This window comes from Haemaphysalis longicornis, unplaced genomic scaffold (genome assembly GCF_048455015.1).
Source record: "Haemaphysalis longicornis isolate Haplotype H1 unplaced genomic scaffold, Haemaphysalis longicornis Haplotype H1 scaffold_7, whole genome shotgun sequence".
In the NCBI taxonomy this organism is placed as follows: domain Eukaryota; kingdom Metazoa; phylum Arthropoda; class Arachnida; order Ixodida; family Ixodidae; genus Haemaphysalis; species Haemaphysalis longicornis.
Window position 1 is genome coordinate 93982172 of NW_027526422.1, and position 144179 is coordinate 94126350.

At 48.8% G+C, this 144179-nt stretch overlaps 3 protein-coding genes and 1 pseudogene across 3 annotated transcripts; 3 read left to right on the plus strand and 1 right to left on the minus strand.

The window, feature by feature from the left end:
• Positions 1–28813: 28813 nt before the first annotated feature.
• Positions 28814–55228, plus strand: LOC144144621 (uncharacterized). The gene is made up of 6 exons (XM_077676141.1): positions 28814–29048; positions 38200–38306; positions 49425–49487; positions 51480–51539; positions 52211–52267; positions 55039–55228. Exons 1-6 carry the CDS (start codon positions 28949–28951, stop codon positions 55129–55131), a joined length of 480 nt encoding a protein of 159 aa, XP_077532267.1. The 5' UTR covers positions 28814–28948; the 3' UTR covers positions 55132–55228.
• A 7264-nt stretch (positions 55229–62492) lies between these two features.
• Positions 62493–98247, plus strand: LOC144144622 (uncharacterized). The gene is made up of 6 exons (XM_077676142.1): positions 62493–62672; positions 69496–69602; positions 87739–87801; positions 90617–90676; positions 92824–92880; positions 98063–98247. Exons 1-6 carry the CDS (start codon positions 62573–62575, stop codon positions 98153–98155), a joined length of 480 nt encoding a protein of 159 aa, XP_077532268.1. The 5' UTR covers positions 62493–62572; the 3' UTR covers positions 98156–98247.
• A 16566-nt stretch (positions 98248–114813) lies between these two features.
• Positions 114814–121222, plus strand: LOC144146406 (uncharacterized; annotated as a pseudogene).
• A 56-nt stretch (positions 121223–121278) lies between these two features.
• LOC144146110 (CRISP/Allergen/PR-1-like) lies at positions 121279–122576 on the minus strand. Its single transcript, XM_077678058.1, has one exon. The coding sequence runs from the start codon at positions 122424–122426 to the stop codon at positions 121680–121682; it is 747 nt and encodes a 248-aa protein (XP_077534184.1). The 5' UTR covers positions 122427–122576; the 3' UTR covers positions 121279–121679.
• Positions 122577–144179: the final 21603 nt, after the last annotated feature.

Below are 144179 nucleotides of genomic sequence, written 5' to 3' on the forward strand. Positions count from 1 at the left end.
GAAATAGGATCGAGAACATTGTCGAAGAAACAAAAAATCAAGTTAGCGACAAGGTGGCACCCTTTCCATATCCAACAATATTGCCCGACCGGACGTACGACAAACAGAGCAAACGAGCGCTCCGGTTGAAACACCAGATAAGAAACCGGTATCGGCCACGCGTGGTTACAAAACAAACAAAACGAACCCTAAGGGATAATTCGCGGAAATTTGAAAAGTACAAGCACAAGGTCGTCCCAAAGCTTATTTACAGGCGAGCCTGAGCGTAAATTAATACAAGTTTGCAAACATGTAATGAAGCACCGCTACAACCTGACTGATATGACAAAAATCCGGCTTAAGTTAGCATTGTACAATTCTAGGTCCACGATGCTCTCAAAATGGTACATTGATTTTTTCCATTCTCACACACAGTGCATTCCCCCACACTGTTGCACACTTATAATCGAAGCTGAAATCTCCCGTTGCTTGCCTTGGAATGGCGCGCCTCCAATTCTCACGCAGCTCCCCGTCGCTCGGTCAAGAGAACAAGGAAACATTTTCTGTGGTATCGTTGTACAAGGAACGACATCACGGGACGCAACACATGTTCGGCATCGTCGTTGCACTACTTAAGTCGCATCACGAGAGCGCGGTATGCACGTTACATTTTTTTCCCGCACAAAACAAACACAACTCGCCGCGGCTCCGCCGTTGGAGCCAGCGCAACGCCGCCCGAGGAGTGACCTCAGTGAGAGGGTGGCGCCACCGCGCGGCGGCCAAACGCAGCATATGAAGCTCTCCCATTGAGTTACGGAGCAGTTTTTTGACCAGTAAAGCATTGAAGGACTCTGGCCGAGGCTACGAACTCTAGAAAGAGCGTTGTGTGTGTCTGTGACGTTCGTGGCGTGTTGCTACTTGTTGGCGTTTTGACCGTTACCGCTTTTGGATATAAATAGAGCTGCCCAAGCGCTGTAATTCATTCCTGTTAGAGCAGCGAATCGATGTTGTCGCTCTGCTAGAGTCCTGTATTGTAACCTCGCCCGTCGGGGCATTGTTCTTTGGCTTCGGCTCATCTCTCGCTATGAAGTAAACAGTTCTACGGCTTCTGGACTTCTTCACGGCTGCAACAGCGGCTGGCCGCTTGCATCATACACACTACCACTCGTATGTCGGAGGCCACGGAGGTCGGATCGGGTGCCCCCGCCCGGTCGCAACAGTCCCATGCAGCCAGAGCCAAATCCAAAGCCCAAACTTCTACGACCGTGTCGGAATGGCGCATTCGAGTAGACGTCGGCTTCATAACGCCAGGGACCCAAGTTCGATTCCGGGCACGGGAAGTGTTTTTTTTAAAGGCGATTCTTTCTTGGACTACTAAAACGCAGAACTTTCGGTCTGTCTGTCTGTCTGTCTGTCTGGTCAGATGTCTTTCTGTGACTCGATTCAGCTACCTCTCCAAACTGAAAAAAAATCCGCGCCATAGTCTTATATACTCAGAGCCAAACCTCAACGTCTAAGTCCGGTGTCAGTGTTTATACTTGTCAACATTACTGAACAAGAACAAATCATCACGCAAATATAAGGCAGAAAATCAATACATGAGTGATATTTGCAGTGTCCCTTTATTAAAAAAAATTAATGGATGCATGGTTTTTGCGAAAGCAAATGAAATACTACATCAACGGAAGAAAACCGTCGCCTGCTGTTGCCAGCACTACCTCCTGGCAGCATTTAAGAAATCAAAAGGCAATTCCAATGAAAGGTTCCACTAGATGGGATGCACGTTCCGCTTGGAACGCTCGTTCATTAGGGCATCGTGGTTCTATAAATGTTGTAGTAGGGTGCCGCCACTGCCGCCACCACCATGACTTGATTGGATTGGATCGGATTGAATTGAATTGGATTGTATTGGATTATATTCGATTGGATTGGATTGGAAATCGCTTTAGCAGCAGCATGCTGATAAGCTAATCCTAGACAACCAGGAAACCTAAGAATAGTCAGCTGAACCTTAGCTCACGCTGACAGCATGTCCGTAATCGTCCGCGAGGGAGAGCTCGAAACGCTGCATGACGGCAGGAGGTGGGAAAATTCAGAGCTTCTTGAACACAGTTCGCGGCATAGCCGAGCTAAGCCAGTGCTAATTTTTTCTTCATTTTCTTCACACGTTCTCCTCCGCAGAGTAGCTTTCGTATTAGCGGTATGGTGCTTATTGGCGCAGCGTTGTTACCGTATACGGTAAGTTATTTATCCGGCGGCTGGAGGTTGAACGCGTTATTCCTGGTCAGATGATGATCTACACTGTGCGCGTAACACAAAACTATCGCAAAATGTATTCCCTATCATGCGTCGTATACTCATGGCAGGGCGGTTGAGTCGTTTTCGGACGCTTTACGGCGTTTTCACGCGGTGTTGAGGCTCTCCTCTCTCCTTTTAATCGTATTTTCAAGCAAACGTGGCGATTACGAATTGTATGTGAATTGAAGTAATTGTTCAGTCTTTTCGCTCTACAGGACGCGCAAACCGCCAACCGGACCACAGTCCACCGCGACAGGTTGGTCTACGACATCGTCAACCGCCGAGACAGCATCGTGAGCCGCTTCGACGGCGTCTGCAACCTCCGGCCTTTGCATAACGTGACACTTCTCATCACGGCATTTTGCTCCAGCCCGCTTTCACCTCTGCCCGGTTTCGTCTCCGGCGATGTCGGCCGGAGGCCCGTCGCGCTAGTCTGCGCTTCGGTGATGCTCTTCGCCGCCATGGTCAGCAGCGCCGCACAAAAGTACTACGCTTCCTTCGTCGTGCCCCGATGCTGGCGTTCTCGGCCGTCAACGCCGCCTACATCCCGACCTTCATCCTGTTGGTCTAGGTATCCGGAAAGACGAAATGCGGGCTCTTCACCATTGTCGACACGGCCGTGGGTTTCCCGCTGGTCCCGCCGTTCGTTCACACCGTCTCCGCGCTGCAACCGAGCTGGGCGCTGAGCAACGGAGTTGTCATCCTTCCGACGGCGGCGTTAGTTCTGTGGTGCTACCTGCTAGAAGAGTCGCCTGCTTGGCTCCTCGCGGCCGGCCACCGACGACGCGCGGAGGACGGAGTTGTGCGGGCGGCCGTGATGAACGGCGTGGACGCCGGCAAAGCCAGGGCAACTTTACAGGTCATCGTGACGCAAATGATGAGGATGGAGAGCAGCCACTTCTCGGCCTGGGCCTTGGTAGCGGAGCGTACCCTCAAGACGGCTACCATGCGGTTTACGCTCAGCACAATTTACTTCGGCCTGACGATCCGAGACAGGACCTTCAGCTACGCCTGGCAGATCGCCCACGTCCTCGCGTCAACGGCCAACTACATCGTCATTTGCCTGGCCCTGGCCAATCGTGGTGTCAGATAGGTTCTGCTCACCATAATCTTCCTCCTAACCACAGTCGCGGTGTTCGCGGTTTGGGCAGACTTCCACGCGGTGGTCGAGGTCTTGCATTTCGGCATGAACGTGGTCGTCTCTGGTTGCGTGAGCGTGCTCATGTGCTACGCAGGAGGAGTCTTTCCAACAGAAATTCCCAACGTCGGCCTCAGAATATCGCTCTTTTTCAGTTTCGTCAGTGGCTTGTCCGGCGTCTTCATTACTAGACTTGGTGGAGCGCGAGGGGAGTTAGTACTCACCTTGTTCGTAGCCATAGCTGCAATTAGGTGGATGTCAGAAGTGTTCCTTGAGACGCCCAAACAGACTGGCTCTCTCTGACCGAAACAGAGCGTAGGGAGGCCTCGGTGGCCTCGCTGATTCCTCTTGAGGAAAACAAGGCGAAGAAACGTGGGCTGATGCGACTGGTCAAGTCGCCGCACCGGATGCGATCAAAGTTAGTCATAGGAGGGGTCGCCGACCCTTGGAGCAAAGCCCAACAAGCTCAGAATACGATGCTCGTAGCCAATTTGACTATGGCCTTTACGACGTCGTCTAAGACGACTATCTGCCTTTGCCTACACTCAGCTGAAATTCCTCTTTGGAATTCGGCGAGACATACTACCTGTTTTATTAGAAATAATGTTTTTAACTGCCTGAGACTTGTTGAGACGTGGTAGTCCCCTGGAGCTGCGTCCAATTGGAACGATTAGAGACCTTTGGGGTGATAGCCACAAATTTGTTTGAGGAAATTGATCCGGGTTTGCAAAAGGAACTGCGTTCGCAACGCCCGGTAGCTTGCCTTGTTCGAGAGTTGGAACGGATAGAGAATTAACAATGTGGCAAAAATATGATTGCAATGTCTTCCGTTTTCCATGTGTTTGTGTTCTTATATTCACTGCTCTACGTGTGCTATTCATGTGTGAAGTTTTACCCTGATGTGTTTCCCGTGAGGCGTTTCTGCTAGTCCAACTTTAAATGGAAAAGTCCCTTGTTTGCTTTATGCGATGAGCATGTCTGGGCTAATTAATGTGCGCTTGTGTTAAGGTGCCTCATCTGGTCACATTACTATTGGACTTACTAATTTATGACGGAGAGGCTTAAAAAGGGTCGTGTACGAATACGAAAAGGTTTACACATCCATAGAAATAAAATGGCCTAGCTTGCGCCTTTTGTAAACATATAACTTCTTTAAATCAATGAAGAATAAAACGAGAAAGACTCTGGTTTCTCTAGTTTTCACTAGATGTTACTATCTGGGTAGCAAGTGGGAGTTTTGCAAAAATTTATTTCAGTACTAAAGTCAGATATTTCAAATATAGGGAAACTAGGCCGTTTTGACCATTTGTATGTATTTGTAAAACTTTTCGTATTCATGCACGATGGTTTTTAAGCTCGTGGGTCATGAAGTAGTAAGTGCCATAGGAATGTTAGCAAGTGAGTTCCCCTTAAGACGATCTCAGCATAACTACAAAGTTGTTCATAGGCTATTCTGCTAGCGCTTTTTTTTTTCATCACGGCATTTAATGCGCTTTACTTCGAAAGAGCAGGCACAATATTTATAGCAAAGGTGCAGAGAACTCTTCAGGCCTCTCACCAAGCCAAAGCGGTTAACCTTTTTAGCTGCTACCGTAGAGCTAACTTTATGCAAAGCGACCAGTTTATTCGCTAAAACGCATGTATGACTGCGTGTTGTGAGATCACAGGGAATTGCCTGGTATGCGACAGTAAATGTTTCAATTTATAGCATTTACAGCATTTATTTTCCTTTGTAGGAAAGGGAGCCGTGTACTCGGTGATGCTGTGGCTCTCCTACATTTATTCACGTGCGTAAGGCCCGGCGGGAACTTAGAGAGTGGCGTAGACATGCGACCGCCCCTGGAGCACAGCCATGTTCGATCTCCTGTGTGTCGCGTGGCAGCTGCTGACGCTGGCCAAGCACTGCTGATGATCCATGCAGCGTATAGGTGTTTCCTAGTCAGCACAGCCAAGCTATGGGCATGATTGAAGCTATGTCCACGTGCTTGTGACCCTCAATTTAACCGCGCAGAGTGGCTTGCTCTCCTAGTGTAGTAGTTCCGCTCCTGGGAAGCATTGTCACATTTGATTATTAACATTTTTTATCGCGCATAAAATATATTTGACATCTTTATGCATTATAAATGGGATTTCGGGTACTTTCGTTGCCTTTTGGTCAGCTTCAGCTTCTGATTGTACGTTTTTGTGGGTTTGCCCCGTTTTGGTCGGTTTCGGCTATTTCTATTGAATATTTTTCAACGCCGTGGTTTTCAACCATTGTAAGTCCATTTTGGATGTTATTTATTTCTGTTCGGGTGTATTTGCATGCTTTAGGTACGTTTATGCTGTGATATAACCCCATAGCAAGCTCAGACGACGGCTGGCTGTAGTGACTAGGAAACGCATACATGCCCCGCGTGTAACAAGAGCAGTACACTAGAACGACAAACACCCCTGCAACCAAAACATATAACAGTCGCACGACATTAACACTGTCATACATGTTCCAGAAAAGTTTAGCCACGGTAATCGGCAGGCAGGGAAAAACCACTTTCATGCGTCCTATACGCCTTCCACACAATGCAACTTCAGGGCAGATTCAGAGGTCAAGTCTACGGAGAACATCGCAGTGCCAAACACAAAAACTTGGAACACCACAGGGCCAAAAGCTCCTAATTAATAAAACTTCGAAATAGTGGAGTAACTGGCTAAGCTAGAGTGGAATCTGGCGTGACTGTCTACCTGATTCTGTGAAAGGGCCCCATGTCTCCATGGGCGCCGCCATTCCCGGTAGTTCGGCCGAAAGGCCGGCAACGACTTTGTGGCTACGCAAATGAAGTTTTAACAAAATGCTGCCAAAAGTGCCATGATTAATAAATTTTATTTTGTCGAAAACTGCTGCGTTAGAGTGCTTAGTTCGAGAAATAATCCCGGGGGTTAGAAAGAAAAAAAAGATGCCCCGCATTTTGCTCACGCCGCCAGATGCAGCCGGCAATCATCTATATATTTATAAACTATTACATACTCCAAACTAGGTGTTGTATTCTTCATTTTTTGTGGTATTTAGCTGAAAGTTAATTATTTAGATTTTATTAAACTGTGCTCATGCTTCCTCTCAATACTGTACTTTTATTGTGTGCTTCGCTTTTGGCAGGCGAAGCAAGTGCTACAGCTAGAGATGCAAAAGTGATGTCGTCGCTCTGTATTTATTTGTTTTGTCCAAGCAGATATAAATAAAGCGCTAGGCGAAGCCTATTACCGCAAGTAAGTCTTGAAGCATGCGTGCAAAGCATTATGAAATTGCAATAATGCTCCAAATGGTAAATAAATACCGGCTTGCCGAGTCGCCATGTATGTTTCCTCATTGCGCCTGTCAGTGCATTCTTCAAGGAGTAGCACCGGGGAAGATCTGGGCAGCGACAATTACATACTGGAGATCGAACTTGCAGGCACAGGCGGAGGAAAGATCGAACACAAATGAACTGACTGGGACGCCTTCCGCAAGCAGAGAAGAGACGACCCGGGAGCGCTCGACATCGAAGACATTGAAGCGTTGGAGATGAAGTTCAAGAAGAAAGTCCAGGAAACGACCAAGAAGATCGACACCAGCGACGACATTGCATGCCTAGACAGCCGACTGGCGCACCTGATCGAAGCGAAAAGGTCCATCAAGGAGCGCTGGAAGAAGCAGCGATGAACAGGAAGCTACGAAAGAATGTGGCGGAGCTGAATCGAGCGATCTAGAAACACAGCACGTTCGTCTGCAGACAGGAGTGGGACGAGGTGTGCAACCGCATCGACGGCAGCCTCCACCAGGGCAAGGCCTGGTCTCTGATCAGACACTTGCTCGACAAGACCGAAACCAAGTCATTTCAGCAGAACCGCATGGCCCAGGTCATGCGCGAAGCCGAGGAGACCCTAGGCAGAGCAGCGCTGATCAAGCAGCTGAGCACCAAGTGCCTATCACAGACGACGGGTGAACAACACCCAGGATACACAGGGACACCCAAGGACAGGCTTAACCGGACATCTCGACGGTCGAGATTGCAAAGGCGCTGCGGGAGCTGAACACCAGATCGACAGCGGGACCAGACGGAGTCTCGAACAAGGCCCTGAGAAACCACGACGACTCGTCGATCGAAGCACTGACAAGATATTACAACAGATGCTGGCAGAGCGGCCAAACTACCGACACAGTGGAAGAGAGCTAAAACGGTGCTCATTCAGAAACCGGGCAAACCACCAAGCATCGAGAACCTGCGGCCCATCTCGCTAACATCGTGCTTGGGGAAGGTCCTCGAGCACGTGCTGGCGGACAGGTGGCAGGGCTACCTCGAAGAAGTGGAACTGTATCCGGACACGATGATCGTGTTCAGGAGAGGCTTGAGCGCAAGACGTGATGCCACAGTTGAAGAAAAATTTACACCATCTTCCCGCGAGGGGAACCATGGGTAGATGCGACGCATCGTGGGGGAGCACGCTGCAGTCTCCATTCAAATCATCGCCGGTCGTTATCGGATGACATCGGAGCGGCGGAACGACTGAGCGGAGCGGCGCAGTTATCGTGTTTATATGTACGGTGAGGGGAATGAGAGAGAGCAGCGCATGCGCATGTGTTAACCGAGCGCTAACGCGCGCTGACGCACAGCTGGCATGGTGACGGGAGCGAGCGCTAACGCACAGATGGCGCTGTGGTGAGAGCGGCGGAGCACGCAGCTGGCGCGGCGAGGATAATGGGGGAGAGGCTGCGGACTACGGACGGACGCCGGAGGGACAAGGCGAGTTAAAGAGATGCGTCGCATCTAAAATCAACGAGGACGATACAAGGAACAACAAGGTGATATTGGGCCTAGACCTGCAGAGCGCCTTCGACCGGGTGAGACACTCGACCGTCCTGGCGCAAGTGTGAAGGCTCAACATGGGAGTTACAAATACATCAAAGACTTCTTGTCGGGCCGCAAGATCGAGTTACAAGCGGGAGATATCGATTTACCAGAACGAGACGTAGGTAGCGTGGGCGCGCCTGAAGGGTCGGTGATCTCGCCGCTGTTGTTCAACATTGTCCTTATCCGAGTCGCTGGCGCGGTGTCGAGCGTTGAAGGCGTTCGACACACCATTTATGCAGGCGACATCACCCTATGCACGGCCGGCGGCACAGGCGCAGGCATCGAGAGATGGTTGCAGAAGGCGATCTTGGTCATCGAAGGTCGGTTGGACGGAACGAGTCTTCAGTGCTCACCGTCCACGTCAGAGCTCGTGGTATACTTCCCTCGAAAGGTGGGTAGGCGGCCGCTGCCCCCGAGTGAGTGCGATCGCCTGGAGCTGATCACAAAGACGGGCCAGTGAATCACCGAAGTGTCGGAGATCGGGCTGCTGGGCATGCTGATGAACGGCAACGGTAACACGAAGAACCTGATGAAGAAACTGGTGAACAAAATGGCTAGTACACTGCAGCTGCTCTAGAGATAGATAGATAGATAGAGAGAGAGAGAGAGAGAGAGAGAGAGAGAGAGAGAGAGAGAGAGAGAGAGAGAGAGAGAGTAAACTTTATTAAAGAAAAAGAGCCAAGTGGTCGGTTTCCTCAGTCCAGGACCCGTTGGAGCGTCCAGCCGTCTCAGCTCGGTGAATCAGCCGAAGCTGTTCTTCGGCGCTCGAACTGGCCAGTTCTCCCTCCCACTGCTCAACCGAGGGGTAAGAAATCGCGGAAAGTGAGGGGTTGAGATGGCACTCCCACACCGTGTGGTATGGAGTGCAGGGTGCTTTGCAGAAAGACACTGCGGGTCGTATTATGTAGGCCAGATAAAGTGCAGCTTGGTAGGATGGGGAAAGGTTTTCGTTTGCTGGAGACGCCAGTAGCGCCCCTGGTTCTTGCTGAGAGAGGGGTGTGCAGGGGAAGAGTGAGCCTGGATAGCCTGTAGTATTGCGTCACCTCCTGAAATGATATCGAGGGGATGGCCGTCTCTAGCCAACTAGCACCTATCGACTAAAAAGACAGGCATTGACGAAGAGAGGTTCACGAGACTGGTGCAGTCTTTCGCAATCAGCCACGTGGCATACACGGCGGCGTTCCGCAAGTGGACGCAAACCGACAAGGCCAAGATCGGCATCATGATCCGCAGAATGTATAAACAGGCACTAGGGCTGAACGAATCGACGAACACAGAACGAAATCTGCAACTGCGCGTCAACAATACGGTGGATGAGCTCATATAGGCCCTGCTAGAAGCACAACGAGAACGACTGGCAGCGACCAAGACGGGTAGAGCCATCCTCGAGACCCTGGGCTACGGCTACCAGATCACGGGAAGACAACTCGGAGACCTAGACGAGAAGATGCGGAAGAACGTGAGGCTGACTCCCATCCCGAAGAACATGCACCCAGAACTAAATCAAGAACGGAAGACGCGCAAGGGCCAAATACATCATCGAGCAGTACAGTAACGTATCCGCGAACACTGTACGTCGATGCGGCAGACTACGGCCACAGCAGGTATGCGATGGTAACCATAAACGCAAGAACGGGAAAGGTGAAAAGTCAGCGAGCGCGAAGTGCGAGAACGCCACCGAAGCAGAAGAGATCGCCATAGCCCTGGTGATGTCCGAAGCTGGTTGCAACACGATCCTGAGTGACTCGCAAGAGGCCGTCCGCAACCTGGCGAAGTGAGCGGCAAGGCAGCCAATATCATCGAGAAAATGGTCGTCCAAGAAGATAGAAGAGTAAATATCACATGTATCTCGGTGCACGCGGGCGAATGCTCCCCGTACGCACCGAACCACAACGAGGCGGCCCATAGGGAGGCTTGCGCAATAACACACCGCGTCCCAGTGTGGAGAGTCGTACCGAATTGAAATGGTGGGCGGAGACAAAAGAAAGAGCCAGGGATTATTGCGAAGCACTCAAGAACATGTGGCTGACGAGAAGAGCGTATCCGCCGCCCCACAGGGCGCTAGGTCGTGAAGAGGTAACGTCTTCTTAGAAGACTACAGAAGGCGTCGATGACGTCTTTGGCAGCGCTACACCACATGTACCCCGAAAAATACCTATGCGGCGTATGTAAGAAAGGGCCGGCCAAACGGTGGCACGTCATGTGCGACTGTGGCTCCGACCCAGAAGGCGCAAGTTTCGAAGAATACCCGGCGGAACTACAAAGAGCCATCCAGTCAACTAACAAGACGGATCAAGCATGGGCCATCTAGCAGGTCTTTATTGCGCTCGCAAGGCACGGGCTCCGCAAAGGGGCTAGTGCTTAGTAGGGCCGCAGAGAAGATGCGACGGTGGGCCACGTCGGGGCGGGGGTCGTAACAGACTCCAGCCCACTGCAGGTTGTATTGAAATAGTCATTTCCAGTCCAGTCCTAGCCCGAGCTAGATCCGGCGGCCACCAGTTTCGCAAACTCGGCGGCTGTGCTGTCCTCGTCAGGCGCGAACGCACGTAAACTTGCGAGTAGAGCACGTGAGAGATCACGCCACAAACGCTGGACAGAGTGTTCTCGAAGGTCGAGCTGGCCGACGCGGGACGCGCCTCACGAGGCGTACGTGCGCTCGGCCGAGGTGAGTTTTCGGGTAACGCTCCATGACAGAACTAAAAGCTTAAACAACTCTTAAACAATACCCCTAATCGAACGTTCGAGCGCTTCTGCGTACGTGTTCGGAGTCGGTGCTATATATAGGCACAAATCGTTCGAGAGAGACATGCTTGTATGTGCACTTGCAGATTCCTCTTTATTTCTCACGCATATCCTTCATGCAATACTATTCTCCCAGTACTTGCCTTTCGTGATGGAAGCGCTGTGTTAGGAGCGAGAGAGGGATACATGTTTACTTTAGGTGCCTTTTAATGACGGTAGTCTTTCCTGGGCTACTTAAACGCAGAAATATTGGTCTGTCTGTCTGTCTGTCTGTCTGTCTGTCTGTCTGTCTGTCTGTCTGTCTGTCTGTCTGTCTGTCTGTCTGTCTGTCTGTCTTTTATTGCGATAGTATACCCGTTGGCATAAATACTATGTTACAAGTATAGGTTACCTCCCGTTTCGTGAAGAAACGCAAGGAGGGAGCGGTGGTGGGGTCCTCACATCCACCAATGAAGGGCAAGTAGTTTGCCAGGGTGGAGGCTGTCTGTGACTCGATTCAGCCACCCGGCAAAAGTGAAACGGAGTTGTGCAATAGTCTTATACACTGACAAACAAATCTAAACGTCTCCGTACGGTGTCAGTGTTCATACTTGTCAACACTGCTGAATAAGAACAAGAATTACGCAAATATAAGGCAGCAAATCAATACATAAGTGATATTTGTCGTGTTCCTGTATTAAAAAATTCACGGATGCTTGGTTTGTGCGATAGCGAATGAAATACTAAACCAACGGCAGAAAACCGTCGCCTGCTGTTGCCAGCGCTACCTCCTGGCGGCATTTAAGAGAATCAAACGGCAATCAAACGGGAACGGAAGAGAATCAAACGGGAACGGAAGGTTCCACTAGATGGGATCCATGTTCCGCTTGGATTGCTCATGGAGTAGGGCAACGTGGGTCTATAAATTTTACTGCATTGTGCCTCAATCGCAAAATGCAAAACATTCAGTGGCAAAGTAGCAGTGCGGATAATACGCGGCTTTTTTTCTTTAGTGCAACTCCACGCCAACGCGCGTTGTGCCGTGAAGATCACCCTGTGTACAACAGTGAGGACTGCGGCTGCAGTGATAGATAGCTCTAGGGAGAGCAGTGACACAGAGTAAATTGTGACTTTCGCCTTGTAGTTTGTGAATACTACTGGCTAAATATACGCTTTTTCTGTCTACATAGTATGGGATGTGTTGCTTGAGCAGTAGCTTTGGTGCAGCCTTTCCTGTATCAGATGTGCGGGCAATACGCGAGGAGAGAGATGACTTTATGTGATGCCCGAGATGGGTTCTGAAGGGTAGACGACTTGGACGGTATCCCTCCCTCATCCGTCAGCCAGGATTCCTTGGATCCTCGCGGCGGCTTCGGCCATCCGGACTGCTGTCAGTTGTGCCTCCGGTGTGGAGTTGAGCAGAACAGTCTCCCATTGTTCTGCAGTCTTAATTTTGTAGCTTCTAAGTGTATCTACATCGGATTTGCTATTATAGCCGGTCGGCTTATGAGGATTCTTTTTTTCTTTTCCGACGGGCTGAAATGGGGGGTGCGGATTATATGCAAGGGCGGGTTATACGCGCGAAAAAACGGTAGTCGCTTTCTAAACGTGGCCGGTATTATTCACAGCATTAAATTTTCATCGCGGACTTCCTATAAAAGCGTCGCAAGCTGGAAACCCCAGTTCGTAAAACGAGAAGATTACGTGTGTGCCACTCGTACTACTGCTCCTGTGTACAAGAAAGAGCGGCCAATACCCTGACTGGGCACGTGTAATCCGCCAAAAAAACAGCATCTTCATCATCTTCATCATTCCTGTCAAGAAGAAGGCGATTCGTGTACTCAGTGCTCCCCAGACCCTGCCAGGAGAAAACATCACCCGTCGCAGAGATGCAGCAGAGCGCCGAGAAAAACGAGGGCGAAGATTCGAGGAGCGGTAGCGCGATGAGCAGCGAGGAAAAACCGCCAGGCCAGGGAATCGCTGCCGACAGCGAGAGACAGGCTGCCCAACCCGGGGGCCCGAAAAAAGCTTCGACCGCCGACAGCCATCCCAGTGAGTACATGCCCCCGTCGCAGGAGTAAACTTTGGAAGTGACCTTGCAACACTTCTGAACAACACTTAGGGCCGTATTCTGAGTCCCTCCTCCACTCCCATTTGCTCCCTCCACTCGGCTGAGGGGAGCATTCCGCAATGCTTATGCATGGGGAAATCGATTTCAAGGATCTCCTCTGCCTGAGGCTCCAGTGGAGGAAGCAATCAGAATACCACGGTTAGTCTCTTTCCGACGTGCCTGGAAGCACTGCGAAAATTATACTTATCGCTTGCACGAAGCGGCACTGCGGGATGTGGTCGTCGCAGCAGATACAGTTTCGCCTTGCTCGTGTGTAGATTTTTTTTAAATGGCTGTCGAATGTGTCGAGTGCTGTAACCGAAAGGAGGCCGGCCAGCGGCCGCGATGTGGTTTCAGCGAGCTGAATGACTGGCACGCTGGCACGCGGGATCATCGACAACCGGTCTTCAGGCGGGAACCAACAATAGCCAGTTCGATATCAGTACGGGCCTCCAATGTAGCGAGAAAATCGTGAAAAAAAGTATTAGTATTTTAGATGCGACTGCATCTCATTCACTCGCCTTGTCCCTGAATCCGGCGTCGTCGTCGGCGTCCGCACCTCCCCCATTTTCCTCGACGCGCGAGCTGCGCTCTCCGCCGCTCACCCCCTCTCCTCTCCGATAGCGAACACTCTCTCGCGAGGGGCATTGGATTGGATTCGATTGGATTGTCTTGGATTGGCTTAGCTTGGCTTGGCTTGGATTGGATTTGGATTGGATTGAATTAAGGTGGATTGTGTTGGATTGTGTTGGGTCATAGCCGCGGCAGACGCACTGGCGCCGGCGCGTCCCCTCACCGTTATGCGCGCTATAAAACGCGGTGCCTGCGCCGCTCCATCGTTCCAGCGCCGTTACCCCGCTGTCCAACGCTGCAACGTGAACCCCCTATGCGTCGCATCTACACAGGGGTTCCCGCGAGGGGAGGTGGGAGTTTTTTTATCCTCCTTCACTCTCTGAGTGGTGCGAATGTTTTGAAAACCAGCTTATACTATGCTTGATAGGAATGTAACATCGAAACCTAAATCTTCTATGGCCAGCAGTTTGGCTGGGCGTTGATATCACGCCCAGCCAAAGCGTTAGGCACTTTTATTCCGTAGGGGTGTAATTCGAAAGAACCCCTCTTGCTTTGAAGCGTCGCATTTAACGCTATCCTTAAAATAGTTGTGTATTTGCATAAGTAGCATTTATCTGTAGAACATACATTAGAAACCTGTGACAACACGAGTACATACGGAGAGGCAGACTCACCCCACAGAAAAAAAAATCCTTGAAGCAACATTTAAAAGATTTTTACCTGATACCTGCATCAGCAAAACCAGCCCGATATCTCAGCGAGCAAGTGAGATGATAACGAATTTGAGAGAAAACAATTTTTTCCATTTTTTCCCATTACGGGTAGTATTTCCCGAAAGTCCAGCCTTAGTTTGGCCATTCGCCATGATAAAAGTGTGGTCAAAACCATTGACAACAACAAAGAAGCGGTTGCTAGTCTACGTAGTGCGGCGACAGCGGCAGATTACGATGGCCACGGACGCATCGTGGGCAAGTGATAACCTCCAGCGCATGTGCAAAATTACCCTTACTACCCAGCGCGCTATCATGAGCTGTCACTCAGTGCATAGACCGATAACACGTTCTTTGCTGTGCGGAAAACTTTAGATGACTGTACTTCCGACATTTAAAGACTAGGTCTAGACGTTTGCGCTAGGCTATGATAGGTCGGGTGCGTTGGTCAGTTGGTCACTTCTGTTCGTAAATATAGACTGCCGGCACGAACTGGGGCGCCGACAAGCGCACCGGGCCGATGCGCTTGACCAGTGATGCAAGCTTACAGGCAAAGCCATCAGAAAATGTAGGCGTGGAGCGAAACTGGGGTTGCGCGTCTTCTCTAATAACAAAGATAGGATAACATTTGGTCGGCTGCGGACGCTTGACGGAGCATGAATTCGTCCACCATGAGATCATACTGAGCCAGGATGAAGTTGCATCACGAGTCTCGCCGTCAGGCTGGTGGAACGGGGTATTTTTCTCTTGAAGTATTCAAGTGTTCTTCATTGGTGAAAAATACATCGTTACTGCTGCGTTCTTGTACCCCTTTGATAGTTTATAGGTTTGTAATTTAGAATATTTGAAGGAATTTGCTGGCTAAAAAGCTACTTATTTTGTCAAAGAACTAACGGGAATATTAAAGTAGCGCAAAGGAGTACATGCCATGATGAATGAGTGTTACTTTGATACCCCAGTGGTCTGAGGGCTCATCGCAGGGGGCGTCCTGCAGCGTCGGCTCGTTTACCTACACTCCGGTTAGCAGTTCCTTACGGGTTGCTGCAGTACCACCTAAGCAAACCCAAAGTGCCGAGGCTCACAGGAAACTTTTCTTCATTTTGTGGAGAGCCTAAGAGCATGTTGACTGGCACTATGCTAAGCATAAATGCTACTAGTAGTTCCTGGAATTGTAAGATATATACAGTTTGGTGGGTGACATCATGTGAGGCACTAAATGTTCGATGCACGTACTCCAATGTCTTTTGTCATTGGAAGATGGCCAACGACGGCGACTGCTTTGCCTTAAGGTAAATTTCTTCGTACAATTACAAATCGGGCGATGCATTCACGATGACTGCTTCCTGGTCACAGTCTCGACGTCGTCGAAGCAGTCATCACCCAAGAAGGACGAGCAAGACCAACCAGAGTCCGCTTCGAAGGATGACGGCATAATCCGGGAACCACCACCTGCAGCGCCGGCAGACATCGAGGTAATTCAACCTGCCCGCCGCTCTTCCTCGACGACCGGCCCAAAGGCGAGGCAGGAGGAACAGCAGCAGCCGGCCGAGGTAACTCATCTCATGACATCTGTAATGCTTCAAATAGCGTGAAGCTGCGCGTAAAAGGTTTCCGGATGGTATTTCTGGAGCGAGCGCCTCCTTCACTGAACCTCCAGTTTGCTCTTTCAGATAGGCAACCGTATGTCTTGGAGTTTTAGTCATGCTGCTGGCGCCCACCATAATTAATTAACTGACATGAAATTGGAGACTTCACGACTTCCGATAGAACTAGGCTCTGCGTAGGAAGCAACGCACTCAGTAGTGTACAGCGTGGAAAGAAGGCTGGTTACTTTGGCTGAAAACATCGGCCATCAAAAGAACTTTGGCTATCAACAATGGACAAAAACTACCCAATACATGTGCTTGTATTCTTTTTTTGTCATGTCATATGACGTAAATAAATCATTTGCGCTGAAAATCTGGCCCGCACGTATACGTTTATAATAAGAGCACAGTGCACACAGAATGGACAACCAAAAATGGCAGGACCGGCGCTGTCCAGGCGATCGTCCGGCCATTTTTTTTTTCATTTTCTGTCCTGGACACAAAATGGAAAAATGGCCGAAAAATGGCTGGTCGTCGGGACGTGAATAATTTTGTAATGGCCCATGAAACTGCAACCTAATGGTGGTGATATTAGGGGAAGCTGCTAACAGCCACCTCTTCTTTGTCTGTATGTAACATTTTGTAATATTTTCAACATTCTCTCGGCCACGCGAAAAATGGAGGGAGAGGCTGAAGATAACGTAAAGAGTTAAGAGTTTTCGGTGGTTATCCAGCGCCCCGAGTTCGTCGTAGCCTCCTGCAAAAAAACTTTTGTTCGAAGTCGTGTCAGCTGTTCTTTCTGTCCATGATCGATTCCTTGTCCGTGCTAGCCGTGCCAGAGTAGTCGATACTACTTTTAGATTCAAAGCATCTCTTGCTCTCGGCTCCGTCGTCCGTCGTCCGTCCGTACGCAACTCTCCCCCTCTCCCCACCAGCTGTGCGATAGCGCGCGCGCTGCTCATCACGGCAGCTGCGCGATAAGCGCGCATGCGCGTCTCCTCTCTCATCTCCTCCTCTCCAGTCCATCTGCTCTATATAATAAACCCAGTCCGCACTCCGCTCCCTCAGTTGCTGCTTCGGTTGAGTCATGCTGCGCCGTCCGGAGTTCCGTCATTTTCCGTTATTTGGATACCCAATCTCGTGAACGTTTCGGAACCTCCGAGGTGCTTCGCATCAACTCAGGGTTCCCTCGCGGGTAGGTGGTGTCATTTTTTGTTTCCATCGATGCTTCTAGTGTCTGAACATATGGTTTGTATGGGACCAGGGTAAACGGCTCGTCCTGACCAACGCCTGGACCATCGTTAGCACCATCTTCTCTCTTGGACAAGGACATCTCAGTATTCGCAGAAGCGTCGTGTCGGGTTGCTTGTCGTTTTTTACAGGAAATTAGGAATCGGATGGTTCTTTTCTTGCGTTTACCGGTCCTTGTATACGTGAGTCTTTCCCTTGCTTGCTCAATTTTTTCGATCAGTTGGTCCTTGTTCATGCTTTTTGCTGTAGCCTTGTTTAGGATACTTGTCACTGCGTGCCATTGGGCCGTACGGCGTTGCGTTTTTCGCCGTCTTCGTTTTCGCGTCGGGTTTATAAAATCTTCATGTTTTAGGCTAGTCAAATGCAATACACCTGAAGTTGTGCTTTCGCGACGGTTGGATCTACCTGAAGTCTGATTTTCGGTTCAGGAGTCGAAGTACCCCGAAGTACCCTGAATCAGTACCCTGTTACTCTGGATATCATTCGATGTCGGAGCTCGAACAAAATATCTGAAGTTATGGAAGAAAAATTGTTGAGGCAAATTAAAATGACCGGTAACAGCAGTTGTTAGCGTTCTAATGTTTGTCACTTTCCAGTGCCAGGAGGATCTGTGCGTTGAGTTTTTTGTTTCTTGTTTTGTTTCTTCTCATATCGGATGTGTGTTCATATTTTTGTTCTGGTATAGTTACAGCAGTGTGCACCTTTTGTTTTGGCGAACGTATGTGGCTCGCTTTTTGCGTTTCTTGTTTCTTGTTTATTTTGTTATCTTCTTCCGATAGTGTTTGTGATACCGCTGCTCCCCCGATTTTTACGGGTGGCAGGGCCCCGTCAGGCAGTTTTGTTTGCCTTTAGCCATGCCATCCAAGGCAGTTTGCATTGAATTGTCTAAAATGAATGGATACAACAACATCAACACCAAGCGTCCGCAGTGGTGCTTATAGTCCTTCATGAATTCATTCCGTGCACATTGAGCTCTTTTAGTCTCATCATAAGAATGCGAATCGGACGTCTCTTTAGGTACCTCTAATGTGCACGGAATGAGCAGTTGCCTGCTCCCTGTTTTTTTATTGCATTCAATTCTTGTTTAAAGAAAGCTCGTTGAGTGACCTCTGGTTTTGACGATCATTAAAAGGTGCCAACAAATCACTGTTTCTGTTGTGAGGATCACGGCTCTGCAATGCTGAGTCATTGTTATTTACGATACCATCCTGATTTTTCGGGCCTATTGTTGCACTTTCATTGAAAGAATGCTTTTACAAATCCGAAAACAATCGGAATATTCTAAATCTCATCAACGGAATAAAACTTTAGAACCCATATGCGGTTTGATATCCTTCGTTAAAACATCCAGGTCAACAGGCTCTTCAGTTTAACTCTCCAGCTGCTTCAAAATTGTATGCTTTTCTAGTAGACATACAGGAAAATCGGCTCACCGTTTTAAGGCGCCTCGGCATTCATCCGTGATTTTATGTCGCGGATCAGTGTAGTGACGTCCTTTCGGATTAGGCTTCGTCTTGGCCAAAGGGCTTTCACACCCATTCAGAATGTCGTTAATGTCTACGGGGTCATCAAGAAGGATCACGGTCGCTGGAATGCCGAAACCGTTGTCGTTGTTTTCCACTGATTTCCGCGAGGCGTCCGCTAAGAATAGTAGAGTTGTTGAAGGCGTGGTATCAGGTACACGTTGGTCCCGTCCTCTATTCCGTCTTATGTTTTCTTCGCCGTCACCTGCGGTCAATGGACAGTGCGGGAAGTTCTATTCAACCGCTGCAGTCACTCACGTCATCGTTATAGGCGGTCCGAACCCATTGCTTTAACTGTGTAGTTCTTAATCATGGTCACGGCACCATTTTGTTGAAGAAACAGAGGCGCGGGTAGCGGGACGTGAGTGATTCTCGAACTGCCGATGGAACTGCAATGCAATGATGCAGAAAGTATGGGAAGCTGCTAGTAGCTACCTCTGCTTCGTCGGTAATACTTTCAACAGCACGAGTGGCTTACACACATACATGCGCCCGCCCGCCCACACATTAAACTCACACGCCCGCACACACACCACGCGTGTTCATGCCCGCACGTTGCTAATATTTTGTGCAATTTACCGTCTGATTATGATTCACGCAACACAACGAACACTCAAATACGCAGATGGACCGCAATAGCACTCGAACATAGCGTTTCCCTTGCCATCGCAGCAGCGCAGTCGAATGGGGTATCTGCTTCATGTGCCGGCAACACAATCGCAGTGCGGGTATTTGCGGCAAACACCACCGGTGTAATCGCCTCCTGAGAAGTACAATCTAGTGGGTTCCTTATTGTTGGGTTTATTCGCTTCTATGAACCGAGTTATGGAAACTGTTGCGACGTATGCCAGAAAATGTTGATCCCGTGGTGCAATCTAAGGAGATACAACAAGTTATCTAACCAGAAACGTGATAAGAGAGTTTATCTTGTGGAATGCGCATGCTTCATTTCTCAGCCTCCCATCCGAATTTCGATTGAATACCGCTGCAGCCAGATTCGCTTGCTGCTGAGTCCCCGGAGAAGCAGAAAAGGCGGTCCCTGCGCCTCCTTCCTCCCGATGTGGAGGCCGGCCTGGACAGGGCGCCGCCACCGGCGCCCGAGCCACTGGCGCGCAAGATTGCCCTGTGGCTGCTGCTGGCCACGGCCGCCGTGGTCTTGGCAGCGTTCATCTACGTCAGCTTCCTCCACTCGCCGCCGCAGCCGCTCAGGGAGCTCACAGAGCCGCCCGGAGGAAACCCCGTCTACTTCCTGCCCGCCGTGCCCGAGAACTACAGCTTTGTCGGCTAGCCGTCGACACCGGGCACCCGATAACACGAGATTCCATGATGACGCGATGGTGCCGCTAGAAGTGGCCACGCTGCGCAAATGAATTTTGATTATATCTGTCTCCTCTGAAATTTACAGCAACCCTCAATTAGCGCACACTCAGAATTATCCGAAATGTAGGTTCTCCAGTAAATTAAGAAAAACTGACCGATGAAGTCCATATTGCAGCCATTTAAAGTAGTACGCCTCCGATGATTGGGTTCGGATATATTTGTGGTTTTTGTGTAACATTTAAGCATGAAATTTTCAAAATTGTTATGCGCTAGAAGGGTTCAGGGAGGTCTTTCACTAATTGTTCTTGCGATGTGGTTGACACATGCCAGTAGATATGTACGTTTTTGTGGAGGGTTTGGTGTGTGCTAGGATGTATTTCTCGTGTTTGCGGGACCGAAGGAAATCCCAAATCCGCCCCAACAGAAGCTGCCAACCGCATAGAACAGGGGTGAAACTGCTGAATTGTTTACAAGCAAGGAACAGCAGAGGATACGGGATCACTTCTCGGTGTCTTTCTTGTCTTGGTGTCCGACACATATATTGTGAGAAATCATCACTAGCGACACGTGTAAGTTACACATTGGAACTATGGAAACCGCGGTGCAGGTGTTTCTTATTAAACAACTCGGCGTTTCCTTGAATAGCAGTCACATTGCAATATTTATTGTCCATATTTACACTCCATAGTTAGGCTTAGCCCCATTCCCTTCCCTTCCGAAAAAAAAAGACGCGAACTTCATAGGCTGACAAAGTGCGGGAGTTAAAGTGTGCTGTGTATAAGAGGGACAAGACTGTGCGGGATTTATTGTACACTGAACTCAAACTAAATTCCAATCATCATGCAAACAAATGAGGGCAGAGGTACTGGTGCATTCAGGCGCGCTTGTGAGCTTTGTTTATATATTTCAGCTTTCGTCAGCCCGATCTTATATTCATTTTAATCTGTTCTGGACACCATCAGCGGCTAATGTGTGCTAACATATGTAGATTTATGTCGAAACTTTGTGAACTCGGCGATTTAGCTGATTAAATTGCCCACTGGTATCATTCGACTAAAGCACAGACCGCTGTTACTTCTGAAGCTTTGCACTGATCCGGACCCCCCTACACCCCTCCCCCCCCCCCCCACCCACACGCACACACGCGAAGAGAAACCGAGAATAGTTTTGGAAGGAAGGGTTTGGGAAGAAGTGACTGTTTAGTGTACCTTTGCGTGTCTGGGAGTACAACCACTCACCTTTATTATACTGTGTATGCTTTCCTGTCTGTTCGAAACAACAATTAAGTGTGATTGCTTCTCTATTCTCGTCATCTACTCTCGCCCTTCTTGGGTAGAATAGTTGTCTTTTGGCAGCTGTTCTCCCTGCCTTCTCGCAAGTTCGCTGGCCTTCGCAACACTGAGCTGGACAAACCAATAACGACACAGGAGGTCTGGCGGGCACTTCAAGCACTGAGACTCCACTCCGGACAAATAAAGGTCACAAACAAGCTACTCCGGAACCTCCACCACACCAGCATCCAAGCCTTACGGGCTACTTAAATGAGCACTAGGTGCGGGTCCCAATATCGGCTCAATGGAAACACGCCGAAATGGTGCTCATTCCGAACCAGGCAAACCTACGAAGCTGGACACATGCGCCCAATATCGCTAACGTCGTGCGCAGGGAAAATTTTTTAGCGTGTGATCATCGCCCGCCTACAACCATACATTTAAGCCTAAGACATTTATTTGGACTCAATGTTCGGCTTCGAGCCCCATCTGTCAACTCATGACATCGTCCTTCAACTAAAGGAACATGTTTTGGCTCTCATTTTCCTTCACTCCACCAGGGCTACCCTCGCTCTCGATTCGAAAGGAGCGTTTGACAATGTGAGCCCCTACGCCACCCTCGATAATCTCGACGACATTAACTGTAGAAAGCTAATGTTCAAGTATATCCAGGCACATAGGCATGCGCACAGGAGGGCCTAATCATCTTAGGGGGGGCCGCCAAATTTGCCCCATACCTTTGCTCAATCGGATCTGTCCCGTGGGGTTATGACCACACATGTGTTTTCATAATAATAGCAGCCGAATAACCCTTATGTTACCCTCCAAAAGCTGTTTACTTTCGGCCCAGAAAGGCGGGAACCGAAAGCAGACCGCTGTGAGAAACACGTTATCACTTAATTTTAGCGGTGCTTTCCGCAACATTATTAGCTATGATGAACCTCCTTCAACAACTTAACACCACCCCGGGGATAAAACATGCGCTCTACGCAAATCACATCACAATTTGGAGTACTGGTGGGTAAGAAGGCGACATGCAGGATGCGATCCAGCAAGCCGCTGACACAGTCCAACAGTACGCCAGTGTGCGCGGTATTCAATGCTCCCGGGAGAAGTCCGAGCTAATCATTCTGAGGTGCAAGGCACGTGGCAAGCCACTGGGATCATCCACAATACAAATAAAACTCCAGGGTAGCGACATAGTCCCAACCATCCGCATACTGGGACTTTACATCCAGTAAGGTGGAGGAGGAACGCTAACTATCCAGTGCCTCAACCCCACTACCTCACAAATCATGTGTATGGTGAGTCGAGTCACAAACCGGCACCAGGGTAAGGAGGATGATGTCATCAAGCTGGTGCAAGCCCTGGTTGTCAGCCGCGTGGTGTACTCTACCCTTTACCTCCCGCTGAAATCAAGGGATCTAGAAACTTCAACAGCGCGAACTGACAGGACGAAAGACGAGAAACAATGTTTCTCGTCTTTCGTCCTGTCAGTTCGCGCTGTTGAAGTTTCTAGATCATGAACCAACTAAATCGCACCAGAGTCTTGTGAAACCAAGGGACATGGACCAAATCGGCATACTCTCGCGGAAGGCGTACAAGCAAGCGCTAGGCCTTCCTCCTCACAACGCCACTAGCAAGCTGGAAGCACTCGGGGTGCGAAACAAGGTGCGGCAGACACACTCATGTCCACCTCGTCCGCCAACTACAGCGGCTCAGGCAAACTTCGATCGGCCACACGGTGCTGAAACAGCCAGACAACCAGATGGCGGACGCAAACCACCTTCGACTGGAAACTGTGCCTCAGGACATCCGTACGCTCATCAGGGTTGCTCCGCTCCCGCGAAACATGCACCCTGAGCATCACGCACAACGCAGACAAGCACGAGTACAATTCCTACAAAAGAATTACTCTCACCACTTCCATGTGCGAATCACGGACGCGGCACACTATGCATCCCACGCGGCCACAGCAGTAAGCGTATTCGACGGCTCAGGCGTTGTCGTTCGCACTGCGACCGTAAAAACAAAACCAGATAAATGGCTGAAGCTGAAAAAACGGCCATCGCACTGGTGATGACGTCTGCAACTTCGAATAAACCACTTCACATAATCACAGACTGCCAACAGGCACGCAGAGACTACGGCCAAGAAGAGTTTTTTTTGTCATGAAAATATTTCAGATAAGGCAAAATAGTAGAGCAGAAGAAAGAGATTTAGTATGCAGATTCAAGAGAGAAATGAAAAAAAAAGAAAAAAAAGGAATGAGGAAGAGAAATAAAAGTCAGCCAGATCGGAATAATTTTAGCAGGGCATACGAGCCGTCTCCGAAATGATTGAATGGATGGTGTGACACACATCCCCATGGCAGTGGCTTAGCTTCTTGCCCCCAAAAGACAAAAGCATTGCCAGAGTCAATGGCAGTCCAAGACGTCGCAAAGGAGTCTCTAGGAACCTTCCTCAATGATCTGAAAATTGGGAGAAAAAAAGTTTGGAATGTTCACCAGACTCAATTTCGTGGCAAAAGCGGTACAAGGGGGAAGTTGTTTGTCAGATCTGTCCGATATAAGTATTGATTAAGGGGGGGGGGGGGCACCACAGCGAAACAAGGTCAGTGATACTTCGCACAAACGAGTTTGGCAGAGTGAAAAAGTAGCTTGACAGATTCGTCGTCATCGTTATCGGGGCGGCGGACCCGTGGGGCACCGGTCGCCGCGAGTCAGGCGCTCAGTTGCGCTCGAGCTCCTTGCCCACGCGAAAGCCTGGACGACGCCGGGCGGTCGCCTCGAGGCACGCGCTCACGTGCGCGGGTTTTCTGTTTCCTCCGGAAAATTATCCACCAATGTTCCTGGCATAACGGGATATGAGCAGGAGCCCTATTTTACTGGCGGACCCAAAAAAATTGGCCATCCTTGCCATATAGAGCTTCGCTGAGAGATAGAGCGATAGCGTTATTATCTAAGCAGCCCTAGTCCGGGCCGTCGCGCCACAGCATCTTCATCAGGAGATGGCAGGTTCGTAGACCTCCCAGAATCCCTCACTGACATGAAGGTAGTGGGCCGTCAGCAGTTCCTGCGTCGGCTCACGTTCACGCCCTGACCCGGGCTTAGCCAGTCTTCACAGGAAGCGATGCGTTGGGATAGGTGGGCCGGCAGGTCTAGGTGATGGCATTCCCGCTATACGTGTCGTTCTGATGGGTGGGAGGAGCAGTTGGTTGTAAGGCAAGGGGACGCACAACTTGTCATGTACTGATTTTATCGCGGCGTACATGAGAAAAACCATGGATCTTTTATGCTTGGTGGTGTGTGTCCCATCTTCAAGTAATGTGCCAGTGATGGTTCTTCGTGAATCACTAAGCTCAAATAATTCAGGTAGCTGCGTCGCCAGTTTCAGGTTCCCTGCACGTCGCTCGTATTCCCAGCCCTGCATCTTGCACGTTGGGTTCTTTAAAAGCGATCACTTAAGTTTTTGCTTACTGCAGAGCATTCAAACAATTCCTGAACGGTACAGCTCTCCAGAAGGTGCGGGCAGCACTCACTAATTCCGAAGACATGTATGACTGCACCTTTTTAAAAAAGTAATTACCCCGGTGAAAACACCTTGTAAATAGTCAGCAATTAGGTTCTTGTCACCCATGTGGACTGAATCCTTATTTGAAATTAATCTACAGACCACCCTCGCGAGTCAATGCCAGCCTGAAGAGAAAGCACCTGGTGCGGCGATTGAAGTAAAATTAGACAGAACCAGCTCTGATGTCTGAGATAAATGTGTGGGCAGCTTTTGTAAATACAGCCTGACATTCAGAGAAAGTAGGAAGCCTTCGTGAATCGGACCATTCCGACCACTATCCATTTTTTTGAAAAATGACTTCGAGCATTCGGGACCCCGCCGGGAAGCAATAATTGATGATAGCAGAAGAGGACTTCAGCGGATTATTTTCGCCTGTCGAGTGCTCCGTACAAATACCGTCAATTGAAAGAGAAACTCTTCAAATATTCACTGTATGAAGTTCCATCGAAAGAATTTTCACTTTTGAAGCTTCTCGAGAGAACGGCAAAGATTGGCTGGTCTTGTCAAAAGCTTCTGTTCACTTTTTTGCCATACCCGTATAAAGCGTGAACGTAGCACAGGTGTTTTCTGGTGGGCCGTTCCGGAGCCGCAACTTACCAAGCACCGATAGCTGACAAATTCTCGCAATGTAGTTGTCAACTTCTCAGCGAAGCTGTTAGCCGCTCATCGGTCAAGATATTTATTTTCTCAGGCCGATATCTCTGACTTCATGCGCGGGCAAACTTATGGAACGCATTGTGCTAGGCAGGCTGACATCTCACATGGGGGAACCAACAGAGGGACGAAAAAGATTCTCAGACTCCATTAATGGGTTCCGCGCCAAATTGTTCACTCAGAACACTTACAGGTAAAAGAAGAGGTCAGCGGCAACGTAAGCACCTCACAAACAAGCGCCATCCTCGCCTTGGACGTTAAATGAGCGTTTCACAACGTGTCACACGCGGCCATACTTGAAACCCTGAGGACTACCCAATGCGGAGAGAAAGCCTACAATTACATCAGGGACTTCTTCTCGCATCGCACGGCAACGGTAGGACTTGGCAAACTACGGAGCGACAAATTCAATGTCACTGCAAATAGCACTCCGCAGGGCTCGGTCAGCTCGCTATTACTCTTCAATTTATCAATGATGAGCCTACCTGACAAGCTAAATGCCACCCCAGGTTTCAGGCATGCCATTTACTCCGACAACGTGACCTTTTGGACTACCAAAGGCCCAGCAGGCATAAATAGGACGCCCTGCAGGAAGCCGGTAACTGTACGGAAACCTATCTGAAAAGATGTGGGCTCTCTATTGCACCCGAAAAATCTGAAATTCTCATACTCAAGAAGCGAACAAGAGGTAGATCCTCCGCCGAGACGCCCGACCCAGAGGTGGCGCTTCATGGCGCTACCATCCCAAAGGTCGATACACTCCGAATATTGGGCCTGGCTTTTTTAAATAAACGGGGCAGGGGCTTCCACCCTACAGAAACTACAAAACACTGTCACCCAGTTAACCCACCTAATCAGGCGAAAAACAAGCAGAAAACACGGGTTGAAAGAAGAGGACGCAATCAGTATGCTACAGGCTCTGGTAATTAACAGAAACACCCACGGCACCTCTTACTTTGGGCTAAAAATCGCTGAAATAAAAAAAACTCGACATTTTAATTGGACAAAATACAAATTAGCACTGGGGATACCAGCCAAGACCTCCACAGAGAAACGTTTTCAGTTAGGAATCTACAACGCATGGCAGGAACTCACCGAGGCACATAAAGCCAGCCAAATGGAGCGACTCAAGCTTACCCCGACCGGCCCAGCTACGTTGTACCGCCTCGGTTACGAGAAAGCGTGTGACCCCAAAACTAAAAACGACGCATCCCCCATGCCTTGAGGGAATACATGATGGCTGAAAACGTCCCACGCAACATGCACCCGGTTACCACAAGGGGCGAAGGAAAGCAAGGGTCAAGGCCTTGCGAAAAGCCAACAGCAAGGACAGCTCAACAAGATACGGCGACGTTGTGATGTACCCTGCAAAAACCACGTGGGCGCACGCGGAAAACGAGTGTCCCGGTGTGTTTGTTTAGTACGCGTTACGTCCTAGCGCGAGGCGCTGGAAAACTAGTGTCCCAGTGTTTTAGTACGGTGACTAGATGAAACGACGACAACGACAAGAGGCGCCGACAGCGTGAGCCACTAAGGAGCTTCGCCCTTGAAAGAAAGGTGCACGCGGCATGCTTTTAGCCCAGAAAGCCGCAGGCCGTAGCCGCTGCCCTAGCCCGGGAGATCAGGTAGGCCTGATCCTTAAGCCGAGCGCTGGTGAGCCCGCACTCCCACTCCTCCGTGGAGGGCGAAGTCTGCGAATAATAAACATGAGTGCGATAAAAATTATCTGCTGCTGTGCAAAAGGTCCAGGTTCAGCCTCGGACGCGGTAGCTGCTGCTCTGGCGGAGGCGAAAAGTGAGAACGTCCGTGGGTTGAGATTTCGGCGCACGTTAAAGATCCACAGGTGGTCAAAATTAATCCGGGACCCTCCACAACGACACGCCTCATAGCCCAGGTGTAGCTTCGGCGTGTTAAATCAATCAATCAATCAATCAATCAATCAATCAATCAATCAATCAATCAATCAATCAATCAATCAATCAATCAATCAATCAATCAATCAATCAATCAATCACTTATCAATCAATCAATCAATCAATCACTTATCGATCAAAATCCATCTACACGAAGCCTCAGGTTGTACACTACATACACCGCCCCTCCCATGCCTGAAGGTGGTCGCCGGGTAAGGTGGGGCGCTGGTTGCGTCCTCCGCCCTAAACAAGCTTGCAGGTATAATGCGCCAAGCTGTGACGACCTTGGGAAAAGCAACGACTGCGACAAGAAGCACGCTACACCATTTGTTTTATGCATAATCGGTGTTTGCCCCCCTTTGTGGCGAAAAAGTTTGACTTGGCAAATTACGAGGTGTGTTAACGACAGGTTTAGAGAGGTTCTTACAGCAAATCAGGCGCAAAGCTGATGATTGCCGCCGATTCCTCTGCGTCCTGGTTTTTAGTGGAACCTGTGTACTGCGAACGTTCATGAAACAAACATTCGGTGAGTTTTTCGAGGACTCGTTTCTTTCGAATGCTAATGGGTAGTAAGTAAGCAAACTTTCGGTGAGGTTTTCGAGGAAATAATTTACTTATCAAAAATGGCACGTACCGCGAGGGTCATTAGAAATTGATTATGCTCCATATCGTGTTTCTTCCCCCCCCCCCCCCTGCCCCTCTGCCCAGGTTTCTGGGGCTTCGGATGTGCTAGTTCATCTGAAGTAAAGAATAATTTGATGTCTGGGCCTTGTGCCTTGCTCCTCTTTTGCCGCATTCTCTTGTGTTGTAAGTAAAAATGTATTACAACTATAAATACTCTCTAGTCCACATTGCCGGTCTAACGTATGAAGTCAGGTATGATTGGTCATTCCCAAAAGGACCCTTTTCGATTTCGAACAGGCGCTATGGAGTGAATACATCTTGAATGCCAGCTCAAATACAGTCGCAATGTCTACTATCTCCTCCTGCAATGAAGAAATGAACGCTCCTTCGATCTCATTCGAAGAACGATAAGTGACGCTCGCCTTACCGTAGGGAAAGGGGGTTGGCGTTCATGGTGGGTCGCAGTTTTTTTTTACTTCTCTTGTTCTTGTGTTTTCGCCTGTTTGATCAGACGTGGACGGGCCATTTTTAACGGGGAAAATACGCTCGTATATCGTTTCTTCTCTGTCAGAATGATGGAGCCCTCTATATGCACAGTCTCCGCCGTCAATGCTATTCACTTGATCGGGTTTGGAAAAAAATCGACACTAAAGCGACATGCGGGGCAAAAAAGCAATTTTTATTTTTATGTCAGCGTATTCGAACCGCTCACGTGACCAGCAACACAGCAGCATCTCAGGGAAAGCACGTATTTGGTGGCCGAATTAGCACTGGTCCGTCGTACAATACAAGAAATATCATTGGAAGGCTATTTGAACGACGCCTAATATCAATAAGCCATGCAGGGTTGTGGGAAAAACAGATTTCTGTTTGTTGCGGCCGCGCTATTAACATGCAGAATACAAGCAGTCGTCGGAGGGATTTGTGACGAAACACCAGGTGAGAGACATTGCATTCCCACCTATTTAGTATTTTGGGAACATTATTTCTATTGACTTTGGTTGCGAAGTTTACTCCAGGCTAGTAATGAAAAAAAGAACAGAAAAACAATACCAACTGAGACACCTATGCACCTTAAAATAAATAATATGAAAAATTATCCCAAAGCTTGTGACTGTCGCTGGCAGCATTTTTGCAGTTAGCGATCACAGATTATCTGTGGCCATGTGTTTGTCTTGGTTTAGCCGATGTTTCGTGTGCATGTGTGCTAGTGTAACATATGCGAGTCCCTGCGATCAAGCGTGCATGCTTGCGTGCGTGTGTGGGCAGCGTGCGTGGGTGTGTGCATACGTGTATGTGCACGCGTGTGCCTGTTTCCGTTTTAACGCCAGAGCAAACTGCACTATACAAGATCAGAATTTTTTCGGGCTATGGCTGAAAGATGACACGAAGTGTTCTAATGTAAGAACATACTGTGCATGAAAATTGTGCTCGTAATGACACCGATGATCGACATTTTTCACTTTTCACCCTATGACCATGTCTAAATAGCATAACAGCCTCAACAATCGTACTCTAAGAGACCATTAAGAATGTCAATATTTTCAAAACGTGTCGGGATGCTAAGTAGTAGTGAAAAAATGTTATGAAGTGCTGCACGTAATCATTCCTCCTGGAGATTTCGTTTTCTTGCGAAAGTAAAGGAATGAAAAAAAAAACATTTATTGCTATCCCTGAAAAACGGCAGTGGTAATCACCATGACTTTAGGATTCAAAACTACATCATTATCATTATCATCCTGTTGATTTTTTGCGCACTCTTACTGCCAGTCTTACTTTGCGTCCCCTCACTCAAATCAAACCGAGTCAAATCTTTGTAGCCGGGAAAGATTTTCGACAGCTCTTTAGCTAGATGCTTCCCTAGTTTTCTCACGTTTTCCGAACGCCATGGGGAACCGGGATATGGCGTGATAGACAGTTGCAAATGCGCTTCACACACCAGTGATCAAATAGGAGATATTCAAGGAGTTAATTAATAAAAAACTTTATTTAAACGAGCCTCAGGCGCTGATTTTTGGGCGCCAGCCCGGTGGGGGCCTCCTATAGTCCTGGAAGCCCTGTTCCGCGCTGTCTGCCCTGTCCCGCTCCACCAGGCTACCCTGGATTGAGAGGTCGGAGCTGGCCAGCTGGCCCGCCCACTGCTTGTGCATTGGGTGAGGATTGCGGGTAACGGATGGGGACAAAATGGTTTAACCAATTGTTTCATCAATGCAAAATCCGAGATAAAATCTACATTCAGGGAAAGATTCACAAATAAGATCCCAAATGAATCCCAAATGCAAAAACCAGGCCGACTAAACAAGAGTTTCATCCTTCTCTGTTCAGTTCATGGGAAATAAGCTGTATAAGCAGCTCAACGTTTTACGGCACCACGTTTTGATGTGTAGCCAGAGCAAGTCTCTGCTATAGAAATGTCATATCGCCTTAAAATTCTGCAGCCCATAAAGTTAAAAAGTAGTCGCATTTACCCATTAGCCTTTGTCAGCCAGCTTGTCGAGTAGTCACAGCGGACTGCTGCTGTACCCGTACAAATTAAAATGATGCCTTGCTACAGGTCACAAGTATTAGCTCTTTCAGTCATTTTTTTCCGCATCAGTGAAGTATCATCCCTATTTCGTTTACTTTCTACAGACATGAGTGTCTCCGAGACCTCATTAGAAGTAACCGTACGACACAGAAGTGATACGACAAGAATTCAGCTCTTTGATGGGGAGAAACGAAATTCCCCCTCCTTAGTTCCACAGGCATTGAAGGCACTTGCGGGGAATATTGAACTGCCAAGCATGTGCAAATTGCGGGACGAATAAATGATAATAACTTTGCGGCCGCTATTTTCGTGTGAACAGTTCTAACGCAGCTGCATTTGGTTACGTTGTTTACAGCTGCCGCAGGTAAACCTGAAACGTATGACACACCCATAAGGCATATTTTTCAGTGAGTCAGCAGAAGCTTACTTATAACTAAACTAGGCCGTGACAAAACAACCCTAGAAAACTGTTCGATTCAATGGGTGCGCTACCGAAGATGATGCGTTTTGGACATTCGCATGTCCACCTTGACCTCACCGTTGCACCAGCTTTCAACATGCGGTCACTGTAGTTCTTCAGCCGGAGTGTTTCCACTCCGCACAGCATGTCTTCTTTTGATCACCGCCATGCACACTTGACATTTAAGCTTCAACTCAATCTATCTGTCACGTACCACACCTGAAAGATCGTCTCAGTTTTTTATTCATGCCTAAATTCTGCTAGTGATGTCCGTCTGCTTTTTATTGATGCCTAAATTATGCTAGTTCACTGCCCCACTTTAGAGGGTGGAGATTCACAACCTCGCGGAAGGTCTGGGGGAGATGAATCACATAGTCCAGCTGCAACGGCTACCGGGTCCCTAAACTGAATGGCACATTCTGGGCAGACTCGGCTTCCAAGCTCCACTAATCACCTATTGTAAGCTACGGATTCCCCAGAATATTCTTGCTAATATAGCCATGCACCTCTCCCTCAATATACATCCCACTTACCACAGGGGTTGGCGGGAGCGAAGGGCGCGCGTGAGCTTGCTAGGCGAGTCCCTCACAGACCGGACATTTTCTATACGGACTTCCATTTTCTTCTATTGGCGGTGAGATGTTTGACTGGCACACCCTGGCTCTGACGTCGTCTTAGGGACTCGAGCCGGTGTCGTCTCCTGCACTCCGCTTATGAAAGAAAACAGTGCCTGTGCTAGAAAGCGCCTGCTTTGATGCTTTAGTGCATTAAATAGCGTATTTCAAGTAATTGAGTTATTTGGCAGCTTCTGACACATGAATAATTTCAATCTTTATCCCGCCCACGATTGCAACACACGAGGAGAGAGAGAACCACTTTCTTCAGAACATCAGTCAGATGACCGTGTGTAACTCGCCTTTTCTAGCTCATTTGCAAGGTTCAGTGCTAAGAACTCCTCAATAAGTATCCAAATGTGTAGACTTGCCTAAGTATTTTTGAGATGCTCTTATAAAGATTCAACAGTCCAATGCTACGCACCTAGTATCGGACCCTTACACGCGCATCGCACGGCGGGAAATAAAACGGCCGTCTTCTAGTTCTTTTGTTGTTGTTGGTTTGTATCAGATGAAGTTTTTTTTTTCTGTGCCCAATGCAATAATTTTTATGCACGGTCGCAAACGTCCAATTCGGAAGTTTGGGGGTGTTTGGGAGGCTAGCAACGTTCCTGTGGATATTTTTTTCAGGCTGTAAGGCATACAGTATCTTCTTCACAAATTGGCTTTCGTTATGGCTGCGTTCAAGGAGGTGCATATCCGCAGCGTGCGTTGTTCATTCCCATGCAAATGCAATGACAAGGATTTTGCTACGACACTCCGAAACGGCGCAAACAGTCCATAGTACACGAAGGCGGCTTTTGTGTCCGGATTTGCGATCGTAACCATCGTTATCATAAGGAACTGACTTTACATCCGCATTGAAGGCTCCATATACTCGCTAACGATCGCAATGAATAGTATACGCGCCGGTTTCTAGCACAACAAGAATCAAAACCAATTAATATGTACAAGCAGCTTTTTATTGTTTTCCAAGCCTTTCGGTCGTAAAAAGCAAATCCTGGCCTACTCGGGATGACGTCTGTAAATTGAAGAAAATTACTCTTGCTCTCTTGTCCTGTTTTCTCTTACTCCTCCTACTACTCCGCATGTTTGCAGTTTTACTGAAACGCATATCTGAATATGTGAAGATATGGCTTTGGGAAATGTACAGAAATATGCCTCCAGGTCGGACCAAACACAGTGTTACTCTAGTTTTACCGTACACGTCACCCGTACTAACTACAATCCTGGTATAAAACCAGCACGCGCCTTTACACACAGTAGGTTATTTGGAACCCAACCTAGCTTTTTGGGGACCATAGTGCATGTCAGCATACTTTCATGCCATGACAACGTAAAGTGATGAGATACAATACTTTCGAGGGTTCGGCAAGGTTGCAAAAGCTGCTTTACCTCACATACGATTACAGGGAATCGTGATGCCTTCTGACAAAGCCGACAGCCCCGAAGGCCTGAGAGTTTGTTTTGGTCTTGCGTTTTCCCTGTTGTCGGTTAAGCTGACTGTTCCCTTTGTACGAAAGATTGATAAACACAGGAAGTGATGCATAGCTCCGACTCTTCGCGCTCCGCACAGGACCGGCTTCGCAAGGAATGCGGCAATGCCGGCGCAATGTTTCTTCCGTAGCAGTATCGGAAACAATACTTTAATTCACACCTTGAGCTACTGTATGCGGTTAAGACTTTAAGACTTAATTGTGATAAAAAGTTACAGACAAACAAAGTCTAGTGCGGAGAAATATTAAAAGTCAACCGTGTGCAATGAAACAGCAGGGAGAGCGAGCCCGAGTGAAGCAGACTGCAAATGCGAGAATCCCTAAGCCGACGTCACGGAGACGCGCTTCACAGCGCCACCCGTGGTCGCGCTCACCGCCAATAATCTGCGAAGAGCACCGCAAGAGGGTTCTGTGCAGCTCCGATATGGAGGTTCAGGCCTCTCACCAATCGTACTGTAATTGTCGCCGCCAGGCTAAAGCCAGTAGCCACCACGCCCCCGCAACGGAGCTTGGCTAAGTTTCTGTCTCTCTCTCTCGTCTTCTGGCAACAAATTTTGAGGCAGTGGATCAAGACGTCACAAAAAGCACAATAAACCATCCCGGAACGAAGTGAATTTGATTGCAAAAAATTTGACATAACCAGTAAGTCGATATATGCGAACTGCTCCATCAAAGTTTACAGCCGAATCACCCATTACAACTCTTTTTAAATGGCAATCGCGAGATATTCAGTGAAACAAACGTAATTGAGGTGCGAAACGGCAGTGAATTGGGTCTCTTGGACATGTCTTCAGAGCGCGAGGAGTGCCTGGTACAATTTGTTCAGGCACAGCATGAGGTCACGGGCTGCCGCCAGTGCACTCGACTCTGCTTTGCGACATACTCTCCTGTGTCTGCGTCACAGTTGGTGTTTGGCGAGGTTGCCTATCTATCGGATATTCTTATACATCGCGGCCACCATGAACGAATTCTACAACGTCAGGATCCCTAGCCGAGTTGACAATACGTGCGCCATCGCGAATCGCGGCAAGGACGGTCGGTCTGTCGGAGCGGACAGGTCGTTCGGCTCTTGACGCGGACTTGGAGGTCTTTTAAATAAAAATTGGAACCACTTCCCTCCGAAAACAGGGGTACACGCCAAGCTTGGCTTCAGTGAAAACTAAAACGACCAAAATTGAAGCGCAATGACCGCAAAACGAAAACGAAAGCACTTCTGCTGAAATTAATAAGGAATGACCGAAACGAAAATGGAAAACCATCTACGGACAAAAAATGAAACCCTTCCGTTTCGCTCAGCTTTACCAGAACACAAATGTTTTGTATACGTTATTGTAGATCATGCGATTATCGAGGACTTTTACGCTCTTAATGGCTGCCGGCTCTTCCGCGCAGCGAACCATGCCCGGCCTACCCATGCCGCGCTAGAAGGTGAAATACCCGACGAGAGCACGTGACTTCATCTGCGATGTGGCGTGATGCGAGTAATGACGCTGATTGGCTCCCATTGTGGCGTGATGTAATATCAGCGCGACACTTTTGAGCGTGCGCTCCACCAGTTGCGATATGCGAGCGACAGCTCAACCCCATGTGGGGACTCCCCGAGAGGGTCTCAATCTATAATCCAATCTATAATATCCAGCCAGGGCACAGTACAACACTTTCCCTGGCCAGTCCCCCAGACTGCGTATGTGCCAAACAATCGAGGGGATCACCATCATCTTCATCATCGTCGTCGTCGTCGTCCTTAGAGCAGGTGGGTAAAGTTGGCTTTGCCGCAAGCCACTTCAGCCTACGCCACCTCCGACTGCCCAAGTCAGCCAATACACGCTTCGCTTGACAAGATTACCAATAGCAACACGGAGCATGGGCGGGGGCGGTAAGGCGCAGGAACCTCGCTGGATATGCGGAGGATCGCTCGCGCGCCCAAAGTGCCGCGTTGAGTACTTATGCACAAATGTTCGGCTAGCTTTAAGCGTAGCAAGATATAGGCGCGTTTTGAGTAGCGCGGTTTGTAATGCACGCGTATCGGTGGTAGCGTGGTCACACTTCGATAAAAGAGATAATTCGTATAAAGCCAGTTTGGTATAATAATTTTTTACTGTAGCACGTAAATTTTCGCTTCACATTCCACGGCTATAAACGTTAGGCATGACTACTTATTTAAAAGACCGGAACTTTAGGCAAAATGCGTATTTTTTGTTTGAGTCTGTATCAAGCCTATTTGACATATAAGCACAGATTAAGAGAAATGAAACACTTTAAACAATACTTTATACAAGGTCCTATTTTGAGGTTTGTGCCTATATGGGCTTTTTAACGCCTAAAATGCCTTTCTTGGTTTTATGTTTCGTCTTGGGGTGTTTTTTTCGCGCCAGGTTCCTCTAAGCTGTTCTAACTTCAGAAGTACGTTACTGAGGGTTTGTCTCACGCTCTTCGCGACGAAACCCCTGCTCGAGCCGCCGCCACTTCTGGTGAGGCAAATCCTAAGAAGTAAACTAGGCCGCCAGACGGCCGGTCTAATCGACACCGCAGCCACCGTCACCGCCGAATGTCAGCATGAGCTTCTAGTTCTATGTTATTCTGTCGCGCTATGTCTAGGCATCCATGGCGAACTCTTTAGACGACATGCCCTGTCCATTGCTAACGGAAAAAAAAAAAAACAAGCGTAGAAGGGAATGAACGCGGCACAACCACCCATGTGCCGCTCAAAGTCAAATACGCAGATCAAGGAAAACCACATGAACATCTCACACACGAAAGTTTCAAAGTGACGCCGCAAACACATGCACAACCAGCAGCTTATCACCGGTACATAGGCATCCATCAAGACGCAGCACGTATAGCACGAAGGCGAAACTAGAGAAAGAAGTTCTAGAACAAGCACCTCATCACTTCTTAAGTCTGGTCACGACAACCGTCATCTGCCGTCTCGGGTAACTTTCAGGGTCGTTTACAATCCAGCTTTAATGGTTAGCTGAAAATAATCTGCCGAGCTGTGTAATGCGGTTAATTGGTATAAACATTGGTATATAATTTGTATATAATTGGCTACTGAGTGGTGTTATTCGCAGTAGCTTTGCTGGGCATCCAATTCTACAGCACAGGACTATCCAGTCTTTTATCAGGAATTATTTAGCTTTACTTCGCTACCCAGAGGATTAATCGGTTTAGTGGGACTGTTCTTTGGGATTAATCAATGGGCCTCCTCGATTATCAGTCCCCGATCGTCCGCGAACTGCCCAAGACATGATCCGGCGCTCGTTTTCCCCCATGTATTCCTATGGGGCTTCCGGTCCGGGGGCAGTTCTCGGACAGCCCGCGGACCGTCCAGGACTGGTAAATCGAGGAGGCCCAATGTTGTCCGCAAGGAGCAGTTACCGATCGTGCCTCTTCCACCACAGCCCGTTGATACCCCTGGGAACATGGCTAGCGGTGCAAGACTTTTACAACGAACACTTCGAGACTATTCACAGCTTTGCAGCAGACAAGATCGTTGTGCCCCAGACTACCCATACCACGCTACACTTAAGCTTAACTTAGTACATTCGTGCGTTTATTTCAAAATTTTAACGGAAGGCATTCAAGCACGGAAAACTTGGGCACCACTCTAACTCCAATGGATGAACTCATTTCGAAGATACGGGACCCGACCACCCCCATCCCCCCACTTACTGACAGAGCCATTCAGAATATTCAATTTGCCTAGGACATATCATATAAAGCTCCTGGATACTCCATGCTAAAAAATCTTCGAAAGGTTCTGGGCGGCAAGCACTATTATTCCAGATGTAATTAGATCATGGAGCATTCCAAAGCACAAGTACGCTAAGCCAACTTCCGGAGACGTTGAGTGTTTTCATTTTGCGCACAAATATCGACTTAAAGGAGCTACAACTTCATGCCATTAAAAATTGTCACGGCTGAATTCGGATGGCTTTTAGGCCGTTATTTGACTGCCGAATCACCCAAATTTTACAAAAATCTGTTCAAATGGCGACTCTTGTATGGGGCATTTTCACGAATAAACTAAAATTACTTTCTCAAAGTACAAGATGTGTCCGCTGTTTCAATTGCTAGTAATGAATTTGCCCTAAAATACGCTGCTGAGGTAAATCAATAGGAATTGGGTGTATATATACCTAAACTAAAGGTTTCGTCGCCAATATATGCCTAAATGACACTTCTCAGTGCCTATTATAGGCGCCTAAAACCTTAAATGTGTGGGCCTAAAGTTCCTAAAGTATGGAACCGGGTAGTGCACAGTAGCTGCTCTAATGGAAGCGCCCATTCACGCCCAGGAAACGTCAATCCATAAAAGGCCACATACTTACCGCTGCATGTTTGGACAAGGTCTTTGCATTCACCATTTCTCTCTTACAGTCCTGATGTAGAGCTATAAACTGCTTTTGAGTAGCGCAGCTTACTCTTCTGTTCGAGCTCGTTTTTTATACAAGCTCTGCTTTATGGCGACAGTCAAAAATTATTCGATCCTCGCTTTTGTTACGTGGCCACAGGAAAAATGAAAGAAACCATGGTAAGAAATGATTAGCCAACTGTTTACAATATTTACAATGCGGCCGTCATCGAACCCCAGCCAGGCCAAGCGTCACACAAATCTTCTTCGTTGATGGAGTAGACTACAGCACTATGTAACGTTGCTGTGTTTTTCGTGACACTATTTTGGACCGGTTGCCCATTTACGGGCAACACAAATTACACAGGACAATTGTAAAACCTTTTACGAGCAGTTTAGGGTATTTCGAAATTAACTTTTTTACTAAGCAGTCAGAGTACGCAAACAGGCTCACTAATGGCCACCGCACCATCCGTGTCCACACCCACCAATCTTACAACCAGGCGAAAATTAGGGCTGCGCATGGTCAAGGACTGATGTTGCGAGGGGTAAATTTCGCATATGTACCGTGTGTATGCCATTTCATCAGTACATGTTCGAAGGGCGTATGAGACTAAGTATGTAGCTTTCCTCTTGCAGACGAGTCTACCATGCTGCAAGTGGTTAAACCCGTGGCAAAAGGTCTCTTCCTGTGCGTTGACGAAGTGCTGCTAACGTACAAAATACGGGGAGAATTTGCAAGCTCGGTAAGCGGAATGATTTTTATGAATATAGTTCATGTTTTAACTACATGTTTTAACGCAATCCGTATACTGGTCAGACCTGCAGGCAGCTTGCACAGCGTCGCCTTTACATTGTGTCATAATAATAGGAATGAGATGTGTTAAAATCCGGGTGTCGAACCGGAACAGAACCGAAGCGAAAACCGGAACTGAACTGGTATTTTTGCCGGAACTGCACCTGAACCCGAACCGTTATTTTTTGAGCACGCTGAACCCGAACCGGAACTGAACCGAAAAATAAATAACAGTTACCGGTTCATGCCGAAACGGTTCGAACCTCCGTTGTTGATATTGCACAGTCAGTGCAATTCAGGTCTTTTCTTCTTTCACGTACCATCAACTTCGTACCCGCTCCCGCACTTTCCCCTCCAGACAATTGAACATTATCACGCTCTATGTAACAACAGGGTAAATGAATGAGCACCAATGTAGCCATGGTCTGTTGCTGCTGGAAGCGCGACCGTAAGTGCAAGCTGATCAAACGAAATGTCATTTTCGGCAGCTTGCCAGGGATATAAAACGACCTTGCCCTTCCCTAACTGAGACTTTATTGGAGCAATCAGGCTGCAGGAGTGAATCACTGTGCAACAGCGAAAGCACGCACCCGATGTGTGCAAACTTTTTGCATTTCGTAATTTGTTTAAAAGGTCCGACACCTGCAAATTTTTAATACTTGACAAGTGTGACCGCAGGAGCTGCTCACTGGCTAAGCTGTTTGCTGCTGACCACAAGTGGCCTCGATCTCCCTTCCCCACGACCATTTTTCTGAAGTGGATGGAAATCGAGAACGTCCGTGTATCGAGATTTTTATCCACGTTTAATATCACTAGCTGGTTAAAATAAGTCTGCCAGCCTGCAACATAAGCTGCGCCTCAAAGCAGAGATATAGCACGGGGCATTAAAGCGCCAGGTTTTTTTTAAATGTGTTTTCACGGAAGACAACAAAAAAGAAAAGGCGAATCACGTTGTTTTAAATATTACGCAAAAAGTAATTAAAACCGAATAAGTAAAGAAAAGCACCAAAACATCGATATTGCTCTATACTTTTCTTTGCCCTGCCTTTCAACACCAAACGTGTCATCAATGCGAAGGAAGTGAGTTCCGTGGTCAGTTTTTGAGGACAGTACAGTGGACAAGTTCCGTTTTTTACAGATACCAATAACAACAGATATGTCAGGGAAAACTGTTAAGGTGCTCACTTAATCCCTTGGCAAGAAACTGCAGCCCTCGACCTTGTCTTGGAAGCAGAAACAGTAATAAAGCAGATGATGACACGTGTAGAACGGCAGGCCGGTACCTCACACTGTCCCATTCGCCCAACGATCATCTTTTCTGCTTGTTCTGCAGTTTTGCCTCTTTCAGATCTGCATTTTTTCGAAAGTGCACTTGTACTGACTATCCAACTCGCTACATTACTTCTACTGCTACTCGTTCACGAGGGGTGTACTGCTGTAGATGAATTAAAGAGCGTCTACCCAAAAAAGTCCCATCTCATGCTCCGCGCGTCAAATTTCCCTTTGATTTTGTAACAGCATATCTGTTGTAAGATTCCGCAATGTAGCACATGGAACAATGGCCGGGGGTCAGGCGGTACGATGGCATGCTTATTGTAATGCACACATCGGGTATAGCTATCGCAAAAGGAATTGCAGTGGTCAGAGCAATAATGCAGTGACAAGTGTTAACCAAAACTTACTTTTGACGAAAGTGTAGCTAACACGTTCGATAAGGTGACAGCTAACAAATTATTCAGAGTGACCAAATAATCTAATTCATTGGTGGTATTTATGTGCCTGTTGTAGGATTTTTCTGTTTTGTTACAAATATAAAAAAATGTGCGCCCTTGGGATTAAGCGCTAGTATTTGAACGCGCCAGTACGCAGGCCGAAATTTAAGGCTTCACGGTTAGCGTGATGGGCGATTCCACAGGCTCGGAAGCTTCGTGCAGTCAAGTTGGCCGAACGAACGCAGCGCCATCATCTACCAAACCTCCGCGGAACACTGAGCAGGCCGAGCCGCGCCGTCCTGGCCGGCCGCCTGCTTTAGGCACTGTGCACACGCCCTTGCAAAGGCGCGCATAGGTTAGGTGCGCTTAAGTGACTTAAGTTAGCGGAATACGGGGCAACGGCGACAGGATAGAGTGTTATCCACCAAGAGGCTTTAAAAGAAAAAAAGCGCAGAAGGAAAGCTGCCGCCTTCGCTGCCCTGAATCGTCCGAGTTGGGAAGGCTGGTCACAGTCTCACTGGCGGCACATGTTGCCGTGACATTTTCAGGAAATACAACGGGCATGACTACCAAGCCGATTACAAGCTGCTGTCAAAGTAAAGTATATCGGTTTGCGAACTGTTAATACTCGTGAGCTTGCAATAAATTTCCCCTCTTAGCGAATACCGCGCGCATTGGCAGTATTTACACGAAGGTTGGTTTCTCTGCATCATGCGTGCGTCTTCCGCGGCGTTTATAATGAATATTCATGCAGCACGTAACACTCAGCCGTATTTTAATTGTCGGAGAACTAATTGATGGCTGCAACATCTCACCCCCTTTTTGGAATAATATGATTCTTTTTAAACAAAGTAGGCTCATTGGTTTGAAAAAGAAAGCTGTCAAAAAGTCGAAATACCTACTTCAGTAAAAAGCAACGCATGTGGGATTTTCGCGCTGCGAATAAATGCTGTTACATAAAACAGAGTCGTTTTAACAGGGCTCACAACAGCAACTAGAGGGAACAATAAAAAATAAACGGAGTTTATGATAATTCCAATATTTGGAGGCCCTACTTACCCCTTAAAAAGGGAGAGATATTGTTAAATCGTTCACGGGCATTTTCTGGCGGGCTTGCAGCGAAACCCGTGTACGTTGTGAACGTATTCACGGAAAAGCAGACGGAAGGCACAGAGGTTGCAGTCTTTCCTCGCTCCTTTCGCTCCTGAGGCGATACTGCTTGACCTCGTGCCCGGAGCAAGAAAACGTGCTCGCTCCGTGATCTCGGGGTAGGGCGAACTGGCACCAGCGGAAACGAACTGTCAGGGGCGAGGAGCAGCACGCATTCTGGGAATGTTTGGCGATAGTTCCAAGCCGTGAAACTGAAAATCGTCGTCAGGTTCGTTTCCCGGCCGCAGCGGCCGCTTTACCGATACGGGCGAAAAGTGTAAACACCCGAGTGTTCGAGATTTCGGCGCACGTTAATAATCCCCAGGTAGTCAAAATTAATCCCGATCCCTCCATTATGGCGCGCCTCATCGCTTGTCTGGCTCGGCGCGTTGAACCGCACAATCAGTCAATCAAAAATTGCCGCCAGTTGGTGCGCAGTTCTCAATGCTTCCTACTCGCCTGATCCACATTGGAGCCCGCGTATTTAATGTAATTATACTTGATTTGAAGTAAATGCTACTAGCACGTAGCACTGCGTAGAGACCGCACTACACCGAAACAATCGATCACGTGAGACTGAGCACCGTACCCGTGAAGCCACGGCGGTCCGATTTCGAGTATGCGAACAAAATGGCTTCTTTCCAATCCTGTGAACAGCTAATTAATTTGTGAATTATAGCGGAAACAAAAATTCACTGAAAAAGCTATGTCGAAACGTGAAAACGTGTGCACGAAATGCTCCACCTGCGTTATTGCTATGAGTGGCACTGCCTCCGTACGTGTAGTCAACAGTTCAATCCTTCAGTGTATTCTTAGTCCGGTGTGGTAGAATTACTGTAGTATGTTTTAATTAATCTAAAACTTAAAAATTGCGCATACTACATTTCATCCGGTGCCGCCAAGCAGGAGCGCAACCGAAGCCCGAGCGAGCTGGTGAGCGGTAGCAGACCCAGTATTTTTCTGATTCCCCGATGGCGGCGCTGGGTGTCGCGGCACAGTGTCGCCCTCTGTTCACTGCACGGCGCCTTTCCATAGCGTCGATTGCGATTTCAACAAAAAAGGAAAGGACAAAATATACCCCACCGTCATATCTCTTGGCGGTGGCTTTATGAATAGTCGCTAAGGCAACATAAAGTCGGGGCGAGAAAGTAGGTGGCAAATCGTCGCCACTTCATCTGTTTTTCTAATATCTCGTAATTGTTTAAAGTTTGCTTTACAATTGCGCCACAGCCCTTGGGCAACAGTAGCATTTTGAATTGTTCTATGTATTTTGATTTTACTGTCGTTTTAAATTACTAAATCTTTTTTTTCTAATTTCATTGATAATTCAACTAATCGAACCCGTTTGCGAACCGGTTCAAGCTGCCGAACCGGTTCGCGAGCCGGTTCGGTGCGTGCCTAACCGGAACTGAACCTGAACGAAATGATTTCGCCTGAACCAGAACCGTAACCGAACCGGTATTCTTTTCGGTTCGACACACTGGTTAAAAGACTAGGCATTGACCGCGAAAATTCCGACATTTTTGCATGGGCTGCTGTTTTACCGGGAGTCACTGGTTCCACCACTATCACCACATGTCTATGACGGTGCACTGTGAAGTAATAGTATACGTCCAAGAGGAAACAATCCAGAGGGAAGGTGTGGTGGGGTAGACGTTGAAAAATAATTGTTTTGGGCGTGTTTGGGGGCTAGTTCGCGACCTTTGTCGAAATTGTATTGATAAGTAGATAACTAGGGTCTCGGAAGGTGTGTTTCCCTAATTAGTGCAGTATTTGTTGTTTCTTTGCTTGAGACGTTCGTTTTAATTAGTTATCTGCTCATGTCGTGGGGTAGGAAGGGTTTGGAGAGACAGGTAGTTAGAGGGCAGGGTGTGGGAAAAGGGTGTGGCCCGGGAACGACGTGGATAGGTCCATCGGGATTGAGAAAGAAGACGACAAATGCATGGAGTGTCGCAGCCGCCTCGTGTTTCGTGCAGTCAGTGGTGTCCACACACTTCCGGTACTGCAGAGGGCTGAGTGGTCCCAGAAATAGTATAGTTAGTTCTGGAAGATTTCGGTAAACGGAATACGTCCAGACGATTATTCATCTGCTGCTGGCGTGCCGCATATGATGCAGTTTCCTTGATTTGGTTCCTTTTGGTATAATTTTTCATGTATGAACGAACTGTTTATTGCGCCTGCCTGGTGCCTTGTTCTCCGCAGAAGGAAGTGGAAGGCGGTTTGCAATGCGAAGGTTTCTTTGCCTCACCCACGGCGTTGACGTCAGAGTAAAACACACTCTAGGAATGCAAAATTTAAAAAACACTGCATATAATCCAACTTTTCACAACTGGCACATCAATCATACATCACGTAAAATAACATTGGGATGCCTTTGCACACCTAACGGACCTGTTGTAATACGCAGTATAGTTTGGCTGTACAGATGGTTTGCGATGACGATGATGAAATGCGCCCTCTTTTGGACTTTGGCTTTGGACTTTGGCTTTGGCTTTGACTCAGATTCATGGGAAAAAGCATCGTGTCTTAATTATCTCTCTGTTAAAAATAATAAAGACACTTTGGTTTTTTATAAGGTTACTGGCGATACTTTAAGTACCGCACACAGGACCATCTGTAGAGCTCTTCACAAGCACGGACCTCTGAAATGTACAGTTAAATAGGTGTCACGGAGGTTTCTCCGCTATGCTGTAGGTCTTGTATTATGCCTGAGGAAAAGGCTGGGTAAGGCGTTTGTGCGGAGGCAATTTTTCATGTTGCCGAGTGCATTTTCATGCTTCGGGATCCAGACAATTTTCACGACGCGCCCATTACCTTGAATACATAACGGAATGCGCCTAAAGGGATACTGACGGCAACCAGAAAGTCAGCTTTAAGAGAAAGTATGATCTTTGCATAGCCATTTTAGCGTTGATTCGGTGCCGAAAGGTGCCTTGATTGCTCAGAAATCGCTAATTAAACAAAGATTTTCCCTTCCTTATTTTGCTCGCAGCGATTTCATGACGCAAACAGCGGCTGCTGCAGCCGCTGTTTACGTCCCGATAAAGCGGAAGCAAGCAAGGAAGCGGTGATGTGTAGCTGTATAGAAGCAACTGAATACAACGCTACCGCGTACCAAGCGGATTCGTCAGCTTAAGCCAAATCAGTCATGCTTTACTGAACGCCCACGTCTTTTGCTGCTCCCGACCACTATGCAAAATGTTTCTTCGTGGGACCCGTCATCATTATGAAACGCTTTGTTGAAGGAAACCATATTGCCCTTTTAGGCTTCGCGAAAGTTTTCGTCGAAGAAACCACTCGTGCGTAGTGCCCGCACACCTCTTGACGTTGCGGAACCGCCCCAATTGTTTAATAGTAGCGCCATCCATCGGCAGCTATGAGCACGTTGCGTTCGACAGACGTTGTTCACACTTGAAAATACTGACCTTAGCCACAATAAGCGTTCCCGTGCTTTTCCATGGCAGCGAAATCACACAGAGAGTCATAATAAATAGAGCTGTGCGCACAGTACTCTACAATGGTCGCGCACATGAAGACAAAAAAAAAACAACAAATACCCAACGATATATGAAGTACGTACCCCACAGTGTCATTGGTCTTTGAATTACGAACAACACGTTGCTCGTTTTTACGAAAGCAGTGAAAGAGAGAGTGGGAGAGACGTGAAGGCTAATGGTAAAACGACAACATTGTCGTTTCATTGTTTTAACGTGTGAAAAAGTTAAGGGAAGAGGATGTGTATCGCGATGAGAAAGCAGGTGGTAGGAGTACTTTGGGAGATGAAGGAAGCTGTGCTGACGTACGAAACATATCGATGTTATGGATTTACGTGGAAATTATAGATGACGAAATAAAATCTACTTTTTTTTTTTTGTAAACGTACAAGGTAGACTAGTACCAACGAGCATATGCTGAGCGACATAAGAGCGCTAAGTAGAGAAAGTGTAAACAACACAAGGACGCGAAACGGACGCTGGCTCTACTTGACTGCTCAGGTACGCTACTCAGGTACCAGCAATTTGTCTCTTTGTTGTCTGCCCTACTTTAACATCCGATATAGAGAGCCATCGCGCGCTTTTGCTGGCCCCTGAGTAGGCATATAACAAAAATAAACACACCTTCCTGGTAATAATGTTGCATTTTAAACTGCTGAAAATCGATAAAAATGCGGAAAGCCACAGATGCCCCCAATCGGCGCGGCCGCACAGCAGCTGGTGCCTGGTACCGAAGATCACTGAGCGCTGAACGCGCACATCGTACCGTAGTCGCTTTGTGAGCTTGCCTTATCTAAACGACAAACATACCTACAAGCGATTTGCAAAAAAGCTTATTTGATTAGAAAAAAAAACTCTCAGCTCAAACTCTGCTTCATTAGACCATCGGTGCATATGTAAGTGGGAAAGCTCCGCCGCTGCACCTGGCGTTTCTATAAAAAGATCCTAGTCTACCTTTTGTTTCCAGAAAAAGATACGTTATCACCCATAGTGCAACCCTAAAAACATGAATTTGTGGGATTCATATTGCTGCGTGTAACCGAACAGATGTCTTTCGACATTGCAGTTAACGGAACGGCACACCCCGCTAAGGTGCGTCCCCATCTGTCAGAGCCTCGACTGAGGCTTGTCTTCGCATACCACTGCCTATCCACCACCTCGGCCAGCTCTGATCCCTGCCCGATCTGCTCCGATGCTCGGGCAGGGATCGGCCCGTGTACTGCAGGGACATTACAAATCACTACCGCCTGGAACGGCCTGCTTCCCCTCCGCTAACCCATCAATAAATAAGGGGCAATCCATCGTATGGTGACTTCAGACGATTTCGTATCCAAACCCGGTTACGTGCAGCTACGTCAACGCAGGGGAATATTCGCACAAATGCTACAAATGTAAGGACACGGCAGAACTAAGGAAGGAAGGAAGAAAGACTGTTGAGTGCCTGCAACAGACAGTGGTGGATCGAGATGAAAGACAGGTACGATACCTTTCAGGGTATCACCAAATATTATAGAAATTGTAGGAGGGTGCTGGCACCGCCTCACCCCGACCTAACCAGGGAGGAAGCGTCCACGTTCAGACAGCTGCAGACGAATTCACTGATGACCCCGGTCGTCATGAAGCACATACAGCCAGAACTCTATACGGACGACACGTGCGTGTTGTGTAACAATGCTAGGGCCTCGACCGCCCACTTACTCTGGGACTGTGAAGTGCGACCTAACGAGGCGGCAACCAGGACAGATGGCAGAACTACCACATATTCTATGGGCTTGCCCAGAGATGGCTGCACTCGCGCGCAAAATCCCTGAGGCGGCACAATGGGAGACCGTGTTGCCCAGTTTCGACCCAGCGGATCAAGTCTGGGACATCGGGCTGGCCGTCGACTCTTCTATAGAGCCCAAGGGCTCTTGACCGACGCCCAGGACCACCAGCCTCTCCCAATAAAGTTAAATTTAACGTCTTTATTCAACGTCCTAATGTATTATTAAACTAGCACTTATTTTCCCATTTGATTCGCTACATGCATAGCGAGGGCCTATGTTCTGCAGTCTTGGTGCCATAGGTAGCTTAAGAGCGTTCAACGATGGTCGACCATTCTCGACATGTCGTAGACACTCGTGTCACGGCCCCGTGGTTAAAAAGAAGGTCCCCTTCACCCCGAGTAGTCCGAGTTGCGCTGGCTACCACCCTCAAGAGCAAGAAACAAAACGCCTTAATATAAATACCCGAGAAAGTGGAGGGGAAATAGCCCCTCCGGTAGCGTAGTGGTCATCGCACCAGAAGCGTATTCTGGAGGTCATGGATTCGGATCCAACCCGGCGGGCATTTTTTCTCCACTTTCTTTATGTCTTTCAAAATTCTTCATCTGTTTCAATGACCTACCTCATTCTCTCATTTGCTTTCCGAGGCATTCTTGACCGCCAACACTCATACGTATCAACGCCTCCACAACTGTGGCGCATAAAATCCATATTCTGGAAATAACTGCGTGCGTGCGCGTGTGTGCGTTCGTGTCCTCCAACACGATCAGACCTCCCTTAGTTTGCAAGTGGTGTTCATGATATAGTCTCAATTTTTATATTTGTACTTTATTATCTGTGGATACAGTCAAGCATGGAAATTTGCGGCATTAAATTAAATTAGAAATGTAGGTGTGGGGGTGTTTTTCAAATATTTTTTCTTTCTTTCGGGTACCATGTGTCAAACCGCCTACCTCGCAGAAAAAGAATGAAGCTTGGCTGTATCGACGTTAAAGGGACACTGAAGTGATTTGTAAACCATGCGGGATTACGAGCGCAAACTGTAGTCCGGAGTCCCTGGACCCTGTTTCGACCACTCTGTGCGCGTTTACGCGAATTTATTCAGTAGAAAAATCAATTCAAAAATGCTGTCCTCCTCTCTTTACGCTCGCCCATTTTCTGTGGCGTTTTCGTGTGACGTCAGCAGGAGAGGAGCTGAACAATTGGCTGCGCTACTGCACGGCTCGCCGACCTTCCGCGACCGAGTCAGTCGGCCCACCGTTTAGTCCGCCGGCCGCCAACGGGTCGTCGCAATTCGCTCGATCAGTTGGAAAATATAAGGCCTCTTGAAGGGGGAGAAGAGTGAGCGAAGTCAATATAGGTACTAAGGAAATAAAATCAACTGATATTTTTACCGTACAGCGTAAAACTAGGGTGCGGGGAGCACTTTTTTGCGCTGGGCGAACAAGCAGAGCGGTCAGCAGCACGACTACGCATCTGCGAACGCTTTCCCGTCTACGAAATGCCGAAATGCAATTGCTAGACGTGAGCTACTGTGGAAACTCGGGGGACGCTTACTGCACGAGCGCAATACAACAAATAGTCACCTAAGCTGCTTGAAATACTAAAACTAAATAAAAGTGTAAACTGGTTATACATTATACACCTTATCTTTTCCATAGCCGCCAGCGGCCCCCTGTGGCCTAGTCGTCTCGGGTGCTAGCTATGTCATTGCAAGTGTTTTGCCAGTCACAAGTTCGAATCGCCGCGGGTACATGCTTTTTTTTATGAGTTAACTTTTTTGTTTTTCGCCGATGTTTTCTATACTGAGTTCACCTTTTTTTGGGCCGCAACGTTCATTGCTCCGCGAACTAGTCCACAGAACTCGCGCAGGCTGGCACTGGCGCGCTAGCGAGTTCTCGTTGGCGTGCTGTTGCCATAAGCACCGACTCCTTGCGGGCAGTGGGCGCAGGCCAGAATCAACAGACCCTTGGCCTGGTGCGAACACGCTTTTTACGATACAGGCATGGGCGAGGCAAGCTCCAAATATGGAGGAAAAGCGCATGCATTTGAGCGTCTGCGGGGACGCGGAGGGCGTTCATGCACTGCGTAGGCCTCAGATAGTGAATGCTACGATTCCAAGCCGTCCTGGGAGGCTTATCTTATGCATTTTACGGCCGACAACATGGCAGAAGCGCGGTACTATGATAACTGGGATATTGAGAATGCCCATCCAACGACGCCATCGAATGTCAAACATGTTTTACAGACCGAAACCGAAACCGAAACTTGTTTGATTGCTAACCTTGGGCATCGTCCAATCACGACGCCCCCTCCTCCCAACGTCACAGCTTAGTTTGTGCGGCTGCCGCAAACCGCGCATGGTAGTTTTTCTTCTTTCGCGCTTTGTAAAATAATTACCGATTTGTCAACCGGATAAACGATGAAAAGTGTGCTAATTTGAGCCAGTCTACACAGTGCAAGCAAAAACGGGAGCTTGGCAAATTCACTTCAGTGTCCCTTTAAGAATAGAAGAGGCCAGTGCCGTGACCTCCAACGCTCCCGACAGCAAGTACTACATAGTGTGGGACTCAACCCAGGACGGCCTCCCGACTACAGACGCTGGCTCTTTGGGCCGTATTACCGGAGCCTTTTAGACTTTCCCAGTGAAAACTTCCTGTTTATGTACATTTAAACACATTCGCCTCCACCGTTTTATGCTGCAGAGCAAACTTTCGCAATTAAAAAAAAAGTGTATAGCGTTCACATTTGATAATTGAAATGTTTCCCATTCACCACAGTCTATAGCGCTATAGTGGAGTATGCAAAAGTCAGGCTTTGTATTACAAGCTATATTCAGTGCCACCATGAGCGTGGTAACCTTCTGCCATGGTTATACAAGCCCTCGTCTGGGCCTCCAACAGGGGGAAAGTCTCATGAGAAATATAAAACCAAACTTCTTTATGCGCAGGTACTTCGTATTGCTTGCGAGGCCTACAAGGAGTGCTTTGGAAAATACGTCGGCAAAAAACCTGTGAGTAGTCTGCTGCCGTGTTCATACACTGTTAGACTAGGTGACGTCCTTGTGTTGCTGTGCAAATTTTCAGTTGCTTCCGCGTTGCTACGTGTGTCTTTGAAAACCCTTTATGTAAAACTCAAACGACTATTTGGGCGCATGCGCAGTTGTGTGTCGCATTTTTCCCTATCTTCCCGAAGTGGTGAGTCGGGAAGTGTGCGTGACAGAGAAAGGACATAGTTGCCCTCTGTAGCAGCTCAAACGACTGCAGTCCCAGCTAACCCCCGTTGTCGCCACTTGACTAAGCCCAGCAAAGTTACCATCGCTTTCGTTTATCTCCGGCCGCCTGGTGGCATCCGTGCCCATGTCATCGCCATGCCCATTTTACGTAATTACGTGTCCCTCCCTCAAAAGAATTTGCGTGAATTCGGAATGCCTGCTTCTGGTCATGTGCTCTTAAGTGCCCACTCGGTGCTCCACGCTCCAAGTAAGACGTAAGACGTACCACCATCATTATAACGTGAAACTGCTGCATGGGGGCAACGGTGAAACCGCAGTGAAGCGTGCGCCATAGTTCCGTATGCAGCGCCCCTTTCTTGGCTTTACTTCCACAGGTCCTTAAAAATCGGGCCCATATGCAAAGTGAGCGGCCGCTACGACCATAAGGCGTCCAAATGACCCGGCCAAAGTAAAAAAAATGTTCCCTTAGTCTACTCGCCACTCTTGTTCGAAATGAAACTATACGCCTGCTCCTCATATCCTCTAATGGTAGGGCTAGTGTCACTAGATAAGGTATAGGAGTACCGCTACTGAAGCACGCAAGTCAGCAACGGCGGCCATTTTGGTGTTTATGAGCATTGCGAGATTGCTGTTTCTACGGCCTCGCCGCTGACTTCAACCGGGTCGTTTGTTAGCAACATTGCCGAAGATGCAGCAAAACAGCCTCTTCCGACACACGTCTGCTGCTGAAATGCTGCTACACGCGTTGTCTTTGATTCGCATTTGGAACGACGTCAGTCGCGCGGAGTCGCAGAGCGGGGTCGGACAAGCTAAGCCTACCTGAGTTGACTGACTACAACGCTTAAATAACAAAATGGCGGCTACCATGAACCATCGCAGTGTAAACAAATCCCACGTGATGCGAACTGACCAATGATCAGGGCGGTGGCACGGAACAATAGTAGGAAAGAGTGCCGATACTCTGTAACCTTATCTAGTGACTCTAGGTACGGCCTTCGAACACGGTTCTCAGCGGAGCAACCAACGACTTCAGGTTTTTAAAGCGCAGCCTTTGATTTCTATGCTTTACGGAGCATTGTGATGTACGGAAGGTGTGCAGGAGATCGGTTGTACAGAAAATAGGACGTGATCCGCTGTGGGCGCTCAGGAAAAAAGAGACAGCAGCGACCATAAAACCTTCTGGACGCGCTTTGTACTCGTGGCCTGTGGCTTCAGAGCTTCATCACACGTCTCTATGATTGACCACAGAGCAGACCCTAATCGTGGGGGTGGAAAAACGAGGAGGTACGCCGTGATGAACGGGCAAGCAGATCTATAAATTCCGCTTGTCGTAATCGCTCTGTGGAGGAAGGGGTCATATATGAAGCTGCAGTAGGAGCCCCGCAAGAGCAACATGAACGTGCAACATCGAATTCAACCACAGATCAGCAGAAGTTGCAACTACGATTTCGTCATCGCATTCTTCACACTCTTTAAACATACCCCGAAATTATTTATTACGTTTTTTAGCATAATCTGTGTGTATACGTATAAGGTATGCTTCAGTAACCAATGGAAATAGTCCTCCCGGTGCACTTACTAGGTTAGGAAATCTTACAAAGCATTGATATTTCAGTCCCGCAGTTAAAGGTGTGTTAGACAGGGCTCATAACGAAGCCCATAAAGGAGCTTTTCGTCTTTTCGTTTAATTGACATTGCGTGTGGAATGCCTGGAAATATTCGCCATGACATTGTTCAGTACAAACCGGTTTCTGTGTTCCTTTCCTACAGACTAAGGAAGGCAGGAATGAAAGCATCGACTGCCTTGTTCAGTACGTCGAAAAAAACATCGTAAGTTTTGGCTTTCGCGGTTGTTCCGGTTGTCTTGCAAATTGCAAATGAGCCATCCGTATAGGTCTCCTTTAAAATTTGCGAGGAAATTGCATTTACTCCTGACGATTACACGGAAGTGTCGTTGTATTCCTCTTTTCATGGCATCTGAATCGAGGTAGAATAGCAGTCACAGGCGTCTCAGTCGGCTAGCGTGCCTCACTTACAAAACAATTACCCAATCCTCGTATCTGTTCACAAGGCAACCATTTCCTGCAGAGTTAGATAAGGGCCACGAAACCAAACATCTACCGACAATGTTCATATTATAGAATTGCAATTCAACTGCGGGGCACGCCTTGGCACCCACTACCTCCGAGGCTGCTTATCGTTCTTGCTCCCCACTTTCTACTGCTGCCCCCTGCAGTAGTGTCTAGTTTTTAGGACCCACATGGCGCTTTGGGGATATGTTTTGGGCTAATTTCTTGTTTTTTTTTGTCGAAACCAAATTTTATTGCTTCCTCAAGAATCCGAAAGTCATTTTTAAAGTAAGCAAAGCACTACTAAGTTGTAATTCAGTCAATACCCTCACTAGCACAGCCCCTTGATAGATATTGCAGAGATATGGCGCGTATGACTTCTAGAGGCGAATTGCTACGTTTCACTAATGATTTTTTTTGGCAAATCTCCAGGCTGACGATCTTCCAACTGCCGGACAGGAACCGCGGGAACTGGTGGCGCCGTTCGTGGTAAGGTTGTGCCGTTAGGCCAACATATGCTTTTTAAGTGATACCAACACACAATGATAGCGAATAGTTGTATTCACACCGACACTAACACGTGCACACCCCTAGCGGTACTAACGGAGCCTGCGAAAGAGTAATTCGCCCCCCCCCCCCCTCGCCAAGAGCATTCCAAATTGACCCTACCGACTAGATGGTGTGCTCCTCCTAACCATACATCATGGTTTCACCTACGAAATATTAATACTTATCCTTCTGGTAAAGGGAATTGTGTACCAGCGCATGCTGGCTACGAAGTATGGAATACGAAATCGACGTTAAATGAAATGACGACAATACTCAGAGGGTTATTAAAAACCGCATAATTAGCATTTTAAGCTACCTCATATTCAGCTCCGGTGTGCAATATATGAAATCGTTTTTATGGCATGCTGAGAAGGACGTGTTTTTTGCAAGTTTGCAGCCTTTCTTTTCGCGGGATTGAGAAGGGCCCCAGGATTATCAGGATCCAGGATTGAGTACTTTTTCAAATCATTCAGCCTAAGAACAGAAATTGATAGCTAGCTGGTGATGGTCATATTCCCTCCCGCACGAAGATGGGCGCTCACAGTTCTTGAATCCACTGCCCACCACACCGGCCACCTTCTTCCCAAAAAACATGCATCCAACTTTGCGCTCCGGTCGTCACCACGCTCATAGCCAAGCCCAAGAACAAATCTACAGAAACAATCCTAAGGGTTCATACACAGATGCCAGCCCTTACTCCAATCCGTCCCATCACTTAGCCATAGTAACCACTAAAGGCAAGATCATGACCTGCGCCTCAATCAAGACCACATCTATCTGGGCCGCGGAAGAATTTGCTGTGGCCTTCGCCATCACTGAAACAGCCGCAACGCTTGTAATTACGGACTGTCAAGCCATCTGTCGCAGCTTTTTATCAGGTTACGTGGCCTCAACTACTTGAAACATCCGGGCTGTACACGCCCCCAACAGGAATGTCGACAATGTGTGGACCCCGGGACACTCGTCACTAACGGGCAATACTTTTGCCCATAAACCCGCCTGCGAACTCTCCTCCCAGGCCTCTGAGGAAACACCGAGTTTCGTTCCCCTGGTCACATTTCAAAACATCAGCAAACATTACCGCATATCAATACAACATTTTCCCCCTCGTCATCCGCAGCTTACTAAAGAAGAAGTAATACTTCTTCTTTAGTAAGCTGCGGATGATAAATAAATAAGGATGATAAATAAGTAAGAAGTAATACTTCGGAGGCTTCAAACACACACATTTCCTCGCCCCATTCGGCTACATCGGATATACCCCACCAAATACCCTGCAACATGTGAATTCTGCCCTAAACCATGTACCCTCATACACATGATCTTGGGGTGCGCACACAACACAGCCCTCACATTTACCCACTTCCCTTCCCCACCCTGAGCTGTGGGAGATCCTGACGACTAGCGCGGGCTTGGATGTACAGCAACTCCTGGTGTCCAGGGCTGAGACAGCACGGTCGTCCCATGGTCTCCTGGACTGAGGAGCCACTCCCACATCACCAGGCTCACAATAAAGTTTTTCCTCCTCTACCCCCCCCCCCCCACGGATCATTAAGTTCATTATCACTGCAATGAGGGTCATGACCACACTCATCATTCTCCTCTTACAGGCATTGAAAGTATAGGTTATGGTGATAGCTATTACGAGGTGTACACCCCGACACCCGTACCAAAGGGTAAACTAGTGCTTGCAGTAAGGATTGGTCAGTCATACAAATACATATAAATAAATCTAAAGCAATGATTAATAAACCGGCCCAAAAGGCTCTGTTCAGCTTAGTGAGCGCAACACCAGAAGGAGTAGAAGAATATAACTACCTCACCCAAGTTGTCAGTGCTGGTCCAAACCACGACAGCGAAATCCGGTGCAGAAGAGGTTAGGGCTGGGGTGCACTCGGCAAGCACTCCCAAATAATGAAAACTAATTTACCACTATCACTCAAAGGAAGAAACCAATGCATCCTACAGGTGATGACATATGCAGAGGAAACATGACTCCTTACTACACAACTGGAAAAAAAAACTTAGGTCAGTCCAAACGGCCGTGTAACGAAGAATGATAGGAGGAATACTTAGAAACAGGAAACCATGTTCCTGGATCAGGGCACAAACTAGAGTGAAAGATATCACGCTTCGAATAAAGAAAACGAAATGAGCTTGGACTGGCCATGTAGTTAAACGAAACCGATGAACCACCAGGGTAGCAGAGTCGATACAAGGAAAACGCAAATAACTCGATTGAGGGTCGAAATAAGCAAATTTTGGGGTTAACGTCGGACTCGAGAAGCGCAGGACAGGAGCGGTTGGAAGGCAATGGGAGTGTCCTTGGTCCTGCAGTGGACCCAATTAAGGTGTTGTTGTTGTTTTTGATGCTGCTGATGATGATGGTGGTGATGATGTGCTAGTAAGGCATGCCACATTAGAAAGCGAACATGCAGAACGACCTGTTTACTCTGTACAACTGAAATCGCATTCATGTTGAGGCAAAGTTCTTGGCTCGCCCAAACATTCTAAGGGAAAATGGAGCTTTCCCAAGTCAGCTAGCGGACTACGCAAAATATTGACGGCGAGATAACGCTTTAGTATTTCGAAAAAAAACGCACCCTTTCTGAACACACCCAGCTTAGCAATAGCCCGTGATTGCTTGTTACACTGAGTTCGAAGTCAAGCGATGCACTGGCGAAAAAAGCGCGGTAACATATTCCTCGCAGGGCTGCTTCTTCAGGCGCCTTGACCTTCCCTTGGAGAACCCGAAGAGGGCCAATGCGGTGCTGCACTGGTACTTCGAGATCGTGAGGCCGTGAGAAAGCCTGAGTCGCTGAGGCTGAATTCATTCCGTTACCGTTCAACATGGGCGTTACAAACATCAATAAATGGTCGTCTGCGCAAAGGTCAGCTGCCCGCACGGCCGCTGTCATCGTTGCTGTTCGTTTTGTGGTTCCTTTTTGATCAAACAAACAAAGTTTTATGCTGAAACTAAGTTAGGAATATTGGGATTTTTCATATAGCAATCATACTTGGATCATCTTCACTGCGATTTCTTTTCAGACGATCATGAGGAGAAGGCCAAGCCTCCTTCATTAAAACCGGTAAAGATCAGTTGTGCGCCTGAGTTTTTTAGATTTCATGTTTGTTGCGTATGGCGCCGTTCTCGACAGCGCGAGAAAGATATTCATGTTTATACTTCTGATATGCTTTCACCCCGCCTTTCCTGGATGCGGCTTTCACTCAAGACAGCGCATTTCATTTGTTATTTTGTCTCTTTTGAGAGTGGCACGAGGACGTCCACACTCAGATCAATGGGATTCACGGCTCTGCACCAGGTTCCTGCTTGTATGCTTTACTACACTATATGAAAACATTGCGAGAACACGTAACCTAACAGTGTTCCAAAATGCCTGTATATTTCACGGAGATACATGGAAGGAACGTGGGAAAGCCAACTTACACGAAGCAAGTTCTTTTTTAGCGGGACGGACGGCTATACCCTGAGCCCTGAATATCGTCTTTACTGGTCTTCGTAAATGCACTCGCAAAAAAAAAATTCAGGGGATTATGAGAAATCCTTTGCAAAAAAAAAAGGACCCAATCGCCTTTATTTTTATTGATTTTCTTGTTTGAATTAGGGCGCGATGCCTGCTGATTGGAGGCTTATCTGGCTAGCGTGAGCAGAGATGTGTATTCCATAGATAAAGCATACTATGCATGAAACGTCCCGAAGCAGGCGTGGGTATGCAGCTTACTGCTGAGCGTGTCGGTCGTGCGAACGTCATGCAGTCCGACGCACCCAAGGTATTCGGAGTAAATATTTGTTCCGGTGCCATTGCAAAGGCAATCAGTCAGCCCAAAAGGTCTAGGATTCGTGCGAAGGTCCATAAAAGGAAATTGCTTCAGCACGTGACATACCATAAGCTGCTGCCTAGTTCGCGTTGTTGGGAGTGTCTTTTGTTACCAAAGAAATTTTCCTTTACTGTAACTGGCTGGCTGAGAAATGGCACCACCATTCTATTTAATCCAATTCTCTTTACTCCAGTTAGGTTATTAGCGGCTGCAAAATGACGACGCTGACTCACCTAGAAGGGGAGACTTCCTACGTTGTACTTTCAGAGTCGCTCATTTATTCCAACGTGGAGCGTCGTCTTTTCAGCCTAATATTTATTTCCTTCCAGAAGGAGACGACCATGTGCCGAAATTTCTGCGCAAGTTACATACACCTAGGTCGTCAAAATTAATCCTGAGAACTTCCAGATTAATCTGGAGAACTCATGGCTCAGTTGTGCTTAATTGGGCATGTAAAACGCACTCTAGGAAGGCCTTTCACAATGACAGCTGAATGAGAGACGTACTCCAAAGTGTACAATGGGTTTAGAAGTTATAATTTTGTGCCGCAACTAACTTTTTGATGCCGTCGCCAGGGTTTGTATCGTTTTCGAATAATTGTATGTCAGAACACTGTACAACATTACTGCAACCCGCTGCCGTAATCCAAGCACAGGGATAGCTCTCGCACCGACCTTGGCCAATCATTAAGAACTCTTCTTATACTGTGGGGACACTTCTTGCGTTGGCGGCTGCGTTTCCTTGTGTGGGGGGCCCGTGACGTAAACAGTTGCGGAGAATTTTGTGTGAAATTTTCCAGCAAACGTATGTCATTTTAGGGGCGAAGTGTCTTAGGGGCTCGGGCTATCGGTGTCTCCTGTCGTCGTCGTCTCATGTAGTCACGGTACGAAAACACCGAGACACTCGTTTTCCAGCACCTCGCGCTAGAAGGCAACGCGCACTAAAAGGAAAGTCTATAATGTATGAAAACATTTCAAAATTGTTGAAGTCCAGGAAGCAGACGCGCTCAAAAGACACCAGGTTACCACGGCCTTCGAGCGTGTGATTCGGTACAGGAATAGCTTGTATTCACTCGCGAGGCAAGCGTGCAGGCAAACATGTGAGTGCACCGTCACTGGTTACGTCGGGCTCCGCGGGATGGCAGTACTTGTCCGTGCTAAGCACAGGATTTGTGTTGGAAGTTCCAAACCCTACCCCACCGAACGCAAAGGAATGCCTAGAGTGCAACGTGAGTGCGATTAATAACAACTTTTTTGACACCACCGTTGATGAATGGGGTTGAAACGCACTCTTAACAAAAAAGCTCGTAAAATGGTAGTAACGGCTGTATTTACTAACTCCTTACGGAGTTTACTACCCTCCAGAACGGTACGTAGGTCCTACCACTAAGTGTGGAACCGTTACTAGTCTAGACCGTGCACTTACTAACTGCTGCTGGTTTGATTGAAGTAACAAATTCTATAAATTATTGAACATAATAACTACAGCTCTTTTTCCACACCAAATCACGATTAAAAAGTTTTTGCAAATCCACATTCTGTCTTGTATATGCTCACATTAAAATGCATGATTCTGAAATTATCGCTACAATATTTGATTTTTACGACAAGCCAACCGACTCTCTCAGAGGACTTTCCGCTGCTAGCTATAAAAGCAAGAAGAGTAGGCGTATTTCTAAGGTAACTAAATGATACTCACTCTCCTCGCGCATCCCGTTGGTTTTCTTGCTCAATTCAGTTGTTGATTGTCCACGTGTGATATGTGCGTGATGAACGTGTCTATGTCGCGCTGCGCACTCAGCAGATCCACACTGTTACGCGTAGCTTTTTACTAGGTCATGCATGACCAGTTAGTAAAAGCAACTAAGTACCTAGTCAATACTGGGACAAGTAACTGGTTAGTGTTCTGTTAAATAAAGTTAGGTAAAACGACGGCGTCGATGATAATAAACATGCCTCTTTCTTCATCAGCGAGCAAGAACCGTACCATATCGATCCATCAATTACCAACAGCGCAAGGTCCACGTCCCGTAGCGTTGTCGTTGGCGTACCCGCATGGTTGCCGGATGAAGAGTGTACACTCCGCTAAAAGAGCGAAGGAAAGGCAATGAGTGTTATTGAAGGTAATAAAAATTTGCACTCACACGGGTTACATGAGACGAAATAACAACACACAGGGGAGGCTGCTCAATTACTGTGGGTTATCAAAACAAATACCAATCATGTTCCTACTTGCATGCTCTTAGATCAGTGTTGTAGATACTTTGTAGCTGTTTTAAGTTTTGTCGTACGTTTGCTATGCGAATGTTACAGATATGTGAAGTGTACGTTGTGTTGTGCGATGTGCATGTATACGTGTGTTAACCCGTGTTGAATGCTTGCACTGTTGAGCATTTAAGCATTGTGCGTCGGCCATGCCTTCAATGGAGTGTGTGTTTCTGTGTTCTATGTTTCTTCCCCAACCTGTGCTCACAATGAGCGGCCTTTATTACGTTTGCTATGTTAGGCATAGAAAAAATGCCTTGATGTAAGTGCCATGGTAAGTTCCAACTGATAGCTGCCCCTCCCCACCCCCTTTTTAGCGCCGCCTATTGGTCATCTTTAAACATATACGATTGCTTCACTTCGAGCTCGGTATATGGAGAGAAGTGTCATCCCTTCTTCGCGCCGCCGGCGCCGCCTTTGCTCTGAGCTGCACGATCGCAGACCGCATGCTTGTCGATGCATCGGTTGTAGTAAGGTGAGGGGACCAACACCAGCTAGCTTTTCTCAAACGGCCGCATTGGAGGTGGTTCGGGGAGGTTCAGGGAGCTGCGGGGTTGCAGGCCTGTGGGAAATAAAGGCGGCATTCTGAATGCAGTCGTTATGACTTCTCCTCTGTTTGTAGCGGCGCGTTCGCGGTGAACGCGAATGCGAAGGGGCTACCGGGACGAATCGGAGAAGTCGGGCATACGGATGGCGTCAAGTCTTGCTAACGGCAGTTGCGGTTCTCGGTAGATTATGGATTGTTATTTTAGCACATATTAAGCGCGGGCAACAACGCTTACCTACCTATATGTGCAGTCAGGACAAATTAAGCGTGAACATGAAAATAGGAAGAACACACAAATAGCCCGATTTCTTTCCAAGCAAGTCAAAATGACGCACGGCTTACTTACAATAACAAAGTTGGGAAATGTATCTTTCCTAACATACCAATAGCGCGCCATTATTGGACGTCAACGGGCAGTATTCCTCAGCTTTGCGTTTTCTGGTTCCCATTTTCGTGTTCGCATTTCATACGTCCGTGACTGTGCTTGCCCGATCCTCAAACCGATCAGCTCGCTAGGACTTTTCCGCCTACCTAGCCTTGCTCGGGAGCGCCGCTATGCTGGTTTACTGGAGGAACGTTTCTCCCTAAGCTCACGATATGAGAAAATCTTTCTCCACTCCCAGGGAGGGGGGGAACGCGGTCCTCCCTTTTATAAGGAGGAAATTTATAAGAAGGAACCGAGACTGGCAGAAACATGGCATGGAGACTCCAGGCTACAGGTTGCAGATTTAATTTCGCTAAGTTAACACTCACTTCAGTGTCCTTTCAAGTACTTTAAAGAAGTGGCCGCCCAATACAGAGTCGGTCGAGCACGTCGCAGCAAGGAGGTATCCAGGTTCTATGGTCGATCATCCAGAAGAATGTAGGTGGCACTTTAAGAGCTGTCAAGGTCTTGATTTATTGCCAATGGTGTCGTCGATTCGTCCACTGCTTCCTGCTCCGCCACAATGTGCGATAGGAATGCGACGACCTGCAAATGTACAAAACATTTCAACTTTGTGCGCGCTTCTGCTGCCGTCCTGCCCTTACATGCCAAATTTTGAGTGCGAAGAAGACGCTTGCCAGTGTCTTGCCGCCAACTTCAGTGTTTTGAAGGCGATGAGCACAAGGATACTCATTCGACGCCTGCCGTGGCGGCCCCTTTTCTGGTGGGAGCTAAACGCGAAAACACCCATGGGTTGAAATACTGCGCAGGTGCGAGATTCCAAATGGGGTTAAATTCATCCGTAGTTTTCCTCTACGGTGCGGCTCATATCCCAGCTCTGCACCTTCGGCGCGCAAACCCCACAATTGAGATTTCAGTTTCAGAGTGACTAGCCTTGATATCTAACAAAACACTCACAGGGTCACCTATCGGTTGTTGCACTGTCACATTAACAGTTTATTGCCCGCCATGATGGCCTGTGAAATTAACTGTCTTAAAACAATGGTGACATATACTGGCTGATGACTGCAACATTGACGCACACAAGAGTTCAGCACACAGCAAAATGTCTTCCGGCTAGAGGTCGCCTTAAGCGGCCATGCGATTGACGCTAAAACACCAACAGGTGTCACAGAGCAGACAGGAGCCAGGATAGGTCTCATTACCAAAAATAATATTAACAAAGGGATACTTGGCTTTATTTTCTCCGACGTAAAAGACCACTTGCCTATATATATTTTTGTAGAACGCCATTGTAACCAAAGTATGCCCAAGCCCAAGGGCACTAACCTTTCAGAGTATAACACCCATACCCGCGTGTTCCTGTCCCGTTTTTTGAGATGGATTCCCCTGCGAAACTGCAGATGGTGCGTCCTGAACTTCATTGCAGTTTTCAGGCGTCCTTCCATTCAAATCTTTAAAAATGGGACCAAAATACTGTGATGAACCAAATTACTGGAACGAACGGCGAATATAAGAAATCGTGGATAAACTGGAAACGTTAAATAGCACAACTAATATATTAGAAATGATTCTACAAAATGTTTTTTGTAATAAGCGCATCTGTCTCGTCGTTGTTCGTTTCTTCTGTCCTCGTTTTTAGTGCTCGTTTTTACTTAACTAAGTCACCTTCAGCGCAAAAAGAATGTAAGCAATATAAACAAGTTGATGTCTTTTCTAGGGTAGGAAGAACGGTGTCACTTACCTAACCAATTCCAGCACAAACCAGTAAGGCAGCGCATATGTATGGTTAAAGATGACTAAGCTACTTAATCAAATGCTACAATGTCGATGATTTCGTATTTTGGATACGTCCAAGGGCCGTCGCACTTGAAAAGAAGGAATCGTGGATGGGTGTTTCCATAGAATGTTTAAATATTCTCGAATGCCCAAATCGTCAGACTGTCTTCCAAAACTTATAATTATGTGGCGTCCGGGGCATAGCGTAATTACTTTCCTTCCTACATTTTTATTGCAACATGCATTGTGATGTGTAGAAATTGGGAAGGACGCCTCTATACATAAGCACAGGGGTTCCACAGGAAATATTTTAAGCGCAGTATTATTTATTATATACATAAATAGAATAGCATGCTTTATCAACAACCCCATTATATTCTGCACGCAGACAATACAAAAGTTCTTTTGATAGGTACTACCATTCCAGGCCTTATCTCGACTATATATGGGGCCTTAGACAATTTAAACTCATAGAGCATTGCAACCTTTAGCAAACAAAAACGAAGTTATTGCGTGTAGGACCGAGTATCTGTAATCCCCGTATATACACCCAGATAGTAGGTATATTCACCCCTATACCCAAATACCCTCCTAGCATACATACCCGCAGACGTGTATTGAAGAAGGCTCACTCTTATGCTTTTTACCTTTTCTGCGAGACCCAAAACTCCAAAAACTCACACAACGTCACCTACATATCACTCAAAAACAGATATTGAGGACTTTATGCGCACTACAAGCGTAAGATTACACACCAGTGAGGATTGTCCCCAAATTGAAAGCCGGCTTTTCAAAACCTGAAAACCATGATTACTGCATTCCTCAGGGACCATTCTTCGAACTGGAATGCTATAACGACTAAAATAACGCCCCAACCTTGTGGCAGAGACCGTGCCTGGATTTCGTCTTGGCCAAGGATATAGCCGAAGTCGTTCGCAGAACCAACCGCGGTGTACCAGATCACCACGAAGCAACCGCACATACCATTACTTTAGAAGCAATAAATCTTTGAATGCCCCCAGAGAAGTTGTAGTGCCTTTCAACAGCTTTGCTGGACATTAATTTTCGCACGACCGCTATGACAAGCAAAATTTATTGTGCTGTTTGACCAGATGGTACATGGTCATTTTCCAAGTGGAAACTGTGTCCATAGATCATTTTTGCCTGTCACCAGAGGAGAGCCCTCTATATGCCCAGTCTTTGCTATCATCGCTGTTCACACTATCAGCTCTTAAAAACACGAGAATCGACAAAGCGCCATGCGATGCAAATAATGATTTAATTATATGTCTATGTCAGCGTATCTGTATACCGTACGTCCTAGGCAACAGAGGGGCATAAAAGTGAAAGCGTGCTATCGGTTGCCAGTTTTTGGGCTAGGGCGACGTCGACTAGAGAACCTATCTAGACCTTTGCAGAGTAAGCTAGCGATGGTGGGTTCTCCGAAAAAAGCCTATGTGCTTGTGGCGGTCGCTCTACTAAGTTCTGTATCACAGGCAGGCCAAGGAGGGAAGTGTGGCTACACGCCGGGTGAGACACGTAACATTTTTACGTATTTGGTACTCCGGCACATACCTCCTACAGTTTTGCGGTGTACTTTACGCTATAGACGGAAGATAAGAGAACCATTTTGAACCAACAACGGAAATGGTGTGCATTAAAAATAGACGTTCGTAAAATTAACTTCAATACTTTGGCTTCCGCGCGCGGCTTGCTGTGAGAGCAAAAACACGTTATCGATGAATGTGTTTCGGGGCTGCTGCCGATGCCTTTTTCTGTTCTTGTCTATGAAAAAGTCGTCTCTTGAGCGTGTCGACGCTTTTGTGTATTTGTGCGTAGGTGTCTGTGGGCGTGTGAGTGTCCTTTTAAGTGCTGAGAACTTCAGTGGCCCGGATCGTCGTCGTAGCTCGTCCGGGGTCACTGCGTCACGCATTCAAACCAGGCTTCGCAAAGAAAAGCGCTTTCCCTGATTGGGATTGAACCTGTGCCCCTAGCGTTATCAAGCTAATGTCTATCTAATTGCGCCACAGAGGCACAAGTTACTCATATGCAAAGTGTTGGGGTTGATCTTCGCGCAGCGCCGTCGCAATGGACGCTGCCGTTGCTATGTCACAAAAAAGTGCACAATAATATAACATTGGAAATCATACTGAATGAACAGAACAATCGCCCACAATAATTGAAAACTCAATTTTGTGTCTATAGGTGTTTTAAGGGGCTGTGGCGCCCTTCCTCGACTACTCTAGATATTAACAAACCTCGTACTGAGACTAGGCAAGAGGAGGCGCCAGAGCCCCTGTTTGCGGGCTCTGCACTTTTCGACAGCTTTCACGTTGAGGGGAACCGCTTCAACTATATAATGTCAGTGCGAACTGCCCTCACCGAGACCAATTCTTCTTGCTACCGCCGACAGATCCCCAAAACTATGCTAACGTATCTGTGCAATGAATAGTACAATGTTGCTAGTAGTTGCCGGCCAAGCTCAGCGCCACTCTGCTGTGGCGCTGAGTGGCGCTGAGCTTGGCCGGCAACTACTAGCAACATTGTACTATTCATTGCACAGATACGTTAGCATAGTTTTGGGGATCTGCGCAACTCTGGGTCGGTCCGCACACCCGCTTTCTGCGCCCGTGAACGCAACTTTGCAAAAATGTGTGTCGTAACGTCATTTGCGTGTATATATACTACATAGTGCAACGAAGTCATGCAGAAATGTATTATAGGGGGGGGGGGCGCCTCCAAATAAAACGGGGCGCCGATAAAATTCTGCCGCCTTGCTGCCGAGCCGGAGGTTGACGCAGCTGGGAAGTGCGTGTTCAAGGTTTTGCATTCTCCCGCGGATTCTTTTTCTCTCTTTTTTTCTCACATACGAAGTGTGATTACCGAATCTGGAAAAGCCCACACTAAGCGAGTGAATTACCTGCTGCAGTGGTGTAGGAGCAGCTTGTTAGTAGGCTGATTAGGAGGTGGGAAATACACATAAGTGCGCATTAAATTTGGTAACAAAGAGGGCCCCAAAACACAGTTATACCAGCGTAGAATATCATCCAGCGGTTCTACTCTGCTTCACCTAATATTTCGCGTGCTTATATCGCCGTATTATATGCATTAAAGCACATATGGGGCGGACATTTAGGTGTTAACGTTCTCAAATGTTTCGCAAGCTATTGGATAGCATAAAACCACCACCTCTTCTTGCAAAAAAAAAACAATTAAATTGTTGTGTAAGGCACTGAAAAGCAAAGAAAAGCAAAAAAAGGCATAGATATAACACGTTCCGCCATAAAACTTGAGTATATATGAACGCAGGGCTAAATTTTCGCGCTCGGGGAGGAGATGGAAGGGCAGGACAAACTTTATTTATCCCATCCGTTGTGATTACGGTTACTCCGGACCAGTGAGGGGCGTCCTCAGTGAAATAAATTTTTATCCCTTGACTTTTGCTGCATGGGTGTTGACTAAGGGGCCTTAGTGTTGATGGCAATAAAAGCGCTACTATTTCGTTCTAAGAGGTCTCACGCCGGACCCGTTCGCGTGGAGAGAAAAAAAAACCCGAATATGGATATTCCGTAATTTATTCCGATGCGCCTATTAGATGTTCTGCCTCCCCCTACCCCCCCCCCCCCAACCTCCTCCCCCCACCCCCCGTCCCCACCCAATGAATTTCTTGTGATAGCCTTGAGCTAGCAGCGGATGAAAGAAAGACTGCTGAGTCTATGACAGCCGTTATGGAGCCGACCAACCAGAATAAAACATAAGATTTTACAGTGCAACTGCCGGGATTTCGAATCCAGAAGAGCAAATTCAGAACAATGCGTTAACCTTCTAAATTTCCACAAGTGTGATATTATCGCTTTTCAAAAAACCAATGGTCAGGTGGAACTTCAGGTCTTTAGCCCACGCATTTACCCTCCCTCGGTAGTGGACAGGATAGAGGGAAAGAAGTTGTCACTCTTTTTCGAAAGAATACTGTGGTGACCTAGATTTCAACAGACATCGATTGCCAACGAAATGCAATCACTGTAATTTGTCTCTAGGCTGCAGAAAGAAGGGAGGAGTCTGTTTGCGCTAAATGTATATGGCGCTCTATACAGTAATTCTAAATATGTATGTCCAACGTGCGTCAGGAAAAACTGGGAACATAGCGAAACGTAAACCTATAATATACCTAAGTCAATTGAACTATACATACACGTCATGTAGGTAATCCGTAGAGAACAAGAAAGGAAAAATATTATGGGAAAACGTCCAATCCTTAGATTCAGTCCGCTCACTGACCCTAGTTGCGCTATAAAGACGCGTTCCCACTTGCGACTCGGGCACGTCGCGCGACGGGTCTGCGACGCGTGCGGGCGATGAGGCGGTGTTTACACTTGCGATCAGCGACGACGCAACTGCGTTGAGCGGAGTTGTTCCGTCCAGTACGACTTCTTTCGTGCTTGTAACATTTGGACTCAACCTTACACTAGTGCAAAAAAATAGGTGGAAATCACTCTAAAACGCATGCTACTGACTTCGCTGTAAGCATAGACCTCCTACGCGGGAGGATGATGATGATGATGATGATGATGCTTAGTGGCTTCCCCTTTGTAACGGGGTGGCGTTGCACAGCAGCCTTGTACGTTGCACAGCCGCCTTGCACTGTACAATTACCTCGCCAAAAAATGCAAACAAAATAAATAAAAAATAATGTCAAAATAAAAAGCAAATACTTTTACGAAAGTTTTGTGCTAGTCTGACTTCTTTGTTCGCATGTCCTCCCAGATTGTTCTCTGCTCTTTTCCCACCAACATTCTAACCTTCTTTTACTAACCTCTACTGCTGTCCAGTTCACTTTTCCGCTAACCTTAAAGCCAAGGGCTTCCGGAACCTGGATGGCTCCATCACTGAGGACTGGACGGATACTTTTGCACTCCGTTACAATATGACGCATGGTTTCTGGCTCATTTCCGCAGCCGACGCATAGTTCTTCCTGTACCGGCTCACGGATAAGCGTTTTTGTCCGCAAGCAACCCGCTCGGGCTTCAAAAAGCAATGCACTCCCTTTGGTATTCTCGAATAATTTTCCCCTTGTGATCTCCTGCTTACCGATCCTGTAGATATCTAATGACTTCTTCGCATCCATTTTCTTTTTCCAGGTCGTTGTTTCTGTTTCTTTGACTTCATTTTTAGTGCCTTGGTTGTTTCCCCTGCACTTCCAGGTTCCATATACTTTGTCCTGAGCCTTCTGGTTCTTTTCCTCCATTGTGTGTCCACGCTTTTCATGTAAAGATACCGTAACACTTTGGCCGCCCATCTCTGATCATCCATATTTCTAAGTCGTTCTTCAAAACATATTTTGCTCTGTGCTTCTCTCACTTCGAAGGATGCCCATCCCATGTCTCCCGGCACTCCCTCATTTGTTGTTTTACTGTGTGCTCCTAATGTTAATCGACCTACGGCCCTCTGATTTACTTCTAGCCCTGATTGACTCAATGATTTGACATACACTACTGCGTTTGAAAAGGTGAGTGCTAGTACCATTACTCCCTTCCAGATTCCTCTCACTACTTCATATCTGTTATATCCTCACAGTGCTCTGTGCTTCATGATAGAGGCGTTTCTTCTGCCTTTCATTCTTAAATGCTCTTCATGAGTTTTTAGATACGCCTGACCTTCGTTTAACCATATGCCCAGATATTTGTATTCCGTTACCCACGGTATTGCTGCTTTTTGAACGAATACCGATTCGTTACGGGCGTTGTCATTGAAAACTAGAGCTCCCGACTTTGCTGTGCTAAACTCTAAGCCCAGTTCAGTGGCTTCTTCCCCGCAGATATCTGTGAGCTGTTGCAGACACTCTTTGCTATCTGCTAGTAGTACTATGTCATCTGCATATATCAGTCCCGGGATATGTTGTTCGACTTCCTGTCTTTTGCGGCTATAACATAGATTGAAGCCTATTTTACTGCCTTCAAGCTTTCTTTCTAGTCTAGCCATGCACAGCATGAACAGCAATGGCGACAGAGGACAACCCTGCTTTAAACCTCTATTGGTGACTACCGGTTCAATGCACTTTTGATCCTCCCAGGTAATTTGCACCTCGCTCTCATTGTAAGTTCCCTGCAACAGCTGTATAAAGTCCTGGCCTAATCCCTCCCGCTCAAGTATGCTCCATAGAAGTTCTCTATCTGCGTTGTCGTAGGCTCCCTTTATATCGAGAAATGCTATCCATAGTGGTCGCTCCTGAGCCATTGTCACCTCTATGCGTTGGGTTAAGACAAATAAATTGTCCTCTAAGCGTCTGTCTCGTCTGAAGCCATTTTGTAGTTCTCCCAGTATGCTGTTCCCGTCTATCCACGCCTGTAGTTCCGCTTTTATAGCTTGCATTGCCAGCCTGTATACCACTGAGGTAACTGTAATAGGCCTGTACAAATTGGCATCAGTCCTGTCTCCTTTACCTGTATATATCATCTTCATCCTGCTCTTACGCCAATTGTCCGGTTCTTGCTTAGTTTTTATCACTTTTTTGATTGCTCGAATCATTTGTGCCTTGCTTTTTGGACCCAGTAGGTTGACCAGCCGTATAGGAATTTCATCCGTCCCTGTTGCCGTATTAGCTGGAACATTTTCTTCGGCTTTTTTCCAGTTTAGATTCTCCAAGTTTAGCTCTATATTTGTACGCACTTCACTTGTCTCACTCCCTGAATGCTGTAGCCCTCTCTCCGTTCTTCTGAACTTCTCTTGTATCATTGAGGGTATATGAAAAACCGCTTATTCCCCCTTTTAGTACCTGGCCTTCGCCGTTTATGACATGACGTTGCACTTCTTCGGTCTTTTTCCTTAGTTCCTTTACATGATTCCAAAACTTTCTCGGTGCGCCTTTATCATTTGCCCGTATATTCGAGACCCATCGCTCACTTTCACGTTTAAGTTTTTTTCTGTACAAGTTTTTGTACTTCCAGCTTCTTAAGGCGGTACCAATTCCACTTCAAAGTTATTTCCTCTGTTTGCATTCCCACTCGCTTGGCCTCCCTGTGCTCTCTCGAGGCCTACTGCCTTTGTGTTATAGCTTCCTTGATTTCCTTGTTCCACCAGCTTCTAGGTTTTCTTTTTCTTTTCCAGTAGTTGCGTTCTTTCGCGTTCCTGATCTGTCCTTGAATGAAACCAATCAGTTCGCTGTATTCCCAATCTTTCGCAGGTTGTCTCTCGATATCCGTCTCCAGGCTTTTGGCAATATTAGCCATTTGCTGATCGTTTAATTTGAAGTCGTGTACCACCGTTTTCTGGTTTTGACCTTCCATTTTTCCAAAAGTCAATGTTATCCGTTTGTGGCCTCTTCCTAAGCTGTGGGCACCTATTTCATCTATTTCCATTAGAGTCAACCTTTCATACACTCCTTCTGAAAGAAGGCTGTAGTCTATACTGGACTGCTTTTCCCCTCGTTCCCAAGTAATTTGTCCCTCACATTTATTCTCTCATTTTACTACAATGAGATTATGTTCTTCACACTTATCTAGTAGGAGTTTGCCGTTGCGGTCTGTGTATCCGTCCAGGTCCTCAATGTGGGCATTCATGTCTCCCACTAGAATCACTTCTCCCGATTGTCTTAACTGATTGAGGTCCCGCTTAATGCATCCTACCAGTTTTTCATTCTTTTCTATAACCTCCCTGTCATCACCTGACCACAGATAGGCGACTCCCAACAGCGTTTCTCTTCCCGCTATCTCTTCCCGCTATCCTTAACCCACATATGTTCTTCGCAGTTTTCGTTTACTCTGTGCCAATTGGCTCCCTGTTGAATAAGCATGCCGACCCCTCCCCCCCTTCTAGTACCTACCGTTCTGTTACAGCCTTGCCATATATATTCATGCATTGCTGGGGGCTCTTCTAAATCTCGAAGAAAAGTTTCTGTAAAGGCATATACTTCAGTTTTAGATGCGACGGCATCTCATTCACTCGCCTTGTCCCTCCATACGGCGTTGTCGTTGTCCGTCCACACCCCTCTCCCATTCTCCTCGCCGCGCGAGCTGCGCTCTCCGCCAGTTAGTGTCCGTAATGACTTTTCGTGGTTATTATACGTCTTTATAGTACGCATTATGCAAAATATGGCGCGATATATCCAGGCATTTATACTTTGGCTTTGTGCGGTATGATGTGTTCAAAGCAAAAGTGGCAAATTGTCTTGAATTGGTTCCAAAGGCTGTTACAATGGGTTGTTAGTGACATCATCCGGGGCCCCTTCAATTTAAACGATCTTTACAAAGCTAGATTTTAGAATTTGGTGCATGTGCGTGCAATGTTCATCACGATATGGATGAGAAGGTATAGAGAATACAGAAGGACGCTAAATATATGCCCTTCTTCTGAGCAGAAGAGTCTGTCATGCTGGAAGTGGAAAAGGTCGTGTCCAAAACTATGCTCCAGTGCGTCGACAACGTCATCCTAAAGTACGAGATTAGGGCTGGATTTGCTACCGCGGTAAGTGTCATACCACCTCTGGGCCTACTACAACATGCTTTAACCACACGGGGGAGACTTTGAAAACCCAGCACTATTACTGCAAACGGCAGGTGCCCTGCGCAGCTTCACGTTTATCTTGCGTGAAGGTGACGGTAATCGGATGTGTAAAAACTGCCGACGCTGACCGTCGAAATGCCTGAAATTTTATAGCCACCGTTCTTTTAGTGGAGATACTACTAGCACCATCACATTTCTGTGATGTCGTGTTATGGAGAAGCAGCATACAGCAGTGTGGAAAACAAGCTGTTTCGGGCGCATTGGGGCTTTCGAGTTTCTGAACTTTGTCTCCATAGCATTTAGAGGTAGACAATTATGTACTCGGTGGATACATCTCCACCCTTAACTTCGTATTGGTTCATTAGTCAATGTGCCATAGAACGCGGCGAAACTTGAATCAATATGTTCGCGATTTCGCAAATACTGAGCTAGAATGTGCGCTCATGAAGTAGCGCTACCAAACCCTTCTAGTGGGTAGCCGTATAACGGCAGCGCAAAGGACAGAACTGCAGAAAACACCCGATGTCATCGCGCTCGGACGGGTGACTGAAATTTGTCCATGGGTTTGGGGACTGTGTGTCCCCAAACACATGGACCCACAGCCGGCAACCGAGGATGTGCGCGTGTGTAGACGTGAAAGACACCGGCCAAAATCTCGCTCAGGAAACCCTTTAAGCTGGACGGGGAAAACACCAGCTAAAACGCCACAATCGGAAGCCTTATGCAGTAAACTCAAAACACTAGCGCTTGGGTCCAAAAATTTTCCGGTCTACTGCGATTGATCCATGAACAGTACATGTGAAAAACGAGGCCTGTACAGCGTCACTTTAAGAAACGCGGGACGTCAGCCCGCACGCTTCCTCGCCGGCGCCTCACATGCGCTCTCTGAGGAAACTCATCCGTTGTGACCACTCTGTCAACCAGGAGAACATACGTGAGTTGTTTCGCCTTATTGGCTTTTTTTCTTCTTACAAAAATAAATAAAATAAATATTTGTTTTGCTGGCGTACCACGTATGACAGCGTATGCAATGTTCTCATGTGAAGGACTTGCGGAAGGTAATCATCCACAACGTTCATCGTTGCTTGTAGAGTTCCCTACTGATCAGCTGCTCGTCGCAAGGTCATCCACTGCGTAATAATATCGCCGTGGATGGTGAAACCAATTTTGTGCATTCCCTCGGATTTAGTATGGTTTCGATGCTATTGTTCTGTTGACAAGCCGAGGCATCGGGGTAGAAATTCGAGAGCTCTCCCCAGTGGGGGTAAGTCGATCCATACATTCTTGGGAATATAGCGTTAAGTATTGTAGGGTCCTAAGTGTGATTTCCTATCCTTTGGTGAGGGATTTGTGTACTAGCAGGTAAATGCGTAGGGAAAGTTGAAGTGCTCAGTTTAGTCTCTGCACTTAACTAATGGCTAGTTAACCCTCTGCCGGTCTCCCTGTGGAGCCCGGCCGGCTAATTCTCGAGCACTTGTGTGAGCAAAGAGGTTTCCACGAAGTCTGGAGTGGGCGGGTGTCTAGAGAATAGTCACCCTTTTTCTTAGAAGGTTTTCCTGGAGTATTTCAAGATCGATTTAAAAAAAAATTGCGTTGAAGAAATTCATGCAGGCTTTTTGTGAATTTATGGCTTTAGTTCGAGCAATTCCAATGGCTCTTTCTTCCGCTTGGAATGAATTGTTCCGTGTGAGTGTCAAGCTCCGGAGTGCCTGCGCCGTGTCGGTGAGCACTGCCGTCATTGCATGCTCCCTGGCGTAGTCCGCCGCATCTGTATAGACAACCCTGTTGTTTGTATCCGAACGTCCTCTCTAAGTTTTCGCCTCTGGTGGCTCATCGTCCCTCGTGATACTGAGGGTGCATATTTCTAGATTGGGGGCAACTGTAATGTTGTCTCTAATTTCTTTCAAGATGCCTTTCATGGCAGGCCTCGAATTGACGACCGGGTATCCGAGACGGCGCAAAAGATGACGGCCTCTTGGGGTGGTGAAGAGACCGCTGTTGACATATCACGTGGGCTTCAATGAGCTCGTCGACGGTGTTGCCGAGTCCGAGCTAAAGCAGCCTCTCGGTGGTTGTGCTTATCGGTAGTACAATGGCTTGGTTGTATGCCTTCGTGATTAGTGCGTCTATTTTTTTCTTTCTTTAGATTTGAGTATGGCGTAGGCAGCGATGTAGATAATTCTTGATACAGCGAAAGCTTCGACAAGGAGAATGGTGTGTTGTTCCTCAATTACGGGCTTCTTATATCTGATACGCCGCAACGTGTGGGTGATTTGACTGATCGATGTACAGAGTTTGCAGATCTGTTGTGGGTTAGAGAATTCTTGTTGGAGGACCATGCAATTTTATGTATGGTGAGTGTTTGATGAGGACCTCCAATAGTTCGGTTTCTATGGTTACTTACTGGCTTTTTTTTAGTCGTGGTCGCTTCTGCATTAGTAGAAATACTGACTTCTGAGGGCGAATAGTTTGCGGCATTAGCTCGAACAATGCTTCTAGCCTTCTACAGTTCGTTCTGCATTTCGCCTCTTGAGCCTTCTCTTCCTAACCCACCTTAAAAGGACTCCGAGTATAACAGAGTAGCTTAACGATTTTTTCGATCATTCCCACGTAGATATTTTGGCAATTGTTTATTTCTAATGAACACGCTTTGGAACACATTGAGCCAATGACTGTTGAGAGCGCGGCGATTGTTGTTGCGGCAAACGTGTGACAACACGCTTCCATTCTGTTGTGAGTAGTCACGTGCTTTTTCGCGCACTGCTTTCACAACGAAACCGCATATATGCCTCGGTTTACACGTATAACTTGCGTGCATGAATCAGCGGTGACCGGCAATTTCTCGCACCCAAGAGCTAGTGCACTGTGTCCTTGAAGGGCTCATGGTGTGACGATGTCAACGGCGTTTTTATCGTCCTGCTTGAACAGCTGCCGGACCGACACTTTTGCCGGTATCTTTCACGTCTAGCTACGCGCACATCACCGGTTACGGTTGCCGGTAATGCGTGCACGGGTGAGGGAAGGAGCGCGAAGCAACGTGCACCCGCAGTCATGCTTACTGCGCAGACCAATTACATACCCGCTCTACAGGTGGGAGATTTTACGTGAACATCTCAAGTTCCGATTCGACCTTATTGCTATCATCCTTGGTCGAACGTTTGGGTGGGTGTGTTACACAGACAACTACGACGAGGGACGAAAACGGAGAGCCCCAGGTTAGTCTGCCACTAGAAAAATGTGCCCTTTCCAAGTTTTATTCCGCTAATCAGCAAGAAAGTATGCTCAATAAGAGATAAAGAAAGAGAACGAACTTTATTTAAGCCCAAACTGGTAAATGGAACAAAAAAGAGGCGGACGAAATCACGTGGCCTTTCCCATCACACGGTGGCCGTGACCTCGTCTCGTGTGCCCTAGCGGCATCTTCCGCCAGTTGGACGAGTAATTGCTGTGCGTCGGGGTGAAAGTTTAGCAAGGCGGTCTCTTAATTATCAGTAGTTTTGGTGTTTTATCATCTACTACGTGGGTGAGATTTCTATGAACACGCCCATATGATATGTCCAAGCCTAGCTTTGTCTGCACAGCCCTTGCATCTCTGACTGAATATGAGTCTGGGAAATATCGGTTGCAGGTGACTTGCTAGAAAAGGTGTTTTACTTTATTCGCTCAATCGCAAAGTATAAACCAACATGTTTTGTTTTGTGCGCACTTTAGAGTGCGCCCAGCTTCACCGGTCATCCTTCTTCATGGAGTGGCAGAACACTGAAGTTTTCTGGATACCTTTTACAGGAACCTAACTAACGTTTCTGGGTTAGTTGGTTCATGATAAAACGGTGAAAATAGCGTTTAAACGAAGACAGTAAAATAAGACACAGACACGAGCGCTGACTAACAACTGCGCAGTCTTTATTGCTCCCGGCAATATAAAGTCAACAACCTAATCACCTCAACCTCTGGAGTGCAGAAAACAACAAAAACATGTCCGAAGTGCAAGCACATCTGCTGTGCCATGCTCGCTCTAATTCCATGTTTAGGTACCCAAGTTCTTTCTTGTATAAGACTACCCAAGGGGTGCTCCCGCAATCTTGGCCACGCTGGGCTATATTCCACGTCTCCCAAATTTCGCGTGCGCGTGCATCGGAAACCTTTTCAACCCCTTCGTACGTTCCAAACGCGGGGAGCACTTACATGACATGCAGTGCGCTGCCAAATTGCTTCCTGGGCCGACTCGGAGGGACTAGGCATACTCTTTGAGGTGCTCGTGCAGGCATCGCCCGGTCTGCCCTAGTGTCACTAGATAAGACACAGAGTACCGTCACCGAGGCACGCAAGCGAGCAAAGGCGGCCATCTTGGTGTTTATCTGCGTTGCCAGACTGCCACTTCTCCGGCCTCACCGCTAACATCGACGAGGCCATTTGTAAACATCACTGCCGAAGACGCAGCAATACGGCATCTACGGGCGTACTCATGAAGCTGAAATTCTGCTAAGCGCGTTAACTTTGATTCGCGTTCGGAGCGACGCCAGTCGCGCGCAGCCGCAGAGCAGGGATGATAAGCTGAGACCACCACAGTTGACCGACAGAAAACGCATAAACAACAAAATGGCGGTGCCCATGAATCTTCGCACTGTAAACAAATGCCACGGGATGCGAACTGACCAATGATCACGGGGGCGGCACGGTACAGTAGGAGAAAAGAGTTCCGATACTCTGTAACAAGCTTATCTAGTGACACTAGTCGTCAGCCCACATACACGGCGCCACATGCGAGGGGCCCCTCGTACAAGACGCTGTCGCGTTAAGCCACAAGGCGCTTCGAGCGCTTTGTTGTGCATCGCACTTTCGAGCGCCTAGGCGTATTCACCTTTCCACACAAACTGCCCAGTTTCTTCGGGACCGACAACAGGGCCCTCACACCTGCTTTTTTTAATTATCTATGAGGTTGAACGTGCCGACGCTTCAGAGACGATGAGGCGCGGTGTAGTAGAGGGCTCCGGAATGATTTAGACCACCTGAGGACGTTTAACGTACGCCAAAAACTCAAACACACGGGCGTTTTTGCGTTTCGCTTCAAACAGAAAATTGGCACACCTGCTTTTTCAGCCATCTTTTTGATCCGGTGAGATACGTTGTCGATGTATGGAATAACGCTCAGGCGCTTCTTCTACATTTCATGTTGTATCTCACGAGTAGAGCGGACTTCAAGAGTGCCTCGACGATGCTCAAAATCAAGTCCTGTGGATAGCCTGTCGACCGCAAGCTCTCCACTTCCGTGTCTACGCTGCATCCCATCCCATGATGACGCAAGAGTACCAGCGCGTTTAACAGTGCGGCGTGGGCAATTCCATGATTCGTCAGCTTGGAATCAGCGAAGGAAAATGGCAAAATCCCTTTCTTGCTTCTAGGCGCGGTAGTCCAGCATATATGGCGAACTTGGCACGACAGCAGTAGGCCCAGAAAACGCCTAGAGCCTGCTTCCGGAACTTCCTTGGAGAGCTCCAGGGGCTCGAGCGCGGACAAATACATTAAAACGCTCATTTACGCGCTTGGACGTTGCTTCTGGAGTCGCTGGACAAAGGACAAGAAAATCGTCCACGTACTGGAAGACTTGCACCCTGCCCATATCTTGTAGAGATATGGCTTCGAAGAACGATGAACTGAGTGGGTTGGTACTGGTTCGGGGTAAAAAAACTGCGCATATACAGGCAAACACCCTCTTGCTCGCACACGCTTTAGCGGCTGAGGGTGAGGGTGAAGATGCGTGGCTCGCTCTGCGCTGCTCTGACAAAGGATACATAGAAACGGGACTGCTATCTTAGTTTTAAATACTGCATTCTTTTTTACAGGAAAGCTGTCTATGGCTAGGATCTAGCAGATCGTCTCCGGTAATAGAGCAATGTAAACAAGAATGTAGACAAGAACTGCGTCTTAGGCCCGGATGAGAGTGTTGACTCTACCACTCCCTAATGTATGCGTAATACGCTTCATTTTCGACAAATATAGTGAAGACACTGCGAATTTGGGTTCGGAGAATGAATGAATGAATTTATTGACAAGAAAAAGGAAAGGAAAGACCACCAGCAGGCGTAAATTGTCACACCTAGGGGTGGACACCGGAACGCCTGCTGGTGTGGGAGTTGGGGCAGGGTGAGATATTCATAGAGAGGAGAGACAGAGGATAGCACTGACACATTTACAAAAGACAGGGGAGAGGGGGGCATATTTACAAGTTAACGCACACTCACACACAACGTCTGGTTAGTCCACGAGAGGGAAAAAAAGAAAAAGAAAACAGAAGGCTAGACACACAGTCACTGGGTCCACAGTCACAGGGAGTGTAGCGCCAGGCGGAGCCCAGAGGCGTCCAGGTATCCGCCCAGCACCCCATGGACGCTGCCCCTCTCCCTGGTGTTGCCCGGTGGCGATAACCGCTCGTCTAGTGGCCGAGCCCTTCCCCCCAGGGCTGCCAGCAGTTCCGGCCTCCCTGCCGCATACTCAGGGCACTCGAAGAGCAGGTGTGGCAGGGACTGAACAGGTGCGCAGCAGTGCTGGCAGGCAGGGCTGTCGGCCAGCCCCAGGCGGTGTTTCCGTTCAGCCGTCCAGACAGCCCCCACGCGAAGGCGCAGGATGGCCGAACGCTGCTGTCGGGGCAGCCGGGCAGCCCGCACCGGTGGTGGGGCCTCTCCAGCGGCCAGCCGTGGGTCCGGGTGCTGTGCCCTCACGTGCCGCTGTAGAAGCAGGCGGGTGTCGTCCGCCGCTGCCTGGGCATCCGTGGCCGAGGGGGTCAGCTCGTGGGCCTCGGCGGCCAGCTCGTCCGCCCGCTCGTTTCCCTCGAGCCCGATGTGGCCGGGCACCCACTGCAGCCGCAGCCGGGCACCCCTGTCTGCCAGCCGCTCCGCCTTCTCGCGCACTCCCCGAACCAGAGGGGAGTGCGGGTCACCCTCCCGGATGCGCAGCAGAGCCACCCGGGAGTCGCACAGCAGGGCGCAGCGCTCGGGTGCGGACTCCAGCTCCAGCAGCAGGTCCAGGCCCAGCTGGACCCCACAAGCTCTGCCGTGGCCGAGGATGCGGCGTAGTGCATCCGGGCCTGCCGGTTTGCCTCTCCCAGCACGGCGGCCGCTGTAGCCGAGCCCTGCCGCTGCCGCACAGAGCTATCCGAATAGGCCAGGGTGTGGCCCTCCAGGTCTTTCCAGGTGACGGCCCGGGCAAGCTGCAGCAGCCCGCATTGGGGCGTGTGCCGCTTGCTGCGCAGGCCCGGAATCTCCAGGTGCAACGCGGCCGCCAGGTCCGGAGGGAGGCTGGAGGGCCCCATGTCTATGGTGCCTACCACCTGCTCGTACCGGACCAGCATGCGCCCCATGCGTGAGTGCCGGTGGGTGCGCAGCCGCTGCAGCAGGGGTCTTCTCCGCTCGGCTCGGCGCAGCCGGTCGATGTGGCCCAGGGCCCGCTGCTCGGCCGTCATCTCCAGCGTCCACACCCCTGCCTCAGCCAGCGTCCTGTCGCACTGCAAGTTTCGGGGCAGGCCCAGGCAGGCGCGGACGCCCTTCCGATGGTCGCCCTCCAGCTGCCGCCAGTTGGGTCTCCGCAGGGTGATCAGCGGCAGCGCGTACATCAGTAGTCCCACTGCCGAGGCGTTGTACAGCCGCAGGGCTGTCTGCTGGCAGCAGCCTTTTTCTCGGGCGACCATCTTCCGCACGGCCGAGGTGGCGAGCTGTGCCCTGGCACGGAGCTCATTGGCGGCCTGGCGGAAGTCCACCCTGTGGTCCAGGGTGAGCCCCAGGTAGCGCACCCTGGGCCGCCACCACGTCAGTGATGGAGTCGGTCACCGCTCGGTGTTTCCGAAACCCCGTGAGCTGCTCCGGGATCATCTCCTCCTCCACCACGATGGCCTCCATCCTGCGCAGCGCCACCCGCTCCAGCAGCTTGCACCCGCAGGAGGTGAGAGCCATTGGGCGATATACCGTGACCGCGTCGAGGCCCCTCCCCGGCTTGAGGATGGGCCTCAGGATGGCGAGCAGCCACTCGGGTGGCAGCTGCCCCGTCTCCCAGATGCGGTTGTAGGCCACCAGGAGCTTGCCGAACCACACCTCATCCAGATTGCGCATCATCTGGTAGGTAAGGCCGTCTGCCCCTGGCGCCGACTTACGCTTGCAGCTGCGGAGGGCACTGCGGAGCTCAGTCTCTCTGATGGGGGCATTGTTGAGGGGGTGGTGCACCTCCCCCGTCCCAGCAACAGCAGAAGCGGGCCCTGATTCCACCTGGTGTGGTGGTAGGAAGTGTGCAGCGAAGAGTTCGGCCAACTCCGCAAAGCTGGCCTGCTTGCGGATGGCCATGGCAGCTAGGGGGTTGCGGTTTCTCTGGGGCGTCAGGATGGAGTTGAAGATGCCCCAGAGGCGGCGGCAGCGTGGGTCGGCCTCCGAGCTAACGCATAGCTCAGCCCAGCGCAGCTGGCTCAGGCGGTTGGCGTGACGGCGGCAGGCCGCATCCACTCGCCGGTACGCCGTCCAGTTCGCCCGCTCCCCCGAGCGCTGGGCCTTCCTCTCCGCGCGGTTGCGCACCGCCCGCAGCTGCAGCAGCTTCAGGTCCGGCGTGGTGGCCCCCTCGGCTACTGTGCAGCTCTGAATGGCTTGCCTGGCGCAGCAAACCAGGCCCCGGAACAGCTCGGCTCCTTCCCCCAGGTCCTGCTCGTCGAAGCAGCGCCGGAATCTGTCCCAGTGGGTGACGTGGTGCAGTGCGGCTCGCTTGGCTGTCCTGCCGGGTGGTGCGATGTGCAGCGGGTAGTGGTCGGAGCCCCAGGTGCTGGGCTCCCTCCTCCAGGTGGCCTCAACCCCGGCTGACACTAGATCAATGGCGGTGGCTGCGCAGTTGCCACGCCGGAAGGTTCTCTCACCAGTGTTCAACACAGACAGGTTGAGTGCAGCATGGCGTCCCACAGACGCTCTCCGCGAGCGTCCATCCGGCCATCTCCTCACACAGTGTGGTGTGCGTTGAAGTCACCACACAGGAGATGACGGGCTGCGCACAGGGACACCAGCCGATCCAGGAGGCACGCGTTCCAGGGCTGACCAGGGCGCACGTACACACTGCACACTGTAATGTCTGCACCACCCGCACTGAGTCTTAGCGTCACTGCCGCGCACTCCTGCACCACTGTCGTCACCGCACTGGTATCCAGCCCTGCGTGCTGCACATCGTTCCGCACAAACAGTGAGGCACGCGAGGTTCCTGGGGGCTGTGACGAGTCGCTCCACTGCCGAGCACTGGGCACTGTCACACGCCGTGGGGCTGTGATAGCCGATGTAGCCCGGCAGGCGAATCTCCCCCGAGCCGTCCCTTCCCACTCGCACATAACTCTCCTGTAGAGCCACGACATGGGGCTCGTGCTGCACCAGAAACGCACTCAGCTCCGCACGACGCGGTCGCAGAGAATTGACGTTCCACTGCAGCGCTGTAGGCACCAGGGGCTGTGTGCGGCGGCTCCTAGCCATGGGGGGGCTCGGTGTGTGGCTGTCTCCGCGAGGGCGGCTGCTTGCGCAGACTCTTCTGACCTCGCTTCGACCGCGTCGGGGCTGCCTGGCTGCTGGGCTGTCGCTGGGCTCTCTGCTGCGTCCCGGCGGCGTCGCTGCTGCTGCCTGGCTGCTGGCGCATCGTAGCGGCAGCGACAGGCGTCGGCTGCGGCTGGGTGGCCGCTCGCAGGGCCGCACGGACGTCAAAGCGAGAGGCAGGCGCCGGGGCTCGTGCTAGTTCTGCACACATACGGCGCTCCTCCTGCCAGCGCGGGCAGGAGTGGTCGAGCACGACGTGGGGGCCCCCGCAGTTGGTGCAATAAGGCTTCGCGGCCTTGCACGCTGCCTTCAGGTGGGAACCCCCGCATCACCAGCACCTCCTGTCGCGATTGCAGCTCGCGGTGGCAGGGTCCAGCCTGCCACACCTGCCGCACTGCAGTGGTCGCCGTCGGCACACTCTCACCGGCCGTCGCAGCTTGTGAAGCGCAACCTCCGCAGGGGGGATGGTCGCTGAAAAGCGCAGGTATACTGCAGTCCCACTGCGAACAGCTGACTGCACCGGCACGGGCGTTTCGAGGCTGGTGGCAACTGCCTCTGCCGTGATCGCCATGTCGTCGACCACGATGACGCCCGTGCTGCTCGACGACGGCTCCCGCGGGCTCATGTCGATGCCACAGATGGTGGTAATGCCCAGGAGCACCTCCATGGCCTCCTCGGTGCCCGCGTCCGCCGCCACGACGTTACGGTGCGCATTCAAGCTTACGTCCAACACGCCAGGCTGCGCCGTGAGCTGCCCAGCGATTGCGTCGCGCACCAGCTTCGCGAACGTTGCCCTCGGATCCTTCGGACGAAAAAGGACTGTCCCGAGGGCTGTGGCGCGTGGGGGAAGCTTTTCCCCCTCGTTGCGATGCCTTCGTGCCGCTCTCTTACGTTTAGAAAGCGGCACTGCATCCTGCCAGCCGTCCTGGGCGGTTTGGTTACGGTTTCCGCCGCTGGCCGCCACGGAGGAGGCCGCGCTGCGCTTTCTTCCTCGCCTGGGCAGCTCTTAGGGCTCGCAGCGCCACCCGTAGAATCCTCACTCTCTCCGCCGGTACCCGTCTGCCTGCTTTTTGTTGATTTCAACTTCAAAGTTACGCCACGTGACCACAGTCACGTGGTATCACAGAAGAAGAAACATACGACACGGCCGCAGGTGCCTGAAGCCTCCCAGCAGACGCGGCCCAAAGCAGAACAGTGAGCACCGGTGCGAAAGGGTATACTACAGTGCTCGGCGGTTGAAATGCTTGGAGTGCGTGGCTGGCGTAAGGTCCCTGAAATTACTAAGGCAGCGCCATCTTTAGATCTCGCCGCCTTTCGCCCTAGCCCGCGCTCCTTTCCTCCTTCGTTTTTTGCCATTTTCTTTTTCGCCGGCGAACGTCGCGCCATTGGCCAACGGCCAGTGACGTAGTACCTCGTCCCCGCGTTGTTTGTTTTTTCTTCTCTTCGCCGCCACTGTCCATTTAAATTCGCCATTTTAGGCTCAGCTGCATCGGAGCAGGCCTTAGCTCCATTCGATTCAGAAGGGGTGCACGGCAACGTTGCAGAGGAAGTTCTGTGGCGCCGGTGCAGGGCAGCAGCGTGGTTCCGCGGTGCCGTGCATCACGGTTGCACCGCCAGTAACGCCCCTGCGTGTTTACAATCAAGCGAGAGAGAGAGAGAGAGATAATGCTTTATTTCATTTCAAAAGGGAAGGGGAAACGGGGGTGGCGGGGAGGCTAAGAGCCGCCTCGTTCCAGGCAGCTTCTGGTGGCCTTCAAGATGAAGTCCGCCAGGCTCCTCTGCTCCTCCAACTTGGTTGCAGTAGTCAGCCACTCTCTAGTGTGATGTGCCCTAATTGGCTTGGTGTCTGGGCAGACCCACAGGATGTGTGGGTTTGGTTTCTGTACAGGTGAAGTAGAGCGGGTGTGAGAAGCGTGTTTGTCTGGGCTTGACGAAGGGTAACCTGTTCCTGCCGGGTCAGTCTGGGATGAGGTGACGGCAGACGTCTCTTATCGGGTAGGTAGGTCTTTAGTGTGAGGGTAGGAGGACTAGGGTTCTGGACTTGGTCACTGATGTCGGGAGCCCGGAGAAGGGTTTCGCGGGCGAGCAGGTCAGCTCCTTCATTCCACGACATGCCAGTGTGCCCAGGAATACAGTACACCCTAACTGGTCATTTGACGGCAGAAAAAAGGGGTAACGCATTTGGATGGCTAATGTTTTGGCCCAAAAGAATGCATGCTTTTTTCGAATCGGTGTAAATATTGGCGATTCTACTAGGTTCGGATTGGTGAGCTGCTGCAAGGGCTATGGCGAGAATTTCCGCCTCCATCCACTGTGTGGCAGTTGCGGAGATCAGTGTTCGTTTCTCCTTTAGTGGTCACGTAGGCAATCGCACACATGTTGCCTCTCTTGGCCGCGTCGGTGAAGACATGAGTATTGTTCGGATCTCTTGCGATCTTTTTGCAAAAGTAGCTGGCTCGAATTTTTCTGCGGGTGGGGTTTTCTTCTACATCCATATGCCGTGGGATTGGGGCTACGTGTAGGTGCTGCAGAACGTTATGCGGAATAATGATTGTATCGCATCGGTTCCTCCGGTTTGGGTTATATCCCAATTCAGTCATGATGAGGCGGCCTGCTTGGGTGGATTCGAGTCGGCGTAACTGATTATATCTGTGCACTGCGATGATTTCTTCAATCTTGTAAACTGTTCCCGTAGCATCCAGGCTTTCATTTTTAGTGTTGATGAGAAGGCCTAATGCTAACTTCGTGGCTTTCCTGATTAGCGTATCAAGTCTATTTTCAAGAGTTTTTGTAAGATTAACATAGGGTATTTGGTATCTAATTCTACTGGTGATGAGTGCATCCCGTAGTTTGAGAAGGTCTACTTCTTTCAAGCCCCGGTTTTTGTTAGCGACCCTTCTCATCATGTGGAGGGTTTGCTCCCCTTGCTTGAGTATGTTGTTGACTGCTTTGTGTCCACCTCGGTCTGCCTGTATATGAAGTCCAAGGATTTTGATGCTGGATTGCGGTTCGATTGGTTTGCTTGATGTGTGAGCCGCACAGTGGGCGGCTTCCACCGCGGGTTGTGTACGAGAAGTTCTGTCTTTTCGGCGGAGCATTCAAGTCCGATCCTCTTCGCGGAGTCCTCTACCGCATGTAGTGCGTTTTGAAGGTTGTCCTGAATTTGTCCCGCGTTGCCTGAATTGGTCCAGATTGTGATATCGTCGACGTACAAAGAATATTTAATATCGGGAATTGCGGCGAGGGCTGTATGAATTTTTAGCATTGCCAAGTTGAAGAGTGTTGGCGACAGGACAGATCCTTGAGGAATACCTCTCTGGGGATGAGAAATAGGACCTGAGCGAGGTGCACGCATAGTCGTCTACTAATCATCTCCGCCTGTCGTCCTCTACAACTGGATGTTTACGGCCATCTGGGTTGCGTCGTACGCATCAGCGGCGACGAAAAGTTTGTCCCACACATCTTCGAGCTCGAGGGACATTTTCACGCGGTCGCCGCAACTGCTCGTAGCCGCCTGCCAACCCGCAACGCCAGAACGCTCACGGCACGGAATCGCTGCACCTCCTCCGTTGCAGGTGCAGCGGTTCTCTGCACCGCTGCAGCACCATAAGCAATCGAGCGACGCGGTGCACGGCACCATTCCTGCAGCGGCGAATCGAGCGCTTTGGTGCAGCGCACAGTGCAACGGTGTAGGCGTTGCAGGGAATCGCGTCTGAATCGAATGGAGCTCTTATCGAAGCCGCCAGCGTATAACAACCGATAACAACCGAAGAGTCAGCTGCTCGTTTCAAACAAGTGTTGCGTCGGCGTCACTTTATGTAGCTTCGCGATGACGAGTTGTTGTGCCTTCGGCTGCTCGAATAAGGTCAGTGCAGTCACGGCCAGCTCGGCTGTAGCAAGCTGTAATTTATCAAAGCCCACACATGAATCAATGTTAGCTGTACAGCATAAAAAGGATTCACACAATGTTAGCTGTACAGCATAAAAATGATTCACAATTGCGCTTGTTAGCGCGCTTCTGGCCTTGGAATACGGTAGTTTTATAGAACTGGGCACTACAGCTAATTGTGAGCTGAGCGCATTCTTTAACTGCGCGTTCTTTGTGCCAGCCTTTTCCAGATATGCCCGACAGGGCCTTACTCGAAGTAATTGTGAACGCCAATCGCACGAACATTGCTATGCCACGGACGCACTGCCAAAAGTACAGCCGTCATGGTCGAGGCCAACGAGGAGACACGAGAACTTTGACAATGACAGCAGCCTATAACGACGTGAAGGTGACATATATTTTGCAAGAGCGTCAAAGCACCTGAAAGTGCACGGAATAAAGGTGGCATGAATGTCAGTAGCTAATGCGGGACGCATACTGAGCGCTGCCTAATGATCTACAACTAACGCAACAAACGCGAACGCAAAAAAGCCAGCGCATCGCTCGAACTGCCGCGAACCATGCGCAAGCCCTCTGTGCCGTGCTTGCACGACCACAACTTAATCACGCAAATGCAAGAACGGAATTACTGTAAAATAGCATTTTGAAACGTCCACGTTCGATCCTTTCGCGTTCGCGGACTATCCTGAGCATGCCGCACACGTAAACAACACCGCGCTGTCCGTATGCGCCCGCGGCATCCACCCCGCAAATATCCCCTTCTAGACAAAAATATACAACAGAACAGTCTCACCTAATGCGTGTTGGTAAAACGGGGCTCTAGAAATACTATAATACTACCAAAGAGCGATTCCGGCGCGAAAACAAGAGTAAACTGCACGAAAAACTACAGCGAGCGGCCCGAAGGGTTGCGAGGGCGTTGCGAGCGGAGAAGGAGGGAGCAGTTAGCGCTACCTTAGTTATTTTAGGGACCTTAGGCTGGCGGTGCTTGTCGCGCCACAGGTGAGCGCTTGCGAAAGTGAGCTGACGCATTGTGGTATAAGGTGAGGGTGAGAGCGTTCGCGACGCATGCTGCCTAGACAGCCCTTCAGTGTGCAGTTCTTGGCGGCGCCGTACGGGTGCTGCATGCCATGGCCTCAAAGCTCTGCGCCTGTGTGCCGTGCCGAATCACGCGAGCTGTGAGAGTTGGCAGCGCGCGTGTTATAAAGAATTTGAATGTGCATTTGTCGCGATGTGTTATCATGGCGCACCGCTTCGCAGCGTACTTAAAGGAGCCATGAAGAGAAAACACAAGTTTGGTTCATTCAAAAGATTGTCTCGTTAGAATCATACTGACACCACTTTTAACGTAAACTTCGCTCAAATAAGCTACATAATTAGGAAAAACGCGAATGGTCATGCGACCCACCAGCTCATTTCCCGCAACAGAACCTATGATGTCACATGAGCTAAGCTCTGCGATTGGCGGAGGCTGGCAGAAGCAGACGCAAATTAGGTAGAGCTTACAAACTAGACGAACGAGCGATTTGCGCTTAAATTTAGGGCACATTCTTTACAAAGCAATAAGAATGATGGGACAAACAGCAAACAGTGGAAGTTACGAAAGCACATGTAAACATAGAAGTACTGATGCGTTCTGCTGTTCGTACTGCGCACAGCATGCTTGGTTTAGCTGCACAGCGCTACGGGGCTTGGGGTTGTCTCAGACGACACTGGCCGATTGACGCAAGCAACGGTGTCTTACGTGACCCCATTTGTCGAGCGAGCACTGTTTCAGGGAACGAATATTTTCTCCCAGAACAAAAACAAGCCAGGTTTAAATGCGATCAAAAACAAACCAAACGCTTGCCACGGTATGGTGGCGCCATCTAGGTTACGGAACGTAAAGAAACGCGGGAACAAACCAACACCGCTGTACAGGGTGGAGACAACCTTTGAACGGTCCCGTGCCGCCGCAATTGGGCCAACGGGCTCAACGCGTTATTCTTTTCGTTTCCCACGAGACCTAGCAACGCGAAACAGACAATACGATTCAAACTTCTTCAGTAAACCGCGTTGCGGCGATAGTTTTAGCGCGGTTTTGACACAATGACTTGCTCCGGCGGCGAGCGAGCAACCGAAAATGGCGGCGCCACCGTATACGTGTCTCTACCCTGTACGGCGGATGCGTGAACGAAGGTACTCTAGGCTGCAGAGCGGTCGGTTCCTGTGATGTCATTTGGGACCACGAAAACGCACGATTGAGCGGGAAAATCAAAATTTTAACCTAAATTGTTTAATTTCTCAGTGAATAAAGCACCGTTTGTATCCGGACAAGCGCTGGGTGCACTATAAAACACGAAATCTTTCGAATAAAACCAACTTGCATTTTTTCTTCATGGTTCCTTTAACGCGCGCGCTGTTAGCCCCCACAGTACAGTGCCTAGAATATACTGGCCAGTATATTCTAGGCACTGTACTCACAGCTTCCCACGGCGCGGCTCGGCACACAGGCGCAGAGCTTTGAGACCATGACATGCAGCGCCACTACGGCGCCGCCAAGAACAGTACTGAAGGGCTGTCTACCGTATGCAGTCAGCATGAGTCGCCAACACTCTCACTTTCATCGTATATAACAATCGTCAGCTCGCTTTTGCAACCACTGACCTGTGGCGAAACAAGAACCGCCAGCCACGCGCTCCGAGTATCGCGTTTCAATCGCCGAGCTCTACAGCTGATCATTGTTGGTCACGAACGTAGAATCCATGCAGAACACCAATGTGTCCAGATACTCGTACACGCTAGCGCCGCACTCCCTCTGGAACTTTACAGTTCCTAATTCATCTTCGGCGTCGGCGACAGCATCGAGCATTAGTAGATCACGAGGCAAGCTGCAGCAGAGGTCGTTGATGTTCACCGACAAGGCACTCAAGGAATCTGAAGGCTGCGTCTCTCGGAACGGGGAGACAACGCGCGAGCTACGCACCAGAAAGGGGTAATCGACGGTGTACTTGGTAAGGGACGCCTGAAGGAACCACCCCCCGTCATGCTGCCTTTCACGGAAACGATGCCTGGGCGCTCGAAGGTGCGATGCACGACAAAGCACGCGAAGCCCTTCGTGGCTTGCCGCCACAGCGTCGTGTACGAGCGCACGTGGTCGTGCGTATGTGAGGCAGACCGCGCGATGCCTGAACTAGTGCTTAAGAGAGCTTGCGTACTCCCTCAGAGTCGGCACAGGAAGCAATTTGGCAGCGCCCTACAAGGGCTGTAAGTGCTCCCGCATTTGGAACGCGCGAAGGTGCTGGAAAAGCTTCGCGATACACGCGCACGCGAAATCTACGAGGCGTGGAGGATGGCCCAGCGTGGCCAAAATTGCGTGAGCACCCCTTGGGTAGCATTGTACAAGAAGGAACTTGGGTGCCTAAACGTGTGGTTAAAGTGAGTATGGCTCAGCAGATGCGCCTGCACTTCGTACATTTGTTTGCGTTTTCTTCACTCCCGAGGTGTGACGTGATCAGATTTTCCTCTTTATATTGCCGGGAGCAATAAAAACTGCCCGATTGATAGCTAGCGCTCGTGTCTACCTTCTTTTACTTTCTTCGTTGAAGCGCTGTTTTCACCGTAACTGGGCCAGGGAGCACTTTCCTCTTGAAATCAAGTTAACATTCATTCTGTGTTCTTCAAGCTGTTTAACTAGGTTTAAAAAGTAGTAGCGGTAGTTTCTTGGAAGTGGAGATGGGATTAGAGGAGGCCGAGGGAAAGCAAAAGGGGAGTGTTTCGGGGTAGTAAAGGACGAGGGGGAGCGGGGTAAAAAGGCTAAGGGCAAGGTGTAGAGGAGAGGCTGCGCGCAAGGGTGTGGGTATGACGAGGGGAGGAAAATATGAGGATACCAGGAAAGGAAGAGGGAGATAAAGTAGAAGGGCTGCAGGTGAGGGGAATAGAGGGAGAGAAAGACCATGGAGGGGAAGAAATATGGGAGTGAGGAAGGTAGGAGAGGCTACAGGAAAGGTTGGGATGCGTGGACGATGGTGAATGTAAGGATAAAAGATAGAGGGGAAGAGAAAGAAAAGTGTAGTGCGAGGAGGAAAGGTCAGAGAAAAACATGAGGCTGCGGAATTTGAAGTAAAGAGAGCCACCCGTGAGGAAGAGTAGATTTGGGGGTGAAAATAGAAGTGAGGAAAGAGTTGCCAGATGAAAGGAAATGGGAGTTGGGAGGGAGATGGGTGAGAGGAAGGAGTTCGAGGAAGTGCTGCACGATTGGAATTGGGGGTGAAGGGAAAAAACCAGCGGAAAGGCAGGATTTACTCAGAGGCGGTTAATAGGGAAAGAACGGCGAAAGTGGAGGTGAAAGAAGGATGACAGTGGAAGGGATGAGCGTGAGTTGTGGGACGAGGAGAAACGAGAGGGCGTTGCATGGCACCGCTTGCAGAAACGCGTCGCATTTTGGCGCCATTTTCCTCAAAGGAGGACGATGCACGCCTTCTACGTGTAATATAACTACTTCCTATGCACCACCCCAATGGCACGTTGCTGGAGCATACAAGACCCCTGCGGACTTACAAAGGCTATCTTCTTTACTACTATTTGCTTGGTAATTCCTTGCTCACAGCGGACTTACGGTCTTTGGGGCGGCCGACACCGCTGTCAGTGCCACCAAAAGTGTAAAGCAGCGCCTTCTCCTACGCAGGTCATTATCACTGGTTGTAGTGCCTACATCGATTGCTTTGGAAAATACATCGGCAAAAAACCTGTGAGTAATCTGCTCACCTTTCTGGAAAATATCTTTGGGTAAAACGCACTCCGGTTTTATTACCTCCTCTTTCTTATGCGTAGGCTACTAGAAGCGGCAGCGTTTTTTGTGTTCTAATGATCAACATTTTTGCTGTCTTTGCCTTACTATGTTTGTCTCGTTAAACCCATTTGTGGTGTTTGCTGTGGGTTTTGGCGAGTAACGGCACATGGGAAAACGCGGGGATTCAGAGCATTTCCCTCGCGTTTAAGTTGCATTGCCTCGGATCACAACCCGCTGTACTCTGAGCACACGCGTGTTGTGGTGCGCTTAAAGGGACACTGAAGTGAATTTGTCAAGCTCCCGTTTATGCTTGCACTACGTAGACTGCATCAAATTAACACATTTTTCATCGTTGATCCGGTGGACAAGTCGGTAATTATTTTATAAAGCTCGAAAGCAGAAAGACTACCATGCGGGGTCTGCGGCGGCCGCACAAACTAAACGGTGTGACGACGGGAGGACGTGCACCCTGATTGGACGATGACCACGATTAGAATTCAAACAAGTTTCGGTTTGGTTCCGTAAAAGAACATGCTTCACATCCGACGTTATCTGATGGGCATTCTCGCTATCTCAGTAATCGTCATACCGCGCTCCTGCCATGTTGTCGGCTGTAAAATGCCTAAGATAAGCCTCCCAGGACGGCTTGGAACCATAGCAATCACTAGCCGAGGCCTGCGCAGTGGATGAACGCCCTCCGCGTCACCGCAGACTCTCAAATGCCAATAGCTTTTCCCCATATTTGGAGCTTGCCTCACTCATGCCTGTATCGTAAAAAGCATGTTCGCACCAGTCCAAGGGTCTGCTGATTCTGGCCTGTGCCCACTGCCCGCAAGGAGTCGGTGCTTATGGCAACAGCACGCCAACGAGAACTCGCTAGCGCGTCAGTGTCAGTCTGCGCACGTTCTGCGAACTCGCTCGTGGAGCAATGAACGTTGCGGCTCAAAAATAGTGAACTCAGTATAGAAAACATCGGCCGAAAACGAAAAAAATCAGCTTACAAAAAAAAAGTACCCTCGGGGATTCGAACGTGCGACTTCCAAAATATCATACCTAGCGCTCGAGACCAGTCGGCCACGGGCCAGCGCTGTCGACGGCGGAAATATAAGGTATATAATGTATAACCAGTTTACACTTTTATTTAGTTTTAGCGTTTTAAGCACCTTAGGTGGCTATTTGTTGTATAGCACTCGTGCAGTAAGCGTCCCCCAAATTTCCACAATATCTCACGTCTAGCAATTGAATTTCTTAGAATTTCTTAGGTCGTGGGTTCGATTCCCGGCCGCGGCGGCCGCTTTTCTGATGGAGGCGAAAAGCAAAAACGCCCGTGTGTACGAGATTTCGGCGCACGATAAAGATCCCCAGGTGGTCAAAATTAATCCGGAGCCCTCCACTACGGCGCGCCTCATCGCCTGCGTTGCGTCGGCGCGTTAAACCCCACAATCAATCAATCAATCAATCAATGAATTTCTTAGACGGAAAAGCGTTCGCAGATGCGTAGTCGTGCTGCTGACCGCTATGCTTGTTCACCCAGCGCAAAAAAGGGCTTCCTGTTCCCTAGTTTTACGCCGTACGGTAAAAGTTTCAGTTGATTTTATTTTCTTAGTACCTATATAGGCTTCGCTGATTCCTCCCGCCTTAATATTTTCCTACTGGCGTACCAGTCAGCGAAACGTCGCATGTGCGCTTGTGCAGCGCTTGTGTGGAGCGACCTGGACTTGAAGCTAGATACAGTGTACAAACTAACAAACTAAAGAAAGGCACATTCTTCCGTTCACATGGTGTCGTGGCTTAGTTTCAACTGAGCGAACGAGTTGTGATGACCCGTCGGCGGCCGGCGGACTAAACACTGTACCATAAACTCTGGGCCAACTGACTCTGTCGGAAGGTCGGCGAGCCGTGCAATAGCGCAGTGAAGCCAAGTCATCTCCTCCTGACGTCACACGAAAACAATGGGCGAGGATGTAGAGAGGCGGACAGCATTTTCGAATTCATTTTTCTACTACATAAATTCGCGTAAACGCACTCAGAGTGGTCGAAACGTGGCCTGTGGACTCCGGACTACAATTTGCGCTAGTAATCCCGCAATGTTTACAAATCACTTCAGTTCACCTTTAAGGTTTGCACGGTGGTGATCACTTTCTGACTTGTCACTCCGCGGAGTCCCGGTGGCCCCTCGCGCCCTATCGCCATGGTTTCACTTCGGTATTGCATGCGCCCCTTCCTTGAAACAATTTCCTTGAGATCCGAATGCCTACTTTCGGGTACCACACAGTTAAGTGCCGCCTCTGTGCCCAAGAATCCAAGCCGGGGGCAAAGGCAGGTAGGTCATCGACATCGGAGCCGCCGGTTGACTGTTGCATAAGAGCGGTGCTAGAGGCATATTTTTGCGCATCCTTCTTTTGCCCTTGGCGCGTTGCTTGTGGCACTTGCTTCCCTATTCTGCCACGAACACGGGCCTATGGTCAGCGCCGTTCTTCACCCCGCCAACACGACGACAGAAAAATGCGCTCTTCAGTGAACTGTAGCAACAGTCCTCTTGCTTGCGCCCTCCGACGCCTTAACTGCTTTACGACATCGTAAAAAGAACCGAGTGTCAGCCACGCGACAAAGTCGGGTTGGAAAAGATCGCGTTAGCGGGAAAGCCCCGATCTGAGCTTATCGCGAGAATGTCTTAGAGAGAGTGATGAATACAACTTGGCATGAAGAACTTGAAGTCAACCCCCTCACCCGACCCCCCCCCCCCCTTTTTATACCATTTTCTTCTCCCCAGACAAGAGAAAGTCGTGATGAAGCCGTGGCCTGCATTATTGAGTTCGTAAAGAAAAACCTCGTAAGTTGCTTTTGCCTAAAACTTGAACACGTTTTACAAATGGTAAATACCTCTGCCGCGTTGTACGCGTTGTAGTTTTTCTTATTTGTGGGAATGCGGGGGGGTTTTCTTTGCATAGAGAGCTCCATTTATTCCTGACGTCTACGGAGAAGGGTTGTTTTACTCAAATTGATCCATAGCTCAGGCAACAAGACGACAGGACGAAAGCTAGAGGACACAAGAAGCGCTGACTTACGAATGGATTTTCTTTCCTCCGGGAACGCCAAATAGTACAAACAAAACTGAAGAAAACAAAATATAAAAACAATACAAAAACAGACATGACAAAGAGAAAGCCAACCTCCCAACACACCATTATCGGCACGTGCCCTATTAAGATAATTTACCTCTTCATTAGTGAGTAAAATTGAAGCTACACTGACGCAATGCTCATCCAAGCGTTCAATCTGGGCAGCCTAGATAATCTGCGGAGTAAGCGTGATCACGGTTCCGTCGATAACGCGGCAATTTTCATATGGCCGCAGCCGAATCTGTCGCAGTGGGTACGAAAATGTCCATCCGCTTTGTTTTTAACATTATTGGGGTGCTTCCGCTGCAGGTGGTCATTGAAGCATCTTCCGCTTTGAGCGATATACAGTAGAGCCCTGTTGATACGTTCCCGGTTCATACGATATCCGGTTCCTACGCTTTCAATTGTGAACACTGAAAATGCGCCACAGCGTTACGTTGTTTTTTTCCGGATACTACGTTCCTGAATAACACGATTTCCCGAAAGTACATTCAGAATACAAATTTTTTTTATGCAACTACGACCGGATGATACATTTTACGGCGCATGAAAACGTGCTGATGTGCGTACGGATCGAGCTTCAGCCCGCGCGGTGTGATAAGAGGTGCCAAGCGGCAGTCGGGCCCCCTGGGTCACCGGGGCGGCTTTACCGCAGTTGAGGGCTTGCCGGGGTTACTTGGTAACACGGCTGCCTTTAGCCAACGTCGCCTGTATAACGACGTCTCAACGTGCGAAACGCTAACCTTGGAAGAAATCGTGGCGGAATCACGCCATGCAGCAGCGGCGGCACCGGACTAAGCCTGCGAGAAAGATGGCGGCGACGACGGGGAGGATGAGGTGGCGTCCCCGGCGGCCACATATGCTCAGGCTGTAGTCGGCTTGGAAGCGGCGCCGAGTTACCTGGACGATCCCTGTGCGGGCACAAGTCTGCGATGTTTACAAAAGGAGCTCTTGCTTCTAGAAGGCCGCAGCATGCGCCAGCAGACGTGGGCAGACATGTACAAGTGAAAGAGGTTATTAAATGATCATGTTCGTCCCCCAATTGCTTTTATTACTGCAGCGGATCATACATTTCCCCAGATAGTACGTTTCTCCCTCGCATTTTTTAACCGCATCAATGAAGTTCTACTGTACCTCTCTACTGTATAAAGGCGGATCCTATACTACGCTTTCCATGCAATCCAGGAAGGGTTTTCCAGAGGCAATAACATCCAGTTGTAAATCAGCGCTTTGTGTGTCCTCTTGCGGTCGTCTTGTCGTTTGCGCTATGCTTCAATAGGCATTCTCAAATCGCCCAAATTGTCACGTTGTTCTTTTGCTCATGGTATTTGTGGCCTGTACAGAGTAAGGGAGTTACAGCAGCCGCATGCGTACCTCACTCCTGTTGTGTTTTTGTGATATCAACAGCACCAATTGTAACTGGTTCGGTATGTTTACAGCTCATCACTTCATGGACAGCCAAAACAAGCTGGAAGAGAACCTATATGGTTAGCTTTTGACGCACAGCTTTTCAATTCAATCCCAGGGCATACAATTTCACACTTTTGTTCTGACAACTTCTGATGCTGATTCTTGTTTGCTTTTTCTCGCTACTTGTTTTTTTCGGCACCATTCCGCACAGCCTAGTGACCAGTGCCCCCTGCACGGAGCTATGCTGGTTTTGGGTGGTGTTTTTTTTTTGGTGCCAACTTGACTGCTGACTGAACGAGCCAAAGAAAATTTAATTTAAAATATAATAATTACTGGGCCACCGAAAGAAACTCTAAAATAATTCAGTTAGCAAGATTTTGTACTGATCTGGTTCGTATCACTTACGGACACAAAGTGGTAACGTTTGTGTCTTTTTTTATATTTCCAGCCTAAAGATCTTCCTACGGCCGGGCAAAATCCGGTAGACCTGGTGGAGCCGTTTGTGGTACGCTTTTGTCGCTCCATGAAATACTTTTTGTTCGTTAGCGACCACACGGTGACATTGGTCGGTTGTATTCACACACAAAATACCCGCACACACTAGAGTGACCGAACTATGGAGGCTGAGGTGGAGGATATCCCTTGACTCCAAGGGCGTTCGAAATTGACACTAGCAGACATACCACCGGCGCCACTCCTGACCATGCCCCAAGGCATCGCACCATCCAACCCCTTCCAGGCGGTCACTTAAAATATGCGTCTGGCGCATCGAAACGTATTTGCTGGTTGTGCATTGGATAATGCAGTTCACCTACAGATGATTGCAGATCTTGCATGTATTATGGAGACGGAGGCTTATGACTGGTTGCTGTAGAGGACCAATTTTGACATCACTAACTTATATTTTAGGTCCTTGTTTCTTCCGTAAGTGACCTTTAAGGCCTCTGGGAACGTAATTTTGAGTCGTTCAATACTGTGTAAAATGGGGTACTATTTCTGCGGGATATTGTTTATGTCAGGCAGCTCGTTTGAGAACTCGGTTTTTAGGGCAGGCGACCAGGATCTTTCCTTTCTACGTTGTTGGTTAAGCACCACATCCTTTCAAGCTTGGACGCACGTTCAGAGGCCTGATCGAGCGATCTGACGTGGTAATTTCTGCTTGCTCGCTTGCTCGGGTGTACCTGAATTCATCGAGACGTTTCACATCCTCTCTGTCATCACTGCATACTTTTCTAAGTCCGGTAACTTGCCTACAAAGAACTTTTACCAGCAATGACGCGGGTGCTTGGTAGGGTGGCCTAGGTACTGCTTCCTGTCCGTCTGTGTTCCGAAAAGTGTGTTTTTAAGTTTACCATCATCTAGAACCACGCTAGAGTGCATAAACTTGACTTGTTTTTCAAAACACTGGCGTGAGAATCTAATAGTGGGATGTGAAAAACGTAGACGCGATACGAAAGTTTCTAGAGTGGTGCGTCCGTGCTCCCTAGTCCTGGAGGTATGTAGCGGAGGTAAACCTAAGCTAGTGTTTATGCGGGAAAGAGTTAAGGGGAGTTACTTTATGCTGTCCCATAAAAATGCTGGCGGATAGGTCGCCGCAAAAGGACTGCCCATGATGGTTCGTAAAACGTGCAAGTAGTAAAATCAGTCAAACGTGAAATAGTTGAGAGTTGGAACAATTTTAGAGGTCATGTACACTTCTGCCGCATGCGGGTGCTGGTTTTCTGCGAACTCCTTTGTTATAGCTTCGATACCTTCGGCGAGAGTGTTCATATAGACGGCGGCAACGTCAACAGGGATCACGCGGGAGTCCTTGGGTAGGCGCACCCGCCTTTTTTTTAACGGTTATACTATACGTAGTAAGGAGGGGGGAGTGCTCTGAAAAAATGAAGCCAGAGTAGCTGGAATGTCTGACATACCCCAAAACTCAGATAATACTTCAGTAGTGGTGGTGGTGTTAGAAAAAAATGGGTCTATCAGGAATGTAGGCTGCAAAAATATTTCTGTGGGGGCATTATAAAATTTAGGCAGTAGGTAGAAACGTCCTGCTTGCTTATTAGTCGGCCTCGTGAAACTTAGCTCAGTAACGAATACTTCTGTCGACAGCAGATCTGCGAGTGAATGATATATTGTTCCACTTTACGCCTGGCTCCAATCATGACCTAAAGGTTTGTAGTGTAGTGGAAGTGGTTGGTAGCTGCCTATAAGCCTCATATTTATGTTTTCCCATTGGTAAGAAGAATGCACTACGCCTTTTTCTGCAGGCTTAATTATTATGGCAGTTCTAGCAACTATGTTATCCAGAGTAACGTTTTTAGAGATGGTCACGTTTTCGGGCTTATTTGGTGGCTCTGTAGCTTTAATATTTATGTTGATCTTCATTTTATGCACAAATTAGTTCCGGAGATTTGTTGGCATTTGGTGGCGTCCCAATGCTTGGTGCATGAAGAGCGTGCTCATTGAGGTAGTTATGTTGTTGCTTTCCAGGAGAAAAATCTTTAGCCTCATTTTGCGGTCAGTTTCGGTGAAATCTCTGTGTAAGGAACAAAGTGATCTCTTTGTTTCAACCGCAATCCAGAAACAAAGGTTTTGGGGTGCCTACGTGTTCCCCCCTTGAAACACGGCGCGGCGAACGGGTGAGCACTCTCCCAGTGACGAGTGAATTTCCCCGTGTTTTTGTACCAGCATGCGGGCTACATATTGCGTTAGAAAAAAATTGTCATGTAAATGGACAGCGTGTCTCATTTAATCCTGGGAAGAGACCTGCGCCAATCTCCAGGTCTCCCCGCGCCACCGACATATGGCTTCGTGTCATTTGTTATGCGTTATGAGTGTTATGCGTGTTCGTGCCCGTTAGCCTACTGAAGCGCAATCTCCAGGTCTCCGCGCCACCGACATATGGGTTTCGTGTCATATGTTATGCGTTATGAGTGTTATGCGTGTTCGTGCCCGTTAGCCTACTGAAGCGCAATCTCCAGGTCTCCGCGCCACCGACATATGGGTTTCGTGTCATATGTTATGCGTTATGAGTGTTATGCGTGTTCGTGCCCGTTAGCCTACTGAAGCGCAATCTCCAGGTCTCCGCGCCACCGACATATGGGTTTCGTGTCATATGTTATGCGTTACGAGTGTTATGCGTGTTCGTGCCCGTTAGCCTACTGAAGCGCAATCTCCAGGTCTCCGCGCCACCGACATATGGGTTTCGTGTCATATGTTATGCGTTACGAGTGTTATGCGTGTTCGTGCCCGTTAGCCTGCTGGAGCGCAATCTCCAGGTCTCCGCGCCACCGACATATGGGTTTCGTGTCATATGTTATGCGTTATGAGTGTTATGCGTGTTCGTGCCCGTTAGCCTACTGAAGCGCAATCTCCAGGTCTCCGCGCCACCGACATATGGGTTTCGTGTCATATGTTATGCGTTATGAGTGTTATGCGTGTTCGTGCCCGTTAGCCTACTGAAGCGCAATCTCCAGGTCTCCGCGCCACCGACATATGGGTTTCGTGTCATTTGTTATGCGTTATGAGTGTTATGCGTGTTCGTGCCCGTTAGCCTACTGAAGCGCAATCTCCAGGTCTCCGCGCCACCGACATATGGGTTTCGTGTCATATGTTATGCGTTATGAGTGTTATGCGTGTTCGTGCCCGTTAGCCTACTGAAGCGCAATCTCCAGGTCTCCGCGCCACCGACATATGGGTTTCGTGTCATTTGTTATGCGTTATGAGTGTTATGCGTGTTCGTGCCCGTTAGCCTACTGAAGCGCAATCTCCAGGTCTCCGCGCCACCGACATATGGGTTTCGTGTCATATGTTATGCGTTATGAGTGTTATGCGTGTTCGTGCCCGTTAGCCTACTGAAGCGCAATCTCCAGGTCTCCGCGCCACCGACATATGGGTTTCGTGTCATATGTTATGCGTTATGAGTGTTATGCGTGTTCGTGCCCGTTAGCCTACTGAAGCGCAATCTCCAGGTCTCCGCGCCACCGACATATGGGTTTCGTGTCATATGTTATGCGTTACGAGTGTTATGCGTGTTCGTGCCCGTTAGCCTACTGAAGCGCAATCTCCAGGTCTCCGCGCCACCGACATATGGGTTTCGTGTCATATGTTATGCGTTATGAGTGTTATGCGTGTTCGTGCCCGTTAGCCTACTGAAGCGCAATCTCCAGGTCTCCGCGCCACCGACATATGGGTTTCGTGTCATATGTTATGCGTTATGAGTGTTATGCGTGTTCGTGCCCGTTAGCCTACTGAAGCGCAATCTCCAGGTCTCCGCGCCACCGACATATGGGTTTCGTGTCATATGTTATGCGTTACGAGTGTTATGCGTGTTCGTGCCCGTTAGCCTACTGGAGCGCAATCTCCAGGTCTCGGCGCCACAGAAATACGGGTTCGTGCCATACGTTATGCGTGTTCGCGCCCTTAGCCTACTGAAGAGTGCAGAATGGAAAAACAAAGATGCAACCCGTTTTACCGATTGCATAAGTAACGCGGTTTACGAGGTACCACTGAACTGCGGTCCTGTCTATATCGGACAGACGGGCAGATGCTTTAATAAGCGGGCCAGAGAACACAAACTTGCGGTACGCAGCAATTCAGGCGGTCACATGAGCGACCATTGTAAAAGATTGTCAGCCGCTACTAGAAGGAACAAGGTTTCTTAAGCGAGCTTCATATAAAATGGAGAGGGAGATAATAGAAGCATATTACATAAAAAAAGCGAATGACAAATGCAGAAGGACATTATCCCTGTAAAAAGATGCAATTCTTTGGCGGGTTTTTGTAATCAAAAACTTGTTGATCATGGATTTTTGCCGTCCATATCTTATTATCTTAGAAACTTGTTTTTATGAGAGTGACATGGTCGTTGCCAACTACTGCAGGACTTCTTTAGGGGCCATGGACTTAGTATTGTTAATGTGTACTCACTACGAAAGCATTACGGGCTCCTGGTCACCTGGATTTTCGTTCCGCAATCAATAGTATTAAGTGATCATTAACCAAGGATGATATAATAAAATGCCTCGAAGTTTAAAGTTGCTGTTGTGTTATAGTATTAAGCTATCATTAACCAAGGATGATATAATATAATGCCTCGAAGTTTAAAGTTGCTGTTCTGTTTGTCAGCGGCCAGGCGCTGCTCCTTATGCATAAGCATCTACTGAGCATGAATAGATAATCCCTTGGAGCTTGCACCAGCGTTCATGCGTTTATAAGATTTCGGAACATTACTCGTTTCCCCTCTCACATTTCGCCCTGGTCGAGAATTCTTGGTGCTTCCTTAAATAATTGACCAGTGTTAAGAAAGCAGACTTCCCACCACGACGGGAGTCGCAGGGAAGAAAAGCAACATGTACGTGCATAGATCTTTGTATTGACATTTCACTGCGTGCACGAAGGAAACGCGAATGTTTTGATTTTACTGTTTGGCGGCACCAACTATCAAATGTGACACGCAAGAACCATGCATACCTGCCTATAAAGCGTAGTCAAATACATCATTGGCACAGATGGGCGTTCACGCAGGCAGAACGCTTATGCGTGCGGGTTCAACACACTTCGGAGACCCTTGCTTACGCCTCAACATCCTTTGTGATTACAATGTAGACTCGTAGTAGCCAAGCTCGTACTTGCCAAGTTCGTCTAAAGACAAGCGATGCACTGTTGAAGGACGTGGGGTGTTATCTTTGCAGTATTGCTTCTTGAGTCCCCTTGAACTTCCCTTGGAGAATCCGAAGAAGTGCAATGCAGTGCTGCACTGGTACCTGAAGATCACGCAGGAATGATGAAACGGAAACGGACTCCCGAGACAGTGCGCCCTTCCGGCCGACCACGTTCAGTTACGGTACGAGGCAGGCGTCAATAAATTGTGCACACGCAAACATTAGCAGTCCTGGTCACCGCTATCATCATTACAGGCTTTTGTTGTTGTTATTTATTGCTTCAACAAAAATCCCGAGCACCTGCGTACGGGAGCACTGCGCCCACATTACACATTCAGCCTGTCGGTCCTTGCAGAAACAATGGAATTGAATTGAATTTATTTTGGCAATAAGGTGACCAATACCACCGTGCTGTCGAGGCTAAAGGCGACGTAAGAAATCGCCTGAATAAACCTCGCACTTGTGTGTTAATGTAATTCTCCGCCGCTGTATAGGTGCCCAGCCTGCACAAAAGGTCAACGATACCTGGGACGCTCGATAAAAATTCCCCGCATTTCCCCGAGGGGAAGAATGTGAAAGTGCGAATGCACGAGTTGAATTTGCGCGGTTCGGTAATGTTCGCGAAAGAGAGATCACACACACACACAACTACAAAGAAAGAAAGATGCATTTATTCACAGACACCTATTTGTGTTGTCGTTGTACTTGATTGCTAGAGCGGATCTCAGCTTTGAAATTTTGTGTCAGTACTCCTTTAAGCGGGTGCATTAGCCCTTCTCACGCCCGATTCCTGGCCAATCCCCCACGTGGGTATGTGCCATGTCAGCGGCCAGGCAGCGCGCGCCCATCTCCCCCCGTTGCCAAGGAAGACGAGGAGATTCCTGGCCAATCCCCCACGTGGGTATGCTATGCGGACATCGCCGGTGGACGCAGGTTCAGGGTCGCTTAAGAAGTGCATCGCACTTAAAAGAAAGTTGCTCCCCATTTGACATCCCTTCAAATGCTGAAAGAGTGCGTGCTGGTGAAGGAATTGTTTCCTGCTAGGGTAATGCTCCCCCCCTGCCCCTACAGCTGGAGCAGCAATTCCCTGCAATTACTTGCAGCAATGCCAAATGGAGCAGCAATTCCCTATCATCCAATTCATGATGAGTTGTGCGACCTGCTTGCCCCACAATAAAATGCAATGCCCACCCATCAGTATGTCGCCTTTAGTGGGAGTGCCATCCACCAGACCTCCCGCCCCATGTGGTCCCTATAGGGACCATACGCCCCACCTAAGCTCCCTCATCACTTCCCGGGAAGACTGGCTGAACCCGAGTCACGCGTTAGACGTGAAGTCGGTGAAAGAACTTCTGGCGGCCCGCTGCCTTCGGGTTACTAAGGACTCCGGGATATCTACGAACCGGCCATCGAGCTCCCAACGAAGGGACTGGCACCACGCCCTGAACTAAAGCTGTCCTGATAATAAAGTTTTTAACAGCCAAGCTGGTTCGCAAATTGTTACAGTTTGGTGTCCGCAGTTACAAATACCTAGAAAACGCCGAGCGCCCGTGAGCTCCGGCACGTGATCGCGTTCCTGGCGGCGACCACCCGGCAGTTGAAAAACCCAAGAAAATGCCGAGAGCTCGTGCGTGCGGGCCTCGCGGTGACCGCCCAGAATCCCAGGCGCACGTTTGTCAAACCAAGCATATCCATTTATGGAGATTGGCCAAAAATAAAAAAACTCCAGCGGTCTCCGTAATTGTGGCAGCACTTGCGCAGAACGAGAGATACTCCAGTGTTCGCCGTAATCACGGCAACACTAGCTCGGAACGAGGACACGTCATAGCGTACGTCTCTCCAAGATGACATCCAATGATTATCACTTTCAATAAAATGAAGAACGCTTGTACTTATAGCAACAATGACGGATTAAAGGTCGTTGCGGCCGTAAAACACAAGAAAATCGGCTGCAATCGCGGACTTCAACTCTCGTGATGGCCGTGGAGGTTGCGTACAGCTTCGCTACCTTCAAGTCTTACGTGCTTGTATGAGCTTCATTCATTCTCTCTCTCTCTCTCTCTCTCTCTCTCTCTCTCTCTCTCTCTCAGAGACGCTGTATATGGCAAGTATGGCCCGCTGTTTGTTTCCGTGAACAAAAACTGGCTCCTCGAACACTGGGGGAATTGACCCAGAAATAATAGAGGCCTTAAAGGGACGGAGAACCAATTTTGTAGAGTATATTTTCTTTATCCCAAATGAAAAAACATCACCTATAACACCTTAACCCGCAACGGTTTCGCTGATAGCGGCTTAAAACTTTTGAAATCGGAATGTTTAGGTTTACCAGCCATAAGTGTCCCGCCAAAACGAACGCTGGCAGCCATAACAGTGAGCCGTGCGGCAGGACACTTTTAACTGCACGTAATACTCAAAGAGGTATTTAAAAAATGGCCCCCGGCTAAAAAACATTAATGTGCACCCTTTTCCCATTCCTTCGTGCGGTTTTCGAGGCGCCCGTTAAAATCGACATAATTGTTTGGAAACGTAACGTAGGGTCGCGTTTAGACACTACGTGTCGCTACCTTTCAGACTGCTGAAATTTCAGAGCAAAACTTCTTCCTGTTTGTTTATAAATTCCTCGCGGTTACCGCAGTATACAATACGCTGATTTTCATACGAGCTAGATGACATGCACTCCACAAAAATCGGTTGTCTGTTCATTCAAGCACCACGGCTAGAATGGCCTCCATTTCTGGCACGAACGCACAAAGTAAAGAACTCGGAACATCCTGTTTTACGTGCGGAGCCCTTTAGGGGCCCCGCTTGTCATCGTGGCTCGTCCAGGGTCATGGTTTCTGGCCACCGTAGTCACGGCGTCAAGCACCCAAACAGAAGCTTCGAAAAGACAATCGATTAACTTGGTCAAGAGCGAACCTGGGGCGGTATTCTCCTAACTGCCCCTTTTGAAAACGTCCCTTTTGAGTCTCTTTCACCATGACGTACTTCCGCTTAAGCAGTGGGCGTTGGAAGTAGGTTTGTTGCGCTTGCGTTACGTCACTTCCGGTTTGCTTTTAGCCAATCAGGACTCGCCAAAAGGGACACTTTTGAAAGGGACGCAAAAGGGACAAAACTCGAGAATACCGCCCCTGGTTTCGTCGGGTAACGAAGCCTATGTCAATACTACAGCGCCCCAGAGACACACCTTACTCATATGCAAAAATTTTGAAGGTTTTTTTTTGTGCTGCGTCGTTGTTACAGATGCTGCGGTTGCTAGGCCGCAAATGATTACACAATAGCGTGAAATAAGAACCACATCAAGAAATAACGCAGTAACTACCACAAGTAATGAAAACTTAATGCTGAGTCTCTTTCTAGGCAGCGCCCTCTCTTAACTACTTTCGGCATCCACACCAGAATGATACTGATGCAGGCTGAAACCAAAGCCCCAATGAAGAATCAGTGCTCCGCACTTCGAAAATTTTCGCGCTGAGTGGAACTGCAGCAATTTTTTTAAATTTTAGTAATGCAACAGGGCAGGCGAGTATAGTCAGACTCCCCAAAACTTACGTCCCAATTAAGTACGAGCATAACTGCGGATGGGATGGGCGGGATGCTCTATAAAAGGATAACAGTGTTTAACATCAGGTGTGACGAACTGTAATGACAGTCGTCGGTGTTTGCATTGTAAATGTCTCTAGGGCAGACAAGTAGTGGTTCCCCCAGTTCAGCATGGAAGACTGATCTAATTTAATCATTAACATGAGCTAACCAGTGAGAGAGCGAGAATAAATATTTTATTTTTCGAGCAGAGGCTGATGAATGGGCCTCGCCCCGTGGAAGGCACCCCTAGTTCGGGGTGCCTTGACTTCGGCTGGCTGTCCTTGCTCGGGTCACGAGGCTGAACTGGGTATCCGTGTCTGGGTTGGCCAGGGAAGCCCTACACTGCTCGTATGTGGGGTTGGGAATTGGGGGCAACCCCGGAGTACGCTGTCACTCCCGTAGTATAGGTTAGAGGGTGCCAGGCTGGGGATAGTGAGCACAGAGGGAAGGGTGTTGAGTGGGGAAGATGAGGGTGGGATGGGGGTAGGCATTCGTTTGGTGCCGCCGCCAACTTCTAGCTTCCTCTCTGGAGAGGCGCCAGTGCGGTGTAAAGAGGGCATGTAGTGACTACCTACTGCAAAGCATCTCTATGAAGTTGTAGTATTGGTGTCTCCAATGCGCGGTAGAAGGGGTTCATACGATTAATATTGGAAGAGATTGGTCTGCAGTACTCTGATGGTTCACACCAACCAACCAATCAACGATGACCGTGACTGTGGGTGTGTCTCAGCCGTACAAACGGAATACGCCTTAGTAATGTCCACTGTGTAAGCCTAGGCAGAACCAGGGGAGATTTTAGGGTGTTCATGAGGAGGAACTTTGCATAGGTTAGGAGTGATATTCTGCCCTTCGGCCATTCTGCCCTGCCCTTGTGATATTCGTTGGGGTTGTCAATGCGGGCATTTAAAAGCAGTAAAGAAATTGTTGGCTGTTCCTTCTAAAAGCGTTTGTTTTGAGGTGCAACTCCACTTTCAGCCCCTGAACTGCTCAACAACGATCGTGTCAACATTTATCTTTAGTGAATATTATGACTGAAGTTGTAACGAAAGCAGTCAGCGCATGCCACAGGTTATCACAAAGGTATATTCACTACCATAGCCAATGCTTGAAAATAAATACATCTGCCCTTATGCATGCTGCAGGTGCTCTTGTCATCTAGCTTCGCAGAGTAGAATGGCTCATCATTGATTCGTTCTGAGGTTTATTTGCAAGGACCTGCATTATATTTCCTTCTGGATAGTTATAAGGGCTCCTGCGTTGCAGTTCTGGCGACATTCAGCGCCCCCTCGTGTCCGACGCCTCTGGGTAGTACAAAAGCAGACGACCCTCGCTTTCAATTAGAAGCTAGTGAAAGTTAGTTGTACTTAATTATTTCGCGTTGTGGTGCGTTTAAATTACTGCATACTGAATAAAATAGCACTTAAAGTAGTTGCAGAGGCTAAACAAAATATTGTCCGCTACAACAAGCCGATTTATTGACTTTCTTTTCAGAAAGCTGTCGCGATCGTCGCGACGTGGGACTGTATCACCAGGTCGGGTGGTCTAACTTCTCGACGATAATTATTGTTCTTTCTTCTTGCGTACGGTCGACAAAGGAACAGTTCGCAAGTAGGATAAACACAGAACGCTGGTCATGCGGGAGCAAGCGGACGTGAGAAGCGCAGCCGCCTCAGCTGGCACTGCTGGCCTGGCACCGCTTTCAAAACGAGAGGAAATAATTTTTTGTATCTCGCCAACTAAATGATTCTTGCTTAAAACTTCACGCCGCACGATTTACGAATGGAAGGGTACAGGTATATCTGCGAGTAGGTCAGGCAATACCATCAAATAAACAAAATAAGTACAATTGAAGGAGGCAAAACCAGTAACAAATCACACGTCCGCCGCCTGCAAAGATGTGCACTTCTATATTTAGACAATATATAACACAGCCGCATACATGGTGCACGCCAAAATATTTTCATCCGGTCGTCACTGACTGTGTTGGTTAGGTTGTGCTGCAGGGGTCGGCACCTACAGCCCGTGAGCCTGAATTATGCGGCCCCAGCTTGTCGTCAGAACCCCCTCCATGTTACTCACCATCTGAACGCAGACACGCCAGTTTTAACATCGAATGGGGTTACACGGCGAGACAAGAAGAGATAATTGGCGGCTTCCATTTGCATTGCCCCCCATCCTCACACTTGGACAGATTATTGTCAAATATGTTTGGCAATTCGCTGATTTTTTTTCTCTTTCCCTTCTTAGCCCCCATCCCCCTCCCACCCGATTTGTCATACAGCCCTCCGCCATGTCGAGGTCATGCAACCCGGCAGTACACCTCGAAACGTTGCCGACACTTATTCTTGTCTCTTAAGTGCAAACTGGGAATATATGATGGAGGAGGGTAATTAAATAAAGTGAGAGCAATAAGAAAACGGGACGGCCACTAAGTTCGCCCGACCACTTTGTTTTACGGCCACTACATTCGCAATCACAAAACAGATTGCATGCTTCTGACGCTCGCTGAATCTTGTCACTGAGTCACGCAATAAAAAGGCAAGTTAGCGCTGCACCATGTATTCGTAACGGCGACGCAAACAAGCAGTCTTTAATGAATGTGCACGCATAGTGCGCAGGGACTCAAAAGCGCGGCGCACCGCAGGAGACGAGCCTGTGGTCCGAGGGACTCACTGACTTTCACGCACGGTCATTGCCGATTGCGTTACTGTTTTTTTATCGGCTGTTGTTGAATGGTCCTTGTCACCAGGTGTATTAGTTTAAACAATGAGATTTCACTTCAACCTTCACTTCATACGTCCATCGATCGGTAAACATGCGAATAGCAGAGCGCCGTCACCGTCCCAACACTTCGTCGACGCAGTAAATGTATTTGGCGCTGCAACAGTTTTTTATTATGCCAAGTTAATCGCCGGAACAGATCTGACGAGTCGGGGATGTCCTGGAGACCATGTCGCAAAACAACCTGGAGTATCGAGCTCATTTTACTTCTGTAAACACGGGATCCCATGGGACCCCCGAAGCTTTGTACAACCCGGAAGTACTGCACAGGAGTCGGTTGCGCAGCGCCCCCTGGGCGGCGCGGGAGCCCTTTGCCTAGCTAGTTTCTGTTCGTGATTCCCAGTGGTAAATAGTGTTAATCAGGTTTTAATGTTTTCTCTCGTGTATTTATTGTTTATTGATGTAGAAGGCAAACGCTGCAGGGGGCGGCAGAAAGTTAGATGGGCAGATGAGATCAAGAAGTTTGCGGCGATAAATTGGTCACAGTTGGCACAGGACCGAGGTAATTGGAGAATAATGGGAGAGGCCTTTGCCCTGCAGTGGGCGTAGACAGGCTGGTGATGATGTAGCCAACATTCTTCTTAAAGGTATAGTATTACTCCGTTAAGTCGTAGTAGTAAAAACCCGGAATTATTTCGAGATAAGCGGATTTTGGAGATAAGCAATGTTGCACGCATTGCCATGAAATATCGAGTTCTTTGCAAAAAAAAAGGCATCAGAACTTTTGTTTGCTAAACAAATACTTATTTATTACTTCAATTAGTCTTTTATTTTGCGGCATAGATAGATAGATAGATAGATAGATAGATAGATAGATAGATAGATAGATAGATAGATAGATAGATAGATAGATAGATAGATAGATAGATAGATAGATAGATAGATAGATAGATAGATAGATAGACAGACAGACAGACAGACAGACAGACAGACAGACAGACAGACAGACAGACAGACAGACATACAGATAGATAGATAGATAGATAGATAGATAGATAGATAGATAGATAGATAGATAGATAGATAGATAGATAGATAGATAGATAGATAGATAGATAGATAGATAGATAGATAGAAGCAACCTTATTTAGTTGCCTACATAGCGATACCACATGGTACGATTTTCCCTGCGGATTCGCAGATGCGGCGCTGCTCCTGCGGCAAAACGACCTTTTTTCGTTGCTGCGGCGAAGTGCCAAATGTTCAGAACGGTCGAGCATCGCCCGCGAACGCCGCTCGTGCGGCTCGTGCGGCGTAGAGGGGCCGGACCTGCGGCCAATAAGAACACAGCTAGGTGAACGTCACGGCATCTCTGGTTGCACGCTTAGCAACCAGATGACGTTGCTTGTCTAACCGCGGCATTAGCGCGGGCGCGCCGAAACTACCATAACGAACGCAAGCGCGTTTACAACACGATGTCACGAGCCGTTTTTAATGAATGCTTAATCGGTGTCCGTGCAAGTGGAGGACATCACAGCAGGAACGAAGTACAGAAAAACCCAAAGAGAACTGTCCGAGGTACACCGAGGTGTGCTAGGCACGCACAATAAGCGAACACAGGGTGGCTTGCTGTGTTTCTCTTCTCTGCTATGTGTGCGTATATAGCTAAATAATTGGAGATTGTTCTACAAAACCACATATAAACTCATATTTACTGCAATGCAGTCTAAAGAAACATGCCGAGGAAGTAAAATAAAACCTTTTTTTTAACCGCAACAAGGTTTGCTATCGGCTGGTCTACAAACAACGGTCCTCTGAAATGCGAAAATCCCGACCGTCGCAGGCCATGTAGACGACATTTCGAGGCATTGCGAACTTCGCAAGTGCGAATGTTCGTTCCACCGAAGTCGCAGACGAAAAACGCACCATGTAGAACGGGCTTGAGCGGGTGGTCTTTACTCGACTACGGCGCGTGCTACTCCCACGTTCGGTCGCTCTTGGAGGCAACGACCCGTCGGTTTTTCCCGGCCTTTGTCGTTCAAGAGCCGCCGTGACCTGCTGGACGGCCCAGGTTTAGTTTTCTTGGTCATAGCACTTCGCCGCAGCAGCGAGCCGCGGCGGCATCGTTGTACTTGTCGCCGATTCGTCAGGCAACTTGGTGCAGTCCACCCTGACGCATGTGGCGCTCTCTAGCTGCCACACGCGGCACACATCACTCACATACACTTGCGGTACACATGCTTCATCAACACTGCGGCGGGTAAGGACCCAGTTTGTAGTTGTCTGAATGCACCTCCTGCGCTCGACTCAGCCCCGGATGCGGAGTGGGCGAGTCCTTCCAGTTCTTTGAACGTCGTTATACGGCCCTTTGCGCTACACCGCATTTGACGGTCGGTTGCAGCGCCACGGTTGCAGCGACAAGCAAAACAACCACAACGAGACGGCACACGCAGTGTGCCGTCTCGTTGTGGTTGTTTTGCTTGTTCGACGCATCGTTGCCCATGTGCGCTGGGAACCACTTGATTTTAACACACGTGTTCTCTCGTTGGAGGTCGGGCGAGCACAGAACGCACACAGCCTCACCACACACTTTGCCCTTCGCATAATTCAGCAGTGCACTCCTCTATCACGAAACACTGTCTGGCACCCGGCGTCGGCAATGGCCAGGGCAATGGCCACCTCTTCCGCCTGGCACGCCTCTCGGACCCGAATACTCACCGTCGCCCTCGTCGCGCCGGACTACGCCACGATTACGGTAGCCACAAATGTCTCGCTGCCTCCCTGGTAGTCAGCCGCATCCACAAACATTGCGTGCTCGTCCTTGGCGTGAAAGTCGATGAGGGCATTGGCCCTTACTGCTGTTCTCGCCTTGTTAAACTGCGCATTCATGTTCCTCGGGATGAGGTCTACCTGAATCCGGCGCCGGGACTCGTCCGGGACAGAAGCGTCGCTGCTCGCCTTCCTCGTCGCAGGCGCGAAGGCCAGGTCTTGCAGTGTGCGCCTACTGGTCTCGGTCGTAGACAGCCGCCCCAGCTGGGCGCACCGTTGCGCTCCCGCAATTTCCTCCAGGGTATTGTGTACCCCCGGCTTGTACACTCGAACAGCCCGAGCGCCGCCTTCTACGCTCGGCGTATCAGGGCGTTGATCTCATGGTATTTACTGGCGTAATCATCGCACTCGCGTAATGATCACGCGTCTGAAGTTTCTCCTCAAAGTTCGATTACTTTTTATTTTCCGCGCAATAAACGCACTCTCAACTAGCCGCAGCAATATGTCGTGTGTGCCAAGTCTAGCTGATGATGGTCGTGCGTACCTCTGCTTCCTTTCCTTTCAAAGTTGACATGGCCACGTTATTGCGGTATACTTGCCGATATTAGCGATATCTGCAAGAATGCGTTCAATATTTATGAGGAAGAAACTCTGACTAAGTGCACTTAAGGTACTCATGAGACTATGATCTGTCCACCATAACGAGACAAAACAAAAAACGCGCTGAGGCTGCTGAATCGGCAGCCATGTCTGTTTTAATGTCCGGCACTGTGACAGTGGGAGGCACTTATTGGTCGAACTGATCTCACCTCGCATTAAACTCGTTCCGACGTATTGGGTAATTTATGAATGCACTGCATTTTGCATCAATTTACAGAGCGGCTGGCGGTGGTGTCCATAGTTTTCATTATGTTTTTTTTAATATTTTTATTATGTTCATAAGACCTACCGCAGATATTTGGACCCACAACTTGCTTGCGTTTTCTCTGATCAAAAAGTTTTCGCGAAAACTTTTCCCCGCGTAGTGAACGCACTCCTAAATTTGCATCAAATTTTTTGAAGAAAAAGTGCGATCATTACGTGAGTAAGTCCGGTATTCTTTTCGCACTGCATCCAGTTGTGGAAGGCTGGAACGTAGGCGACGTGGCTGATGACGAAGGAGTGCACAAGCCAAATCAAGCTCTCCTCCTTCATGCCGGCCTTGCGGCTGGCGACCCGTCTGGTGAAACGCATTGCGTTGGGGATCTTGGCTGTAAGGCGGGCAACGGCCTCATCGTTGCGGTGACGCTTGTCTATAATCATGGCGAGGACCCAATCTTGTCGACCTCCGGGATCACCTGGCAGCTCCTCATCACGATCTTTATCGCCTCGTAATCCCTCAGCTCGCTCTTGTTTCGTCTGGCCTATTTCGGTGGTAACACCAGCAGCTCCGACTTGCTCCGCGAGCAGATCAAGCCGGATCCCTTATGCTGGCCTTCGGTCGTGTCCGCGGCCCCTTGCAGCGTGCTCTCGATGTGATCATCGTTGCCTCCCGTAACCCACAATATGATGTCATCGGCATAGAGGGTGTGCCGGACACCCTCAACTCGAGAGAGCCGCTCGGCCACCCTGATCATAACCTGGCTGAATAACAACGGCGAGATAACCGAGCCCTGTGGGGTCTCGACACTGCCGAGCCTCTTCTCTTGGAGTCGCAGATCGCCGGCGCAGAGCTCGGTGGTCCGACCAGTAAGAAAGTTCTTGATGTAGTTATACGTTCTTGCGCCAATGTTGAGTCTGGACACCTGCGCTAGAATCGCAGAGTGCGTCGCTTTGTCGAAGGCGCTCTGCAGGTCCAGCCCCAGGATGGCCTTGTTGTCTTTTGTTAGGTTGTGGTCATCAGTAACCTCATTCTTAAACAGAATCATCGCGTCTTGGGTGCCGAGGCAACCCCGAAACCCGGTGATCGTGGTGGGGTACCGTCCCAACTCCTCCAGATAGTCCTGCCACCTACACATGAGGATGTGCTCCAACACCTTGCCCACGCACAACGTGAGAGAGATAGGCCGGAGGTTTTCCGTGTTCGGTGCTTTCCCGGGATGAGGATGGTCTTGGCAGTCTTCTACTGCTGGGGCATGGCCCCGCCCTCCAGAACTCGTAGTAACCGGTGAGGTTCTCGATTGCGATTGCCGCATCGCTGAGGTTCTTGAGCGCTCTGTTCGAAATGTGATCCGGGCCGGCCGCCCACTTGCTGTTCAGGTCCTGCAGGGCCGCTCGCACCTCCTCGACGTTGATGTCGCAGTCGAGCTTATCGTTGGCTTGACCCCCGTACTCGAGATGCCTTTTCGTGGGTGTAACCGCGAGGTACTTGCTGTCTATGCGTCCATACCCAGCTTTCTCGCTCAAAATTACAACCTCTCGGGAACCTAGAAAAACCACGTTAGGAAAATGATATTTGGCATAAAGCTAGAAGTCAACATGAAGATTAAAACGCTAAAAGAAAATTTCAGGTTTCTGAATATTTTTTTGTGTAATTCGCTGTCAAATTTAACTCCCCATGCATTTCTATGGGATAGTTCCCATGGCTCAGGAACCCGGTCGCGCAACGTGCACGACTTGAAACTGTGCACAAAGCAAGTATTCACCCCAAATATTAGCTGTGCAAAATAATTTTTCATTTCGATAAAAAATTGCAGAGTAATCACTGTTGAAAGGACTGCCATGAGCGGGAAAGCTGGACATGTGGTTACTTCTGGTTCCCCCCGTTTATTGACTGCCCTGTGAATGATCTTTGCGAAGCGATCGCGTTGATGGGATTTTGGTTTACTCTAGACGAGCAGATGCCGCATCAAGTTCCAGTTCTTGAAGCAATGCATGTGCCCGTTCGCCGCGCTACAGATTTCATTGCACTGTTGCGTGCATAGCACGCTACAGTGGGCTTCGATGGCCCAATTCAGCTCTGCCACCTAATTCCTCAGTCGCCGATTCAGCCGTTGTTTCTTCCACCTGTTTAGGATGGATTGTTTTGCTTCGATTAAGTGCGCCAGGCGTTTCAGAACTCCTCCGTTATGATGACCTCTACGATGTAGTGGTCGGTGCCCAGCTCGAACCCCATGTTGCGCCAGGTGATCTTGCCCTTCTCGCCGTTCTTCACGAACGTGAGGTCCGGCGTCGTGTTCCTGGCCACGGAGTTCCTGATCCTCGTAGGATCCGTCGGGTCCGCCATGAGGGTGCAGCCCAGGTCTATTGTGTCTTGGAACAGACCTCGCCCCTTGGTCAATTGCATGCTGTATCCCCATGCCGGGCGCGCCGTGTTGAAGTCCCTGCAGGCGACGAGCCTGCGGGTTCCCGCCGTGGTGCTGGCTCAGTCAGGAGCGTCTTAAACATTTTGTTTCCAGTGCCAAGGGCTACTGTCGACGTTAAGCAGAAAGGTGCTGTTCTGGTGTTTCTTGCCCGAAACGACCTCGATGAGAGTGTATGGTATTTTAATCTTGTGCAACTTGTGTTCAATGAAGGTGAGTCCCTTGCGAGCCAATGTGCATACCCCTGTAAAGGTTTATAAAACCCCTGAATTAACTGTTGTGTTTGGTTTAAAAACTTATAGGTGGCGGTGGCTGCAACAGGAGTTCTCTGGGGAACGCCTGCGCTCCATACTATTGTTTTTCATCGCTAAAGAGACCCGCGCTCTACATTGGGTTTTTCCCGCACATCACACCGCTATCTTCTAGTGCATTGTACCTCTGCGCATGTCTCTACCGTCCCATGACTTGCCACAGGGTTGCTTGACGAACTTGATATGCCTCTAGGCTCAGACTTCACGTTGGGGGGAAAACATCGGCTTTCGGGAAGGCGCGGCTAAACGACAAAGAAGTCGACGGACTTAGGCGCGGCAGCAGTGCGCGAATCTTGTGAAACGGTCCGCGGCGGCGAAATTTGTGTTCCTCACTCAGCCAATATTTCGAGATATCCGCAGTTTGGCCCAAAAATACTTCGAAATAAAGGGCAGCAAATACATGTCACGTATAGGAAATGGTTCGCGAAAAACTCTTGGCCAATTTTGCGAGATATGCGAGTTAGAGTTAACGAGGTATTACTGTATTTAGTTACTGCCTGAATTTGGAATACTGCCGTGGTTTTTCCTGTAGAGCAATCATAAACATTGTTTTTTTTTGTAAATTCTTCACTCCTACTCACCATCTCCTCAGGTGAAAACTGCGCACCAAAGACAAAACCTTCTTGTCACGAGTTATAGGCTGAGGTTTCCCTTTCCGGCGGATAGGCCCCTGACGGGTCACTCTGATATGTTGGTACGGATAACACGAAGGACGAGGCAATTTATGTGTATTTGATTGAAAGGAAGGACAATCCAGAGCCTGGGTGTGTTCCGGATCAATAAAATGCAGTGGTAAAGTACCGCCGACGGCCCTCCAGCTCAGCGCTACAGCCACGGCTAAAGTCCCGTCCGACGATATTCGAATTTCAAAGTAAGGCTTTACTACTTTCGTCTTCGCGGAGGATGCGCAAGTTAACCTTTTGACCGGAGACCCACTCGCGGCGACACACCCCTCGACGCCCATTGCGTGATTCGCCGGGCCCGCAGTCGGCGTTCCGCACAAGGCCGTGTTTTAAGTCGTTCTGTTCACGTAGCGGCGGCACCCGCGACGGGCGGCTGCTCAGCTCATCGGCAGCCGACCAAACCCGCAGCCTCCCACGCATGCGCCGCTGGGTCTTCTCGGGCTATGTGACTCACCTTGCGCCACGTTCGCCGTAAAAGAGGAACGGCGGGTTCGCCGATAATGAAAACGAGGCCGGGCCTCCTTCTGTGAGCGTTGGACGGGACCGAACGGCTTTGAGCCGTGGCCGGCAATACTGCTACATCAAAGGTTAACCAAGCGAAACCAAGACTCCACTAGACTCAGCCAAGCTTTTTCTTTGCATATTCAAGGTTAGCTGAGCGAAGCCGCAACCATTTTTTAAGATTGCGCTGACAGGGCGGAGCGCCGGAGAGTGAATAAAGAAACTCAAGCCGTTGTGGTGTAGAGGTTTCGTCTCAGCTCTCTGTTACTGAGGTCGCTGGTTTCATTCCGATTCATGCCTCCTATATTTCATTTGACATTTTAGGGTTTATTTAAATTTTCATAGATTACGTTATTTTTTGGTGTTTTAAATGGTTTGTTTGTGTTCATCAGATCATGTTTTTTGTTACGTTATGTTAACGGAGGGCGAAGTAGTGTCACAGCGGCATTTCTTCATCGAAACGCCGCTGGACGTGTCTTTAGTGGAGTGCTTATGGTACTGGCGAACGGCACTCTAAACACAGACTCCTTAAAAAAGTACGGCAGGTTCACTTTGAGGCGGCTTTTTATTTTAATGACAGACCTAAGTTAAGGTTTTGCTGTTTTTACCGGTGTATGAAAACCGCTTTCGTGGTTATTTTCGAATGTGTATCCGGTCACCGAAGACGCAGCAACGTAGCTGTGATCTGCATAGACCATGGTGTGGGGCCGCTATAATTTGGCGCTGCTTAGTTCCGTTTTTTCGCCTGTTATTGGTAATAGCGGGACACGAAATGTTGTGTACGACTTCAGCATCATCCTCGTTATCATCATCATCAGCCTGCGTGCACTACAGGACAGAGGGCTTTCCTACTGACTGTGCAACTCCTCCTCTCTTGCGCTTGCCTAATTTATTCTTTCCCTCTGAATTTTCGGCCTTCCTGCCTCCTCGGAATTCGTTGTTTCTTCTACTTGAAGTTCCGTCTCTCGGTGGCCACCATTTTACTCTAGTTCTGCACTGGTTGTCAGTTATAATAAAAATGGAACGCCATGCGTGGGAGGACTAGTTTTCTGCGCTCCATCACAGAAGCAATTGTGCGTGTTATCAATGTAAGACCCGCTTCTTGTGGCTGGTTCTCATCAAGTGGTTCCGCATTTGTTTCCCCAAAAACCTATCCAACGTCATTGACTTCTTCTACTTCATTCCCTATTTCAGACCTGTGCACTGTGTGAACCAGTGTACAACAGAACAGAATCATGAACTTAAGCGTGTTAACAACGGTGGCGTTTCAATTGCGAACGAACTTCCTGGAAGGGTAGAGCCTTGGTTTTGAATTTACCTTCGTAGCCGGACCGAGAAGGTTGACGCTAAAAAACTTGGTGCCTACATCAGTTATCACTTGGCTCCTGCTCATAATAATGTATTTGTTCGAAATTTCGCCGCACGTTAAAGATCCCCAGGTGGACAAAATTACTCCAAACCCTCCACTACGGCGCTCCTCATCGTCTGTGTAGCTTCGGTGCGTTAAACTCCATAATCTATCAATTCCTGCTATCTTTCTTGGCAGACTGAACATTGTGGTTGGAACAGAAGCGCAATTCCTGTCACCTTAGCACATTTTGCGCCTTGCTCGCGACATTGGGGAAATTGCCCGCGAGCCAGCGTGCCAATAGCGTCAGGTTTGCTTACGCCCGCCCGCCCGCCTGTCTGCATGCCTGCCTGCCTCTCTCTCTGTCAATATCTGTCCCTTCCATTCCCTCTCATTCCCTCTCGCTCTGTCTGTCTTAGCTAAAGTTGCAGCAACACTCTTACGTCAGTTACACATAATTTCCTCTTAAGAGAAACTTTTTCCAAGAAAGTTCCTGTTACTTACCAGTAACTTGTGCCCTGCTTGAAGTTGTATATATGAGGAACGCTGCCCGTTTCGAATATAAAAGGCTGTATGTGAAACAACAACCAAGGTATTTATATGGTCCGGGCACTGTTTCAAATAACGTTGCTGTTCATTTATATGGAGGAGGAGGAGGAGGAATGAACGTCCCTATGGAGCAGTTAGTCTTGGAGAACAGTCCTTATTCCAGAACCTGTTGAGGCCATCCGGCTTCTTGGGCTCTCTTCACCAACCAAAGCTGGTCGTCAGGGTACGAGCTGGACAGTGCTCTCTCCCAGTGCTCATGGAAGAGGGAGGGCGCGGGGGGGGGGGGGGGTAGGTTGGGGTTTTTATCACAGCCCCACATAATATTGTAAAGCTTGCCCGTAGCCTCACAGAAGTGGAATTGCGAGAAGTACAGGGAGAGGGGGTGGAATGGGGCTCTAGTTGGGTGCGGAAAAGGTGTTTGTTTGGATGCCTCGAAAGTGGAGTTCTTGTTCTTTTGTGAGGTTTTACGTGCAGAGCACTTTAGGAGCTCGGCTTGTCGTCGTAGCTCGCTCGATGGACCCAAGCAGAGCCACACACTGCGTTCCGTCGTCGCGCCGTAACCCAGAGGCTTTCGAAAACCAAGCGGTTAATATAGAGATAGCAAGGTGGCGAGCTGGGCGAGTTGGTGTACTTGCATCTTGGGGAACAGCGCAAACTAACAGGGACACAAATAAGAAAGAAGTGAACAGGACAAGCGCTTGTCCTGTTCACTTCTTTCTTATTTGTGTCCCTGTTAGTTCGCGCTGTTCCCCAAGATGATATAGAGATAAGGGTTCGAAACTCGTGAACCCCTGGCACTTGTCATACATCTCCGCGTTGTTTAACGCAAAGAAAACTTTAGGTGCATTTGAGGCAAAATATACGTAATTAACCGGAAGCGCCAGCGTTCATTTGGTTAGGATACGCTTGTCGTATACGTGGCTTGCACTGACGTCACGGCTACAAACTCTGGGATAGCATTCCGCCATGCCGGTGCCGTGGTGCAGCCAGTCGTATCGATGTGTAGCGATCGTGCGAAGACCGTCAGCGCGTCTCAATGGTTATCTGTGCAATCGTTAGATGCTCCAACCGTACATGTTGGACCAAATGAACAAACAAAAACTTTTTCGCTTTCCGAAGGTAATCGACCATCAGGGCGACCGCACGAAAGAGCTATGCGTGAAACGACGTAGTCTGTGGCTGGCGCGGATAAACCGTGGCGATCTCAACACCAAGGGGACTGGCATTTTGTGGCGCACACTTTGGAAAAAGGTAAGCCCTCGGCGTATGCGTGATAATTGTTTAGCTGCGAAATGCAGAAGCACTAGGAAGAATCTCGTTTTTTAAACATGCCCTTGCGTCCGTAGGCAGACCATCACAGCTGTGGGAAGAGGCACCCGACTGGGCCCCGACGCTGTTACTCGGCTACAGCGCGAAACGTGGAGATCCCGAACGCCACGCTCGCTCAAAAATACGACGGAACCAGGCCCGTGCAGCTGACGCCTAGCGTAGAGCCCAGGCAGCGGCAACAACACAGACGACGCATCCGGGCGCAGTTGCCGCTTCTTCGTTGTCGCCGGCGCCAGCGGAAGACGGAGTCGGCGTAGAGAGCAGTGACGAAACAGGTGAGCGTCTTTTCATCGTCGTGGTTTGAAACCGAGTGTGCCGGAGAGTGGAGAGACAGTTTTTTTTTTCATCCGGTGGAATACCTCAGATGTCGAACCTCCGTCTGCTTCTTTGCCAGTCATGTTACCCATAACCCCTCTCCGCATCTCAAGTGAATTTTTCGCGCTGCATGATCATCCATGCAACAACCTAATTTTGTTCCAGGGATCGCAGTCCAGACAGACCTGACAATGAGCAACATTGAAGCCATGGAGATGGAGTGCTTATCCTTAAACGAGCGCCTCTACGCTGCCCGAAATGAAAACAAGCTGCTGGAGCTGACTGAAGATGCCCAGAAATGTAGCGACATCAAAGTTGTGTACTACACCGGCATGGCGAATTTCCAGATTCTTTACGCGCTGTTCAACGTTGTAGCGGGGTTTATGTCACAAAACGCTAACAACAGCTTGCTGAAGTTTCAGGAATTCCTGCTTTTCTTGATGAAGTTAAACTACATTTGCACATCACTGACATTGATTTTAGGTTCAACGTGTCAGAGGCCACAGTGTCGCGCATATTCGACAAATGGCTGCATGCTGCCTACTGCCGCCTTAAGTCTCAAATATTGTGGCCACCTAGAAGTTCTTTGGAACGCACAATGCCTCAAGCCTTCTACGATTCTTTTGGGGAAAATGTTGCAGTTATCATTGACTGTTTTGAGACAAAGATATAAAGGCCTTCATCATACTTGCCCCGAAGTGAGACATGGTCTCAGTACAAAGGCAGTAATATGGCAAAGTATTTGATTGGCATTGCACCTCAAGGCACTGTTAAATTCATCTCGGGAGGGCATGCTAGCGATTGTGGGGATTCTCCCCTGTGAGCGCCCACGTTAGGCCGTTTCAAACTGCCGCGCGCCACCTCTCCTGCCATCTGGGAACACACGGCAGAAAGACTGTGCGATGGAGGGGGGGCGTGGCACATCTTTGGGCACGCTAGATAAGGGCAGCGGTGCTTGGTAGCGGGGGGAGTTGCCGGCCGGGAGCGCCGCCGGTCACAAGAGAGAAGCCCCCGCCGTCAGCCACCTCGAAGAAGACGCACGTCAGCAAGGCCCGCCGTTCGTCCCGCCGTACCGTAAGCCCTGGGACCCTGAAGTGCTTTTGTTATGTGCTTGGTTGATTGTATCCCCTGTTCCATTTATATTTCATTTTCCACTGCTTGAGTAAAGCGCAATTGTTCCTCTTGCAATGTTCTGTGCGTGATGTTTTGACGAGGCCGTTGCCTGAACCCCCCTCAGTAGGCAGAACTACCTACACGATAGACACATAACAGACCACCGCGGTCTTTTAGACAACTTACTTCCGGGTGACGCAGTTCTTGCGGACCGAGGGTTCAATGTGTCTGAAAGTGTGGGCTTCTACTGCGCCAGACTTCACGTGCCAGCGTTCACCAAGGGCAAGAAGCAACTGTCGGCAGCAGACGGGCTAAGCACCAGGGAACTAGCCAATGTCAGGATTCATGTCGAGAGGGTGATAGGGCTGATCAGAAATAAGTATGTAATCCTGAAGGCCACGCTGCCCATCGACTATGTGGTTTGCCAAACAGGAGATAATTTGACTCCACTTGACAAAATTGTTACTGTTTGGTGTGCCCTTTCTAATCTGTGCCTTTCAATACTAGCATCACTGAAACAATCCGCTAATTGAGCAGGTGCTTTCCGTTGACGAATGACATTGTACCGTCAGCTGTGTAACGGTAGTTGTGATTGGAAACATTTAACTGAAAACGCCCTTGTGTTCGAGATTTGAGCGCACGATAAAGATCCCCAGGTGGTCAAAATTAATCCGGAGCTCTCCACTATTGTGTGCCTAATCGCCTGCGTAGCGTGGGCTCGTTAAACCTCATAATCAACGGAAACATTTTGTTACTCCAGTTATTTCAATTACAATCTGGATGCAATAAAACATGTTGTTTTAATGTTTCAAACAGAAACAAACTTATGGTTCAAGTCAAAGAAAGGAAGATATATTCCGCACGATGCATTTGAAAATTAGACACTAGTTATTTTTCAGCTATAGTTAGTCTGCAGTCTGCATATTTTCAGTCTGCATATTATTATTGCACTACTTTTTTGTAACACTAAAACACAAACTGGCATTCCTATAGTGCCACTGTGGTTGCACTCGAATTTTTTAGTTATGTTTCTGCTGTTTGTTTTGTTTGAAATGTGTAGAGTAGCAACCTCGGCAGAATGCACTTTTGCAACCCAATTACTCTAAAGTGGCAAGGTGACCATTTACCTTTTTGTTAATTCCGTGTTGTTTGTAGGTATGCAGTAATACAATGATTGTACAATGCAGTTTCAACATATTTTTGTATTCTGATGTGTGAGAAACCCAGAGTCCTGGCGCGTTCCCTATTCCTCGCCCCCCGCCGCCGAGGCGAGGGGGGAAAGCTCCCTCTCTTCCTTCGGCGACTGCGTCACTCTCGCCGCGGGATACGCGTGTCGCGGTGGTCGCTCGTCACGTGACTGGCTTTTCGGGGCCCCGGTGGGCCGGTCTCGGTGCGCGGGACGAAGGAAGGTCTCTTGAGTTCGAGCCAGCAACCAAGACAGACGTGAGTACCGGAGATCCGGCTTTGCCCTTCCTTTGTCTACCCTCTTTGCGCCTGCCTCCTGATCCTCGCCGGACGGCTGGGTCAGGACGAGCGAGGAGTCGACTACGTTATTGGTGGAGCGCCAATAAACGCGAGTTTGGCCGTTTCGTTGCGTCTTGTGTGTTCCTTGCTGTTCTCTGCCGCTACGCCTGTCGGCGGTCCGTGGCGGAGTTCAGCCGAGCTAGCCTTGCGGCCGGAACCCTGGTGCCCACAGATGTTAGGTGTGTTCAATATTGTCTGGCGCTCATGTGCAGAGTGTTCGTTTTGAAAGAAACATGGCACTGAGGGCTTAATAAAGAAGTCAGTGCATTAATAGGTAACCACATGGAGCGACAGCGGCAATTGTCCCTCAAGCGAAACTGCAAGATTGCAAGCTTGTTCTATATTCCCATCATAAACACTGCATGCTCTTTTAGCAAATTTCATCAAGATAGTCTCTTTCTTCACACTGGCAGGCACAGCTGTGGTGAAATAAACTGTGCAAGCCAGACATAAGTCCTTGCCTTATTTGCACTCGGGACAAAACCATTTCTTCTCTTTTGGTGCCCGTTTTAGTCAGACTCAGGAGAAATGAAACCACTTGTAGCTGCATGCCTCGTTGTCACAAGCTACCATTTTGCCTGTATCCGGTCCACGACAGAAGCAGTACTCTACTGTGTTTGCTGGCTGTTCTTCACGACTTCCGTCTTGCCTCGTATAGTATCGGCTGAGCAACTGGGGCAGGATGACATTCCGGAAAAACTGTTTTGCGGAAGAAAAAAATGTTTCTGCAAAACGGATCATTGCGTCTCACTCTCTCAATGTGTAGCGCATTTGGTCCCCCCCACCACGAAGTCACAAAAGTCAACATGGCACAGTCATCTGTGTCTGAATTTGGTAGTAGTACGCGTGATTGTCCAAAAGCTGAAATTTTCCATCAGCGTAACTCAGACATGAAATGTTGGTGGTGATATCTTGAGCATCTCTCTCTGCAACAATTGGCACCTAAATTCCACGACACCTCTTCCGCAGCAGTTGCACGAGATCATGGCGTCCGGGGTTGAGCCGATGAACGGGTAAGCAGCACTCAGGTGGAGTCCAGACCTGTGGCACTGGAAGTTCTGGTGCTTTGCAGCTTCTTTGGCTTTGTAAGCCTCTAAAGCATCTTGCTCATGTTCCAAGCCCCACATGATGGCAGGAACTCTGAGGGAATTTTTTTTTCAGGGTAGCAAACAGATTTTACCAGCGATAAGCTAGGACTGCACACTCGTGTGGCACAGACTTTTCATTACCGAAGCTGTCACCCTGCCAGCACGGTAAAAGAACCAGTCTGGTGAGTTATTTTGCTACCTTGTTGCACCCTCAACTGTCTTCACCGTGTCCTCCCTGATGGAAAAAGTGGACAGAAAGTCGTCGGCCTTCTTGAAAAGCGTGTCGAGGTTGTCTTCCAAGTTAGTTCTCATCTCGATACAACTTCCTCAAATGGGCAGGCTGTGTTTTTACAGGCTCCTGGAAGCTTTCACAGTACTCTGGAAGCACAGAAAATACTGCAGGTATGCCGTCTGTGCTCTGAAACGCTCTCTACAGGTCGGCAAGCTCCTCTGGGGTTGCTGGTGGGACGTCCAGTCGTTTTGTTTATTCGTTCACTACTGAACTGCTGCTAATAATGATGTCTTCCAGTTTTCGCGTCTTCCCCTTTGACGAAGTGAAGTCTATGTCTTTTAGCCTCTTGAATTGCACCTTTGTAGGCGGCCGATGAAGCGGTGCGGCCGAGCCCACGTTTATTGTGGTTGAGTTGGCTGTGCCATGGTCGGAACGAGGCACATAGAACGAGGGGGCCCTTCCGAGACCGGGTGCTGAGTGCTGCGTGTCCTTCGTGCCCCGTTGGCCCATCTACCGATGATGATGGTGGCGCTGACGAAGGTGATGATGGTGGCGCTACAGGGCGACGCAGCGGCAGGAACCGCAGCCCTGAGTCCAACCTGTCCACGGCTTCGCGGCCCTCGAAGACCTTCTACTTCGGCGACCAGACCGACACCAGTTACCACGGCAGTCGCCACAAGCTGCACGCACAGCCTGACGGCTACTTCACCATAGAGAAAGACCGCTACGTCCAGCCGCCGCGTCGCTTCCGGTCCGAACCGCGAGAGCAGCGATACTACTCCGTCGAAGACCTCACGACGCGCTTGTACGTGACGACACCGACGTCCTCAACCAAGAAGCCAACTTTTATCGACAGGCAGCGTTACTTTCCGGCCACGCCGCCGGCGAGCCCTCCGCCGAGGTTCGTAAAAATCATGTCCGGGTCACCAAATTGTAGGCGGCCGATGAAGCGGTGCTGCCGAGCCCACGTTTATTGTGGTTGAGTTGGCTGCGCCATGGTCGGAACGAGGCGCATAGAACGAGGGGGCCCTTCCGAGACCGGGTGCTGAGTGCTGCGGGTCCTTCGTGCCCCGTTGGCCCATCTACCGATGATGATGGTGGCGCTGACGAAGGTGATGATGCTGGCGCTACACCGTCTCTACGTACGCAGGAAGCCAGAAGTTTTCTGCATACCGCACGCGTGCAGGCCCCGTAAGATCCGGGTGGTAGGTCGCGTTAAAGGGTTTTATGCAGGAAAAGCGCGAAAAGCGACTAGCTCAGCAGCAAACGTGACCGCTCTCCGAACTGCTCACGCCGAACTGCCGGCACCACTGCACTAATATGGCTGCAGCAGAGCGAGCGGCCGAGCGTGGCGTCACGTGCAAGCCATGTATTGGTTTTTACGATAATAAATGAAAAAAAGTGGCAGTGCAGCGCCGGCACGTGCGGGAGGAAAAACAAGCACGAAAAGAACAGAACTCCCGCTGGCGCAGTTTCAGGCAGGGGGCGTGCGAGCACTGCGAAGGCGGGAAATTTTAATTGCATTAGGTGGTAGCAGCGAACGGATAACAGCGCTGCAGCGCCGTTATCCGTTATCGCCCGTTATGGCGAATCACTGCTCTGCACTTCCGACAGCTTTCACATTGAGTGGAACGGCTTTAACTTAAATTTTTATGTGGGCAGGAGTACATTGAGGGGGGTACATAGAGGGGACAGCACGCCACTTCTCGCCGAACTGCCGACTAGCCCGTTGTGTCAGATCTCGGGCATGGTGGTGGGCAGGAAATATCTTCCTTATGACTGTATCTACCGCTTCGGCTAAAAAGCCTGTTGTGTATTGTAGCTTCCTCTGGCACATTGTGTAGCAAACGAGGGAGTCAACAAAATGGTGCACAGAAAAAAAAACTTGAAACTGAAGGCCACTCGGTACATACTTTATTTTTTTATCGTAGCATTCAACCAAGCAGAAATACTCGTAGGAAGACAAGTATTTTTTCCGAACGCTTAAGGTACAAGAAGTGCCGACAACACCTTGAGCTCGTAAATGACCAACAGCAGAGACGGGGTGGTGCGACACCATGATATCTTTCAATTACGGCATAGTCACCGTTACGTCAGTTGAAGTAGAATTTAGCAATTACGGCGTCGGACATGCAGCACAGATTGCACCAGGGCAGCGTAGAAGCAAACGCGCTGCCACTGGCACATTTTTTACGCCGAGAGGACATTCCCAGAATTCTTCAGAGTTTATGGCTAGGTTCGAGTGTCACTGGCAGTCTTGATAGTCGTGGCAGTGGTTTTCGTTAGACTCTTTAGTGTAGACTACAAGCAAAGACCCGTTGCCTCCACGCACTCTGTGCCGTCAGGGCAGTGGCTGCAGGTCTCGCCATCCTTGTAGATTGGAAGTGTCCGCACGTTGCCTACGGGGCCGTAGTTGCACACGTAGAGCTCCTCGTACCGGCCCTTGCTGCCAGGAACGCTGTAGTGGGCGTAGCCGCAGCCCACGAACCGTGTCTTGGCCCAAATCATTTGGGTGAAGTGCCCGAACTTTTCGAATTTTCCTCTGCCTTCGAACCGATCTACGTACTGCGCATCGTAATGCGGGTACTCGTCGAACCAATGCTTGATTCTGGCTTTCCATTTGGGAGTAAGGGGTTTGTTGGAGGCGTGCCGGGCGAGGTTCTGGCCCGTCGATTTGAACTTGGTGGTGAAACGGTCCTGAAGTTTATCGTGATGCAGCCTTTCACCAAGCTTGATGCACTGGTCGGCCCACGCCTGCGCCACGGCCGCCATTTCTTCGTCCCAGAGCAACTGGAGCATGTTCTTGGCCGGCGGGTAGTCTTCAAGCTTTCCCTTGGCGACTTTGCTGCGGTAGTGGTTATGGAGCTTGAGAATTAGCTCGCGGTCCGCAGCACTCACGGTTCGGTTGTGGATCGTACAATCCTCGTTCGGCTTCAAGCACGCTGTGTGGGTGGGCCGCTTCTTGTAAGCCTCCTTGCACTCCTGTGTAGTGGGAACAACAAGCGACGGAAGCCAAAAGGCGGCAAGGAGCAGCTGAAGGCTATTCATGTCTGGGGACTCCTATAGGTCGTGGTCTGCGATTCCTGGTTGATTTGACGTCTAAAGTGTGGCCAGATGGTTCATTCTGAACATAAACACAGCAAGACAACAATGACGACTAGGACTGAAGGGAAGCACAGATAAGGTGCAGACAAGCAACTGAGCCTATTTATTGCAGCTCTCAAATAAATATGGGTTTTACGCAACAAAAACAGAACAAAAGCCGCGGGATTGCAACCTGAAAATAAAGGTAGACGTAATTACAAAGTGCCGTCTCTATACTCTGTCGAGTTATGCCCTACCTCATCATTTTAAGTAATTTATCTCTGTCTCTGTTAAGACCACCTACAGCTTGCTGACGCACTTTTCGTCATAGCTCACGGCTATCTCAAAGTCCTCGTATACTTCCCGCGTACCGGCGTCCTTGCCTTTTTCATGATGTTGCAGTCTTCTAGACGAGGCGTGCAACTGTGCATTTTGCGGTTGCGTGCCTCACTTAGACTGCAACATCATGAAAACGTGCAAGGACGCCGGTACGCGGGAAGTGTACGAGGACTTTGAGATAGCCGTGAGCTGTGAAGAAAAGTGCGTCAGCAAGCTGTCGGTGGCCCTAACAGAGAAAGAGATAAATTGCTTAATATTATGAGCTAGGGTATAACTCGACAGGGTTTAGAGACGGCACGCTGTGATTACGTCTACCTTTATTTTCAGGTTGCAATCGCGCTGTTTTTGTTGTATTTGTTTTCTTGAAAGACATTTATATTTGTGAGCGGCAATAAATATTCTCAGTTGTTTTTTCAGCCCTTGTCTGCGCTTTCCCTCACCCCGAGTCCTCTTTTTTTCGCTGTTTGTATGTTCCTGGCTCATACACGCGCAGAGCACAGCGCGAGAGTCCATATGTTGGTAATGCTGATAAGCCCTAAATTTCGACACTTTCCCTGGCGGGGTGTATCACATAAACGCGTAACGTATGCTCCGGAGCCGAAGTAGAGAATGCCATTTGACGGTGACAATTTTTTTTTTTCGAGACGTTTAGCATACCAAGAACAAGATGGGGCTGATGAGCATGGGCTCCCAATTATGGAGCGTATATATTCCTCCCCAATCATACTAAATGCACGCAGTCTACAACAAAAAACGAAGAAAAGTGTGAGCTTCAGCGCTAGGGAAACAGCTCCGACGTCAAACCAAAGTCGTCTGCACGGACACCGCCACAAACTTGGTTCACCCTTGTCCGCAGCCGCGAACAAAGTCCGAGGTGCAGCCGTCACCCGCCGCGGTGGCTCAGTGGCTAAGGCGTTGTTCTGCTGGGCACGAGGACGCGAGTTAGATTCCCGGCCACGGCGGCCGCTTTTCTTAGGGAAGCGAACAGCAAAAACGCCCGTGGGTACGAGATTTCGGCACACGTTAAATATCCCCAGGTGGTCAAAATTTATCTTCCGTCAATCAATCAATCAATAAATCGGGTGCTGCCGTCCAACTTCTTCCGAGCCTTCCACCGAGAACGCGTAGCACGCAAAAACGTCGAGGGCAGCCACAGCAGGAGCATCGGGCATGGCCGGCATAAAATGGCGGCAGCCTTTTGCGGCAGCTACAAACATAGAGTTTCTAAGAAACTGTATGGCTACAAAGAACTTTTCCAGTGCAGACCGGTGCCACACTGCGTGCGCATGCGCAGTATGGGCTCCGGCCACGGTATTCGTCGACGAAAGACCAAATTAACTTGCCTGTAATTGCATGGGAGGTAGATTGCGGAATCGAGAAACTTACAAAGAATAAGTCACCGGGCCCGGATGGGATCAGCGCCGAATTCTATCAAGCTTTCCTCAAAGAGCTGGGCCCCATTTTAGCGATAGTTTTTGAAAAAAAAAAGCGGGCAGAAAAAGCCGCTCCTCGCTGCCTGGGAGAGTAACGTGGTTTTAATACCCCCAAATGGCCAAATCCGATATGTTACCAGCACTAACTGACTCCTATTAATAGCACTCTTGTCTACTGACTATCCCAGCTGTACTCGGTTACAACCTAATAACGGCAATGAAAGTTGCCCCTTGCGCATCATCACCGCAACCGGCGGTTCATCCGCTCGGCGCAAGGAGTGATTACTGAGAATATTTTTGAAGCACAAAATACAAACTCGTAAAAACAAAACCAGTGAACTTAACGTTCTTGAAATTGAATTTTTAATGTCAGATACATTACCACAACTAACGTTATCAAAACGTAAAAATATAAAAATTGCCATTCCACTCAAAAGTCGGTGCAAAAATGACACAACAGAACCTTATTGAGAAAAATTAAAAAAAAATCCGGGTTACTTTTTATGGTTTACGTGTAGTATTTTACACACGTATGCATTATTTATTAGCTTTGAAATTATGAAGTATTAACGTATTGTGGCCTTATTTTTCTGCGCAAATTTCCCTCCATCTCATTCTCCAACATAGACGTCTCGTATGAGGTCGATTTTTTGGGGGGCGGAGCATGACTACGCCGTTCCACCTGTAGCCGCATTCGTTACTGTTTCTTCGACTCCAGATTCTTCGCCGCGTTTGCGGTCAGGAGCGACTTCACCTCACCCAAAAAGCCTATCAACGACGAAACAGCTGTGCAGGAGGAACTGCAGGAGCATTGTTCTTTGTCGCCACGTTCAGCGTACAGTTTTGAACGTATACGTGAAGCTGCGAGAGGTGCACCCGAACTTTAACGCGACAGAGACTTGCCGCACGACAAGTGAGTACACCGTGTCAGTTTCCGGAAGATTTTGGGCATCAAATCCAAATCGAATGCGCAGGCCGGGAAGATGACAACACCTTTGCGGAAAAGGCCCTGAAGTGATAACCGCAGACGCCGCACTGAGAAGTACGACGGCTTCACTTTGTGCGCGCTGAGAAACATTGCGCACTATTTCTTCCGACGCAACGAGCCTCCTACTGCGTAGAAGACTGCCGGAGAACTTCGGAGGAGTGAGCATCTCCCAAGCTTTCGAACGTGGACCATCGGCTGCCTCCTGAGCGACTTCGGCTCGCCTTTGAGAAACGCGAACGAAACTCGATGATAATCTAGCGCCAGGACATGCTGATTTGTTGGCAGAAGTACCTTCCTCAGATCACTGAGTACAGGCAGCAGCAACGCAAGGTGTTCTACACAGACGAAACTTGGGTAAACACTGGCCACACCATGACGAAGGCTTGCAATGAGACAGTGAAATCGCCTCAGGACGATTTCCAGCGTAGTTTGACAACTGGGCTCAAACAGGCCTCCGAAGAAGGAGCGCGGCTGATAGTCATCCACATCGGCAACGAGGATGGCTTTGTTGCCGGCTGTTTGTCCGTCTTCAGAGGAACGAAGGGGGGGGGAACTATCACGAGGAAATATACGGCGAGCATTTCGAGGCTTGGTTTGACTCTGTTCTCACTAAGCTGCCCCAGAGTAGTGTTGTCGTCATGGACGACGCGTCCTACCACTGCAGATGCTTGGAGACTCTCCCGACCAAGTCCTCACGCAAGCCTGACATACTAGCCTGGCTGACATCAAAAGGTATCCCGTGTGATACACCGATAGCAAAGAAGCAGCTTCTTGAACCGGTGCCACCGGTAAAAGACCGGGTGGTGAAGTTCAGAGTTGATGTAGCGGCAGAAAAGCTGGGTGCGTCGTTCTAAAGTTGTCACCATACCACTGCGAGCTAACCCCATTGAGCTTACCTGGGCGCACATGAAAGGTGAAGTAGCTAGGCAGAACACTGACTTCAAGATTCCCAGCGTGCGCAAGCTCCTCATCACAGCAGCTGAGGATATTTTTCGGGACAACTGGGCCAAGTCTGTGGAGCACGTAATTGGCACTGAGGAAAGTTGCCGAGAGGCGTGTGGCTTCCGCGACCCTGTGGAGCCAATCATCCTCGGCCTCGGGGAGGAAGGCGCGACGTCTGTGGGAGTGCAGATGACGACCCCTCTGGCATCTAGAGAATGGAGTGAGGTAGTCTTAAGCTGCAGTCTTAAGCTCAGAAGCTCCTAATGGCTCGTTTAAGGGCCCACCAAATGGTGAATAGCGGTCTGTCCTACAACGAGCTTGTCACCTGTGTGCCACGTAAACGCAGAAATTTTGGTCTGTCTGTGACTCGATTCAGCCATCCGGCCAGACTGAAACAAAACTGCGCAATAGTCTTATCCACAGCCAAATCTAAACGTCCAAGTCCGGTGCCATTGTTGACACTTGTCAAAGTTGTTGAACAAGAACAAGACATTACCCAAATATAAGGCAGAAAATCAATACATAAGTGATATGTTCCTTTATTAAAAATTTACGGATGCTTGATTTCTGCGATAGCAAAGGAAACACTACATTTACGACAGGAAACCGTCGCCTGCTGTTTCCCACGCTACTATAGCTTTTAAGTGGTATTTAAGAAATTGCATTTAAGAAATCAAACGGCAACAGCAACGAAAGGTTCCACTAGATAAGATCCACGTTCCTCGCCCCGAAGTTTCTTACTTCGTCCCTCCATCGGGTTATTGGCCTTCCCGTTCTCCTAGTCCCGTAATAGCAGTTTTGTTTCTAAAAATAAAAGCTTTTTCTCTAGAAAATAACTTTCTTTCTTTCTCTCTCTGTCTAGACCAGTGTTGTGCACGTTCCTCCAAAATAGGAACGAAAGCTCGTTACTCGTTCCTTGCCAATTTTAAAACGAGTTCCCGTTACAAGTTCCTTTATTGCGAAAGGAACGCGTTCCAGTTCCACTTCGAAAATTGGAACGTGTCGTTACATTAACGTTACAATTAGGTTTTTAAATTAAAATATAGTGTCGGATAATCCTGGGTCGAAATTAAGTGAGACATTTAAAACTCACATCGAACTACGTATATTATACGAATATTAACACTACCGGCAGCAGATTATCTGGAGATAAAGATAATCAAAAGAAACGCGCATAGGCGAATTTTTTCAGGGAGCGTCGGACAAACTCCAGACGGCTCGAGGACATTTCGGTGCAGGATATTTCGGTGTACGGACATATCGGTGTACGGGCATATCGGTGTACGGGCGTTTCGGTGCAGGCACATTTCGGTGTACGGACATTTCGGTGTACGGACATTTCGGCGACCAAATTATCCGGTGCTTGCCTGTTTGCGACCGCCGTTATATTTTTATTTGCACCTAACGTGGGTTATGGACAACAATCTGGAGCAGTGAATTTATTTTCTTGATTGATGCCGTGTTCGATGTTTGCCAGGTATTTTTATAAATTCTACATTTATATATTTTTTCATTAATACCTCTTCCTGGGGACACCTGTTATATGCAGCCGATTGAATTCTTTAGAACACGTTTTTTTTATGACAGGTTGTTAATTTATATTCGGTCTTTTTTAGCTAAGACAATTACCCGTGTTTACGATGGTCTACCGCCTCTTTTGTATTTTTTAAATCACACCCTCAAATTACATAAATTACATGCACACTCTCAATATCCAAAAAGTAACAAACATTAGCTAGCCCATCAGAATGAAGAAAACCTTATGAAGAGTATTACGTAGGCCGGGCTGCCTTGCTAAAATGAATTCGCGAACACTGGTCTAGGATATTGCCGGGGAGGAAAAACGGGCCTTTTGGAAAACAGCCGCAGGTTCTAATGTCCTAAATGCTGATTAAGCGCGTACCGGTTGGGCATACAAATTCCACCCATTGTGTTCCGGACAACCAACCTTCGTTTAATGTTTACAAGCCTACATTTACCACATTTTAATTCTTTGTTCTAGCGCCCCCCCCTCCCCCCACCTCCCGCCTGTACGCTCGAATCTCGACCAGATTTTTTTCAGCCATATTATTTTCGGTTTCCCCTGAAAATCCTACTGGCGTGGTGGAGTTCACGGTCTCCGAAGCGTCACCGCAGTGATTGTTTTTATTTTTATTTATAATATACTGCCAGCCTCTTAGTGGAGGCTTTTGCAGGAATTGGGTGATACATTCAGAACAGTGACATAGCACACTTCGCGTTTAAAACAGAGAGAAAGCTTTACATTCACCATGGGCGCACGAAACCTCTATAATGTGACACAAAAAGCCACTTAAAAAGCCGCTGAGAACACAATGGCCACTACGGTTTCCTGGCTATGCTCTTCCGCGCGTCGCCGTCATATCGACGGCGCCCCCACTCCAGGAATTGCTCTTTCTGCGCCTTCAGTCGCCCCCTTGGGAATTAACTCATCAAGTCGCGCATATCATTGACACCCCAGGTATACATCGCTTCCTCCCATTATAAGGAGCAAAAAAAATGAATAGGCTAGTGTGACGAGAGCGGCAACAATCGCCTTCAAGTTTTCGCAGTCCAGTCGACGCAATGGTGGAGCACAAGTGACACCCCTCTCTCTCTACTTGGGGGGATGATTGCCGGCGGGGCTCAGCTTTCTCCTCCCCTAAGTAACGCCACCGTAAGTGCGATCGTTGGTTTGTTAGTTTTAAGTAGAACTGACACCGAATGCAACGAAAGCGAGATTGATTGAGAGAATAATTAAAACGAAATGCACACGTGCCTAATCGACCTCGTTTTTCTGTTGTTGTTTTTTCGCGGAAGTTTTCCTGGGGGGGGGGGGGGGGAGGAATAGACTAAAAGAAGCAATTTCTTGCACCGTTGGGTGAAGTGAAAGGAAACCGCTTTGGTAACACTTAAAGAATTAGGGTTGTTCACATGAATGTTAAAATAACAAATAATGGTTGAATGGATGCAAATTAACAACGTTAATTTTTACCATCTGCTACAGAAATTAGGTTTCACGTGGCAATGCTCCGCCAGGGTTTAGCGTTTGTTTCCACGAACGGCGGCGCAAGCACAAGTTTCGAACGTAAAATCAGATCAAGTCACGAAATTACAATATTAAAGCTAAAATGTTCAAAGAATGCCTGGGACATCCCCTCGCTCAAAATGTCTGGGCCAAGACGTTGTGCAGCAAAATGTCCGTGCACTGAAATGTCCACACCGAAACGTCCTGGACCGAAATGTCCGACACCGAAATGTCCGGATCTCGTTTAGCAGTCCGTCCATTTCGTTGGCTACGTTGTTACCGGGTAGTCCGGGACCGGTTTGCTCCTGAGCGCGAGGAAGGGCGAGTAGGAAGGGTGTGGTGGCACGGACATAGCGAAGGCAGGCCCGCGGAAGTAATCCCCCTACCGCGACGAATGCCCAATCGCCCAGCCGGGTCCAGGTCAACCCAGTAACAACGCATACGTCGTAATGGACGGACTGCTAAAACTTTCTATTCTTTCCCCGCCATGGAACAATTCTATCAGCCAGACGCGCATTCTGGCCTCTCCAGACAAACGATGAAGGATGAAAAGCATTCTCGCGGCTGCCCTATTCACTTGTCCAACGCCGCGTAAGCAACCAGCATGAAAGCAAGCACAAGCTGCGGCCTGCTGCGTGGTTATTCTTCTGCCTTTGACCTTCGAGGAAGAGCGTACGGCTGAAGGGCGGGCAAAAAGACCATCTTATAGGAAGAGAAAAGCAGTAGCGCTTTGTGGATTTTTGTACTCGAGCCTCGGCATCAAAAAAACCCAAATCCTAGCGATGTAACGGCAGGAACGCCGTTCCTGCCGTTCCTTCAAAAACTTAACGAGTTACCGTTACAGTTCCACCGACCCTTAATGGAACGGTGGCGTTCCTCCGTTCCTCCAAAAAGGAACTAGTTCCAGGAACGCCGTTCCTTGTAACGCCGTTCCGTACAACACTGGTCTAGACCCGTCTCTTGGTATCCACTCGGGTATCCACCCACCGACCCCAGAGTGGGTGGGACTGGGAACCCTGGTGGTCCACCGATTGTCGAGTCGTCTAACTACGTCGCCAGCCCAAGTCCATTTCCTTTTGTTTACTAGAGAAACTATAATATCACATACTCAAGTTTCCTCCCTGATCCAGGAAGCTCATTTCATATCCCTGATCGTTACTCCGATCACAATTAGCTCCATTGGCCGGTTGAGCGAACCCAAGTTTGCTTTCTAGTTGTTTAGTAAGGCGCCACGTTTGCGCTCCATGTGTCATCCCCGCCGGGATGCATTGATTGTATATTGTTCTTCTGAGTGATAGAGGTAGCTTACTTTTCATTATTTGGGAGTGTTTGCCGAAAGCCCTACAGACCGTACCTGTTCTGCGCCGAATTTCGCTCTCGTAATTCGGGTATGCGCTGACAACCTGTCCAAAATATACTCCTCTACTTGTTCTAGTGTTTCGTTACATAAGCTGAAAAGCGCGCTTTCGGCATGCTTCTTCATCGTCACTTTAGATTTAGTCATACAGTCAGAAGCTCGATCTAACAAAACCCGATTTTACCAATTTTCCGGTCCAACGAACACCGGCGCGACCCAGCTCTGTCGTCTGCTTTAGCGACGGTTGTTTTGGGCCTGTTTTGGCGCAGCTTGGCGTTCATTGAGCGCTTCCTTCTCACGGCTTGGTTAAATTGTTCGACAGCACCTCCTGGGTAACCCAGACACGATGAAATCAAATGGTCGTATGGCAAAGATACGCTCAAGATTGGTTTGCAGGGCACGAAAACAAAATGTGGAGACCACATACAGACATCTGGCCGCTAAACAAACATTACCTTTAGCGCACTGCTTGCCACGAATGGGAATCCATCTTATAAATTGGTGAATAGCACTCGGTTGTGTTTTAACGGGTATTACAAAAGGCGAAAGTAGAAACTGGCTCTGATAAATAGTGATTATAAAAGTTCCCTCAGCTTTCTCACAATTCTCAACCTTACTATAGTTTCAATCGGTATAAAGGGTAATCACTACGCTCACATGCCGAATCGTTTTGGTGTCTGCGCTTCTGTCGCGAGGTGGTGTATCCCCAAGCTAGCACGTCAGGATGGCAAGGTTCCGTTGTCTCACACTTGGAAAGACGCCGCTCTCCGTTTTCTTTCTCCCGACTCACGTCCGGGCTACAGCGGCGGCGTCCGCCTCTCTCGTCCGGCCGTGGCCAACGCTGCTGCTGCGTTGGGGACGTCGTCCCCGCGAATCCCAGGTAACGGCTGGCAGAATCTCTGGTTTCACTCTTTGTAGAGCCAAGTTTGTGAATTCAAGCGACGTCGCTTGGGCAGTTGTTGTATTCGTCGTTTACAGCTTTGCTTTCAAACCAACTTCACAGCGTGGATTGGCGACAACTTTTTTTCTCTCCAGTTATTTTTTCTATTTGCTTGCTTCTTTCTTGGTTAATTTGGCTGTCCTTGGTTGTGCACTGTTCATCCCGTGTTTCATCGTTAGCCTTGTAGTCTTCCCTAGCCTCTGCGCATCCAGGCTTCTCATGTAAAGGTACCTAAAAAAATTAGCTGTCCACCTACGTTGATTCATTGCTCTCAACCTCCTCTCAACTCAACACAGATTTTGCGCTCGCATATGTCGCGTTCGCTTTCCCACTGTTAGCGCCGTCTGTTGAGACCATTGGGACCCGGCGGCCGAGCTTAGACTGCGAGGCCCAGGGCGCCAACCATTCTTCTTTGTATTTGGTGGGTAAAAAATTGCATTCAACTTGAAATTGTTTTTACTTTGCTCTGCCGTAAATTAAAAAATAAATTGAAATTACACTGAAAGTACAAGTTATGCATTGACGGTTTTCCCTTATAGGCCTAATGTTTTCTTTTTACTGAACGATGTTGACAAATAGTGAACACGTTTCTACGCTTAATAAATTGAAAATGTTTTGTCTATTTAACGTCTTGTTCAAGGGTTATTAAAATTTGTCCTGGCGGCTGAATCGAGAAACAGTTTTATGCTTAAGTAACCGAAGAAAAACTATAGTTTTGAAGAACTGTAAGGGCAGCTTGGCAGTGTCATGAATCGAAGAATTGCAGCTTCCATAAGATGCGTTACCTCGGCCGGCTGCTGCTGTTCCTCCTGCTTCGCCTTCGGGCTGATTATCGAGGAAGAATGGCGGGCAACCTGAACCACCTCGATGTCTGCAGGCGCTGCAGCAGGTGCCTCCGGGATCATGTTATCCTCTTTTGCAGTGGACTCTGGCTGGTCTTACTCGTCCTTCTTGGGGGATGACTGCTTCGACGACGCCGAGACAGCGCCAAGGAAGCAGTAGTCGTGAATGTGTCACCCGATTTGTAATTGCACGGAGAAAGGGACAGTAAAGCAAACCAGTCACCATCGTTGGTAACCTACCAATATATGGAAGGAATGCATGGAACGGTTGCGGTGTCACATTGTGTCGCCCACGGAATTCAATCTTACAGTTCCGGAAACTGACAGTAGCCTTTATTTTCATTCCTCGTCAGAGTATGCTTCTGCGTCGTGCCAGTTAACATGCTATGCAAAATGAAGAAGCAAAGTTTGCTGTGAGCCTAAGCTATTGGGGTTCGCTTAGGTGGTACTGTACAAAGCAGTCTGGTTCCGAGTTGATGTGAACGGGCCAACGCTGCAGGGCTCCCCCTGCGATGAGCTCTCAAATCAGGGGGTGGGGGTGCCACATACACTTACTGAGCATGGAATGCAGTTCTTCACCCTATTTGGGCGTTCCTATTAGGTCGTTTACAAAGTACTCAGCTTTTAGGGAAAAAAAAGTGTGCCAAATATTCTACATTACAGATTTGTATACCGCCAAAGAAGAAAAGAGAATGCAGCGGATACCATTTACCTTCGGCCGATGCATGGATGTACATGTAACCAAATAAGACAATGTATTAGCAATCTCCTCCCGCAAAAATTTTGTTAAAGCGATGAGTATTACCTGAGAAATCGTAAATCGAAAACCGCGCATTATCGTCGCGCCGCGTTTCCTCCTCCTTTCGCTGTTGACGGCGCGTGAGCCTTCCCTCCCATGATGCTGCGCGCTTCAGCTGTGACGTACTTCCGCTATGGCGCTCCGCATACTGCCGTCTGCTACGGGCAAGCTTTGTTGACACCATGAATCCCACACTCCGCTCAAGGCTGGAAAAGCGAACGAAAAATCTGGCCGCATTTGTGCGGCGGCCTGGCCTTGCCCTTTCGCGGTGTGCGTTGCTGCAGGGCAGCACGTGACTTTTAATCGGCGGCGAACTCGCAGCCGCTCGGGGTGGATCGTGCGCTCGGTGCCTTTCATGCACCGCGCACTGTTTATCCAAAAAGCGCGGTATCAGATGTGGCCCCTCTGGTGCCGGGTCTTATTTTGCGGTGGTGGTAATTCCTTCCGGCGGCATGTGAAAAAGACATTTTAATCCGATACAGAACCCGTGCACAAAACGCTTCAATCATGTGACCAGTTAAGCTTGGGGCGACGCGTGGTGGAGAGCGGCAACGTTGGCAAAACATGCTCCGGCGCGGCTCTGAGCTTTCTATAGTGCTGGAGCGAGTGCTATTTCTTTGACAATCTCAAACATCGGTTGCCTTGGCAACAAGGCACAAACCTCAAACATCGGTTGCCTTGGCAACAAGGCACAAACCTCCCCAAAAGTCAGTTACGGTTGCGTGATCCCGATTCAGCTCGGGGCCCCACCTCGCGACATGTGGGCACTGCAGGCGTACCACTCACTCCCATTGGGAAGTGTGAGATGCGTTTGGCATTACAGGAGGCGATGGTGTGTGTGTTGTGGACGCCTTTGTTTCGCGATGAAATGCGACGTTGTGCTTCTGCGGGTGGATAGTGCTTCCCATGGTCTGGATTATCTTTCTCGAGCGACGTACGACTCAACCTCGCATGTGGTATGTGCAGTGTGCGTGGCTAAAAGCCATCTCGGCTTGCGCGCCAGAGTTAAGTGACTTGCTGTTCGTCACCGCAAACCGCGCACGAGGTAAGTGCCGAATTTACGACGGGCATGAGGAGGCAACCTATCGGCTGTCAATCGCGGTTCAGACTTGCAACGCATGTTGTGACGTTGTGTTCGTTCGAAACGCATCTCTGGATTGTTTTGAAGTGGAATAAAATGTATCCGTCAAACCCGAGCATTCGGCTCAGGGCGTTCTCTGCCGTTGCACGAAAGAAGTGCCACGGGGCTTCAACGCTTTCTTTACGGAACGTACTCAGGTAAGAGAATATCCATGTCGTGTTATAGCCGTGTTGCATTCAATACGAGCGGTTAAGCGTTTGTTTACACTTGTTTCGTTTGTCGTAAAATGTCCAAGCACTCCGACACTCCGCTGGCAGATCAGCCGGCGAGCCGACGCTGAGCAGACGACTCATCTCTTTGCCGGAAGTGCGTGAAAAAGCCGCCCAATAGCAGGATGTCTAGCTCATGACGAACATCTGGGAATCGATGATGTAGACATGTGAAGATGGCGGCGTCCAAAAACACGAAGGAAAGGGTGAGAAAAAAGCGACAAACTTTGCTACAAAAGTGTGAGCTTTCAGCTGCGCGTAAAAGAGTAATACTTGGCCCAGATGACTTTGACGACCCAATCTAACGATTGCGCTACTTCATTTAGTGTGCTCAAAAACGCCTTTCAGGGCCCCTTTAAGTGGGAAGGAACTAAAAAACCAAATGTGCGAAGAAGAGCAGAATTTTGGGGGGATATCAAAGCGGAGCAAACAGCTAATGAATCAGACACAATTACGACATTTAATATCTGGGGAGGTAAGTTTTTTAACGCTATGACTATTGCCATAAACTCAGCATAGAATATTGGGGTGTAGACCGGTAGGCGAATCGAAAGCGACCAGTTGAGTTGTGGACTGAAAATCCCCACACCCGCTCTCTCCTCAAGTTGAGCCGCATCAGTCGCTACAACCACGAATGTATCCAAGCTAGACAGATAGTCGTTCAACAAACCGGTTGGTAGACGTGTAGGTAGCCTTTTCGCATTGTTAGGAAAAATGTTATTAAAGGTTAGGGGAACAGGGAGAGCTTCCCAGGACATCTGCATAACGGACGGGATGTTAATATTAAGAGGTGAAAGTAATGTCTGGGCATACACACATTGAGGGCGGTATTGGTGGGGCCACCACGAGTTAAAAAATAAAGCCGGTCGAGCCACCATCAGCGACAAATCTCTGCTGAGGGGCGATTCGAAAATCCTAAGCATCGTCAGAGCAGTTAAAAGCTTAAACCGAGACTCTAGTGCAGGCAGCCGGGACTCTAAGTACAGGATGTTATTAGCTGTGTATTTCGGAAGGCCGAGACACAATCTCAGGGCACGTCGCTCTAGCAGTATAAGCGGATTGAGTTTGTACATTGGAGATCCTGAAAAGAGAGCACAGCCAAATTCTCAGATAGGGCGCACGTACCCGCGGTAAATGAATATTAAGGTGTCTCTTCTCATCCCAAAATTCCGGTTGCTAATTCTTCGCAACAGGCCAAGTGCCCGTTCTTCCTTCGTCTCAATGTTTATATGATGCCACCAATCAAGCTTACTCTCATAAATAATACCCAAGTATTTTAGAGTTGTCACTTGCGGAATAAAATCCTCCCGGTATCTAAGGCAGAGGGTAACAGGCACTGATACGGGGAATACCAGGACCGCGCACTTGGCAACGTTCATCGATAAATTCAGATTTGACAGCCACCTTTCGAGAGAATCCAAATAATTTTGTGACGCCTGATAAAGCTCATGTATGTCCCGTGCTGCTGCGAAAAAGGCTATATCGTTCGCATAAACGTAACCGCAGACTTCATTGCTGGTAGGAATGGATCTCATCAGTATGTTAAACAGAACCGGATAAAGCACTGACCCTTGTGGAGCGCCCCTTGTCTGATGTAGTGTGGAAGTCTTAAAACAACCATTTTTCGAGCAAAAGAACCTGCGTCCAGATAGAAACTGCTGAATCCATGAAATAATGTAATTGGGTATCCCGCATTCTTTAGGTTTAGCTATAAGGACGCTGTATTCTACACTGTCGTATGCTTCCGCAATGTCCAGTGTCGTGCAGATTAGTTTGTTTCTACGGGCAAACTGGATACGACTCTCCAGGTCCACATGGGCGGACCAAATGGAGCAGCCTGAACGGAAGCCAATCTGATGTGCACTCCGTAAATTTTCCCTAGATAGGAATCGAAGTAAACGGCGGTATACAATTCTTTCGATCAATTTGACTAAGTTACTGGTCAAAGCAATTCGGCGAATGTTGTCCGGGAGAAGGCCAAGACTGGGATTTTTTAGTAATTAAAAGATCCGCCAATCTACCTCACCACATCATATCCTACGAGTGATTTCGGCGCGTAAAATTCCTAAAATTGAAATTATCGTCCTAGTTAACCAGGTTACAGTCCGGTTGGCCACCTTACGCATGGGAAGTGGGAAAGGAGGGATTTAAAGAGAAAGAAAGGCTATTGAAAAAACGTAGAAAAGTGCTTGACGAGCAAGAAGAGAAAAGTTAAAGGTAACCTCAAAAATAAAACAATCGTGGATAGTAAAGACCTAACTGAACAAGTATACTAACCAAATGACGACTGAACAATGGTACATGGTGTCTCTACAATCATTCAGGCAAGCCTGTTTCCTTTAAAACGAAGTAATGCTTTTGTGGTCTTTTGGGACTGTGATGGGCAACGCCTGTAACAGAAAACGGTCTGCGCAGTTAATCGCTGGTTGTCGAGTTTCCGGAGTGCGGTTCACAGGTGCAGTCTCTGCGTCGCAAACCGGGCGCAGTAACACAAGAGGTGTTCTACTGTGTCGTCCGTGGAACGTCACAAGCAGGGCTGTCAGGCATGCCGATAGTGAAGGAGTAAGCCTTGGTGAAAGCAACTCCTATCCACAGGTGGCACAGTAGGGTGGCATCTGAGCGTATGTTAATGGGTAAGGGGCGCTGCAGATCGCGGTCGGGCAAGTACAGGCGGGAGTTTGAAAACTCCGGCGTATTCCGGCGTCATTTTGCGGGCGATGTAGGGCAGTGACCTTGCAGCATCATGGCGCGATAACGGGATGTCGGCCAATTGGGCACTTCCATGGGCATAATGAGCCGCTTGATCTGCTCATCCATTTCCAGAAATTCCGCAGTGGCTTGGGAGCCATTCAAAAATAATATTGTGCCCATGCCTTACTAGGAGGTCGTACTCTTGACGAATCTCGGCCACCAACTCTTCGTACGGGCCGCGGTGAAGAGCAGGCTGCAGACACTGGAGAGCTGGCCTGGAGTCGCTAAGCCGATTTTTGGGGTAATTCTTGCTTTAGGTACAGAAGATCCTCGCGAATAGCTGTTAGTTCGGATGCAGTTGACGTTGTCAAATTGCGCAGCTTGAATTTAATGTCTACCGATCTGGCTGGCACGATTACAGCTCCCGCAAAACTGAAGTTGATTACCGAGCCATCATTGTAGACATAAATCCGGTCTGTGTAGGCTTCGTGTAAAAAGTGCATAGAGAGCTGTTGGAGACCTTGCGGTGGAATATCCGCTTTCTTGTAGTTATTCACGGGATGGTTAGATGCCCTTCTGGCTTCGAGAGGCACCAAAGGGGGGATAATGGTCGTGCCGCGGGTGTGTGTCCTGAGGGGGAGGCTCTCGCAGTGAGCGGCGACTATCTTAGAAAAGGGTGCCCGTGGTCTAGTTGACGGCAGGAATGCAAGGTGGTGCTGAGGCAGCCGAGCGAGATTGTGAGCCCAGAGTGCATCCACTGCCACGTAGGTCGTTATAGGTTGATCTCTTGCGGTGCATATGGTTGCCATTGTTAAGGCGCAACGCGGTAGACCAAGACACGTCCGGAGACGTCGGGCTTGTATCGCCTGAATTGCGCGTAAGCTGGTTTTGCTTGTATTTTACAGAACGGGCAGGCTGTAACTTACAGCATCGAGAAATAGTACATTGTAAAGATGTAGCATTGAGCGAAAAGAAACTCCCCATGTATTTCCGGCCAGAAATTTGAAAAGTCGGACAATTCTAGTAAGCCTTTTTTTTCAGAGATATGTGCTGTCCATGATAAGTCCCAATCGATAATGATTCCAAGAAAGCGGTGACTTTTTACGCAGGAAATGTAGTGTCCATTTAAATATATGCCGTATTGCGGCATTGTTTTACGAGTAAATGCCACCACTGCACACTTATCTGGTGCTGTTTCAAGTCCTTTTTGAAGCAAAAATGCGCATGTGTGGGTCGCAGCTTTATGAAGGCGTGCCCAACCCTGAGGACGGGAAACTCCTGATGCCCAGATGTGAATATCATCAACATATATGGGGAGATGTACAGTGGTTTTTATGGTTTTCAAAAGTCCGATCAACGTGAGATTGAACAATGTCGGGCTAAGAACACTGCTTGTGGGCTGCCCCGGGAAACGTATTGCCGGGAGGTTGTGCCGTCAGGGTCTCAACAAAAAATGATCGTCCAGATAGACAAACTTTGAATGCATCTGTACGCTCGGGCTCCCACTCCCGCATCCTCCAGGCTATTCAAAACGGCGTAATGTAGTACATTGTCTTAAGTCCCTTTAATATCGAGAAAAAGCGCTGCAGGTAGACGTTTGAGCGATTCCTTGTGCTTCACCGATGTCACACGGTAATCAGCATTGTCGATAGAAGAACTACCTCGTCGGAATCCAGTCATAGCGTTTGGGTGAATATTGTGGTACTCAAGATACCACAATACTCCTTGTGGTACCACTCCACACGGAGCAAAACCATTCTTTCAATTAACTTGCCTGTGCAGCTTGCTAGTGCTGTAGGGCAATACGACGCCAGGTCCAGAGGAGACTTGCCTGGTTTGAGGATTGGAACCAGACGGTTAGATTTCCACTTATCAGGGACCGTGTCATCTTGCCCAGACTGGTTTACGCGACAAAGGAGGGTGTGACGGGCGCCTTGACTAGGTGGCACAGAGCTCCATACGTCACACCGTCTGGTCCTGGTGAAGATGTACGTCGACATAGAGATAGTGCACCATCGAGGTCTTCTATTGAAAACCGCAGGTCTATGCGGGAGTCCCGTGATGTTGGTACAACGCGTATCTCGTATTGGCTCGGCAAAGCTGGCCCCTGGGTCATTCTGAGGCAAAAGTCATCCGCAACGTCAACTTCCAGGCGTTTCTGATGAAGCGTCAAGGCACTAACAGGCGTCGTTTCTTCGTCGTTGCAGTGTTCTGCGTCGTTGCAGTTGCGCGCCACTATAGCTTCTGGCGGAAATTTAAGAAATCAAACGGAAACAGTTACGAAAGTTTCCACAAGATACGTTCCCCGCTCCGCTTGGAACACGCCTGGAATAGGGCAACGCGGTTCTATAAACGTTGAAGTAGGACGCCTCGATTCACGCGCGTCTCCGCCCTACGGTAGCACTGGCATCGAGGCACCCGACCTGGAGCAGTGGAACGCAGTAAATTTAAATTGATTTAACCTCTAGCCTGTTCCCCTTGAGAGGAGCGCGACAGAAGAGGAACAGCATGACAGGTGAGCGGGAAAGCGAAGGGAGGCATTTAATTGGCAAATGCTGACGAAAGATTCGTCTACATTTGCAACGAAAGGGGCAGATATGCGGCTATTTTTTTTCCCCCGAGCTCTCGAACCAGCGCCGACACGCCGACACGAAATTTCGACGACAGACCATCGTCTGTCGTCAACATTTGCAGCGAAAGGAACAGATACGCGGCCATTTTTTCTCTCCGAGCTCTCGTACCAGCGCCGCCTAGTGGAACGTGCCCGAACGGCCAGCCAGCACCAATGCATCATAGAATAAGGCTTATTCTCAGTGGGTGGAGACCCTAAAAACATCCTCCTGCTCACCAATATAATAAAGGTTTGTCTCTCTCTCTCTCTCTCTCTCTCTCTCTCTCTCTCTCTCTCTCTCTCTCTCTCTCTCTCTCTCTCTCTCTCTGTGTGTATGTGTGTGTGTGTGTGTGTGTGTGTGTGTGTGTGTGTGTGTGTGTGTGTGTGTGTGTGTGTGTGTGTGTGTGTGTGTGTGTGTGTGTGTGTGTGTGTGTGTGTGTGTGTGTGTGTGTGTGTGTGTGTGTGTGTGTGTTGTCTCTTTTCTTGGTTTTTGAGACATTAAAGGGCACCAGAAATTTAATGTGAGCTGATTGAGGATACATCCTACGGAGGAAATCGGGCTAAGAGGTACAATTGCACACATAACAGAAATAACAAATGTGATATCATCACCGTATAAATCAGGAAAAACAGTTGACTGGTATGTGGTTCTGAAAATGGAATTTGGAAGGCTCGGTTCCTGCATACCCACTCATGCACGCATGAAATACCATGTACTCGTGCACTATGGCACATGCCCATGCTCAAACGACGTCACAACTGCAAAAAAAAGTACTATGAACCGGTTAAACAATGGCCAAACTGCGTCTATCTCGGTGCGACTACCCTGGTGCAATGATGTGGGCTTTGGTGGTGTATCCAGTGGTTTCCGCTGCCAAACAGCTTGTCAATTTTATCCTCTCTTTTCTTTTTCTTTTTGTCCGACAGAAAATTGCTGACAATCATCACATCACTCCTGACCATGCTTTCTGGACGAGTGAGCTGCTCTTCGCGATATTTAGTAAATGCACGCCTAACATCCCTGGATAAAAAATCGGAGAGGCCCATATTTGTTTACTAGGCTTTCTTCTCACTTTTTATCCCGGTTGTGAAAAAAGGGCTCATAGCTGCCATATACATGGACATAGCCGAGATAACATCCGGCGGTTATTGTTACAGCTTTCTTTGCTCGGTAGCTCCTTTCAAACGTTCCCTAGCATTCGTAATATTGAGAAATAAAGCAGCAATAAAGCACCTTCGCTGTTGGTGTCGCTACTCGCGCAGTCAGCTCTGCCGTGAAGTGGAGGAGGAAGAAAGATATTCGCACTTCGTGGTCGTCAGCCGAGCTCGCAATGGAAGCCCCGCCCGTCGCGAAAATGGAGCAGGAATCAGAGATTGCCAAGGAGGCCACCAAAGGTTCGCGACGGGGGAGCGGGAAAAGATCGACTGAGGAGAAATCTATCCGTGAGTATACGTGGCGTACGGGCCCGTAAACCAACAGTACAGTGCCACCGGGGGAATGTAAGTCCAGTGAACTCGGATATGAAAATTTTGCCTCTTAGAACCACTTATACTCATATAGAACGGAACGAATTCGCTACACTTGAGCGAAACTTCTAACGCCCTAAAAAACGTTCATGCTAAACAAACACACCTATTTAGAAGGCAATTTAAGGAGATATGCAATGCACTGTGTTACATATGGTCTGTTATTTTTTGTAGCGTGAGCTACAGTGGCCGAGGTTAAGCAGTTTCGCGTGTCTCCTGGAGAGCCATGCTGCCAATGCGCGATGAGCAGTGACGTCACACGGCGCACAGAACGTTGCTCGCTGCCCGGCGCCTCTCACACACCCCACGCGCCCAGCGTCTTCGCCGACCTCCGTTCCGCACGTGGGGGCACGGTCCACTTGATGATCATGCGAGGGGTGGCCGGGTGAGGAACCGATGGCTCGTGCGTCGCAGCAACACCGGCATGCGCCTGTGGAACCAGCTTATCTCTGGGGCGATTGGTGACGCTGCACCGGAGCCGCTTGATAAATATACACGTGTCACATAATGCGTATACCGTGTGTGTGTCTTTGCAGCAACACTAAGCATGATAATCAAGCTAATCCTAAACAACCAAGGAAGCTAAGGATAACCAGCTGAACCTTAGCTCACGCTCTACCTATATCCTGGCATAGCCGAGCTTAGGCACTGCTAATATTTTTTTCTCAAGGTTTTATTCAATATGTCGAACAGAAAAAAAATTCCGGTTCGGTTACCGTTAGGGTTGGGCTGAATACATTTTGTTGCAGTTTAGTTCGGGTTCCACTAAGTCAAAATCCGAATGGGTTCGCGAACTGGTTCGGTTAAGTATATTGTAACAGAAGTCCGAAAAAAATGTTTGTAGTTTTGTAGTTCAACCTGGATAAAACGAAGTTGATAAAAATTGGCCATTTTTTGTTCGATGCAGGTTTTCCTTAAATGCAGGTTTCGAGTTAAGGATCGCGTGAATGAAGTAGAAACGAAACCAAAATGCTAGACTTTAGTGATGGTGAACTTGTACTTAAAGGATTCATTTCACAGCGGATTACTACGTGATGTGCGCCTGCTACTTTCCCCCGAACTCGTCACTACACGGCCTTCCAAAGCAGCAAGGTCCCTTACCCCCGTATTCGCAAACGTCACCTAAGTATCTCGTTTGTCTTTTGACACATTTCGACGCTTTAATGCGTTTCAAGAAGCAAACTTATGCTGGAAGGGTACCTTTTCGCGAACTTGATGCTGTTTGCAGCATTCAAAATTGTTGAGAGGGTGCGAGATGGACTACTGCACCGGACAGCGACGTTCTTCTTTCTCGCCGGCGGTCACAGCATTAAAATGGTGAGCTTATCTTGAAAAGACAAAACTTTTGGTTTTCTGGCAGCAGAACACATCACCGACGAAGAGACACCACAGAGAACAGTGGAGACTCGCGACTACACGCCGACAGGCCAGGCCTAGCACCTAACCAAAAAACACTTGCACTGAAACGCACAGTATATACAGTTTGCGTTGAGGGCAAAGTTCGCTAAGTTAGTGCATTTCTCGAGCCGATTTTTCAGGAGAAGTTCAAAAAAAAAAAAAAACAATGGAGCATCAGCGTAACGAATTCATATTCGTTACATCAACATTAACCGTCGCAATGCCTTCATTATATAGATGTCGCAAACACATAGGTTTCCATGGGGCTGCCAATGGGGAATTGAAAAATTTCGTTGAATTCAGGAGTTCGTTACACAGGGGTTCGTTACAATCAGGTTTAACTGTACAATTTTGATGCCTTCAAAATACCGCTTTTTTTCCCAATAAATGTGCTATTTTAAAGACAACAGTAAGCAATAATATCATATACTGGGAAAAACAGATGAAGCAGTGTCGATTTACCAGCTATTTTCCTACCAAACCTTACGTTGCCCTAGGGACAACCTAAAGCATCCACCAATGGACGTGCTGTCTGTAGACTATACTTGCTCCTGCTTTTTTTTTTTTTTTTTTGAAATCGCAATCTTCTCTCTGGGATTGCCCATCACCTCGAGCGTTAAACCCCTAGAGAAGGCCTGTGTTACTCGCGAGTTACCTCGATACATTAGCAGTGGACACGTTTAAATACCAGCGGTCTACCTTGTTTTAATTAGTTGCAGCATAAAATAAATCCTACATCGGCCACGTAAATGCTACTTGTGAAACCGTTTGTTTGGCCACCTAGGATAATTTGTTAGCAGTCACCTTCTAGTTGGTGCGAGCCAAAATATTGTTACAAGTAAGCTTGAGTTAACGCTCGGTCACTGTATATATCTCTTATCACCGGAATGCATTCTGAGATAGCTGAGATAGAAGGATAAGAATGGGGTTGAGTGCATACGTCAGACATTCTCAGGTAATGAATGAGAGCCTACCATTGTCCCTGAAGAAGAAAGTGTATGACAGCTGCATCTTACCGGTACTCTCCTATGGGGCAGAAACTTGGAGGCTCACTAAGAGGGTTCAACTCAAATTGAGAACGACTCAGCGGGAAATGGAGCGGAAGATGATAGGTGTAACATTAAGGGACAAGCTTAAGAGAGCGGAGTGGGTCAGGGAACAAACGCTTGTTAAGGACATAATTAGTAGAAATTAAGAAGAAACGGGTGTGGGCGGGGCATGTAATGCGAAGGCAAGATAACCGTTCATCATTAAGGGTAACAGAGTGGATCCCTAGAGAAGGCAAGCGTTGCAGGGGGCGGCAGAAAGTTAGATGGGCAGATGAGGTCAAGAAGTTTGCGGGGATAAATTGGTCGCAGTTTGCACAAGACCGGGGTAATCAGAGGTTAATGGGAGAGGCATTTGCCCTGCAGTGGCGTCGATAGGCTGATGATGATTATGATGATGATGACGATTATGATGATGATGATGACGAC

Coding starts and splice junctions, on each gene's coding strand:
- LOC144144621 (XM_077676141.1), top strand. CDS start 28,949: ATGCAGGGTTGTGGGAAAAACAGATTTCTGTTTGTTGCGGCCGCGCTA. Junction 49,488..51,479: donor AATACGTCGGCAAAAAACCT/GTGAGTAGTCTG, acceptor CCTTTCCTACAG/ACTAAGGAAGGCAGGAATGA. Junction 52,268..55,038: donor AACTGGTGGCGCCGTTCGTG/GTAAGGTTGTGC, acceptor TATTCCTCGCAG/GGCTGCTTCTTCAGGCGCCT.
- LOC144144622 (XM_077676142.1), top strand. CDS start 62,573: ATGGTGGGTTCTCCGAAAAAAGCCTATGTGCTTGTGGCGGTCGCTCTA. Junction 69,603..87,738: donor GGGCTGGATTTGCTACCGCG/GTAAGTGTCATA, acceptor TCTCCTACGCAG/GTCATTATCACTGGTTGTAG. Junction 90,677..92,823: donor AGTTCGTAAAGAAAAACCTC/GTAAGTTGCTTT, acceptor TTATATTTCCAG/CCTAAAGATCTTCCTACGGC.
- LOC144146110 (XM_077678058.1), bottom strand. CDS start 122,426: ATGAATAGCCTTCAGCTGCTCCTTGCCGCCTTTTGGCTTCCGTCGCTT.